The 143,090-nt window shown below is 50.2% G+C and overlaps 1 protein-coding gene across 13 annotated transcripts; it reads right to left on the bottom strand.

Moving 5' to 3' along the window:
* Nucleotides 1-85,300: 85,300 nt before the first annotated feature.
* On the bottom strand, nucleotides 85,301-140,371 carry TNS1 (tensin 1). Of its 13 annotated transcripts, none has more exons than XM_039721573.1 (32): nucleotides 139,146-140,371; nucleotides 132,898-132,981; nucleotides 131,476-131,514; nucleotides 126,521-126,570; nucleotides 126,054-126,225; nucleotides 125,650-125,700; nucleotides 125,004-125,126; nucleotides 124,657-124,721; nucleotides 124,459-124,542; nucleotides 124,228-124,340; nucleotides 123,597-123,657; nucleotides 122,159-122,234; nucleotides 121,897-122,026; nucleotides 121,469-121,534; nucleotides 120,752-120,913; nucleotides 110,540-112,240; nucleotides 108,037-108,117; nucleotides 104,117-104,295; nucleotides 103,769-103,907; nucleotides 101,381-101,473; nucleotides 100,421-100,456; nucleotides 97,083-97,281; nucleotides 95,392-96,260; nucleotides 93,979-94,065; nucleotides 93,216-93,347; nucleotides 92,705-92,797; nucleotides 91,964-92,041; nucleotides 91,791-91,862; nucleotides 91,529-91,697; nucleotides 91,192-91,260; nucleotides 90,802-90,834; nucleotides 85,301-89,773 (listed from the first exon to the last, which is right to left on the bottom strand). In XM_039721573.1, exons 5-32 carry the CDS (start codon nucleotides 126,219-126,221, stop codon nucleotides 89,629-89,631), a joined length of 5,274 nt encoding a protein of 1,757 aa, XP_039577507.1. In that variant the 5' UTR covers nucleotides 126,222-126,225; nucleotides 126,521-126,570; nucleotides 131,476-131,514; nucleotides 132,898-132,981; nucleotides 139,146-140,371; the 3' UTR covers nucleotides 85,301-89,628. The 13 variants fall into 13 exon arrangements, with proteins under 13 accessions (XP_039577507.1, XP_039577283.1, XP_039576614.1 ...); XM_039721349.1 differs by lacking the exon at nucleotides 132,898-132,981 and adding an exon at nucleotides 129,297-129,338; XM_039720680.1 differs by lacking the exons at nucleotides 132,898-132,981; nucleotides 139,146-140,371 and adding exons at nucleotides 129,297-129,338; nucleotides 134,136-134,408.
* Nucleotides 140,372-143,090: the final 2,719 nt, after the last annotated feature.

Here is a 143,090-nt window from a genome sequence, read left to right as displayed (position 1 = left end):
TTTTTGTTTTCATGAATAACTGCTGAATTCAGAAAGTGTTGGTCTTGAATGCCACTTGTTGCTGGGCAAGTGGGGTGAACAGATCTCACTGGTGGTGAACACCTCAGGAAAGAGAAGAGGTTGTCATAGATCCCAAATTCTTTATGCTTCTTTACACACCCTCCTCCCCAAAAAAAAACCAACAAAAAAACCCCAAAACCCAGGGTCGACATTTTTTCTCTAGATTCCAGAAACACTGTGACATTCCCAAGTAGGAGCTCTGGGCTCTAAAGAGTATGCCAGCAATTAATAAAAAATACAAATGTATTCAATAGAGAACAATAGTGACAAAAGAGCAGTTTCATATTCTCTTGGTGTGATGGTGACAATATATGCTGTGACAGTCCAGTCAGTATCCCCAGCCTCATTATCAGGTATTGGATAAATAAATGGAAATATATTCAGCCATATATTTCTTAATGGGAGTTCCTAAGTTTCTTTCTGACTTTATCTTCTGTGATTAAGAACTTACACAAAAGGACTGCTAATAAAGGTAAGGTGGAAGAGGAGTGACAGAAAGTTCGTGGAAAAATTCTGGTTCCTTTTTCCCCGCATTTTCAAAGGACTTTTTGACAACATTGACATGGTATAGAATGTGGATACACCCACTTGTAGGTCAGCAAAGATACTTGGTCATCTAACCCCCATTTCACTGAGTGTCAGAATGTCCCTGGGGTTTGCATCCCAGAGCCTAAATGATGATATGTCGCCCACCAAACTCCACCTGGTGTTGGTTGTTCCCCAAACAACTGGGTTAATGAGCATACTGAAAGAGTTAATTCAAAACATATCCCATTGTCTTCCCACTGGCTGTCCCTTTGATGGTGCTTCCATCTTTTCCTGTAACTTTTTCTTAGTGCCTGCTGAGCATCTGTAGATGGTCCCTTCTCTTGCACACTGTGTGACCCATAACTGATGTCAGACTACTGACCTAGCCAACGAGTGTTGTCTCTCAGCAACACAACACTCACCTGACAACACAAGGCTTGTACTACAACGCAGGAGTCCTTTGCCATGTACTGCTGACATGCTTTTGGGTGGCTAATTACTTCTCCCTTTCCCCTGAAATAATTGCACAGGCTCCAAGCCTCTACCGGGAAAACACAAAGGGCTGGGAGGCAAAAAAACGTGACATTAAAATTCAGATGCCAAGTTCAGTAGCATGAATGAAAATTATCTTAACCTCTGAGGTCAGGAGGTCACCAGCTGGAAGCGGAAAATCGCCACCAGTAAATTGCTGTGGGTTGGAGTGATGAATGCTAGTTAGTACCAGTGAATTTCAGAAGAATCTCAGCTGTGGGGATACAGGGCATCTTGGAACAAGGCTGAACAATTCCCGACTGTGTTTTCTTTCTTCTTTGTTCTATCTTGTGCTCTTTCTGCTTCCACAGATTTCTCAGTTTGGGCAGCAAAAGATTAAACCCTTGTGGGAAAGCCTTGTGGCACATAATAGGGGTGAAAGCAGTGAGATTCCATAGGGATTGAGTGGTGTTTAAGAAAATTGCTTTCAGATCCTATGGATGTAAAGACAGAAGGAGAGTGCTTCAGCACTTGTGATTTGCAGAGCTGTCTGCAGCACATAGGTGCATCCATTGCCCTTTGTGGGCTAAAATCACTGCCACTAATGTCAAACTACAGCCCAGTCCAGCAGAAGGCACCGTGTTCCATGTACATACTGCTTGCCAGAGCCCAGGTTAGGAAGGTGCTGAGTCCATCTTCCTCTTGCAGGTGATAACATGGGCATTTTGTCTGGGTTCCCCATTGTCTTATCATCATTCCTCCTTCCGTTGCTATGGATGTCAGCTTAGAGTCTTGCAGGGTGTGGTCATGGCTTAGCCACTCTCTAGAATAATGGCTTCTTGCTCTGTTCATAAGACATAAAGCAGTGAAGTAAAACAAACTAATAAATATATATCGGAGTGAATAGATGTGTCCACTCTGGATAGTCAAAAATTCTAGGGTGGGGAAGATTTCAGGTTAAAAGATTGGACCACACCACAAAATGCTCCAGTAATGATACAACTCTCTACAACACTTTATGGGACACTTGAATATAAGCCCCTACTATTAAATTTGGTTTGAGGTTTCCATAAGGGAAAGAGGCCAGCTTGCATTTCAGATGTCATTTCTGTAGGGGAAGCTGGACAAAAAGCAGAAAGTTGGCAGCAAAAAGTACCAGGCTTCTTTCTCCTTCCATCCAACCCTCTCCAACCTCTTTGGCTAATCCCCAAACCATGGCAGGAGCTGAACACTGCTTTTCATTGAGTGACATACCTGGCTCTAGAAGAACACACCCTTGTGGAATTGGCACCCGGGCAACATTTCCATTCCCTCTGCACAACACTTTTCTTTAATGCCTTCCAAACTAAAACAAAACCAGGAGGATTTGCTACCATGTTCTGCTCATTATATCAGTTTTATGAGGGTGTGGAGTTTTCTTGCACCATGGCAGGATGGATTTGTCCCTGAAACCTAAAATCCAGCAAGAAAATATAATATATGGGAAGCTTTTTACTTTTTCTTCATCAGGCTTTTTATGGTTTTGGTTTGTTTCTAGAATAATTACTATTTCACCCCAAATCAATCCACAATCATTTCATGTGCTTTTTCAGGAACGTGTTCAGCTTTAGAGCTAGAAAAGCATTGGGGAAATTAGACATCCTGGACTCACTATGTGGAAAATACAAAGGATCACAGCAAACAAGACTGCCAAAGTCTCCAAAAGTCACTGGAAAAAGTCATTCCAGTGTAGGTTGGTTATACCTGTGCCATTCCAGACTTTATGGCCTGTGATTCCAGAAGTTCTGATGGACACATCTGCCCATGTGATGGACATATCGCCCGAAGTCACTAGAGCTGTTTGCTTCAGTTTTAACCCATTGCCTCTCACCCTGTCTGCATTGACAGGCAAAGCAGGTTGTTCCTTTTGTTCCTTTTTTTTTTTTTTTTTTTTTGCAGCTTTGTGCATGCACAAAGACATCTATCATAGATCCCTTCATTTTCTCTTCTCTAGACTAAACAACCCTACTTCTTTCAATTTTTCTTTCTACGTCTGATCTTCAATCATTCCTGTTACTTTCCAGCTGGTTTACATCTTTCCTGAAAAGCAGTAACCAACACTGCACACAGTATTGGGTCCCTACTAATGGCAATAAGAGTTGAAGAATTACTTCATACCTACAGGCAGTTGTCCCACTTATCCATCACAATATGGCACTTGTCTCTTTCCCAACACCATGGTTATGTTGGATTGTGCCCAATATCCAACCTGTTCTAGGCAATGCTCCTCCATTCTCTGGCAACTCAGACAATCATTCCACTTAAGGGCAACATCCTCCATGTTTCTTTCTTGAAATCATCTTATTTTCCTTCTACAGCCAGTCCTTACACAATCCCCTCTGAAGGCAACAGAAAGAATACTCTGTCCTTACACTGCAATGAGGATGTGATCCATCTGTTCTGTAAGCATTCTCTAAAAAAGATTAATTTTACATTCCATACTCATATTGCAGCATTTGCTAACTAGATGTTAGAGGAGCACTTAGAGCTGCAGGAAAGAAAGCCATGTTCTTGAGTAGGATACACCACTCTGCTGTTGGTTGCATGGTATTTCATTTTGTTATCCTTTTCAAGAACTTCTGAAGCCTGATTCAACCATAGGGAGATTAAGAGTTCATAAGAACATAAATAAATTATTTTCAGATCTTATGGATGACAAGAGGGACTGAAATAGTTCCTTGAGTTATTTGAGGGAATATCTCTAGTAAACCCATGAAATGTGCATCTCAAAGGACGTCTACTGAGACCTTGAATTTTGAAATTAAACTCACAGTTCCACATAGGGATTCTGTTGACTTTGCCACTTCCCACGCTGTGCAAAGGGCTTTGAGATCCCTGGGTAGGAAGTCGATGTGGGAAACCAATAAGTTCTCATTCCTTCAGCTGGCTGAAGGCCTGGACTTCAGTTTAAAGGTTTTTATGGTACATATGTTTTTAAGGGGTGGGGCAAGTTATTCCAAGCTCCCACATGAGTAGAAGACAGGAATAAAAGCAAAGCGAGGCAAATGGTTTATTTCCCTAAGCTGGCATTCCTAACAAACAGCTGTGTTTGCACAAAGCTTCCACAGATACATGGATGGGGAACAATATAGCTGGAAAAATGTCATATCAGTACTGCCACCTTCCAGCTCCTCCATGGGTTAAAGAGTCCACCACGCTCCATTGCTCCTCCTCCTTCCCTCTCTTCCTAAAAGTCTTGTAATGTGTTTCACAGAAAGTACCTTTTCTCTTCCTTTTAGTGTAATATTAATCTTGGGGGGAAGGGAGGAGGGGTTGGGGGAAGGGACATAGTGTTTTGAGGTTCATATTCCCCTTGCAGTTAATCTCTTTAACAAACCCCTTTAACAAACGAAAGGTCTGACAGGAGGCAGAGTCTTTAAAATGAATTAAAATGCATCCAGGAGAGATTAGTAATGAAGCCACTCACCAGACAATGCCCCTTTTCTTCTCCATGTGGACTGCTAGGAAATATCCCAGATTACAGAACAAAAGGTTTTACAGTTGAAAATGCTGATCCTTGAAAGATGCACCATGTTCTCCGCTCCTCGACTCCTTGCTCTACACAAGTACATCTGCAACCAAGAGATCCAAGCATAATCTCCTCAGGGGGAGGGTCAGAGGGATTGGATTTAAGTACCATGGAGCCTGCAAACCCTCACACACACTGAGGATAGGTCAGCAGACGGTGATAGAGGGTCCAGCAGTACATGAGAGTGTCTACCACCCTGGTGTGGTGAGACACCCACACACACCTGCTCCCACTGGGGACCAGAGTTCCAGCCAGGTCCAAGGGCTAAAGCTGGGCAGTACGGCACAGGAGGGGGCCAGGATGGGGTCAGCAGTGAATGATGCACACAAGCTGCAGATGGGAATTCTGGGGGCATGGAATTATGCAAGCAGGGGAGGAACAAGAGCAGTCACCAGTGCCTTGGTGACAAGTGGGAAATAGGCAGTGGTAATGAGAAATGCAGATGTAGGGGGAGAAACTAACTGGATTTTGAAAGCAGGTTTTCCTAATTCATACAGTGGTCATTCAGTATTTCAAAGGAGGCTATATAGATTCTCTTTGCTTCAAGAAATCTGTTGTTTAGTTATTCAGCTGCAACTATGCTGTTTTCATTGTGGAGAGAGTCCCCAGAGACAAAGCTGAATACCGTATGCGACACTGCTAACACAGACAGGGGTATCTGGGTGAGCTTTTCCTCCATCTGCTGTTGGAGGCACAGCCATGTGACCAGATGTAGGAGTGGAGCCTGTGCTCCCAGGTGTAAATCAGGCAACCTGTGATCCACATGGGCATGTTACCATCAGCAGCAAGAGAGACAAGTCAAAACACAGTGGGCTAAAGCTGGTCAGCACAGCTCAAGCCTTCACAAAAACTGCTGAGAGGTCAGCAAATCAACAGGAGGTTGAAAACAACTCCTCTAAGTGAAAGGTAGAACAATAGCTAAGTAAAACCTAGATGACTGAAGAAAGAAGTCAGATTTCAAAATCTCCTAAGCTTTTAAAAATATTATTCTCACTGTTAGGAGGTCTCTCTACCACTGCTGTATCTCAGTTCTTTCAAATCTCTTCTGCTTTTCTTTCCAGTGGGAAAAGGATGCATAAATTCATTTGTCCTTTCTATTCACCAAAGCGAACCACTTTCTACTTCCTAAAGTGGCAAAATAATAATTTTGAAACACAACAAGAAAAATATGTTTAGTCTTTAAAAAGATGAGTTCAGTTGATAGATCCTCAGTTTCCCAACTAGCCCACATATTTGTCTGGAAAATGGCAGTTTCTGCATCTCAGGTCAAGGCTATTGATAAAAAAAGTTTCCCTTCTGCATCTGGAAATTCAACAAAACTTTCAGGGAAATAAAAAGCTCTAATAAGCTACTCTGCTTACATGAATGAAACTCTGAGTTTTGTCAGCTGAGACTAAATCCCAAAGTTTGCTGATGACAGAAAAACAATGAGGTAGTGAATTGATGAGGGACCCATTTCACTTGTGGTCTGCCGAGTTATTATATCAAAACATGTCCGGCAGAGTTTAATAGTGTCAGCATTTAATGTTCAGCATAATGTCATTCCTACAGACCAAGACAGACACTTCCCATAGGTAATTAATCTTTTACAAGCAATTTAGCCATCGTAAGCAAAAGTGGATGAAATGGATTGATGGGGGAAAAGGCTAGGGGCAAACTATGCATGGAGAAAAATTTCTCTGCATTAGTCCCACAAAATTAGAAGTGAGTTACAGCTGATAGATTTAGGACAGTTCCTGTTGAGTAATTGTATTCCATGAGGGTTTTCAATACAATGTGATATTCATTTTCACTTTATACAGTAGAGACAATAATGGCTACAGGTGCACAGGCTGTCTTGCTGGGAGAAATAAAACTGTGATTGTTTAACATCTGACTTTTCTCACACAGTTACAGCCTTCAGATTTGAGCTATATTTTGCACATATCTCAGACTTGGATTGTTCTTTTTTTTTTTTTAATACTCCAAAAGCCTAGCTCTAAAAAATGCAGGCTCTAAAGACCCATTGTCAAATGAAACACATTTCCCTCGTTTGATTTGTTTTTTCCTCTCTTGCAGTATCAGCTTTCACTACAGAAATGCAGACAACCCCATGTTTGGGTAGAGAAATGAAACTGCCAGCACACGCAGGAGGCACAGCTGCCAGCCCGGGTTCCCAAAACCCAACTCCCAAAACAGGAACTTTCGTGTGCAGTTCTGAAAACCTGGACATCCCTGTAAATGCCTCTCCATTCTGCAGGACTTTATACCATTGCTTTTTTGCTCTGGCATCTCATCACAGCTCCTCTGTGTCCTTCTGGGACTTTTCTGGTCTCTCAGACAAGAATAACAACAACAAACCCAACGAGCCAAGCAAAGAGAGAGCCTGAACTTTCTCCTGGAGAAGACAGTGTGGCTATTCCTGGATTTTGCCTGCCAGCTGCCTCTTGTCTCAGAAATGAACTCTCCTTCCTTTTTCTCCCCAGAGACACACCACGTTTGCTTATGACGTGCAGCTAACCACATCCACCTGCCAGCCTGATTCCACTTCCTTACGAAGGATGCAGCATCTGAGCTGAAGGTGGGATGGGAGGGAAGTCCAGCAGTGTTCAGCAAAAACTTACTGTAGGGTTTTCTCCCCGCCAGAAAAACTGTAGGTTCATTCTGATCAGGAAGTAATTCAGGGCTTTCTTATGTGAAAAAGGTAGATCATTTTATTATGTTTCTATCCAATATTTCATTTCAGGGAGAAAGCTGATTGCCCCTAAAATTGTTGTGGTTTCCTGCCATGAAACATTGAATTATTTCTTCCTTCATACTTTAGAAAATTAAAACACATATTTAAACACTAACATTTCTTTTCTATTTTGCTGGGGGAAATGTGTGGTAAAAATCAGGTTAAGAAGAGCCTTATTTTTTTTAAAACAAATAGTTGCACTGCTATGGCAAAATGTTGGGTGGAGGTTTTTTACTTTATAAAGAAAAATCCCTCCCTCAACTCCTTTGATTTAGGGAAATACTGACTTTCAACAAATTTATCTTTTTTAAGTGTCTCCAGGTTAACTGCCTCTGGACTTTGCTCTTTTGCACCTCTCCAGGAAGAAAATAAATCCTGTCAGTTTTGCTTCTAGGCTTGTAGGGGCCAGCCATAAAACTTTCCAAACCATCTTGGTGGCCTAGGAACATAAACCCTCCATCTCCCTGCTGAGCTGAGCACCCAGAGTGCCCTTTTGACCATTTTCCTTGTATTCTCGTAGCTCCTGCTCACAGCAGTCCTGCAAGAAATGACACTTGTGATGATTTCGTGTACTTTTTCTCTTCATCTCTGGGCCTTAAGGTGCAAGTTCTCACCATAGTTTTCCCTGTGGATGAAACAAAGTGTCTCTGTGGGGTGTGAGAAGAGACATCCTCACACTCCCTCCTGCCCTGCAGTGAGAGTCCTGGTGTCCAGCTGCCAAGCGTCTCAGGACTTTTAAGAATGTGACATTGCTGGTATGTGTGCTTCTCTCACACATGGGAGGCAAACCAGGACTCAGAAAGTCCTGGGAATGGCAAGGACACACAGCCATGCATGAACAAAAGAGCTGGGTAGCACAGACTTTTCTTCTTTAGGAAGCAAGGCTTAAAACAAGCATAAAACCATGAACTCAGTGTAAATAATCAACAGCATCCACTCATGCCAGCATTTCTGAACCTGTTTTTAGAGCATGATGCTTGGGCCCAGAATTAGCTAAGGGTTTTGTTGCTCATCTGAAATAATTAAGCTGTTCCCCTTGTGATCCTTAATCAACATCTCTCTGAACACACAGACCCTGAGCACAATGTGTCACCTTCCCCACTCTTGGGAAATGAAGTCCTCCAATGAGCACTGTGGGGATGAAATATAGATCACAGATGTTGAACCAGGAAAAGACACAGAAACAAGTTTGCAGAACTGAAATACAACTTCCAAAACCTATATCCTTTGACATTTTAGTCAGCTGTTCCACCAGTCTTTGGAGGGAAAGGACTACTACTTCTTCCCTTCTTCTTCTCCTTCCTCTTCCTTTTGAATTTTATTTTTTTGGACAGTTATTTATTCTGTTTTATCTTTAGTTATTTATACTCTGTACTTTAACATTTGTATGTGTTTTGGAAGTAATCTCCAAATTTTAGTATTGTCCTTGTTCATTGAAATCTGCAAACCTTACATAGAGTCACTGTGCTGCAGGCAGAGAAAGTACTGGACTCCTCCAGACACTATGCATTTATTTGTTTTAACTCATCTTTATGTTTTAATTCATCTTTAATAGAAAATAATTCTAGTGTGCATTGAGTGACACAGCTGGGTGTTTGTGGCATGCATCCAGGGCAGGAAAGGCTCCTGAACAGGTTAGGTGTGTCCACTCACACAATCTAAAAGCACAAGCCACATTGAGCAGAGCAAGCTCTGGAGCCCAAGCAAGTCATTAGCAGTCTTTCAACTCACTTTGAAGCAGGTCTCTGAGACCTAGTCTGTTTTATATGGTGGAATGTGGAAAAACAACCACTGCAGCTAATAAAAAGAAGGGGAACAAAGCAATGTTCCTGTGTGCCTGCCAGTCCCTGCTTCCCTTGCCCCTTCTGTGCCTGCAACTGGCCAGACTGCACCCCTTCCCTACTTGACTCCTGTAATTTTCTGACCAATTTAAGCATGACCTGTAACTTCCCCTTTTACATCACTCATGAATTTGAATGCCTCCTAATTTTAGTTGCACCTTATAAATCCAATGGAAGTGATTGTGTGATCGTAAAACCTTGGACTGGCTCCCAGAGGAGCTACTCCAGTTGTGAGCAATATGCCTGACACCAAAAATGAGTCCCGTTGGAATTAACCCACAGGTGCACACCCTGCACACTGTGTACATGAGGACACACTCACATGCACACCCCCTTGAGCTGAAGCTGCACCAACAGCTGAAGCTGCAGGTATGAACCACGGCTGCGTACATGCAGCTTCCATATCACACGCACAGTTTTCAGCCTCTGACCACTTCACAGCCAGTTCTCTCTAGACATCTTCACATTTACCAAAGTAAAGAGCATTTAAAAATAGTTCTCCTGAAGCCTCCCCTGAATCAAAAAGACTAGAGCTGAGAGCTGATACAGATCAGAGGAGCAGAGGGAAAAGGCACTGCCTTTCAGCCTCATGGCCTACAACACACATGGAAGCACCAGCAGTCGGGGCAGGTAGCTGGAGGCTGACGTTTATTTTGGCACATGCCAAGGTGACTTTGTTGTTGGGATCTGGGCTTGGCCAGCAAGCTGTGCTGGTAGGACAGCATCCAGACCAATGCAATAAGCCATGTCTTAAGGGAAGCCAAAAGAAAAGACAAAAAAGACCACACACAATTCAGGGTTGGAGCCTGGATTTTACAGAAGAATGTGTAGGGGTTTTCTTCCTTTTTCTTTTTTCTTTTTTTTATTTTTTCTTTAAACTACTTTCCTTATTTATATCCTTCTTGTGAAAATACTTAGGGACCTGGGAAAAGATTTGAATCGTTATGAAAATGTAATTCTATCTCATGATACAGCTGTAGTGAGCCAGGGCAGCTAGGTCTGGGGGAGTCAGCAAATCAGGCTCTCTGATTAGGAAGCAGGGAGGCCTTTGGTCAAATTTAATAAAAATAGACTTGTTATATTTGGAACATTTTATCTGAGAACATGTTGTCTCTTTAATGCTGTCTTATATCTGCTTGTCAGGCAGTGGGACACTTCCTAAGAGAAGGGCAGGCTCCAAGAGGACTCAAAGATGTGGCTGGGAGGGATCTGTGGCTGCTGGGGGCAGAAGGAGCTGTTAAGATGATTTCAGGCTATCACAAAACTTTGTCCAGCCTGAGGGGAAAGGTTAACTTCTACACAGTATGAGTTGTCCATACGAATCTCTCTCCCTCTAATGACACAGAAGAAAAAAATCCTTTTTCTTGTCTCATCTGTCAGCTTAAAGCAAAGCAAAACACAGCCCATGATATTTACAGGTTAGGTTTTAGACAACTGCCTGGTATGTGTCCTCCCTGGTGAATCACTGCTATTGATTTAATGAGCTATAATGCAGCATACAAACAGCAAAAGTCAGCCCAGATAAAACCATCAAACCACTGGGAAATCCTCAGGTCTTTGCAGTGCTGTTGTCAGCCTGTAACAATGATGGACAGGTATTCTCTGGCAGTCCAGTTCAGGGGCAAATAAGAGAAGATTGGCACAGCACTTAGCAACCTTAAGTGACTTTCTATGGAAAGGAGAAACAGCCAAGGAGACAGTGAGGCAATGGACTTTTAAATTATTACAGAAAGTTATATTTCCCTTATTTCTTTATTCAAGAGCCTCCATCTGAAATACTTTGACAGTTATGGGCCCCCAGTATGAGAGAAATTTAGAGCAGGTGGAGAGTCAGCAGAGAGCCCCTGAGATGGCCAGAGAGCATGAGCACAATGTACAAGGAAGGGCAGAGGCAGGAGACTGGGCTTGAGGCCTCCATCAGCTTCAGAGCATAAGAGATAGGCTGGTGAGTATCCTTTAACAGGAGGAAGCTATCTTCCCAAACCCTAAGGTTCCCACTGGATAGATTGTGTTGGGTTCCAGTGGAGAACTTCCAAAAGGAGATGTTTCTGATCTGATTCTGGTTTTGTTGTCTCCCATGGCAGACCCTCATGGAGTCTGTATCTTCTGTTGTCTCAATCTTCTGTGTAGGTAGGAGCCATCTCTCTACACTTGCCATCCACTCTGATCTCACAAACCACAGCAGGCTTCCTTTCAGCAGTTCCTCACAGAAGCTCTCCTGTGAAATCTTCTTTAATTAGGATAAAACTGATGAACAACTGCAACGTTTTCCTCAGAAAATAAAACTAAGATAAATGAGGAAAAACAAATAGTGTTTTTCATCTCATGATAGATAATATATTCACTGTAAGGAGCTCTTTACAATTGCTATATTTTACAGAGTAGGTGTCCAAAATGGAAAGATTGAGAAACATGAAGAATTCTTCATACAGTCACATCTGATAACTGAGGTGTCATGATGAATCTTTCAATATTTTACTCCTCAGGGCTCCATCACCTTCAGGCACAAACCACAGGACTTCTGGAGTCTGGGACTTTCTCTAATCTCCAATAGCAATTGCCTGCTGGATTCTTTATGCCATATATGAAGAGACAGATACTAACAACTTTCCCTGCCTTATCTTTCCTGTCTATTTTTACCTGGGTAGCCTGAAACATTCATTACCTGAAGCTATAAAAAAGTTGCTGTTAAAACTCACTGTATGTATTCACATCTGTTGTTTCTTAAACAAAGAAATTCTGTCTCTTTAGGGTTAATTGCACCTTGGCTTTACTTCCCACAGAGGATCCAAAGGAACTTGACCTTTGGCACTTACACAGGTTTTTTAGTGTTGTCTTATGCACATGGATTATGCAGTGTGTGTGGAAAGGAAGTAGTTGACTGAACCTGGCTTTGGAAGTCATGAACTCCAGAGCATGTACTGGGATCTGAGTAGAGTCTAGGAATTTAGCATTTCCATCTCATTTTGCAACATGAGTATCACCATTCTGATACAAAACACCTAGAGACTTAATCTACCCTTGGGTGAAATGAATTCTCTCATAACTGTAGTTGAGCCCAAATAATTGTATGCACTGTAGACACTTGACACGGTGGGGTAGATTTAATAAACCTGAGCTACATAGACCATTCCTGTGGTTTAGCTTTGGAACCTCTCTATTGAAACTTAGGAAATGAAGAGTTAAAAAGGAAATCCACATGTGTTTATAGCCAAATGGTCTGTAATGAACGTGTGAAATTAATTACCAAGGAAAATCTTTGGTAAATTATGGTTTAAGCATCAAGGCCAGTCAAAAAAAACAGATTGAATTTGAAAATGAAAGGTATAAAGTTCAGATGGTGAGAGTTACAGGCAGCTGATGGGCTCATCAGAATCAGCATCCTTCTTCTCTTGAGTGACTCATGGTTTTCACCTCTGTTACCATGTGTACTCTCCGTCCTCTCAGAAAGAGAGCAGACCACCTATGTGATGCTGAGCTTCCTCTCCACGTGCATGGATGTGCCCATACACTTATAATCAGAAAGTTGTGTGGTCTAGGATTTCAACAGGGAAATAAAAGTTGGATTCAAGATGCTGAGTTTTAACCCCAGTGGTTCCCAAAGGCTCATTGCACCAAACCTGAGAAAGTCACTTGCTTCTAGCTGCAATTAAGGAATATGAGACCTTTGGGGAGCCATGTTTTTTATTGAGTAGATCTTTCTTGTTTCCTCACTTCTTTCTGAGGAGGGTAATAAATACAAAATGGCCCTATTTAGATGGTCCGTCTTTATGTTTCCATTCATTCACTGGTTTGCTTGCTTTGTCAACTGGCCCAGGCTAAAAGCAGCCCCGTTAAGAAGAGCTTGTTCCTGAAGGCCTGAAAATAACCCCAAAACAAATTTTTAGAAGGTTTTAAGAGATGCCCTGTAGAAAACTTCTCCCCAAAGATTTGGCTGCTGCTTCTTGTGAGCCAACCCCAAATCTTACAGCTACCAGACATGTATCTTTGCCCTGCCTGCCTGACTCCCCTGCAGTCACTCAGGGCTGCTCACCCAAAGTTCTGAGCTTCCTGTTGTTGCTGATGGCTAAAGCCTTGTTCAAGTTCCAAAATAAGCAGGATAAGAGACACTTATTGCACTTTTGTGCTAAGGCAATCTTGTTCCCCTTCAGTGCTTCCTTCAGGCTAATTTTGAATAGCTGAGTAATAAGGAATTTTCATCCCTGTAGATTATAAGGCTGCAGACTGATGGCATCTTCTTGCCCTGGCTAAGCAATGTAGTCTTGTTATTCCAATCTGTCCTTACTTCTGCTTTACATAATTTTCTTGAAACTGATGGCCTCCAGAAATATACAGGTGGCTTCCCTGGCTGACATACACTAGTGGCTCCCAGGCATGCTGAGGTTCATAGTATGTGAAAGTCATACTGGAGGCAGAGATGGTGCCAGGCTTGTATTTGTGTTGGAAAGGACATTTGTTTCTCAGGGCACTCTTCTGCATCACGCAAAATATTAATTTCTTCAAAACTTCCAGCAATGGAAGGAAGAAAGTTTTTTCCAACTGAAAACACGAAAAATTTCCATTAAATGCCAGATTGTGTGATACAAAGCACTGATGGCCCTCTGGCCACAGCTGCTTCTGTTTAGTCATAGTGTGAGCAAAGAGACACTCAAATAACACATTTGCACTGGAACAGCCCTTGCCGTAGCTTGCATTACTGCAGCTGGACTCACATCAAAACCCAATGCACCGTGTGGAAAGCAATTACCCACTGCAAAATGGTGGAATGAAAAGCACTCTTCAATATCCCCTTTCTTAATGGTGCTGAACCAGATCCGGGAACTGAACAAAATAGTTGAGACTCTCTCTGGCCCCCCCCCCCCCCCCCCCCCCCCCCCCCCCCCCCCCCCCTCTTTCTTTCCCTCTTTTCCTCTGTTGCTCAAGCTGCAGTGCAAAGATCCACCAGGCACACTAAGCTGAGAGCTTTTATCATCCCTTCCAGGTTCTCAACTGGCCTGGCAAGACTTGTGTAACTGCTTGTAAAACGGTGAGGATCCTGGTTAGAGGCCACATTGCACTAATTTACAGGACATAAACAGATACTGTGAGACCAGCCGCAATATATGGAGAGGATTCAGCTAAGCTTCTTGCACAGACTTCAGGGCCCAGCTGGTGGCCAGACGTAACTTGGACACACTGTTTTGAATCTGGGAAGGGATGAGACAGGGAGCTGTGGGAGAAAAGGACTCCAGAACCCATGGCAGAAAAAAATCACTATGTACAGCCTATTACAAGAGATGAGTGAATAAAATGTCAGAGGTCCCATTTTGCAAAACAGGTGCTTATTTTAATTCAGCAAAACACATGCATGAGAAAACAAACCACTGGAGACAAAAATGACAGCCTTATGATGGAAAGGAAAGAGTTTGCAGAAACAGCTTTGCATTTTCAAGTGTGTCCAATGCTGTGCCTTGTTTAGGAGATGCAGCCTGTTGAGTTCAAGTGAAATTAGATCACTGATTTTCTGCTGCAGAAAGCATAGCAAGATTTCCCGGCAGTCAGGAGGGTGGTTTGTTTGGGTTGGTGGTTTATTTTTATTAGAATTCATATTTTTCCTTGCTGTTAAAATGTATGTCAGAATACAATGCCATTTGTAGTACTAGTAATGTATAGCCTCTTTTTTATTTAATTGTTCCTGTTATTTTGTTTCTCACCTATCTATGGGAAAGAACCCCCTATTTGGAATAAAATATCTCCATTCAGTAGTTTGGGGTCTTCTTTTGCAACCTTTAATGCTTTTCTGTCACCTACTAACAGGCTAGAAAGTAAGTGCCTTATCAAAAGCACTCATTCTAGATGATACATGACCTCAAATAAAATGGTAGTTCCTGCCTCAGAGAGGTTGCTACTTACCCCACAATAAAAAATGCACTATGGATGAGCACTAACAAAGTAGAGAGGACAAAGGATTATTACCCCACATGGAAAGATGTACAGGTCACCCAGATTCAGGCACTGCTCCTTGCTGTCCTGCACTGCTATCATCTCAGCGTGCACTGTGAAAACTCAGATTTCCCAGCCTGTGGCAATTGCTGGTCAGCCAAGAGTGCATTGTGTTGATGTAACCTTACCTGAAAGGGCAATGCTTGTAGCACCCCAAATGGTGTGGCACACAAACCCCACAGGTGCCACGCACTATGTGCCACCCACTACCAGTGATAACCTGGGGTGGCAGTTCGCAAAACATACACATTTTTCCTCACCAGTTCAGCTGTGATAACCAACTGGTGAGTATGAAGAGGATCTGCTTTCTCTGGGCCACTGTGGAGGCAGTGGCTGGTAGACATCAGGGGCATCTCCCCACTGAGAAGTGTCTATGTCATTTGTCAGGCAGGGCCAGCACCAGTAAAGAGATGCGGGAGATGCCAAAGGCATTTTAAATGAGTGGGACACAAAGAATCATCTCTGCCCTCAGGACATGGATACTCAGCAGTTCTGGGGACAGGACATGGAGTGAAGCAGAGAAGCTGTGTCTCGAAAGCTGCCACTGAGAAGCCCTGCTGCAGCAAGCACACAAGGACTCGAGGGGGTTAGAAGGGGAGTGTGCTGGGAAAGCAGAAGGTGCTAGCGAGAAGAGCAGCGAACAAGCGCGCTAATTGCAAGAGCAGCAAGGAAAATATGACAGGGAAAGGAGTCGAGGCAAAGCCAGAGGGGCCCCAGCAGCCTGCTGCTTGCTCGGGTGCAAATGGTTTCAGCAGAGGCAGCTTGCAGCTGTAGGGAGCAGGTGCAAGGGCAGACGGATGCTGCCCTGAACCTGGGGAGAAGGCTGTAGGCAGGAAGGAAACCAGTTTTCCCAAGCTCCAAACAACAGCATACGAAAGAGAGAAAAGGAAGGAGAGCAGCGTTCAGACAGAGGAGAAACAGTTCTGTCACTCTCCACTTCAGGAGCATGATGGGCAGATGAAAGATGAATTTACTTCAGCCAGTCCTGTCAGATGTTTCTGAGCTGTGGGACTTATCAGCTGTCAGACCAGAAAAGAATAAGCTAAACAAAAAGCTTTCACAACCCTCATTCCCAAATCTGTGCGTCATAGTGTGCCACAAAAAATGATTTCTGGCTTTTTCTTTTTCTTTGTTTTTTTCTTTTTGCCCCCTCTTCTCTGCTACTACTAAATAATTTTCCCTTTCTCTCACTGGACAGCTGGAGAGAATCCAGATGGCTGCTGTTCCTGTGGCTGCACACTGAATGCAATGAAGGGAGGCTTTTAGATAGCTTTCCAAATAGCCAAACACAATGGTGGCAAGGGGGAATCTGTGTGGGGGGAGAAGAGAGCTTTCTCTGGATGGAAATGGCAGGGGCAGTGATAGTGTGGGAACTCAGGGCTTCCTGTCTCTTCATTCTTCCATTATCTACCTCAAAACCTTCCGCTTCTCTTCCCTTGTGCCACCTCCTTTCAAGGGCCAGCCTGTTCAGATTGGTGCCACCACACAAAGCATGGATGTCTCTGCACAGCAGTCTCCTTGGTGGATTCAGCTGGTGGCTCGTTCTAATTAATTGCTTTTAAGCTGGAGTCTGGAGGTAATTGGCAGTCCAGATACTCTTGACTAGCTCAGATGAATACTCAGTACTGGGCTGGAATAGAAGGAGGTAAGAGTAGCCCTGCTGTGCCAAACTAACATTCCACTGACGCCCCCAAATCAACAAGTAGATCCACAGAACTCCTTGAGGACACTTCCAATTGAATTGTCTGATGATCCAGTGAAATGTCTTCTCTAGAGGCCTAGGCACTTTGCTGGGGAATAGGACTCACATGAAGTGGTCCTTCCTTGCAAGGTTCACATCTCAGCAGATAAATCTCACACTTCTGAACCACAGAGGTGCTCATGCTTTTAACCATTCCTGACTTTTCTGATAGCGTTTAAAAATGTGTCTAGATTATTTTCTAGATTATTTATCTTTGAGCGTCCAAGATGGTCTGAGGAGCAGGGCTGGAAAAGCAGAAACAGGTTAACAGCTTGAACCAATGGTGAGTGGCTCGAGGAGAAAAAATACATCTCGTGTTCTTTATCCACCAAAGACAAAGAGATGGAAGATGCTTCCTTCCAGTTTATCATGGCTGCATGGATTATTAAGAATCAGCTAAACTACTGTATCAGTCTACATCAGCAGTCTCAGCTGTAACACAAGGGAATATGGCAGGGCACCATATGTAAAAGAAGGATCCCAGATAAGCTGTGTTACTGTGTTTGGTTTGGAAAAACAGAAAACACCCAGGTGGTTCCCTTAGCTCTGCTGATGCCTGGTAAATTGCCATGCTCTTTATCATTTGATTATGACCACCACACTCACCCTATGCACTTGGTTGACATTTTTTCCTCCTTGTTTTCCTCTGCACTTTGGCTGTGTCTTTGCATCCTGTCCCTGGTTTGTTTCTGTCAATTCTTTAAACAGCTGCTGGGTTCTGCTCCAGAGGTGGCTGCATTCCAGCAGTGGGGAATGTGACTCCTGACATATGGGAGAGCTGGTGCCGTGTGTCAGGAGCTGTGAAGCTGAGAGATGTGACACATCCAGGTCAGCTTGTCAGCGCTGTGCAGCCCCAGAAGAGGTCCCAGTTTGGACATCCATTTTATTATCTTCACGTGCTTGAGCTCGGTTTCTAGCAACAGTTTCTTGTGTTCATTTCCCGGCCTTTAACTTGAGTCATGTCCTCTGAAAGTCTCAGCAGTTGCTGTACACTGAATAGGCTTCACACATGAAATCCCATGCTGGAAATGACCCTCAGTCATCAACTCCAAGCAGCACCAGAGAACAGAGCTGCTGAGTGTGATCCTGGTGTCAAGTATCCAAGCAGCTGGGATGCTCTTTGTTTTCCCCATGCTGTGTTAGGAAGGGTCATGCTGCATTTGCCATGCTGGGTTGGGTCCCCATTTTCAAAATTTTTTCGGTACTTCTCAGGAATCTCCCTCTGGCTCCCTCAGTTATTGGCAGGCACTTCACCACATCCCTCTCGCTTCTGCCTTGCACTCAGATGGTGCCAATGCTCTCCACAAAGAAGGGTACCTTGACCCCTTCACTGCTGGCCCTTGTGTTCAGCAGGTTCCAGGCCGTCTGAAGTTTGTTCTGCTTTTTTCCCAGGACAGAAACAGGATGTTGGCTGTGCAAGAAGGCATCTGTGGGTCTGCTGTATTCCTTCTTTTCTCTGCTGTTTCACAGGCCATCTTCTGAGTTCTCATGGATCACCAGTGGTCTGCGAGCCATCAGCTGGGAGAGTCAGAAGTAGAGAATATAATCTATGACTCAGTTGGCCACAACCCTATTCCCTTCGTGCCAGTACTGATCAGTATCAGTATCATGAACTCCAAAACTCCACACCCTGCTCCCAAGCTATGGACAGTGATGATGCTGGCAGGGAGAAACATCCCACTCTGGTGAGGAGGCTGAGAACATGGCAGCAGAGCTAAAGCCACTATATCTAGCAGTGGTTTTCTTCTCCATACTTACAGCAGGAGAACATGAGTTTGTAGAGCTCCACCTTTCCAGCTGAGAAGAATCTGGCACAGTCCTTTTCCTTTAGTCAATATACTGCCTCTGCTTTGCCCTCCCTCTAAAAGAGGGGAGCAGTTGCTTTCATGGACCCTCTACTTAGCTCTTTTTCCAATCCTTTCAGGTGAGCCTCTCTGATAAAGCTCAGCAGTAAAGCCTCAGAGAGCCTCATCTGCTTCTCCCTAGGAGATGCATGGCCAGGATAATAATCCCAGTGCCAGGACACATAGCAGAGAAACATGCTCTGCAGCAGGATCAAAGCAGGGTCTAAGCTCTGTGCACCTGGAACACGTTCTAAGTACAAGGACCATTTTTCTAGTCAAGAAGGATTATGATCCCCAAGAACTGGGGTTGCAACCCACAGAAATTATGTGGGATGATAATTCAGCTATGCAGAATCAAAGTATAAAATCCTTCCTTCCTTCCTTCCTTCCTTCCTTCCTTCCTTCCTGCCTTCCTGCCTTCCTGCCTTCCTGCCTTCCTACCTTCCATGAAAATGTTTCCTAAGTTTCACTTCATTCTTTTAGCTTGAATAGGGCAGCATGAGACAGGGTACAACAGGCAGGCACGGAACCAGGAGTCACATATGGGCACTCTGCACTTACATATCCACCACCTACTAATACCACTAAAACCCAGTACACTTTTATAGCAGGGAGAGGAAATCCATGCCTAGCCAGAGCCACTCCTTGGAACATTTCTGCATGGGCCTCTCATCCATTGAACCAGCACAGCCTCTTCCTTCTCATTATTCTCTCTTTATAAACTCTGTTCCTTGCTTATTTCTTTCCCCTTTATTTACTCCCCTGCATGATGGGTGGCAAAGTCCTAAGCTCCAAAGATAATGCTGTGCCAAGGCACTTAGACACGGCTGTGTCTGGACACAGAACATTTCTCTCTGATTCTCAGCAGTATTGTCTGAGTATGTTGCTGTTTGCATGGAGACAAGACTTCTCTATCCCTTTATGAAACAGGAAAGGGCTTTTTCTCAGTCAGGGAAGCTGAGGCATTATAGGACTTATCCAAATTGCCTCCCATAAAATTACTTTAGTATAGTCCATTTGGAAAATAGTATAGCGGAATCATACCTTGCCCTGCTGTCCCAAACATTCTAGACCTGGGAGATTATTAAAATGTCCTGAACATTTGTGTATTCAGGTACACAAGGAAACACATAACTTCAAGATGGCCACAAAGCCAAACAGAATCATCCCTGCTACAGAAAGAGATGGAGAAAAAATAAAATAAACTGGAAGAATAAGTTGGAAGCTCTTGTGGACTAAAAGGCTGAGCACATGATTTTGCCTATGTCAAAAAAACAGAGTAGTGGCACCTGTGTCTCATCTTAAAATTCTCTTTACACTACTGGAGTGTATGTGGATGAAACAACTCCATATCACAAACCAGCAACAGAGTTGTTTGTGATACAAACATGATTAGTATCACATTATATATACAGCAGTGTTCATACAGCAAGAACAAGAGGCTGAAACTACTAGGGAAAAGGTGTAAATTGAAGCTATCAGCACAGCTACCAGCTGCTGATTTGTGTTCCCTGTAGCAAAGACAAAAACATCACTGCTAAAATACGCACAAACCCCTGACAGGGGTAAAGTTGATGCTGTAGAGTGATGCACCTGTAGTGGTGTCAGTGCTAAACAGTTTTTCTCTCACCCATGAAGGAACATGCCACGTCACACCAAAGGATCAGAGATTAACTGTGTGCTGCCATTGCAGAGCCCATACGAAAACAACAAACTATAGCACAATGCTGTTTTGTCCTGGAGCCAAATGGCAGAAATTTCTTTGCTTGCCAATGAAACCAATCCTACATCTACAGGACTGCTATCTTGGGCCAGAATGCTCAAGCATGATATTAGACAACCAGAGATGCTGGGGGGCTTTTTCTTGTACTAAGCCAACACAAGGATATATTGCATTTTATGCATTATTTCTCCTGGCTTGTCTTTACATTGGCTTATCAAATTGTGAACTTCACCACCTGCCAGGATGAAGATGTTTTCACAGACAGACCATCTAATTTATATTTCTTAGATTCATGGATTTTAGATGCACTGCAATAAACTATTCCAGTTTCATTAGCAGTACAGCCTATAATCAAGAATACCATCAAAAGTAGGACAAGCGCACACGTCCAGAACTGCAGAAGGGCATTACAGAGGTCTAAACAAGGAAGATTAATAGGAGATGATTGTAGCTTGGCCCTCATAATGTAAAGCTGAAAGGAGACAGGCTCATAACAAAGAAAACTAAGCCCTTCACGCAATTCAACATTGAACAGTTCAAGTCTGACACCAGACACTGAGAAATCTAAAAGCTTGCAAGGACTTAATAACTGAATGGATAGATTAATGGAAAAACAATCCATCAGGGATGCCTAATCACAGATACAGCACCTCCAAGCCACCAGATGCCAGCAGAGATACCTATGATGTCTCTTCCCTGCCCAGGCACCCACTGTTGGCTTCTGCCAGAGAGACGGTTTGACAGCTGGGCTTTTGGGTGGACATGGCTCTCAGTCTCTCTTGTGCAGAAACCACTGACAGGCACACTGAATTTTCAGGACCATTATGAGCCTGAAACCAGGCTTTTCATCTGTGCCTAGAGGCAGTGGATCTGCCCAGCATACTCCAAGGTTGTACTGAATCTGGGGCTGGGGCATCATGTGTTCCATCAGACGTGATCCCTGCTTCCCCCAGAAGTGGCTGAACAGATGTGAAGCGGGCCGATCTGGGATCATTCTCCCAATCACTCCCAAAACCACACTTCAGAGCAGTGTGGACACAACCCCAGGCACTCGTGCTCCTCTATTTGAAGTACAAACCCTTCATATCAGTTGCCTTCTAGCCTTGGAAAAATACTTAAGGTGCTTAAGTGTGAAACCAAGCGAGTCTTCCCCTTCGTCCCTGCCAGGAAGCACTGCAGAGGGGTGAAATTTGTTTTTCCGATTAGGCTTCACGCAGCACGACCTTTGCCATCTCCACGCCAGGTCAGGCTGATTAATGGGCTGTCGTCCCAGCACAATGAGGACCAGAAGGGTGTGAGGTTGCTAGGACATTCTCCTAACAGCTTCTGCAGAAGAACCACTCTTGAATTGCTCTGCACCATTAAGCAAAGAACCTGGGGGTCTTTAATTTATCAGGTGGGAAGTGAGGATAATTACTTTTCAAGCAGCCAATATAGCCAATGTGCACTCACAGCGGAAGCAAAGCAGGGAAGTTGGGGGATTCAGACACTGTTTACATTCCGGTGAAACTGGATCTTGGAGCTCTACACCAAAATTGGGAAGGGAGTGTCGAACTGGGATGGAGAGGAGGACAGGCTGTTATATAGAGTGACTGACAGATTAATCTAATAGTCTGGACTCTGAGGCTCCACAGGTGTTCAGACCAGTGATCAGACCAGCCAAATTTGCAGACAATAAATCCAAAACCTGCATGGGGCCATTGTGACTAATTTTGCTAGGGGCAATGTCAGGTGTGTGATAGGATACAGGGACCCCTTCCCCCACAAGGACTGAAAGGATCTAGGGAATATTGAGGACATTTTGAAAAATTAATTTCTTGCTCCTTTCCAAGCTCTCTCTGGTTTTGATATCATACTTTATTGTCAGGATCTTCAGTCATTACATAAACATAAATGGAATCAAAGCCCAATGGGGGACAACAATTTCCCTTCTGAGCAGAGGGCTGGAATTTTTTCCTGTCACAACAGCACTGCAGTTACTGTTTATTTAACTTTCAAGGGAGGCATTGAAAGCATAAATGTTTAATGGTGGTCTCACCCGAGAAAAGCTTGTCTTATATCTTAGCCTGGGATCCAGGACCTCTCTCTGCTCTTTTCCAAAAGTGGAGCAGTGGTTTGACCAGGGACTGGTCTTGGAACTGATGTGGGTCAGCTGTACCAAACCTGGGTGATCATTTGGGATGAGCAGGGACAGAGAGGGATGATGGATTGCTCCCAGGTAACTGTCCAAGAGTCAGGGTCAGTGAGGCTTGCTGTCCTGCTCAAAAAGATCATTTGGGATGAGCAGGGACAGAGAGGGATGATGGATTGCTCCCAGGTAACTGTCCGAGAGTCAGGGTCAGTGGCTTGCTGTCCTGCTCAAAAACATAATGGCTGGGAAAGAAGTAGCTGAAAAAGAGAAAATCTAAATGTGCCTTTAATTCCCTAGGAAAACAACTCAGGAGCTCACACTTTTAGCAAGCAGGCAGATTTTTGTTGAAAGCACAAGAGGGATGAAGCACACACAAATCTTTTATCTGAGAGGAAGAGTCACTGAAATCTTGCCATGAATGATGCTGATAAGCCTAGCACACAGCCTTTCCTCACATCCAATGCAACCAGAAGACACAGAAGACTCTGTTTTGAGTTTGTGTGGCATCCCACCCTTGGATAAGGGAAGCTATCAGTGAGCAGCATTTTCTCCCCTGCTCTGCACCACCCCACAGGAGACATGTAAATATCCTACCTCTTTCAGCCTTTAGGTGAAACCAACTCATCAATGATATCTTCATAATATTTAACAGATGCTTGCACCTCCCCCGGGCTCAATAAATACATTCTGGGCTCATCTCCTATCCCTCTTAAAGGCACTAGTTAAAGAACAGAAGGGGGGGAAAAATAACCCCAGCTGCAGAGCATTGCCCTGTGGGATGAGGCTTAGGTCTCAGAGCCTTCCTCACACTGAAACCCCCCACGAATGAAATATGTCTCACTTGGGGCAAGAGGTAAAGAAATCGTGATCTATCAGCTGCTAAAATGCATCAGCACCAAGCAAGGAAAGGGAGAATCAGACCCGGGGGGACAGGCAGGGATCACTCAGCACCACAGGCAGCAGTGCTATGGCAAGGCATTTATGGAGATCTTCAATCCTCCCATTTCTAGGGCTGGGCCGCCCATCAGCTGGGATTCAGCAAGAGTTTTCTCCCCTGCACCATGCAGAGCTGGTGCCAAGGACCTGAATTATTATGCTGAGTAGTATAGGGGAAAAGGGCTTTGTTTTCTGTAATATCCACTGTTGGCTCACCATCAAAAACAATGCAACAGGGTGGACAGAGCACCAAACTGGGATGTCCAAGCCTTGCAGCAGCAGGATGGCTGCAGGTAGCTGCAAGACATTTGTATCTAAAAACATTACATTTCTCTTTCCAGCGCCCTGTGAGGACAGACAAGATGGTCCTTTCTCTGGAGTTCCAAAAGAGGTCCACAGGGATCAATCCCTTGAATGCCAAGGGAGCCCCTAATTTTTATATTTCCCCGGTGTGGTGAAAGGAACTCTTAATCCATGACAAAGACTGGTCTGCAGGTGGCCTTTTCACCCACATTCCTCTTTCCCCCATTTTCCACGACTGCCCTGTGCCCCAAGTGTTGTATTGTATGTGCAATCTCTAGGCAGAAGATGAAGTTTTTTGCTGTGTGCTCTTCCAATGCCTGGCAGCTAAAGCTGTTCCCCGTGCAGAGCACAGAGACATTGGTTCCTCAGCACTGGAAATAGTAAAATACCACAAGCGCTGTGTAGTTTCAGTAAAGAAATGTAACCACACATGAGCAGGGGGAATTCAGCTTTCTGGTAGAAATAAAAGGGTAAAACAATGCTCTTAAGACTAATGAAATTTTCCTGGCTGTCATCAGGACTGGCTGGAAAAAAAAGGCTTTTCCTGTTGATTTTGCTATTTCCTCTAGCCAGTAATTATTTCCTTCATTTTCTTTAAGCTCTCACACCTTGTCCTAGTAATCTCAGTGGCTGCAAGGATCCCATTCTCTGTATTTATTGGATTAATTTTGACGAGGTCTGTTTAGAGACAGGAAACGTCTCTGTACTTTTATACAGGCGAAGTCATATGGGCAAATTATCAGTTCCTTTGGGAATTCATATGGGCAAAAAGTCAGTTCCTGGTACAATGGCACTAGACAGGCATCCTTAACTTCCTCAGTTTTTCTTCTTGTTTAAGAATAAGCTGCCATATTTTCAGGTGATTAGAAAGATACGTCTTTTGTTAGCCTGTGATTTTAACTTAACCACAAATTTACCTGCATCTGATAGAATAGGATCGGGACTTAGGACATGGAACTTCCAAGGACTGGGCACACATCACAAATCATTATGGCACACAAAGCTTTAGAGATTCAGCTCACTAAATCACCAGCTATCTCCATATTATCTCTGGCATTTACAGATCCTCACCAGCTGTGAAGAGTGTGGTTGGGAAAGGCTGCAGATAATCTCCCTTGTCTCCTGAGTGGATTGGCCACCTGGTCAAGGTAGAAATGAGGCCTCCACAAAGGCATCGAGAATGGGCACTAACAGGGCAACATGGCACTTGACAAGTCAGAGAGAAAGACTATTAAAAAAAAGGCATAAAATGTTTGTAGCCTAGTCAAGAGTTTTGGCTGAGCAGATGGCCTGACTGCAGCTCTGCTAAGTCAGTTGAAATGGTTTCATGGCTGTGAACAACCTAAAGGAACTGTTTTCAACACCCACCATGGTACATATGCTTAAATAACACCATTTGACCTGACAACTACACAAACAGAATCCCCTTTGGAGGACTGTCTTGTAGCACCTGTCAAAGATCCTCCTGATCCTCTAACACAAGGTCTGAGTGAAGAGATGGGGAATCTAACACCACACCCACACGCTGTCTAACCCCACAGAGAAAACACAGGCGACGTGAAATCCTTCGCAATCTGTCATCCATAACCAACCTGCCAGAAAGCAGCACATATCTGTAAATACACTGTAGGAAGGGAAATGCATTGTTACTACACACAAAAACATGCTTCCTTCAGGAGAGAGGACTGAAATATGTTCAAGGCTAGTCAGCAGTAAGAAGAATCTCCAAAACATGTGATTCCGAAGAGCCCTCAGTCCTTCCCACTGTAAGCTTTCAGCACAGCTTGAATCACTATTGGCAATGCAAAATCTGTTCTTCATCCACAGCACAATGTTGAGGAAAGCCTATGCTTAGCCTTGCCTTTCTGTAGGGATGGATGTCAATCATCAGCTGTTAGGATCACAATTTAATGTTCTGGAAGACAGCAATGAGATTCCTGGGAGCAGTTAATTCATGTGGGAGTTTTTCTGCATTTGTCACTGGACAGAGGTGGACTTTTGCAATAGATTGTATATTTTGCAACCTTATAGTTCTTTGGGCAAGCGCTGTTCCTGTCACAGCAGCAGAATTTGACAGTCATGCTCCAAACCTCTTTCTCTCTGGCTCCAGCAGTTTGAGCAACAAATGCTGAGATGAACAGTTTGGTTTCTTTCCTTATCCGGGTTCAGGGTCTAGCACGGTGGGGCTTTACTGATCACTAGAGCTTTTAAGTGTTATGTAAATACTGTAATACATTATCATGTCAGTGATTGCTCTTGGGGATGCTCTGGGTATTTTCAGGGTGGGTTGCTACTTACAGCTGTGAAGCCTAAAACGTGTCTACAAGAAAGATGAGAGTAAGTTCCCAAGTAATTAATTGAAATATAAGAAGCAATGCCAATGCATGACCAGAAAACTGTTCTGATGACCAGTCTTAGCTGTCTACTCCTTTTATAAAGCATACAAATACATTGCTTAGAGGAAAGAAAGAGGGGATGTGATGTCTAGGATATCTCATAGATTGAAACAAATATATTGGGTGGATAGAGATATGGCAGCAGAGTAATTCTTTCGCAGAGAAGATAAAGTATTGTCACAGTAATAAAGGGACAGATGTGACATCCTGAGATAAGAGAACTTTGCCCACATATTTGGCGTTACTAGAGTGTACCTCAAAAACTGGTATTGTTGATCTGAAAATGCAGGACAGGCAGAGTTCACTGGGGAGAACCCTCATTCATAGCAGAGGATGCTACATTATTTCTCTGCATTAAGCAGTAATGGGAAAAGGACACCTTTAAGGATTGTTTGAAGGCATCCCTATGGAATGTGCTAAGGAAGAGATGAAAGAGATAACTCAGTCCAGATCACAGACACCTCTATCACCAAAGATGTGAGACCAAGCCTGTGAGCTGAGCCTAAGAGGGTGATCCTTCCTTTCTCGAAGCTCCCCACTGCAATGGGAGAAAGACATTTCCTTTTTGAGTCTCTTTGCCTGGTCTGTGAATTAAGGCACTGCTCTCCAGGGATATCCATCTGGAATGCATCTGACATATTTCTCCGGTGTTGCATTTGGCTCACGGGAATTGCTGTCCTCCCAGATAAGATCAGGGGTCCATCTACCCCATCTGCCTGTCTTCGAGAACAGACAACACCAGATGCTGGAGGTGAAGCTGGAGGAAACCCCTGTGGTCAGGAGTTATAGGATATCCTACCTAGGGAGACATTTTCCTTCAAAAATCCTATTGCTGAATGTTAGGGAATAGGCAGGAACGTGAGGTTTCTGCCTTCTCTAAGAATATGTGCCTGTGAGCAAACATAAGAAGTTGCTATTTATGGGTTACTCTCCCTCAGCTGAGCTGCTGTAAATAACCGTATATGTCCATGGCCTGCTCCTGCTGAGAGAGAAAATGTGTTACCTTAAAACTCAATGAACTCCTACTTCAACTCTGGCTCTTCCTGAAGAAATAAACTGCAATAAAATAAAAAGAGTTTGGCTCGTGTTTGATCCATCTGAACACACCCCACTGTTCCTGAATCAAGTATGCATTGAAGCAAGATCATACTGGAACTGCACAGCAAGTGAAACTGTGAGAGCTGGCTGTGTTAGGTGCAGTGCTTTCACAACAGGGCATAAATCTTTTCTGAGAGAAAGAGGACAAAGGGAAGGTAAAAAGAAGTGGAAAAACAAGGTGCTGCTCTTATTTTCTCTAAAGGACCCAGACAGAAAATGCAAGCTCAAAGTCTTGACATGATATGCTTAGGTTCATATTTTTCTTTTACAGAGTGAAAAAAAAAAAATAAAAGCCTTACATTCCACAGCAGCAAGTCAGGACAGAGAGGAGACTGAAACCATGTCTGCAGGAGAAGAAACTGCAAAGATGCAATACAGTTACCAAGAAAGAAAAGGAGCCAGCACTGTGGGGTGTGAGCTGCACCTCCAGGGCTGACTACTGGGAGATTGAATACAACCTTCCAATAAAGGCCTGGTCCACAGAGCAATGCAGGTGCCTGAACCCAGCAGTTCCTACTGACTAATTCATCACTCCAAAAAAGAGTTTGCTGAAGACAATGTTTAGAAAAGAGAAAAAAAAATGCACCTTCTGCAACTCCATGAACTTCTGCCCTGGATGATGTGGAAAACACCCCATGAGATTCATCAAACTCTGTTTAACTGTTTGCATCTACGACAGGGCATTAGATTCCTGAAATCTTGTCAGCCACACAGAGAGCAACAACTGAGGTTTTCAGAAGGAGAGGGGCTACATACCTGATGGATCAGAAAGGGTTAGGTCTGATACAGTGCTGTTGAACTTGATCGAGGTTGCCTACCTTGTGCCAGTTCTGATCAGGCAAAACAAAACACAACTCCGTAGCTTTTCAGGCCCCAGCAAGTGTCCTGTCCTTGGCACTGCTGGATGGAGTCAGGCTAGCTTAGCTAGCAGGTAATGAGTAGCTAAGCAGGTCATTTGGCAGACAGGATGACTGATGAATCCTGGGTTCCTATGGCTTTGCGCCTTGTGACTCATCACCCAACCCAAGTAGCCAGCGTTACAAAAGACTGAGCTTTCCCCAGACACACAAAGTGAAAGAGATTCCTTCTTCAGCCAATTTCTTATCTCATAATTAAATCAGTACACATGAGATGGTCAAGCATTGGAACAGGCTGTCTGGAGAAGTGGTAGAGCCATCATCCCTGAAGGTATTTAAGAGACATGTAGATGCGGTGCTTGGGTATGTGGCTTAGTGGTGAGCATGGCAGTGGAGGGTTAACAGTTGGACTTAATGACATTTGAGGTATTTTCCAACCTTAATGACTCTGTTTTATGAGGGGAGAAAGACAAATCCACACAGGGCAGTCTTGTTGCTTTAGGAACCAGGGTGAACAAGATAACAGCTCCCCCTGAAATCTAACTTCCTCTGAGAAGTCGCCCACTTCTGGTCTGCAACCAAGACAGAGACAACTCTGCAAACCCTTGCAAGACAAACTCCTTGGTCTGCCCTTAGGGACTTACAGACTTGATGCATTACCAGCCTCTCCCAGCAGCTTGTAAAATTTCAGTGTTATCCTGCCCACTTGAGGAAGAAAACATAAGACTGAACACAGCTAAGGCCATAAGCAACCTGACCAAACTTAGAAATGAGCCCTGCTTTGAGCAGAAGCTTGGATTAGTGATCTCCTGAAGTTCCCTTCTACCTAAACTGTCCCAACATAGATCACGGCCCTCCAAGGGGACAACACCACTGGAGATGTGCCACAGCATTCCTCCTGCTGGGATGCAGTCAGGCAGTGATAGGATGAACCTCCTCAGCAATGCACGGGTTTGACTGCTGAAAGACAGCTGCCTCTAGCAAAGGTGGAAAAGGGAGTCTCCATTTGTTGGGTTTATTTAATCCTTCCAAAATTTGTGCCAATCAACACAAAAGAGCTTCTCTCAGCAGGAAAGGAAAGAAAAGAAAAAGAGAAAAAAAGTCTATTAAAAAAAGAAAGAAAGAAAGCAAACTACTAAGCCCTCATTCAAGAGCTGACCATCCTGTCAGCCTAACACTTGAAGCTCCTGAGGACTACCTTGCACCTCATCTCTCCTCTTGTCTTTCAGATTCTGCATTTCTCTTTTCCCCCCTGTCCCATTACAAGAATCTTTGAGCCAGTCCTGGCATCTCCCTCCCTCTTGTGCAATGTTTGCCTACTACACCATCCCCTCCTCAGCAAGAAGTTTCCCCTGCTGTAATGAAAGCTGACAGCAAACAGGGACCAAGGCTCATTTTCTGCAGAAATGCACACACCTCGCAGATTCCTACATGCTTCTTGCTGTTGGCCATAATAAACTCTCCTGGCAGTCATAAGCAGAATTAATGCATATTTGAGTCCCCAGCTGGGGGGGCCGATGGCACAGCAGATAAAACAGAAACAACTACTGTATTTCCAAAACAGCACTGGGGGAGATGTCTTTTCATGTGACACCACATTGCAAGAAATCACATGGATTTTCTCTGATGTGAGGCTTCAGGGGATTATTGTGTGAAACAGAGGCAATAGCTTTCTATGGCTCTGCATCTGAGTAATTTCCAGTTGTCCATGCTCTCACATGTATCATAGGCTAAATCTGGGAAAGTCTGAGCAGGATATAGGACATTCAGGATGGAGGTATTTCCAGGAGGAAATGGGTATCTGAGACCCAATCATTGCAGGATACCACAGCACAGAGCTTTACTAGGTAAATCCTGTGAGGTACTGTTTTAAGATTGTTTTATGCCTTGTGCACTCATGGCAGAGCTGACCATGAGACAGGATCTGTGCTCCTTTGCCTTTCCCTTCTCCTTCCAGGCTGGTGAGTGAACTGAGCTCCCACAACACCTTCCTTCCCAAGAGATCCCATAAAACATGTTTGATGGCACCCCTCTCCTCCCTGCTGGATACCAACTATCTCATGCTCGTGCAACTTGGTGGGTGTTTAAACACAGTCTTGACCTTTTAGAGCAGATTAATGAAAGGGGTCAGAAGTATTTCCCCTGGCCAAATATGCAGGAAGTCTGTGGGAAGAGCAGCATGCAGCTATCCAGGCAGGAGTTAGGTAAGGGCAACAGAAGCTCTTCCTGCAAGACTTTTCCACAGTACTTTCAGGACTGAAAGGAGACTGTGTCCCTTTGCTGTGCATTGATGTTTGACTCTAAGGCAAACAGCCATTTCTCTTTCTCATCCACTGCATGAAGAACTGAGTCTGCACTACAAGGTCACATCAACTCAAACTGAAGAGCCCTTGGAGCTGCAGTGAGATGCTGAACACCCACCTACATGAATTAGTTACAAAAAAACAATTAAGCTCAGAGTTCGTGGAATTACCTGCTGTCCACTATCCAGATAAAGACTCAGCTACTTTCCTTGCAATCTACCCCAAAAATATTTATGCAGCTTGGGATACTCAGGCCCTTCACATTGCCATACAGTGTGCTACAAGACTCTTGGGAGACAGCACCTGCTATTTTCCAAACCACTGAGCCAGTGATGCACTGACTTACGGGATAGTGCAGCCCAGCAAATCTAGCACTCATCTCCAGCAGGAGAAGTAAAAACTTTAAGAGAAGTAATGGCAAAATGCCACCAAATACCCAGGGTCTAAATGAGTTGTGCACTAAGCAGACCAAGCAAGAGACTGTCTTTGCACTGAAGGCATTACAACAACACAGAGAGGAAAATTTAATTAAAATATGGTGGTATTTCCCCAAGGGAAATGCCCCACTGTAGGAACAGCGGTGAGAGGAGGTTCTGGATGTACCTGTTCCTCTCCATTAGTCTGAACTCAGAGGTCTCTTTAAACCATACCCATCCTACAGTTCTATAAGGAGTCCACACTATTGGCTTAGGTTAGGCTCTTGGTCTGTAGAAAGCAGATCCCACAGCTAAGTGACTTTCCTGAGCTCATATTAGGTGCCTGATGAATCATGACCTGGATCTCTGCTTTTCACCTCTTTCTAAGTCTATCCATCCCTCTCATCACCCGAGTCTGCCAGTTTGTCGAAGTTTCTTGAAAATGAACAAAACTTAGCATTTAAAGTCCTGTCTCTTTAAGCACCACAGCATCCCCAAAGGATGAAAGTCAGTCCCACACAAATGCTAGTACCATGGTTAAATGGCTTGCTGAACTTCTGCTGGTTCTGTTTTTATGGCTGACTTCCAACTCCAAAAGCTGAGCTCACATAGGTCTATGTTTCTGCTCCCAGTGCCAACACTTCGCCTTTTCCTTTTGTTCAAAACCACTGGAAAAGGAGGACTGTTTCTTCATCGGTTATTTGAAACCTTGGTGATTGTATTTTTCATTTCACAAGAGAATGGAGGGGGTGGAGTTTAGACATTGCCTATAGCAAACTAGCAGTATTTCACTACCTCTGCGATGACAGAGTTTCCAAACCTCCATAATCTGCTCATGAAAGAACACACTGACTGTGAACTTAATTCTTCCAACATCATTTGCTAGCTTTGACCCCAGACCTTCCTCCTGGTTTAGGATACTGGCTGAAATCTTGCTGTTGGGATTAATATCTCTCTCTCTAACAGAACTCTGGAAGGGAAAACAAGGTTTGACTTACAGGGAATTAAGAAAAGTTTTGCAGTGCACCCAGAAGACAATCAACAAGCCTTTTTTCTAAGCACAGCAGTGTCACTGAAATAGAGATGTATCATGTGATGACTTGCACTCAAAGGATCAGGAATCATGAAGCACTTTTTCTGCTGGAATCAGTTTTCCCATCTCTGTATTTTACCGGTTTGTCTGGGAGAGGAGAATAGGAGGCAGAAGTGATGTGTCTGTAGCCATGGAGTGACTCAGTTCCAGATCTAAGACTGTGAATGCCCCTTCTTCTCTTGCCTTTCTGTATCAGTCAAGGCCAAACAATGTCCTCTAGGCTGCTGACAGTTCCTCAGCAGCTGAGTTCCAGTTTATTCCTATAGGCTTTTATGGCTACATTTATCATCCTGAGACAATTTAATCTCTAAGTATCATCAAGTTTGGGGTTTTTTTTTGATCTGACAAATCCACCCTGGTTTTTTTCTTTTCTTTTTAACAGCCTTTGTGGTTAATCTTTTGCCCACTGCAATGTTGTTGCTCTGCAACTGTAGCAAGTCAGGGAACTCAGCAGCTGACTCTGCAAATATTGTCCTTAATCATTATTTGATGGATTTTCATCCATAATGACAGCCAAAAAAACATGAGCAGGGATCCTGTTCCATCACATTTATTACCTTAATTTGAATAGCTGGATTGCAAAAAAGCTGTACACACATTCACACACAAATCCTACAGCAAGGACCTAAGTGGCTGTAAGACAAAGTCACTTTTTCACAGCAGCCTCCAACCAAGGATCTTATGGCCAGCTGGTCAGCTGAATTCCCTTCTTTTCATTGACCCAATTTACTCCTATCACTTGCGAATCAGAGGCATCCTCCAGGATTTGGCAAGAGGAGGGGTGCAAGATTCTTGGTCCAATCCCGTCTGATGAACCCACAGTCCATACTTCGTAAGCCCCAGCCCAGCAAAGCCCTTAAGCACATGCAAAAACCCCCTTGACTTCAGTGGAATTTCTCACTGGCTTAACGCTGAGCATACGGCTGCGTTCATAGCACCGCCCCCGACGCCTCGCCAGCGTGCCCAGGACCTGGGCAGCAGCTGACTGACACATTCCACCCAGCAGCAGTGCTCCACTCTGGAAAAGGAATCCTGCATCCAGAGTCTGGGAGATCCTTCAGCGCAAGGAAAGCCTAACTGTTAAATATCTCTATTTATTTCTTGTCTTTGTGCCCAGTCCTCAGCAATATATTGGTTTCAGAAAGATAGGGAGAGGAAGAAAATTCCTGCTTAGTTTGCTTCTTATCAATCATGAAACAGACTTCTAAGAGGAGAGGGGGTGTGAGGACCTGAGTAACACACATCCAAGTTGGTCCACCATTTGCAAGGATGCTAAGGGTGTTACATGAAGGAAGGAGAAAGAGACTTAACAGGTTGAGGAAAAGATACTGAGTTTAAAAAGAGCTGAGAGCAGGAAGGAAGCTGCCTGTAGAGAACTTGCCTGACAGGTGAGAAAATTCTGTCAACAGATGACAAATCCATGGCCAACACTTCATGTCTCCTTGCTCCTTTCCTTTAAGAGCAGCCATGCTTTCTCCAGCTGCTTTTCTTCATGCTTTTTCCTTAAGGTCCTTTTGGCCCCAAAAAAATAACTCTGGGCAGAGATGTTCTCACCTGAGAGAGGGACTTGTCCATCTTTCCTCTCCCACGGCTGTGCTGGACAGAGAAACACTGCACTTTGGAGGCCAGCTACAGAGATGCCTGAGGAAGCACTACATGGAAATTTCAAGTAGGACAGGATGGATGGGGCAGGATTCAGAACTTGGTACAGAGAAAAAGACTGAAAAGTTCTTCCAGGAACACTTTATTCAAAACATTGTTCTGTCTACAATTTAAGCCCATGTCTGTTCTGTCACTTTTCCAGTTCCATCTCACCAATGCACTTCGAAGGATCACACTTAGAAGGATCTTTAGTAACCCAGACTAACAAGATTTGTTCAAATGTCTCCCATAGGAGAGAGCTGAACCAGGCCAACTTTTATTGATCTTTCACCTGTACCTGTGTCAGAGGACTTAGTAAAATACACTGACTTTGTGTTACCTTTATTTGTTGACCTCAGTGGATTTCATTGCTACAGCTCTGCTGTCCAAGCCATGTGTGTGCTTTGGCAGAGGGTGAATAACTTCAGAAACGTTGACATTTGCTCCATGTTTCCTTAGCAGGGTTTGGAGTTCAAGGACAATCTTTACTTTTGGAAAGCTGTGGGGAGAAAGCTGTTGACTGAGATATAATGACTCAACAAACAAAAGACTTGGGCCAGAAATGTGAGGTATACTGGATTCTTCCCCTTGCTAGAAGAGCTATGGTAATTTTGAATAGGTAAGAAAGCAGGTAAACTTGTACAGCCCATCCCCACCTTCCTTCTATTTGCTTTGCAATATTCAAGCTTCAAGTATTTAAAGAACTTTGTGTAGCAAGAGCAGTCACCAGACTTGAATTCTTCTAAGCCTTTCTGACTTCCCACTAACCAGTTCATCTAGAAATCATTTTTCCTTGTGGAGAAGCATCTGTCATTAGCCAAGATTGGCAAAGTGGTGACATGAAAATGGGGGAAAGCCCCATTTTGACACGGTGCATCTACAGACACAGGGAAGAGACACACTGAATGAAAAGAACAAGGCTAAGATAGGAAGCATTCCCTTAATCACATTTATTCTGGACAAATAGATACAAAAGATGTCTTTATGTCATGACTTAAGCATCCTTAAGTAGTCAGTACCCCCCTAGAATTATGGTTCTTATCCATCCACCCATCCATCCATCCATCCATCTATCTATCCATCCATCCATCCATCCATCTACCAAAAATGCCATATTTTTTTTCTCATGTCCTGCATAGGTGGTTCAAAAATCCGATTACTTCAAAGGACACAGGACAGGACTGAGCTACTGCTTGGGTAGATATCCACGGGAAATTTGTATTTCAGATTCAATCTCAGAATGCTAAATTAAGACCTTCCAGCTGAAGACTGTGGTATATAAAATTTGACAATACAAAGGAGGTGTTTGCCCTGTGTAGGTTACTGGCTACAGCTCACATGATGGACTGAGAGTTGCTGAGAGAAGGTAGGTGTGACAGTTTCTGCCATAAATGTGTGTCTGGCTTGGCAAGAAAATAACTTTTTTTTTTTCTGCAGTAAAAGGATATAAAAGAATATTTTGTCATAATCTCTGCACCAGGATGGAAATACATAGAAATAAATCCAAATGGAAATTGCCAGCTGGTCAGATCTGACAAGGAAAATTTTGGAGGAGAAAAACGGTTGTGTTGGTTTTTCAATTCCTTATTTCTTCAAATTAAAGCAAGTTTAGAGTGTGCAATAGACTAGTGGAAGATTCAAAAGTGTAATGTTGGGCTTCATAAGAATCTCCTTCTCTGGAAGGAATATTTTTATCTGTCCCACTTACAAAATAGATTAACCAGAAGTACCATAGTGCCTCCTGGTAAAAGATCTAAGACAAACATCCTTAGACTTAACGACTTAACCTTAGATTAGTCTCCCAGGAGAGAAAAAAGTACCAGTCCCATTTTCTAAAACATTCTAAACCAATCATATAGCTGTGATAATTACTGATTTATCTCTTCAGTGGACAGAGAGAACAGATGAGAAGATTTATTGTTTCATTACATCTCTACTTTGATATCTGTAATTTCCTAAACATGGTACTCATGTTGAGTGTTCATCAAAGTAAATAATAATGTGTTTTGAAATCATGTAGAAAAATGGATAAATGTTCCATGACCACAGGTCTTCAGGGGATGGCAGAAAGCAGCTTGCTTTCAAGGGCTAGCTGCACACATTACAATTCAAATGATGCACAAGAGATTTACTTGGTGACTGCGGCTTTTTGTCTTAGCAACTGGTCATGACCAAGATCTCAGTATTCTCAGAAGTGTTCAGTATGGAGGATTTATTTGTGAATTTCCTAGGCAAGCAAATTCTGTTCCACATATTATGAATATCTCCAACTGTTTTAGAATACTAACACTTTCTGGCTAGACTGACATCACTGTATGGGAAGCCTTATGAATTCTGCAAGTATGTATTGTAAAACAAAAGAAAAATAAATGAGAAGTGACTATATTTCACTCCCATTACCATCTAATTTAAAAATTTGCCTTAGAAGGGAGAAGATCCTCCAGGGGCACCAGTCCTTCACCTTTGATTATAGCACGAAGCTAGAGAACAAGAAAAGATTACATCTGCTTAAAGCTCAGGATGAAGTGCTGTGAAATAAATCCCACTTCCAATTTCATCCTATGCTGTACTTTAGCCATAAATGGATTTAACTGAAGGAAAGTTTTACTTCATGGCCATCAAACATGACTGTCCCTAACCAATCTGAGATCTTTGTGGAGAACCTTTCCAAGAAAGGCTGAGCCTCCACAGCTCTTAGGGAAGCCCTCAGCACCTCACCACAATGGCCCCTTTGCTATTTGGTGTCCACGCTGCCAGCAGCATTGCATTTCAGTGGCATGTGCTTTTCCACAGGGAGAAACACAAGTAGCAGGTGCACACAAAGTTTATTTAACCTGTCTCCAAATCAGCACACAGATGCAAAACAGGAGACTGGTTTATTATTTACTAATTATTGTGCATATTCACATAATGGAGGAGAGAAAATCCTCTGTCTCTTTGGTGACTGATTAGCCATGAGGAATGAGAAATGTAATCCAGATACTACCATCAAAGCAAGAAGAGTAAAATTCTGGAACAGATGGCCTGGAAAGTTTGTGAAATCTCCATCACTGGGGGATTTTGAGAGCAGCCCAGGCAAAGGCTACTTTCAGTTGAGCTGCCATTGTCATGGGGAAGGTCAATGCAGTGAACTGCCTCTCAGGATCCCTCCCTTCTGTTTTCTGTGGCTCCAAAAGTTTCATGTTCTCTGAAACATTCAAGATGTATTTGCACACAAGCCCTGCCGTGTCCTGAGGTGTTCCAGAGGCAAGCAGCACATCAAGTAAATGCTTTCTCAACAGATTACCTTGTCTGCATCTCTGTGCCAAGCAGCTAGAAAAGCTGAGGCACCCATGGGATGCTTTAATAAATACGCTGACCCAAATCAGGTTCAAAAACAGCCTATTTCTCCTGTAGAGCAAGATGACAACACAACAGGAGGACACCCTCAGCCCCAGGACTGAGCTGCCAGGTCAAGACCTCCCGGGCCAGATGTGAAGGAAGAGCAGCTCTCCTGCTGCCCACACCACAGCATTTCCCCCCCGCAGCCTCCTGCCCTCCCTGTCTGCGTAGAGCAAGATGACAACACAACAGGAGGACACCCTCAGCCCCAGGACTGAGCTGCCAGGTCAAGACCTCCCGGGCCAGATGTGAAGGAAGAGCAGCTCTCCTGCTGCCCACACCACAGCATTTCCCCCAGCAGCCTCCTGCCCTCCCTGCCTGGCCCATCCACGCAGCCCCTCGAAGTTTCGAGCCCGACCCCCGGCTCCCAAGCCTGGGGAGGGAGCAAGCAGGGAGGGGCATGCTCTGGAAAGGCTCCTCACCGCCGGCTCCTTCGTTCCCAGGCAGAACTCAGGTCGCAGCAGACTCATTTGTTCGCTTCTGTTGAGACGGAGGGGGTGGCAGGGAGGAGATGGGACGGGACTTACCCAAACTTTTTTGTTTTCAGGCAGAGCAAGAGCACCCTCTGCAGCTGATTGCTCAGAGAACAGGCGGGCTGGGACGGAGGATGATGTGATGCTCCGGAGAAGGACTCAGACCTGGTAAGCAGAGGCACGTGTAGGCTTCCAGATGTCTCCACTGCCAGAGGGCCTGGAGTTCAGGGGAGGGTGATAGTCACTTTGGTTCATCACAGTTCTGACCTGGAAAGGCATTTTTACAACTTCAAGGGCTGGGAGCAGCCCAGGATGAGTCTGACTGTTCAGGTTCTGGAGAGTTTCAAAGATAAGGAGCATCCCAAGGTGGGCTCTCCTATACACAGAGTACCAGGAAATCACAGCGTTGTCTTGGATGTCATGAGACTTCACAGAAATGCAAAATAATGTTTCATTTGTTTGTTGGACTCAGTGCCTTTTTTTTTTCTTTTTTTAATAACTTGGGCCTTTCTGCCTTGTTGCAAAAGTTAGAAGTGTGTTTTCTTTCTCAGAAAGTGAAAGCAAAGAACCCTGTCTTATGAACAACACATGATTCTCAAAGCTGCAGCTTCATGGTAACAACCAAAAGCTATTACACTCAGGAATGAGGAGCACAGCTATTTGTCTCCCCCCATCACTTCCCACCTTCTCTCAGGAATATAGTTTTATATCCTTCTTGCAATAAAGATTAAATTGTTTTGTGTTTAGAAACAAATCAAAAGACCCTCCTCCATCTTTTATCCGACATTAGAGACAGGAATTTCTCTACAGGTTCCCAGATCCTCTGTTAAATGTTGATTGAAGAAAATATTGTGAATTTGCCAGCCAGGGCCATACTTGATATCTGCAATAGCACAAGGATGTGAGGGAACCTATTGTGATGCAAAATCCAGATCTCTGCTATTGGCAGGTCATCAAGTCATATCCTCACCATAAAATTATCCACATCCATCACACAAGAATATCCTAGCTCTGATGAGAGAGCTAAGACTTTTTATGATCCTAGTGTAACCCTTTCTACAGCTTTTCCTGACAACAAGGGAGCATAGGGCAGTTAATAAACAGATTAGGGTCTGGTCTATTAATTAATTATGGGTTAAATACAAAAAGAAAAACCTGTTTATTTGAAAGTGGGGGCCAGGGGAGAGAGTTGTATCATTTAATATTTCAGTTTAATGGTGCTGTAGATATGAAAAACACAGTACAATAGGAAAGTAGCAGAATACTTCCTTATTTGTGTTTAAAATACCTCATAGGACATGTCTCCAAGAAGCTGATGTTCATTCTCCTGATTCAAATCTTGCTATTAGAGAAGGCTGAAAGGAAAATCTCCTACAGAGCTTAAATCTCCTAGACAGCTTAAATAATGTCTCCTTGGCAAGTATATTTATTGAAATGGCTTGGATTTTTCTGCTGAATTCCAATAATTAAATTTTTTTGGGTCAGTGAGGAAAGAAGAATAGACAACAAGTAGCTTTTGGCTTGGAGCAGCATTGATATGTTTCTCTATTTTTAACAATAAAAGAGGTAAAATGGCACTTTCAAAACTCCAGTTCCTCACATGAAAGGACCAAAGCCATTTTGACATTTTTCTCAAAGACACACATTCCAACTCCCAGCATCTCCATGATAGCTCCCTGTCACCAGAGCATCAAAAAGAATCCCTCTTCCTTGCCAGCATCTTGTTGTACCTGGTGACTTCTGCAGAAGTCCCACAGGCATCAACAACAGGCATCTTCCTTGTGAAAACGTGTATCTCATATCTGTTTCTAGAGGGAAAGCAGACTAATGAAATAATAACCATAAAACCCATTCCTGTGGATTTTTAGAGCTAGAATTTGATCCATTTTTTTCTTTTTTATTGTAACAGACAATTACAAATAGAAAGAGTGTCCCATCTCCTTAGTCAAAAGAAATATAAACTGAATTTTGCTTAGAGCTGGGACCCATTTGGCTTATTTGGAGATCTGAACCACATGATAATAACTAGAAATGACACAGCTCAACCCAGGGACTCCAACTTTCTAAATTCTGGAATCAGACCTGACTCATGAGTTGGCTGGTCTCATGTCCAAAACTATGAACAACTCTTACTCTCTCATAGCTGAAAGGATAGGTTGACTTGAAATGGACCAGATTAATCAGGTTCCACTGATTTTCCCCCTGCATATCAGCATTCTCAAACTGCTGGCATGTGTTCTCTCCCAGCTGCAGAACCTCTGCATCTGAGCATGTACTGAAAGGCCCTTATGACTCCTTTTTCACCTCGCCTCTGCACACATTTTGCCTTCATGACAGGTCTTGGAAAGAGGTCCTGTGCTGCCTGCAGCACAGTTGCACTTAAAAGAGACTCCTGTAGTAGTGCTGTGACACATGTGAGCATCTGCAGAGCATGGCAACATCTCTAAATCCTCCTGAGGCCCCCTTCCTGTAGGTGTTCTTGCTGCTCTCCCACAGCAGTCCTGCAGAAATCAATCCAGGAGGAACAGAGAAGATGACTTGGGGGACAGTCTCTTGCTTGCTCAGGCAAAAGCACCAGATTTTCTGAAGGGACATTATGTCTGCTGCTGGGAGAGTCAGGAGGCTTCTACCATTTGTGTGCTGCAAGAAAAGTGCCCTTTTTTCCTTTTTTTCAATGCTGCAGAAAGCCTGGAGCTGTTTTGCTCAAGCCAGGTTCATCAGTGCCCTGCTCATCTCTTGTACACACACAGAGCTGCTTGTCCCTAGTTAGCTTGTTATGCAAGTTAACCCTTAAGTGGGTGCTCTGGTCACAAGCCCAGACAGGACAAAGCCTCTTATCCCAATAGGGAGCAGCCCAGACAATCCAAGCATAGAAAAGTGCCCCTCAAACCACAGGGATCTGACTGTTCTTTTTATTTAAATTCTGTGTTCTTTCTGCATAATACACCATTTTGCATTTCAAAAGCCAAGCCCTAGCCTTTCTTCTTGCAGGTAATTAGCTGGAAAAATACCAATAGGTCCCAGTGTCTCTTTCAAGGCACAAAAGGAGTTATGATATTCCTGATCCAGCTCTCTATAACTCCTCATTAACCTTGACCACCGTATAGGGCAAATTCTCCTCAATGTGTGCTTTAAATTCCTAATTTGGAGGTCATGCACTGGTGATGCTCTACCTACCCTTAGGTGGAGAAGCAGTTTCAAGGAAAGCCATAGAATCCCAATGCTACCATCCTCCAGACAAGGTGAAACAGCAGTCCCAAATGCTCACCCACAAAATATCATCTGCAGACACCAAGCATCCTTTATCTGAGTTTCAACACTTGCCTTCAGAAAGGCCTGGAATTGTGGTGCTGCCTATGTGGCCTCAGAGGTGGCTGCTGGGAGGACAGAAAGCAGCCTAAAATCATGGGTGGCTATGGTTAAACAGTAGCTTCAGTTGCATCAAGAGGGGATTATAAACTGAAGAGAAATAGTGCCCTTCCAAATTGAAAACATTAAATTCCACCCATCTCTAGGCTGTGCCTAATTGACAAGGATAGTTAGGAATAATTGCTTTCATTTTTCAAAAGGGAGAAAAACATGGAGGCTAAGATTTTTGCCCTAGGGCACTTATATTACACAGTATTTCAAAGAGCAGCATTTCGAGTTTGGACTCTAAAACAGTGGTTTCAAAACTGGGATTTGAAAGGGTTTTCAGGCAAGTATCTTCAGTAAACCAAAGAACATCACAGCCCATGCTGTGAAAACAAGTCCAGGCTTTCTCACTCATGACAAATAGCGCAATCCTTTGGGCCAACCAGATCTTCCCCAAGATGCCTAATGTTGGTCATAATTGAACAACTAGCATCATTTGGTCTCTACTACAAATACAGGTGATAAAAAGTAAATAAATTCCCTGTATTAAATTTAAGCAATTCTGATAACTTTGAAGCAATAAGTAGAGCAATTAGATGTGCATTTTTCATGCACACTTGCATGTCTGTACTACTAGAAAAAGTGGTTCCAGGCTAATGCTTGCCAACACTGCTGGGCCATCAGTATTTGAGCAGGATGCAATGTGGCTCAGATTCAGATGATATGTCTAACTTCTGTACAGGTGGTTTCTTTTATATGTTCACATCCAAACAGCAGCACTGCCAGCTCACTGCAGGCCCTGCAGTCCAATAGCTAATGTCACTCAAGGCAAGAGACCTCTCTCTCACTCCAAAGCCAATGTACATGCCTCAAAATTTTGCCCTCATTTCCTTAATCAAACTGGTGATGCATTTGGATATGATTTCTTCAGTCTGAAGTCCCTCCTGTCATGGCCACATGCTCCTCATTTTGCATGACATTTTTGCTTGCACAAACAATCCTTTGTACGTGCAAAATCTCGCATTTGTGCTTGCCAGTCAGGCACGCCATTGTCCGCTCAGCCTGTCTTTGTGCCTGCAAAAATTCTAGGGCAAATGCAAAGGCTGAACAGAAGAGCCTTTGGGACTCCCAATTTTCTAACCAGCCAAAGCCAAATGCATTTCTAACTCACAATGACCTCACTGCAGTCAATGCAAACACCCATCCATCCATCCATCCATCCATCCATCCATCCATCCATCCATCCCAGCACAAAGGCTGAAGTCCTGGCCCTCTCCAAGCTGATAGGAGCCCTGCCTCTGATTTCTGAGAGAAGCCTGAACTTCCCTTGTGTGATTTTTTGCTCCAAGTCTCCCTTTAGCAGAAATGATGCTCCTCAGTTGCATATCCCCTGCCCTTGCAGCAGTGGAGGCAGCCACATGACCCAAGTAATTAAGGCACCGAGCGCTGCGAGCGGCTCGCTCCCGCATTCTGTTTGGTCACAAAAGAGCAGTCATGGGCCGCTTCAACCGAAAACAGACCTGAGCACAGAGACTCCATTGTCCCCAGGCCAGAAGAGATGGCTGCTGGGAAGAATTTGAAAGGCATAGGTTTCAGTATATATGTTGCTTTTCCATGAAACTATATACACTTTTGCAAATTATAAGCCGTTTCCTGTCTATGTTCCAGCACTTTGGGTTCAAATTAAAATCTCCTTAAAATTGGACCAGCAGGAGGGGGAAGAAGGAGGAGGTGTTTGCTGGAGTTCTTGAGCAAATGGGAGGAATTTAAGGTCTTGTCCTCTGTAATTCCTCCCCTGTAAAGGAATGTACTTCACCAGGTTGCCACATACTGAAATAAACTTGGCAACAGTGAGAGAAGCAATGTTTTCCTTCAGGTTTTTAATGCTTTTGGCTTGGATTGCATTCTCATTGCTTCTTCCTACTGCATTCTCCTGCCTTTCCATCCAGGTGCCACTTAACACACTGGCCATTTTGCCAAAGGGACACAGCAATAAAAGATACCATTCCACCAGGCTGTGATGTTTTCCTTCCCCTTTGCCACTGGCGACCAGCAGACCTCCAGGCACCGGCCAAGGGATAGGTAATGTTTTATATGCCCCTTACATAGGTTTGCTTGCATACCAATTACAGCCTGGCATGCCTCTGGCCCCCCCTCCCCCACGGACTGAGAACATCTGGAAGCATTCACAGTCCAAGCACAACCTGGCTCAAGTCCCAAAGTGGAGGGAAAACAAACCAGGGAGCCCGGGAAGTGAGAGCAAGGTTCACTGAGGCACACCAAGGACCTGCTTCGGATGTTTCTTCTCTTCTCTCTGCTGTGTGATGGGAGTGCTACGAGGTGAAGAGATGCACCTGCCCGCTGGCTCCACGCTCTGTCTCTCTGGCATCACCAGAAACACTATCATCCATGCAATGGGTCTCTCTCATGGACTGTTTTCCTTTCTGTCTTCAAGAAGGACTGTGTCCTGGTCTCAAACTCCATATTCAAATATTTCAAGACTTGGTCTTTTCCAGCCTTCTGAAGCTGGTCTCCTGTTTCCCAGGATCAGACATGCCAGTGCATCCTGCGTGCCTTGAGAGAGCATTCAGCCCCACTGCCATTTGGAAAGGCACTTCATCTGCCAGGGAAGGGCTGTTCTCTCTTAACACCAGTGCTCAGTCATGGCCCATTTTCAGGCACCTCTTTCAGCCAGTGGAAACAGTTCAGTACCTGCCAGAGGAAAATTCAGGCCATGCACTTCACACACTGACAGCATTCTGAGGCACTGGTCTGCCTTTGCTGACTTTGCTCTGGAGGGATGGGCACCACTTCCCAAACTGATGCTGCAGCAGGCAGAGAGGTCAGTGCCAGCTGGCTGAGACAGCACACAGCTCAGCATAATCCACCCTACTTCTGAGGTGGGTTTTCTAGGCTATGGTCAGTTCCATGCTGGCCTAGCTTGATTAGTAATGTGCTCCAGATATCTGGTTTAAAAGCTGAAGCTCAAAAAAGTGAGGAAATCAAAGAGACTGGCTTGGTGTAGAAGAAAATATGGATTGGCCTTCACAATTTTTTTCCTGATAGTTGTGTTCATAATGAAAGATGATGCCATGGCAGAGGCATGTATGGACCAAATGTGCATGATTTATAGCCTAACATAAGTCCTTCATTCAGACTTTCATCCAACATTACAGAAAGCAGGAACAGTCTTTCTAGGTGTATCCTTGGAGGAAAAGAGCAGAAAAAAATTGTGTAGAAAGTTTTGGATTATTTTTTTGGCTTCTGTTCTGTTCCACATACACATAAAGGCAAAGAGATAAAGACAGGAAATAGGCCCTCACTATGTTGGTTTTCTACTCTAATTGAAGTAGCAGAGACCCACAAGGCATGCAGCACAACTGTGGTCTGATTCCACCTCAGCTTTCTGGATTAAGTTCATCAGCAACAGACCATTCCTTCATTTGCAGATGGCTCAGAGTAAAGTACATATCAGAGAAATAGCAGAAGAATGTTTGTCCTAATCTGGAGTAGAGAGGGGATGGATTTTGCAGTGCCTGGTGCCTACAGCTCATGTTAACTCCAAGTCTTGAGCAAGATCCTTGGCTTTTCAACACGGTGGGAACAGCAATCTCTTGTTTCTTTTACTCATGGGCGTCAGGGGTGACTCTGCCAGCTCTGTCTGACCTTTGCTAATTTACCCAATTCTCCCCTTGCATACACTTGTTCACACCTGAATATTGTTCCTTACTCTTTTGACACACCTGGAACTTAGAAGGCAGAGAAGATGTTTGCTACCATGAATCCACCCCAGGAGAGAACCACGGAAATCTGGTGGGGAGAGCTTGTTATACAAAGAATAAATGGGGTTGAAAGTTCTCCACCAGGACACAGGTATCCTGGTAGACAAGGACATATCTTCATTTCAGACAACATAAATCAGAATTCAATGTTGGTTTCATGCTTTATGGGGTGAATTTCATGGCAATAGATAAGCTTGTATTCTGGGAGACCAAGACAAGTCCTTTTATGAGGTCAGGTCAAGCAGGTACAGAACCAGCAAAAATACCCTTCCTGCTCTCTCAACTCACTTTAGCTCTGCTGCTAAGGTTAAACAACACTGAGAATAAAGAAATTCCTTCATTTTTTTCTAGCTTCAGCTGGAAGGCTCTCAGATCTGAACTCAGCTAAATAAGCCATTTTTTTCAAAGCTGGATTTTACAGAGGAGAAAAGCTAATCCAGAGAGCACAGTCATACAGAATGCATGCTGTCACTCCTCTATGCCATAGTGTGCCTTCTGCTAGAGGGGCAGAGTGGATATGCAGAGCTCAGAGGAGGAGCTCTCCTTCCTGCTCATACACATACAATTGCCTGGGCAGGGTACATTTGTCAGCACAGGTCTGCTCTGCCCCCACCTCCATGCTGAAGGCAAAGGAGGTTGTGGCTCAGTGGCCAATTTCAAGTTAACCAGTCCCCAGCTGCTCTTGGGGCCAGGTTGCTGCTCTGTTCCCCCTGTTAATGATCAGCTCCTTGGATGTGTTGTGTAGGTTCCCTTGCTTTGCACCTCATCACAACCTGATGTCTTAGTCAGTCCCAAAAGAGTTAATAGATCTGCCCCACTGCTGTGGCATTTTTCCCTCCATACAAAGCAAAACACAAAAGGTTGTGTTGAGGGGCCTGGTATATTTGTTAGGGTGCTCAAAAAAAGGTACTGACAAAGCATATTTTTGCCTAATGAGGGAAAGAGAGGGAGAGAAAAAAACAACCCTGGGGAATCCCCATCCATTATAGTTTCATTATTTTTTTCACTCAAAGAAACAAACAATGTAACTTTGGTACAGCATTTGGGATTTTTCTGATCAGGATGGTTAGGTGCTGTCTGAAATCCACACACCCATGGTTTCACTTTGGTTTTTTGACAATGCTTCATATGCCAACCTCAAAGACAACCACAGCAACTATTAAATGTGCAGCTGAACTTGGTAATGCCCTTTTCCCACTTTCCAAGAGTTCCAGGGTAAAGCCTGGTCTGTGCAGGCCAGAAAATGCAGAACCTCTAGATGCTCCAGTAGAGGCTGAAGGTGAGAGAGATTTAAGGTCCCTGTCACAGGTCCCTGATCACACTAGAATTCTGGAGACCTAACCTTGGCCAGGGCAGAACTGATTACTGTTATATCTGGCAGTGGATGGGGAAAGGAGCATCTCCAGAGATAAGTTTATCCAGCCTTTCTTGCTTCATTCCTGAAAGGCAATGAACCCTTCTAGCCTAAAAAAGAAAATAAATCTATTCTCTATTCACTGATCCCAAGCTTTCCTGTGCTAAGCATCACATACCCTACACTCTTCATTTTATTTCAAAAAAACAAGCAAGCAACAAAACACCACTGCATGCATATATTGACTTTATCTTAATCCTGATTCCCCAGAGGGGCAGGACTCTTGTAATATACCACTGTTTCCTTATGGAACAGGAACACAACTTGGACATATCAAGTTCCAACCCACAGGGAGGGTTTATGAGCCAGCCATAAGAGCCTGAAACACGACTCCAAGATGTGTCTTTGAGAATATTGCCACTGAAAGCTCCTCAACTGAAAATGCTTCATATAAAAACCTTAACTGGAACAGCCGAAGGAGAATGCTGGTGTCTGAGTACAGACTGAGGAATCAGCACATTCATTTAAAATTCAGATGCCAGCACTAAGACACATATGGAAACAGGCTCTATCCCTTCTAATATATATGATCATGGGGATCGGGTTCCTTGCAGGACCCAAGCCTCAGACAGACAGGAGATTTAGGCAATGGATGACCTTGAAAATGCTGCAGCATAAATCAACATGGAAATCCAGGAGGGTGGGTCTGTTTTCCCCATATGAATATTTAAAGAACACTCATTTTTTCTAAGTGATAGATGACAAGCAGGTGGCTTGAAAACGGGAAGTATTCTTGCCATTTGTTCTGGGAGATTTCTTCACAGGTTTTGCATTTACTTCTTTATCTACTTATTTATTTATTGGTGGCTTGCCATCTTATTCTCCAAGGCCAGGAGTTGGTTTTGGAAACTTTCCTGGAGAACGGCGCTCCTGCTCTGGGATTGCTTTCTAAGTCTGGTTTTGATTTTAAGCAAGCAAGATCTGATTTCCCTGCTTTGCTCCAAGCTACCTTGCAGACCACGCTCTGGACCAGACCCTCAGCGCTCACTACACGGTGCTGATTTTGTTAGTGCATGAATACAGCCAGATCTGGTCAGCCCAAAGGACCCAATACCTTTTCTTTGACATTATGCAGTAACAGGTGCCCAGAGAATATCAGGGCCAGGCAAGTGCACAGTGATGCTGCCCAAGAGTGTTGTCCCACTCCCCAATAAGACAGTGGCCCTGTGCTTAAAAGCCCTTTATTTATCCAGTTAGTTTTTGAATCCATGCCAGCATTTTGGCCTCCCTAGCCTCCTGTGGCAAGGAGCTCCTTTGGTTAAATTTTGGGAGTTTAAATTTTTCTCCTTGCTTGTTTGTGTTCTTCATGCTTTTCCTGCTTTTACAGATATTTATAAAATCTTCTCCTGGGCACCTTGCTTCCCAGCTGAAGAGCTCTAGTCTGCTTATTTCTCTTACAAAAGCTCTCCCCTGCTTCTGACCCCCTCTGTCAAAGGGGCATGAGACACAGGCATGAAATCCCATCAGTCAGTCCCACCACTGATGGGTCTGGGGAGTGGGGCAAGGCTGTTCCTGACACTGCTGTGGCAGAGCTTGTACACACACATCTCTAGCCAGCACAAACATGTCTACAAAGGGCATCGTTTTTAAAACCTCTGTGGTTTTAAAACATGGATAGGAACTGGAAGGAAAACACAAGTCATAAAGCAGAGGGCAAGATACTTTCCTCAGATAACCTGGTGACTGCAAAGTCCATCAGCAGGATAGGTTAAATAAACAAATGCCTAAGATATATTATCCAGGTATTAATGGAGACATCCACCCAAGCCATTTCCTGGACCCAGGCACAGGGTTAGGAGCAGGCAGATGAAAAGCACTGGGAAAGCACTCTCCACTGCACAAAGCAGTACTGGGACAGGGCCTAGAGAGATACTGGCAGGGAGAAAAAGCCTTGGTCTACCCCGGTTTATTTCCTCCCACTCCTCATTAGCATGAATAATAATGAGGTAACACGAGGAGGGGGCGTTGCTGGCAAGGCTGGTGACAGACCTAGTGAGTCCCTGAGGAGAGTGTGTGCAATTATCTGAATGAAGTAAGACTGAAGCCAGAGATAACCAGTACAAATAAATGAGCAGAGATGAGATCAGGCTGATGTCATTCACCCCAGGCAAATTTTGGATCTCTCTTCAGGCGGAAGTTTCACTAACCAGCACAGTGGAAATAGGAAATTGAAAACAAGCCTCCGACCCATGAATTTCACCACTGAGTGCTAACACAACCGTCTCCCCAAAGCCAAGGAAGAGGCCAAGTGGGGGAGAAAAGATCAGGTTCTCATTTATCTCAGAACTATCTTCTAGTCCCCAGCAGTGCTCTGACATGGTTGAGTGACTTGCAATGACTCACTTCCCTTCAGCCTCCCCTTCCAAATTTCATCCACCTTATGTTAGAAGTTGGGCTTGTGGAGGTGAGACACAAACCACTCTCCAGTGGTCAAATCTAACAGTCCAGGTATTTGCCAAAGTTCCAGCAATTGTGCTAGCAATTTTTTTGAAGTGTTAAGCACCAATTGACAGCAACAGGAGTCAGAGAAACTCAACAAGCTTTTAAAGCAAAGCCAGAAAAGAAAATTGAACTACTGCTGCCTTTTTTTTCTCCCCAGTGGTACCATATGTACAGAGAGCAGAGCTGCTGACTGATGTCCCAGTGACTGACATGCAGTCTCTTGCTGAAGCCATTGGCCATGGATGCACAAGGGAGCATTCCTGTGCATCGTTTCCTTTGTTTATCTCACCAGCTGTATTTACAGATCTGCAGAATGCTCTCTACAGTTTGCAAATGACTGCCTCATACAGCTCTCTCCATCTTCAAGATTTTTATGATGTGGACCCAATCCAACGTCTAGACCAATAATGACAGCTCATATCTCAGCCAAGCCTTTTCTTAATTGTCCACAGGGCTGGCAAGGAAATATAAACATTCGTAGAAACAGCGACATTACTAAAAAGACTTTGACCAGCTGGCATCTTTCCCTGCCAGTCCTGGGGCAGCTTCTTACTGTATATTTCCTAGAGCTCAATCCAGTCTGGTCTTAAAATAGCTCAAATTATGGTGGTTCCCTGAAAAACAGAAAATGTAATGGCCAGAGATTTGCCTTCTGACTCTGTCCATTGGAGTAAAACTTTGTTACTTCTTAATTCACCTGATGACCCCTCAGCTTTTTTGGCACAGTGTGACTGGGACTGGATTTTGGGGTGTCTCTTGGGAAGGATTATCTCCCCCATCCTTTTTCCACATTGATGGGGCCACATCTCACATGCTGGAGCTCCAGAGCTGTGGGGTGTTCCAGTGTCAGCTGCAAAGTGCCTCGGTGTCATTTAGGATCTAAAGGCTCAACCATGGTGCAAAAATATTGTCCCAACAGATGGCAGCTTATATGGGAGGAAGTTTGGCTGCCCCACCATGGTATATGTCTATGCAATCTTTTCCTTAAACTTATGCTGTTCTTCTGGACCCTCCGCATCTCCTGAAGAAGGTTATGTCCATTGTTTGCAGCACAGATTTCTGTCACTTCTTTCCCCAGACAGCTGTCCTTCAATTTGGTGATCTTCTCATACTTCCACAGTTTCTCCAGCTCACTTCCAGATTTGTCTGTTCTTCCACTTTGGCTATGTACCATTGCCAAAAGCATGTGCAAGGCCAAGTGTTGTGGTACAGGTGTGACTGTACCACCAGTCCTGACAAATCCTTCCTTACATTTCTCCAAGACTGAGATTCCTGCAAAAATTGTCATGAAACTCTGAGACCATATGGTCTTGTGCCTTTGCATTCATCCCTGTATATCCACCTATTTTTGTCTTGTAGGAGACTGTAGATTTGCTGGCTTACTCTTAATTTTGCAGTTTAAATAGCAACAGGCAAAAGGAGAGAGGAGTGGGGAAGGGAACGAGTCTGGTTCCTCAGTGTTCCCTCCACATGAATGAACATTAGTAAGACAAAAACACAAACTGCTCATCTCTCTTGCACTTACAAGGAAGACCCCACCTCACCAGCCCAGACTTGGGTACCCCATCCCAGCAGGGTCTAAGCTTCACATGAAGTCTGACTCAAGCTATACTTTGTGGCATTAAATGACAGTTAAGTACTGAGCAGGCTTTATGAAAACTCCATGCTGAGAAGGAAGTTTCACCACAGCAACATTATCAGAGATCGCTGACTCAGCTGCTGCAACACCTCATTTTCAATTTCACAAAAGCTGAAGGATCCAGACTCCAATGCTGGGGGGCCTGGGGCTTCAGGATTTTAGTTGGGGCCTATGTCCCCTTGCAAATTACCCACTGAAGACACAAGCAAAGCCGTGGGGCGTCATGCAATATGAAGAATTCTACTGCAGATGGGTTGGGGTTTTTAAATAATATGATACTGTGCAATGAGCAGTTGGGAAACAGAGTTAGAGAGAGTGCCACTCCAAACCCTGCCCACTGGGAGACAGCAGCAGAGCCAAGAATTAAACCCATGGCTCCCAAGACCCATACTAGTGGCTGAGCCACAGGATCATTCCTCTCTCCTTCCTGCAATTGCCCCAGCTGAGGGCCTGCAATTTCCCTGGCATACCAGAACTCCACAGGCAGAGTAGACTTCCAAAACATCCCTGCCAGAAAGACTGAAGCAATGCTGGGGCTTGTCCCTGCAGCACAGAAAGTGCTCTCACTGCCACCCAAGACAATCTCTCTGTGCCACCCTTGCTGGCAAACCCAAGGAAGCTGCAGTTACTTCAGCCTTCCAAGTATCAGCTTGCTTTCTCAGATATTAGAAACTCAGGCAGCCCAGTTTCCTTCATCCTGTACAAAGATTTTCCCCACATCACTAAAAAAGCTCAACCATCCCCTTTCATCTGCACAGTAAGAGAAGGAGCACAGCAGCCCATCAGGGTGTCAGTGTCTGAGCTCAGGAGGTGCAATGGGAAGTTGAAACACACAGTGCCCTTGATAGGAAAGCATCAAGCTGGGCCAGTCCATCAAAAAGAGCTTCCAGCAGCAGTCACGCGTGCTCTCTTTGGTTCCCAACAGCCCTGTTGAAGCGCTCAGGTGCAATGGCAAGCACTCATTCTGAGGATGAACTCAAGTGGAAATGGATTTCAAATGTACCAGTGAGCAATGTCCACTGTGCCCCAACTCATTCAGGAACCTCACAGGAGGAAAAAAAAAAACCCACCATGTTTAAATTAATGGTGCACAGGAAGACTATTTCCAGATATTTCTGATTTCCTGACCTTGAGATTGCAAGTAGAGTACTCTATTCATTTCATTTCTATTTAGCGTAATATCAGTAGAATTCCTTCACATCTCTATTACTCAAAGGATTGTGTCAGCTCTTCTAACCACATCATTGCACTAGGAATGTGTGTTCAGCTGGACATTCACCATAAGATTGGTCTTTTGCATAGTCAACGTCTTTGGGAGAAAGGCAAAAAAAGGAAAAGCTTTCTTTTTTGTTCAGCGATAATTTGGTCACAGACACACGCATGTAGTCCTGTTAAAACCCACTTCCATGTGCAACCAACTATCACTGTTCAGCTGGTTATTAGCAGCAAAGGTTCTGAGCCAGATGGACAAATCACTGCACCCTTGTGGTAATGACAACATTGCCCTGGCACACAAATGATAGGGTTTCTACTGTCCTCTGCTTCATCATTCCCTAGAAGTCTGGGTCTCCCAGATTGGAACACAGTGCTTTAGGCTACTCTGGGCATTGGTACTACAGAAGGAAAATAGATGGGTGTCTAGATGGTTGGAGAATTGCCAAGCCAACAAAATAGCTGAGCAATACCACAGCTTAAGCCAAGAATGGATAACTCCTACATTTTTAAGAAACCCTTATATTGCCTGGCAGGTGTTCAAGGACCAGGTAAATGCAGCTTAATGTCGAAACTTTATCAATGTACCCTACCAGACCTAGCATGAGTTTATATTCCTCCCAAAAACAACACTCCCAGGATGGCAGGACCTCCTGTGACCTGGGTACTGGGACCTGCATCCAGCTTTTGGGTTGTCTGTTAGTTAACCCTAAACAAACTAAACAGAAAAAGTGAACATGAGATACAGTTTCCTCTCTCATTTGGCAATGTTCTTCATCTTGGATAAAAACATCAAGGCTTCCCAGCTCCATAAATCCTTTCTGTTTCCAAGGACAAATTAAGCAGATTGTAAACTGCTCTAGGCATTGATTCCACACAAAAATTTGCACATTTGGAGCATGACATCAATTTGGCCCATTGGTCACATGAATTCCTAGGCCTGCATTTCTCCTCTCCTTTTTGCTTCTTGCGTTATTGCTTACAGAAAAACCCACATTTCCCCCATTCCTCAAAGACTGCAGAGGAAACAAAAGCAAGGACAGGAGTGTTTCTTCCCCAAGCAAGTCCAGAAGAGTAATATAGAATGGGTAAATTTGTTCAAGTGGGAGGAATGAAAGAAAGATCACAATTGCTCTGGGAAAAACCTGGCATGGCTGTTGTTTGTTTGACACCAGCATCCAGTCTACCCAGCCTAGGCAGGACTTTCCCTGCAGGAATGTTTCCTTGCCTATCTGCCCACACCATGGGCTGCATTCATAGATCATGGTTCTCCTGCTTCTGGGGACACAAGACTGAGGTTTAGCAGGTCCATTCTTCAGTGGGCCACAAACCATTTTGAGGAATGTAAATAAAATCCATTTCCACTTGTAAACTGTAGGTAATATTTATTTTCAGACCTTCTTTGCCTAGTAGATTTGCTGCTCCTCCAAAGACAAGAGATATCTAATCCCAACCACTTCTGACCTGCCCGGTCAGAGCCACAAGGTAGCTCCTTACTCACAGCTGGGTAGGAAGCTTTGGCTGAAAGAAAATTTGAACTCACAGCCCTGCACCTGCAGAAAAATGCTTGATGTGCTTTGGTATCTTGTTCCTTTGGAAACTGCGAATTACAAACTGGATAAAAAGAACAGTGTCCATTCTACTCTGTGTATACTCTTGGAAAAATATAACCCATAGGTCTCCAACAAGTGCCCCTCCATCTAAAGCAGCAGGGACATGGACTGTGAATAGCTCTAGTTCAACAAGAGCCCTTAATGAAATGCTATGATAAAAGCAGCAAAGTGGGACAGTCATTCTTAGAGCTAACAGCAGGAAATTAAATTTGACACCTCTGTGGATATGAAATGCAAATTTTAAAAACTGTACACTCAGTTTTGGAATAATGTCATTGGAACTGCAGCAGATTTTCCATCCTTTGAAGTCTTCAGAGGAAGATTGAACCCATATTCAGATCACCTACTCTAGATGCTTCATTTAGTCATTGCACACACTGTGCACTAAAGAAAAAAAAGGCAAAAAATTCTAGTTGTCTTCTCTCCAGGGCTATAAGATCATTGAATACCTATGCAGTCAGGGAAGAGAGATAGTCATGACATGAAGTCAGTTTCCTGGAACTGCTGGCCTGCATTTTATTGTGGCAGCCTTTCTCCATGACAGGTTTTGGCTTTACCTCAAACCGGTGAATTCAACAAATTAATCAGAAGAGAAATTTCTGCAGGGTTTGGTTTATCTGCCACGTGTCAGGATTTATCTTCATAATTGTCTTTTCCAACCTTATTACTGTGCAGGGACCACTACTCAAATAGACTTTGGGAAGAACCAAGGTTCTTGGATTAAGCAGAGATTTCAACTAGATAAGTGGCAATCACCTAAAAGTTTGTTAGGGGACTTTTTTGCTAGAGCAATAGCTTTGGGGTTTTTTATCAGCTAGGACAGAGTAAAGGAGAAAACCAGAACATCACTTCTCCCTTCTTTGGGATGAACATATCCAACAGCTCCCTAATCTGTCCCCACTGGTGACAATCCCTCCTCTCCATGCATGAACACCATGACAGGAATACCCCAATAACCATTTGTGTTCAGCCAAGAAGGGGTTAATCAGGGCCAAGAGCACCTTGTAAAAAGACAAAGTGCAACCTTTGCTTATAAATCATGAGTACAGCCCCAGAACATGCCTTTAATCCTGTAATTACATTCAGAACTCACTGTTTCAGTCAAGGAAACCCTAGCTCCTCTCCAAATGGCATTCGAGCTGACCTTAAATGACATGTTAGCTCTCCAGATGACCACAGAGCTCCAGTGCTTCCAGCATCCCATTCCTGGTCTGTGGAACAGGGAGAGGGACGCTCCCAGCTGTGTCACCCTGAGTTCTGTGAGGCTCCCCTCTGGGGCCCTGCTTCCCACCAGCAGCTCCCTGAGAGAGGAAAACTGCCTGCAGCCATCAGGTTGGCTTTGTCCTTGTGGCTGACAGGGGACAGATCCTCAGCAGCCTGGGAGCAGTCAGGAGCTCAGCCATGGGCGACAGGGCAGGCATTACTGGTGGAACACAGTGTGCCTTCTTGCAGCTCTCCTCCTTTTGTGGGCACAGCCTATCCCCACCATCCCTCGGGAATAAACAGTGGTCAGCAGCAGCGTGAGGGCAAGCAGGCAGCTCCCTTTTGAATTCCAGCCCTTCTTCTGCACCAGCCTCTCCCAACAAGCAGACTGAAGTCTCTCTCTGGCCACTGAATGGCTGCAAGAGGCAGCAGAGCTCACCAGACCACCCTCAGGCTGGTCCCCTGTCAGAGTCCTGCCTGTGCCACTCAACTCGTACTCAGAGATGAAAGACTGAGAACTTCAAGAGTTTTCTACCACAGCAGAAATGTGGGCTGGTCATCTGTCCTTCGGTAATTCTTGTGCAGCCAAGGTTTTCATTTCTTCCCAAAGCATCTATAGTATTTATTTTTTTTTGTGAGCACCAGGATTATTTTCATCCCTATTCACCTCCTCTCTTTCCTGTAGAAAATGTGCACAAACAGCTTAATACACGTGTTTGGGTAAGTTTTTCAGGCCTGATCATAAACCTTCCTCAGATAGGTTTTCCTCCAGTAATTTCAGAGTCTCTCCAGGTAGTTCAGCAAGAAAAGAAAAATTATACAAAAGGGTATTCTAGTGGCAGTATAGCACCTGACTCCCAGCTGCTCTGCCCTGGGATATTTACTTGAGCTAAATCTTGCTGAATGTTTATCAGAACTTTCAGTTTCCACTGGGAAATGGAGTTGCTTCTTTCTAGACCCATTAGTCTTAGGACATAACAATGTGCTGTTTCTGAGGCATCTCAACTGGACAAATGAAGCACAGATCTTTCCAAAAGAGCGGCTGGCAAGATCCTACAATGAGCAGATGTTCTGCCAGCACCTCCTGAATTGCTGGAGTTCTTGAAGTTGTAAACAGGGTTATCACATTGCAGTGAACTCCAAGATCTCTCTGGATTGGATCCATTTTCCATCCCCTGCATGGGAGTGATCCAGGAGCTGGATGATTCATTAGCAGTGACTGGCCAGAGCACACAGCAGCAGCACATGTCCTGGGTTTTTATGGGAGTAGTTGTGTCAGTAGCAGAGTATTGTCCTCACTGCAGAAACACTGCTGTGAGCCTCACCTCACAGCTGCCTCACTGCTCTCCTTACTGAATCTTCACTTAGAAGACCTTGCCTTCCTCCTAAATTTGCTTTGTTCAGCATCTCAAGGACAGGAAATACCAAAGGCAAAGCTGGACCAACAGGTTATTGTCTGTAAGTGCCACATCAAACAATAGAATCTCAAATGTCAAATGAAAACACACACCTATGGTTCCCCTTTAAATTGTGTATCCTTCACATTGTGCAAGAAATTCAAATATTCACACCCCTCTGCCAGAAAACCTACATCTGCAGGGATGGTGTGGTGACCTGACCATCTGTCTGAGGTCAGATGAAATGCAGAGACTACCACTGTCTTATCCAGGGTCTGTAGGTTACGTACGTGTTTCAGTGTTTGTACCTGTAGGGACACCACAACAGCCTGCCAGCCCAGATGGAGAAGCAAGCTCCTTGGCTCTTCTGCTCTGGCACTACATAAGGGCAGAGGAAAGGGCAGAGGGTAATACTGGTTGGTGCAGTTGTGTAGAACTGGCTATTGAAGTCACACTTGGTTTTCAAACCTCCTATTGAAAACACTTCCTGCAGTTGAGCCAGTTCATATCAATTTCTTGAGTCCTAACCTCAACTCAGCAGCTAGGAATTCACTCCCTTCCTCTTAGAAAGCTTGAGCATAGTAGTTCTGCCAAGGATCCTGAATTTCTAAATGTGTGATAATCTTACACCTTTGCTCACAGTAATTTCTTGCTTTAAAAGTCTCCTTCAGCTTTTACAACCCATATCCCCAAATACACTCTTATTTTCTCCCTTCTCCATTGCAAAATGTTAGCATCCAGACTAGATGTGTGCCATTCCAGCAACACATGGCTGATGGCTTTTTAGGCTTGGCTCCCTCTCTGGGGGAAGACTGCCCAGAGCTGTTCTGTCCCACAGTGCTCAGGAGGGACTGCAGCTAAGAAGCATTTTTCAGAGTTACACCCCAACTTTCACAGGCCACAAATAATCAATCTTGCCCAAAGCACCATAGAAATCTTCCATCTTATGCACAGGATACATGCCACTGAGTTTTACTATTTCTCTGTAATTTCCTCCAAGCCCATATATTCCCAGTGACAGCAAGGCAGATCCATTCAGTTTAGTACGGTGAAGGGAAGAAAGAACAACAACTTCTTTATTTGAGGGTCTTCCTCCTGTTACTGCTGCTACCACAGAATGCATTTGAGCAGGTTAAACTGACCTCCATTAGCACTCTGTGCTGCTGAGATAATACCACAGCACCATAACAATTCAGATTGTCAAACTGTGGCTGTCGTGGTAAGGCAGGACCATTGTAGAACTGATTTATGTGACCAAATTGATGTGGTGTGGTTGAATTTGCCTTCAGAAATCACAGCTTTTCCACAAGAGCTCCTCCTCTCCCCTCGAGGTCTGCAGTGAGATTTTAGCAGAACAGATATCTCCAGGACAAGAGGAAGTGGACCTCACATTATGGGTTTTTTCTGCCATGCAATTTGGGGAAGGCTGAACCGAGGAAAAGGAGAGCTCAGACTCCATGCACTGACAGGAGTGGAAAATTGGCTGCAGAGCAAGAACTGACAGATAATTCTCAATGGAATTCTTTCTAAGCGGGAAGGAAGTTGCTTATGGAATACCACAAGGATTAGCACTGGGCCTGCACAGCTTTTAATTATTTATATTGCATAAATTAGAGTTGGGGAGCAACTGGAGCAGAAAAATCTCCTTACCTGGCAAGCCAACTCTTCCTCCTCCAAACCAAGCTTTTCTCCCTTTCAGACTTCTACTCTCCATTATTACCCAACCTTTTTTTTCCTCATTTTTACCTTCTTTTGCTCCAAGATTGCTATACTCCAATATGGTCTGTAGATATTGCAGCTCCACCAGCCTGTGAACTCAAAAGGAGTCACAGTCAAGGCTGTGCTGGCATTTTGACTTTTAACCTGCTCATTGCCAGTCATTAGTGACATGCACTTAGAGCCTTGCTGCAGTAGGTCACTGTGCCCTCCTGTAACAGGAGAGTTTCTGCCCCCAAAATCCAAGGAGCCATGAGCCAGATCTAGGCAGGAATCTCACATTGCCACTGATCTCTGTGTCCCAATGTCTGCTCTAGTTATCCATGAGATTGGTACCTGAGCATGACAAAATCCAGACAGGAGTTTATAAATTATCCATGAGATTGGTACCTGAGCATGACAAAATCCAGACAGGAGTTTTAGTGACTTGTGGCCTGGACAGCCTGGAGGGCTGTGCCCACCCACTCCAGTGGGAACTGGAAGCAGATGTGGGGTCTGCTACATCTGATGCCCAATCTACCAACCACCAACACTTTGGATGAGTATGATATCCAGGCTAAGTGGGACCAGACCCAGGATGCAGGTTATTTTCAGACTTGCTATGCAAGGAATTTCTGGCGCAGTGACACCTGGGAGGTGACAGAAGACAAGCTCACTTCATGCCACCATCACTGCCATAGTGTTGATTCCAAGCTGTGCAGAAGGACATAGCCACTTCCAAGGGGCATTTTTATTTCCAGTCCCACTGAAATGGGGGCTGGGGACCTGTTCTTTAATTAAAAGAAAGAAGTGACAGGGACCTGGCCACCCCTTGGCTTTGCAGAGGTGGGACCTGTCCCACTTCAATGGGTCAGCTGGCTGAAGAAATTGAACATGGGCCACCTACAGAGCCTGATTTCTGCCATTCACTCTCTTCTTTCTCAGCTGAGGCACTATCACAATTCAGTGAGGAAACCAACACAATCTGCAGCTTCACAGGGTAAGCATGCAGTCGGGAGGAAAAGTCAGGAGCTGTAAATTTTGCAGTGAAAAGAAATCATCTGAGCACTCATTTGACTCATCTTGCATTTTTCCAGCAAAGCCTTTTTTTTTTTTTTTAAGAGCTGAACTACAACACACGAGAAGAGGATACACAGCCTCAATTTACAGGCATATGAACTGCTTTCTTCAGATAAGACTAAAGAAATAAATGTTCAGCCTGGGAGTAACTCCATCAGCTCCTACACAGTCACACTAAGTCTGAATCTGATTCACAGAACAGAAGAAAACAAACAAAGTAACTCCAAAAAGGTCAAACAGCCAAAGAAAGGGAGAGGAGTGGAATGGGAAACCCAGTCAGTGGTTTTCCTCATGTCCTGAACTTCTCATAGGCCTGAACCCTGAACCCACAACGTAAGCACAGACATTTTTCATTACAGCAAAGGTATTTCAAAGCATTGGGAACTTTGGCAGTTGAGCCTAATTCTGCCCATACAGCCCCCAGGAGGAGCCAAAGGGGAGCAGTTTCATTGCTAAGGTGGCTAACTAGGATCAGATGAGACTGAGGTTTGGGGTTGCTTGTCCCTACGCTCTGCAGTCACTCATCCAGCAGCAAGGCAGGTAGAAAGTTATGGGATGCAAATGGATGTTCCCTTCAGACTGACTTTTCCCAGGAAAAGCAAATTCATTGAGGCAAAAGCTTTTCTGGCCCCAGTACATTCTCATCCAATGAAATATTGGCACTTCCACTCACAGGAATGAAGATTTCCATCCCAAACCAATGTGAGATCCTTTTTCTGACACCAGCCAAAACTTAATGCCTCAGAGGAAAGCAATAAACTGCCACAGCACACCGGGCCAATTTTGTGTGGCTAAAAGAAGAGGAGGATTGGGCTATTTCCTTCCTGGCTTCCAGGATGATCTCTTTGCTGATGCCTGAGATCTCATTACTTCCTTCTCTTGCATGACTGCAAGCACATCTGCATCTGCACTTCACTGTGTTGCAAGCCACTCTGTTTCTGAAATTTCTGGTGTCTGCTCTCCATCCTGCATGCAATGCAATCCCCTGCTGCCATGATCAGCTGCACCAGCCAAACCCCTTGTGTAACCACTGAGGTGGAGAAACAAGCATGCCTTGTGTCTGTGAGGGCACAGATTAAACAAAAATCTCCATGGCTTTGCTCTGCTCGGACAACATCACCTCCAAGCCCACGGGAGGATTGTACAGTCATTGCAGAGGGTGATGCTCACTTTGTGCCATGTAGTCACAGGCTATAACCAGGACTCACCTGGTTTTGTCTGTCACCCCCTGTGACCAGGATTTCCTGAGAAACATGACTGCTGTGATGCATGTCTGCTCTGCCATGTGTAACTTTTAACCCAGTTGGTTTCACTCAACCAACTTCCATAATGGGAACTCAGGGTGATAGCTACACATTGACATTTGGGACTGTGGGTCTAAAATTGAATCCTATTCTTATAAGAGAAATGTGATTAGCCACCAGAGCATCTACATGAGACACAACATGCTCCTTGAAGGGCCTCAGCCATGGGACTAGTTTCAGCAAGAACCTTCTGAGAAAGTAAAATGAGCCAGATGTAAGCCACAACTTTGCAGGCACTTTGGTACCCATTATCCTGCCCTGTCTCCTTCCAGCACTGAGCAGAGTGATCTCTTAGAAGGAAGAAGGATGAGGCAGAGTGGTGGAAGCAGCAGTAGCACCAGAGCACCATACTCAAACAACATGAAAGAAGAGCCATGCATGGAAAGACACAACCTACCCTGCAGTAGCTCAGCCCCAGGGCTATGTAGAGGACAGAAAGCCTCCTTACAGTGAAGTCAGGCTGCAGTGGAAAAGCTTTGGCTAGGAAAGGAAAAATCTTTTGTGTGGAGGCTTAATTACACGCATGATGCGTCCTTTCTGAGGAACATTGAAAAGGGCAAAGTGTTTCCATTGAAACAATAACAGAAAGGGAAAGTTTCCATGACCCTGTTCTCAGGATAAACAGAGAGATGGGTGGCAAGGGCTCATAGTCTATTGTTTGCTGACAACTTTGCTTTGTATTTCTGAAACCAACCAATCAAGAACCCAGAGGGCTGCCAGACTGCCTGCAAATCCCACCTTCTCATCCCTCCTGTTTTACAAAGTGCCTTTTATTTTTAACAGTATTCCCTAAATGAACAGGCTTATGCAACCTCACTCATTCTCCATCTGCCCCTCTCCTTAGCAGCCCTGAAACCCACAGGCCCTTTCCACTGAGTTTGCTCAAAGAGAAGAGGTCTCAAGGACAGGAAGCTGCTGTCAGACATGTGAAAAGGATTTAGAGAGAGGATACAGTCTGTATTAGGGATGTGGGTGTATCAGGGATCTCACAGGAGGGTGAGAGATGAACTCAGCCATATCAATCCCCATACAGGTGCACCATCATTTACTACACTACATTTATGCTCTCTAGCCAGGCTGCCCAAGGGTCACAGCCTGATCAAGGATTAGCAAGAGCTAATTATGCACCAAGCCAGTATCAAACCCCACTTCCCACAGCATCTGAGGTGCTGCATCCCTCTGAGCCGAGATGCTGTTGGGCTTGGAGATGCCTCTGGACTACCCATGGGAACACTAGAAAGCAAGAAAGCCTTGCTGGAGTAAAACAGCTAACAGAACCTCACCAACAGCCACAGGCAGAATGCAAACTCAGTGCCAAAGAAGTCACAGCCTGTGAGACTTCATCCTGAGCATCCTAGCTCTGCTAGGACTGTCTCTGTGCTCCCCAGGAGTGATAGGAAAGGACCTACGTTTCCTTACAAAGAGTCTGGCAGGAGCTGGTAAATGCTTTTGGGTGGCCTCACTCTTTGAGAGAAGAGCATCTCCAGCAGAGCAGAATCAAAGGCTTTACAAAGCTTTGTATGGGTGCTGTGCTCTGGGGTGTGTCTCTACTACAAGTCCCTGGAGAAGAGAAGTAAGGACTCTTCACTGAGTTTCTGACCTGGCCCTAGGAAACAGTTCATAGAAATGTTCCTCACAGCCTGGTTTAATGTTCTTGTACCTCGGGGCTGTGTCTGGTGGTCTCTGTCTCTTTGATGGGGTGACAGCTCCCCTCTCTTCCCAGAAGGAAGACATGATTATGCAATGTTTCCATCATCACAGAAGGGGAAAACAAGAAGCTTCCCCATGGATCTATGGCATGGCTGGACTCAGAGCCACTCGGCCAGAGGTCTTACCCTGTTAGCAACAACTTGCCAGCCTCTCCATGCCTCATTTTTCCAGCAGAGCCCTCTGAATCCTATTGCTCCAGCAGCTGCAATGCTCAGATCCCAGAAACACTGGGACTGACACCAGTAGATTTGTTGCAGCCTCCCTCATTTTGCAAGACTGTTTCAGGCACTCATTTCTCTGGGGGACATTATTGATGTTCCCAAACAGAATCACTAGCAGAGACCAAGATTCTCAGGCTGCCACCTCCTATTGCAGCAGCAAGAAACCAAATGAACAAGCCTTGGCTTCAGGGAAAGGGCTGAGCCCATCAGCTCCCTCACACTACCATGGGAGCGCAAAGCTGAGCACCCCTGCCCTTTTCTCCACACCCACCAAGGAGTGGGTGCTGTGGGCATGAAGCATCTCTGTGGTTCAACTTCCTGGCAAAGGGTAGTCCCATTTGGATGGCATCCCCAAGTTTTCCCCACTCCTGCCTCTCTGCCAGCCAGACTCCATCTCCCTAGCTGTCACTTTGTCATGTGTCTTCTCATTCCCGTCTGTGCTGAGGCTCCTCCATCCACTATCAGGCAGTGGAGCTCATCACAAATTGCTGACTCCCTCTGTCTGCAGAAACATGCCTCATCATTGGGGAGTGGGCAAGAAGAGGTCTCTAGTTCTGTGCCAAACACACACACCCTCCAACTCTGATTGTTTTCCCTGCAAGGCTGCCGCGGCTCCAAGGAAAGCTCCCTGAACCCACAGAGCAGCTACTGGCTCAGACAACACAGCTTCAGGGCCCTAAGCCCAGCTGTGGCTCTGTGCCCCAGCCCCTGCACTCACACACATTTTCCACTTCACACAGATGCTGCTCAGCTAACCAGAGGCCAGGCTGCAGGAGTCAGCAAACCTCCAAAGGCAAGGCCAGGAAGGAAGAATACTCAGGGGCAGGCAGCCCCTCTGTCCTGAGCATCCCTCTCAGCAAGGAGCAGCACTGCCTCACGGGAGGCACCTCTCACTGTCTTCCTGATGGTGCAATTTCAAGAACAAACCTCTATCTGCAGCCAGTTTACCTCCCCACTCTTGCTGCAGAGCAATTTTCAATCACCAACGTATTTACATTCCTTCTCTTCCCTAGGAGAACTTTCAATAACCTGCTGAAATCCATCAGCCCTTTCCTGGAACTTCCAGGTACCTGTTGGCCTCTCTAAGATGGAGAAGACCAGTTTTTTGCTCTTGTTTCACCAAAGAGCTGTGAAAAGATTCACCACTTGGAGCTTTGCTTCTCTCCTGTCTCCTCAAAAAATGGCACTGGAATTGAGGCTGAGGGCAGATGCTTCAGCTGGGACCCCTGGAAAGACAAAATAGCCATTAGCCTTCAACTAGTGTTATGGAGAAACACTGTGCCCACTGTTCTTCCAGAGGTTAACTGGGAAGATCTGTGGTGGTTATCCTACCTGACAGACTAAAACTGAGCAGCATCGGTGATTCCAGATTCTCTTCCTTCCTAGGAAGGACCAGGTAAAATATCTTGTCTTTAAGTGTGACACGGCTGGGGGAGCTCTCAACAGATCTATGTTTTTAATATGCTCACAGCCTCCTTCAAAATAGATAAAATGCAAAATCTGGTGTCTCCCCCAAAACCACTGAAACCTTTTATATACATATATTGCTGCCAAGTCCAGCCCAGGACAGTCAAGACGAGTGTTAAAGCAGCCCTTTACCTGCTGGATTCACACCCCTTTTCCTACCTGCATTGTTGTTTCTTCCACAGCTGCTCTTGCTTCAGCGTGGCCATTGCTCAGAGCTAAATCAGCATAGCCTGTGTTTCTGCAGGTAAGCACCTAACAGCTTGGGCTCTGTGCTGAGACTTGAGAAGTGAATATACAGGGACCACCTGAACCACGCTTCTTTGTGTGACCAAGCTCTCATTTGATCTTAAACTGCAAAAAAACCCTCCCTTACAGGGATTCTTCTGTGCTTCTTTTGGTTTCTGCCCTACACAAGATGGGCTTCTTGGTGCCTCCCAGTGCCTACCCATGAGGAATCTTATGTACAGAACTGCCATGAAAACAGGGTGGACTCTGGTGCAAGGGGAAGATTTATTTTGCTGGAATTGCCTGAGTGAACTACTTCAAATACAGGAAAGGCTGTGAATGCCCCCCAGATCTCAATGTCATTTTCCAGCATGCCTTCCCCTCCACTCCATGAGTGGAAACTGTCCAAGTTTGCAGCTGCTTGAAGGTGACTGGGTAAACATACAAAATACCACTGCAAAAAAAACCCAACTAAGCAAATAAAATTTTGAAACATGATGTCATTTAGCCAGCACAGTCACAGTCTCAGTGTAAGCTCCACCAAAGGGCAACCAAGAATCTGGGAAGAAAGCAGAGCTTGATCTCATCTGCAATTTCACAGAGCCTCTGACATTAGCAGGAAAAATGAAATCCCCAGACAGGCGAGAGGTGAAAGTCCTGCATTGTTTTGTCCAGTTTTTGCTAAAGCCTCTAAGAGCAGGACAGAAAAAATCCACCTTTTTGAGTCCTGACAGCAGACTTTTTTACAAGAGGGTGTTTTTCTTTATTGGACTGAGCACCAGCAATGAGAAACACAATTCATGTTGATCTTTACCAGGAAGGCCATGGAATGAGTGGCTGGAGGGCTGACACAGATCATAAAGGTGAACACAGGAGCCCACATGCCTCACACTGTGATATGAAGCAGGAGAGTTCTGTTCACCTGGGGTTGTCATCAGGCCATGTTTCCCAACCACCACTTCACACATCCTCTCCCTGCTCATATGAGTGAGGAATTGTACCTGGGGTTACCACAACTCAGCTCTCAGAAATGAGATGAGCTACCTGTGCTATCCAGGACCTAGCCTGGTAAACAACAAGTAAAGAAGCATGAAACCCAGGTTGCTTCCCTGCTCTCACCTGGGGAGGTAACTCACCTTGGTGCCCCCTCCCAAGAAGTGCAAATAACCTGCAGCTACATCCCCCCCCTGATGTGCAAACACAGCAAGGGGTTTAGATATTCTCTCAGCGATTCCTCATGGCTTATCACCATCAAAATGTCTGCCATGTGTCTGGGCTCTCAGACATCCTCTGCAGCATGACCACATGGTGCTGCCCAGGGGATTTAGAGGCACCATTCCAAAGCAAACGCTTGCTTGGCTTCACAACAGTATCTTTGCAAGATAAATCACACCGCTCCCTGCCTTCCCCATCCAAGAGCAGCATTTATAATCAGAGCTTTTATTTTGCAAAGCAGAGCTACACCCTGACCTCAGAGGGAAGGTGGAAGATGCTTTCTCTCTCCTGGAAGGAGGTCTGTTCCCAGTCCCAGTCTGGAATAGCATGGATGAGTTCAGCAGGGGCAGCATCCAGTGCTGAGAGGAACGATCCCTTTGACACGGCCCATTTGAGGTTTGGGGTGAGCAGCAGCGGTGGAAAGGAATTAAACACCATAAAAATGTAAAAGGAGTGCTAAAGACACACACTGCCATTTAAATAGGTCGGCATGATTAAATCCTGATGTGTTGTAAGATCTTATGGGCATCTCATTAAAAACCTATTACTTAAAAAACACAGCTTAGATAGGAATGTTGTTAAAGGGCAACTTAAAATAAAACTGACCATCTGGTCCTCATTAGGCAATTGTCTATAACCACCATGTTATTATAAAATCCACTGTGTGCTCCACATCTGCTTATCTCTGCTCTCCCTGCCTGCCCCTAAAAGGGCAACACCGACTGAGAGTCTGGAAGGAGCACGATCTGGGGGAGATGGAGGGGGTCTATGCTGGTGTAGGATTTCTAGGTGATAGTGATCAGCTCTTCCCACATTACAGGCCTGTCCATGCACTCCTTATTATTTTATTTATCCCCTCTTCTATCCATCTCTGCATGGTATTCCTTTAGCAGTATCCACTTTTTTTTTCTGCCTCCCAGTGTAAACCACCCAGGTTTCTATCTCACCCCACTTTCAGCTTTGGCCAGTGCCCACAGCATACATAAAGCACACTCAGTTATTGAGCCCCATTTGACCAGGAACTCTGGGTTCTTTCACCCCAACCACAACAGCATGATCCTAAGACCCATGCCCTGTGCTGCAGCCCCACACCACCCACACTGCAAAAGCATGGAGTGGGTCAGCATCAGAAGAGGAACATGAAAGACAAGAACCCACCTCCAGCTAATGCTAGACTGATAAGTGCAACATTTCCTGGAGGTGTTGCACTCTGACATGGTATTTAGAGACCAAGATGGACATCACCAGACATTCCTTGTCCCAAGGCAGCTCTGGTGGAATAACATACCAAACCTGCACGTAGAACTATCAAGAATTTTTGTCAAAAATATTACAGGAAATCCTATTTTAACACAGGAAATCCTACAAGTATGTTAATACTTTCTACGCAGAAAACAAAAATAATCAAAGCCAAAAAAAAAAAAAAGCCACAACAAACCAAAAAAAACCTAGGCTTTGTGCTTGTTAGTGGCAGAATTTAGGATGAAGGGGCTTTGTAGGGACAGCTGAAGGACTATCCACCCAAGGAAGGTGTCCCCAAAGCATGTCCTCTGGCGTATGTCCAGGAGCAAGGCCTTATGCTGATCACCAAGTAGAACAACCCCAGAAAAGGCAACCAATTAATCAGTCCTGAGTTCAAAGAACTCAGTCAGGAACAATTATTAGGCAAAAGATGAGCTCCAATCCACATCAAAAGACAGATATGGGACACAAGTTACCTGGAGCACAAGTTCAGTCTGTCCAGAAGGCAGGATCAGAAGCAAGACTACAGCCAAGCACACTCATAACACAGGAAATAACTAAATACCCTGGGATAAACTGAAATTGGGCTCCTGGGGTGGGGCCCAAGGGTGTGGGTGGAGGTCCCAGGAGAAGTTAGGGCAATTAGTGCCTATTAGTACACTGAGGGAGCTGCCAGAAGAGCTTCTGTACCAGGATAGGCCAGAGACAGGGGTATTGTGAGTGGAGGAGTGATTTCAGCAAAGGAGTAAAGCACTGAGTCTGCACTGGAACAACTCACAAAATCATTTCATTCATCTCAGCAGAATCTCCAAGCCCTCCAGCTAGACCTGAAAGAGACAACGATTTGCCTGACTTGTCATTAATGTGCTTTGTCTGACCCTCCCCACAGCACACAGCTGCATGCTCCTCCATGCCGAGGAGTGGGACCACACTTCCGTGGTGCAGTGCATTAGTCCATCCAACACACACAGGATCAAACCAGTGGAGACTCCTCCTTTCATGGACCTTGGACTCAGGAAGCAGAGACATGGCCATTTTAAATGTCTAAACCATCTTTCCAGACCCAAGGGTTGGGCTTTCTCCAAGAGGCAAGGTTCAGAGGAACCATTTGCTGGACTCTTAGCAGTTTCTATCCAGGGCACAGGCAGTTCTGATCAGGAGGAACATACAGGTAGTCCCAGACATGGCATGTGAGCTTGGAAGCCCAAGAGACACTGCCTGCCAACCCTACCTGCAGTGGTGGAGAGGCAGGTTTCCAAGAGAGACCCAACACCACTGAATTGCTTTTGTCTTCCTTCCAGAGGAGGAAAAGAGAAGGATGGAAACAGACACTTGTCAAACAGGAAATGATTGTAGAAACAACATCCTCACTCCATGCTTTTTTGGACACACAAAACAGGTTTGCTGGAGTTTTCATCTTGCCTCCACAGGGAAGAAGTCAGTTATTTGCAGTTTGCTCCAAGTATTCACCGTGACACAGTGCTCTGTGTTTACCACCAAGGTACACCTCCTGTCCCCAGGCTCTGGAGAGCAGGGTCAGATGCTGTTTCAGGAACACGGGGGCATGTGTGTGTATGTGTTTGTTTGTTTGTTTGTTTGTTTGTCATTGGGATGTTGTGAAGGCTGCTTGGTTAGTTTGTTTGTTTCTGAAATCTCCCAGGGGAAGTTTCTGGCAGAAAGCACCTCCTGAGCGAGCTTGGATCAGGGTGTGCTTTGGCTGGGAACTGAGGAGATCTGCGTATGAAGAAACAAGAGGTGAAGAGGAGATGTATGAGGCCAGAGGGCTAAGGATTTGGCTTTGCTATGTAATGTGCTCATCAGGCAGGGACAAAAACAATCTGAAAATCAGAAACAAGCTTTGCCCACAACACAGCTCAAACTTCAGCAAAAGCCATTGGAAATATTCTCATCTCAATCTTTTGCCACTGTTGGGCCTCCTTGTGTGTTTTATGTGACAGGAGCTACTCTGGTTCCCACTGAGATCAGTGGGAAGCAGCCTACTTTAGGCTGGAACACTGTGACCCCCTGCTTTGAGAAAGATTGAGAGATGTCAATGCAGCCTAACATCTCAGAGATCTTGGATGTGGTTTTCTCTTGGAGTTGCATCCAAGGCAAAAATCCCTACAGGAGCACCTGTCAGCCAGCCTTACCTCTGCTACTTGTTGGACCATTTCTGCAGGGACTTTTCCTGCAAAGATACCCACAGAGCTCAAAAATATGCCTGATGGGGAAATCTCCAGACAGAAGGGAGAGCCAGAGGGCTGGCTCATTGCTGTCACAACAGCCAAAGAAACATGCTCTGTGGCTACTGAGCTATCACAAAGCCATAGGAGCTGTGGTGAGCTGCGGTTTTCATGCAGGCTGGGTCTGCAAGCCACCTCAGCTGACCATGTCATTGGTTTCAGAGTAGTTGGACATGTGGAAAATAGAGCTACCTTTCCTGTTCACTGTTTCCCTTGGGATGAACGAATATTGCACAGATCACTACAAAGAAATCTTTCTAACGAGATGCCAGGTCCCATCTGCTCTGGGAGAAATCACACTCCTGCATTCAAAAAATGCTGATGGAAGTAACAGATGATGTACTAATGATCCTTGGGGCTTTTAGACAGGTTTACTTAGGAAACCAGGCATGTGAGATCACATTGTCTTTTAGTCTGCCAATACATTTGTCTGGGTCCTTCCTAATAGCTTTTTAACTCACAGGCCAGTTTTAAGAAAATATAAAGAGTAGAAGTCTCCAAAATAGAAACTTTCTGTGGGTTTTATGAAAATTATTGACCAAGTGGAAGAAAAAAAGAGGAAAGTATAGGTCTAATAAAAGCACCTACTGGTGCATGAGCTCAACCCTTTACAGGGCTTCAGAAGATCCACAGAGATGCTCACCTTAAAGCTGCATTAGAAACAAAGCTTGCTCACTTTTCCCATTCACACAATGATTTAGGATAACTTTAGGCTTCAAGTTTTCCACAAATGGGTGTTCTTACCCCCTTTATCATACTATTCAGGTCAGGATGGAATGTCCTGACACAATCACATATGTGTGTGCTTGTTGGTACAGATTGTGTTCTGGATAGTGAGGAAAGGCACACAGGAAGTGAATGGGAGCTGCAAACCCCAGTGCCCAAGGGATCAGCACGGTGTCAATTTCTGTAGCTGGTGCTAACACAGGAACACTAAAGCACAACTTTCCTGGCAGCACCACATGCCTGGGGAGGTACCAGAGCACTTAGGCCAAACAGAATTCCTTGCTTGTTTTTAAAATGGCCTCAATCCTCTCCCCTTCCCAACACCCCTCTTTTCACTGGTCACATCACCGGTTTGGAGGACAGGTGTCTGCAGTTTTGACTCCAGAGGCTGATGCAAGAGGAGACCCAGCAGAGCCAGAGGCAGCCGTGACCAGGGGGGATCACTGAGCCCCACCTGCTGCGCCTCATCACACACCCGATACTCTGCATCTATCAACGTCTGGAATGCCACCTCTGCTACTCTATCCTGGGCTTCCTTGCCCGGCTATGCCAGGCACAAAAAGCCTTTTCCTTCCCTGATCTCCGTCTGGACCTGGCACAAATATGTGGAAAGAGAGGGGAGGATGGTGAGATGCTTGTTTTCTTTTTCCTTTTCTTTGCTAAAGATTTCAGTGGTGGAAGATGCTCTGACACTGTGTGCTGTCAGTGGTGTAAAGTGAACAGACGGCAAGTTGTGGTCACTGTCCCTGGCCAGCTGGGAATTGCACATCTCCTATCATATTTATTGGTCACACATATTCTGTCACCTCCCCCTTTCTATTTACCCATTGTCCAGCTGCTGTCTCTCGTCTTTTCGATCTCTGGGACATGGAGATCCAATTAAGATGATTATAGCCATGTATGAGCCTTCAGCTGCCTCCCAACATACATATTTGTAATGGTGTTTACATGCTCATTTCCATGCTCATTTCCATTCAAGAGCATTGTCAAACTTGACTTCTTATGTTGATATACATAAGCAGAAAGTCAGAGATCCACCCAAGATTCAGCAGCCCTAGGAAAATGGATTTAAGGAACTGTAAAGTATGGATTCACACCACAGGCAGGGAGGTACCCTGAGATATTCTGGGCCCATCCAGAGTGTCTGATGATGAATGGATCAGCCTGCAGCTCCAGAAAACCCTCTGAACCTTTGTCGAAGTATTCTTACAACATTATACATCAAATTAAGCAAATTCCTTAATTCCAGTTAAGCAAATTCCTAGAGCAACTCAAAGAAAAGACCCATTTAGGCTGTTATGAAAACTATAAAGTAGAAAAGCATATTGCATATTATTTCCCTTTAGACCCAAACAATTAACAAAATGGAGGACATTTTATGATTGCTTCCATTGGAAAAATTGATTACACAAATGCAATGTATTCTTGATGATATCTTGTAAGTAATTTTTGCCTGATTTTTTTAATAGCAGTGGCAACAGTGGCATCCCATTTTATTGGTGAAAATTCCCTAAGTTCCCTATGTTCCAGTGAATTTTTTTCTAGAAAACCTTATATCTTTATTTGCTTCTTTGCATGTTATATCCTCACTGCACAGAAGTTGTCTCAGAAGTTGTCTCAGTTTTAGCTTACTTTCTCTATTCCATTTCTACAGGAAGAAAATCCTGGACTTGGGTTTGAGGTGCTTTGAACCTGGACAGGCTTAGCTGGCTGAGGTATTCATAAGAGCTTTGAAGCAATGGATCTGACAAAATCACAAGGGTGCTGATAGTCCTCTCATCCATGTTTTCCCACAGTTGTTCCTGAAGGACAGACAAAATTCTTCTGAAATGAACACAAGCAATGGGGGAAAAGATCAGAGAAGCTGGTATGAATTCACCTGCCAATGTAGTTATAAGGAAGTAGGGGTGATGTGAGCTGCATCTTTCACTGTGCTCGACATACCACCTAAAGCTGGAAGACTTTTCCCCAAGGCAGCCAGTCTTCTGGCATACCCAGGTCCCCCCATAACCAAGAAATGTGGACTGAACCTCTGAGGGCTGAGGTGCAAGGCATTTCTATGGGAAGTCTGCAGTCAGGAGATGGTAACAGCTGTCCAAGCAGGTATTCCACTCCATAGCTGGGGGAAAAGTGAACAGAGTGTGATGCTGGATCCAGGGCAATCCAGAGACATCTGGGTTAAAATACACAGAGGTATTTATCTCTGGCTGTCTTCACATAAAGATTTCACATCACCAATATGGCCCAAGGACAGGTGATGCTAAACCTCCACCATGTCAAATGCCAGCTCTTGTAACACATGCAAGAAACGAAGCAGGTGACCTTCCAACAGCCACTGGAGCACCTCAGCCTGGATGTGTCTGAGCACTCAGGAGCCATGTGAGAATCTGTAGGAAGAATCCAGCAGCAAAAATCTGTTTAAGAAAAGTGCAGCAATGAAAAATGCTCAGGTGCATTGCAATCTGAAGGCAGAGGACGTGGAGGAAGAAACAAGCACTCGTCTTCCACACCACTGAAGTTTACAAGTCCCTCAGCCTAGACCCAGCTTATTCTTGCAAGCTCTCTTTGGACATAGTGTGGGAGCAAGGAGGACAGCCAGCATTTGGCCATACATGAGCGTACCCTGGAAATTCAGCTGTGTAGGAGCAGCCAGAAGGTATCTGTGTCTGTGCTAGTTTTGCTGTGTGCAGACAACCTGCTCACTGTATCCCTGCAGATTCCTCTCTCCATCCTGGGAGAGTGCAGGGGGAGATGTTTGTTTCTCCCAGTCATGCTTTGGAAGCTGTATTGTTCCCAGGCACAGCACTCCCCTCCCCCTCTGCCAGCCCCTCCCCAGGGTTGCTCCTGGTGGCCACAATAAGAGGTTAGTCAGCCTATTTCAATTAGTGGCAAACCGTGTGGCGTGACTCCAGGGCCTCCATATGTTCATAAGTATATGCAACCACACTTTCCTTGACGCATTCCTCGTTCCAGGGAAAGGCCACATCTCCACAGCTTGCTGGCACAAGTCGCACAGGCAACTGCAGAAGAGATGGGATAATAAACACACACTCACATATACACACACACATATACGTAGGAAAACTTGGCACCCTCCCACCCTCTCCCGTGTTGACTGCCACATGGTCCCCATCAATTTTTGTCAGAGCCAGCAAGCCAGCCAACCGCTCACAGATGCTGACAAGGCAATTTCAACAGCTGAGGGACTTCTCTGCTTTCCTCCTCCAACACGTAGGATTTCGGTTGACTTTTTTTTCTTTAAAGTCATCTGCTCCTGGGGGACATTCCCCAGCCTGTGGCAGTGCCATCTTCCTGGGTGCCCCTTGGCCAGAGTGCCCCTCCCTGCATCTGAGGGCCAGCAGGTTCCACTTCCCCCTGCGTGGAGATGGGGTCTGAAAGCCAAGAGCTCACAAGAACCTGCTATCTCCACTATCTCAAGCATCCCCAAAGGAGAATGAAGATCTCCCAATCCAGCTGCTGCCATTTCCCCCAGTATTGGCTGCAGGAGGGCAGATTTTGTCTACTCCTCCTCCCTGAACACAGCTGCTACCTTCAAGGGGGCTAGAAGGTTAAGGACACATCTCAGTGTCCAAGAGATCCTCTTTAAGGAGCTCATTCTTCCATGTCATGTTTTCAGAGCATTCTGCAGGTGACTGAGAGTTTCTGTCTAGAGTCAAAATCAGGCCTGAATTAACGAAGACCTCCAAAAATATATTTGACACATTTCAGCAAGTGTGCTAATACTTTATGATACAACTCACAGTAGCAATAGCCCCTAGGCTTAGGTAAAGCTCTTGAACTGTGCTCAAGAGAAAGGAACACAGAAGTACTTGGGAGCTGGGGGAGGAAACAGAAAGCAGTGCTGGCAGAATGAGGTTTTCAATGTCAGTGAAATCCTGGTCCCACTGAAGCCCTGGCAAAATCTCTCACGATTGCTCACTTAGACCCTATCCTGGGGGAAGCTCAAGAACGTCAGTCTGATGTCATGTAGGCTGGCATTTTCAGTCCCAGGAGAAAAGACATTTTTGTGTCCAGAGCCTGAAGGTTCTCACTTACCACCTGTGTAAATCCTCATATCTGACTGGTTTTGCCTAGCTCAGTCCTACCCCAGGTCAGGAGAAGGGTCTGTCTGTAAAATGTGATTCAGCACAGGGAGAAATACACTGGTCAGGCACTGTCATCCACCCAGCTCTTCTCAACACAGCTGTGGGATAGCATTTTGGAGGCAGGAACATGCTGCTTGCTCAGAATCTGTGCAGACATGAGACTGACAGGCACATGGTGGGAAGGGAAACAGAGGGAGAGCAGGACTGGAGGGACTGGAAAATTAAATGAACCATTTCAGAAAGCAAAGTCCATCAGATCTTCACAACTGGGGTGCACATGCAGCTTTGGCAAAACTATCCAGCTTGCATAGGAGCCCTCATCTCCCTCCACCCCAGCCTTGAGTCAATAATGGACAACACAAATGAAACCTCTGCTCATTGTTTACTGTCAGGTCATGTAAGCCCTTACCATGCAGTCAAAGAAACCACACTGCTCAAGCAGCCCCATTTTTCAGAGCTGAAGGCAGCTGAAACAAGGAGATACTTGAGAAAATAATTAAGTTCAATGGGTGGCTCAAGCCTAGATGGGGTCATGGATAGAGTCAGGACAATTAGGAGGAAGTGCTCTGACCACAAGCACACACTGCCTGTCACATCCACCAAAAGACACATCTTCTGACATGGACAGGGATGTTATTAGCTGTTCAGATCCTGAAAACCATCCAAAGTTGATGAATCTTTTCCAAACCACTATCCTGGGCACAAGATGCATCATCAGAGGATTCCCCTATTCCCATATTATCGTGCTGCTCATTTCTAGGCATTATGGTATTTCTATCCCTCTCTCAGAAACCCCAGGTGATGGTCACAAGTGGTGGCAGGAGAAGGGGCAAGGAGCCCTTGGAGCTTGAGACTACAAGCTTTGGGCTGGGCAGCCTGGTCTCACAGAGCAAAATATCACCATTTCCAAGGATGCACAAAGTGAAAGATGCTAAGGTGCTGGGATGAGCTGAGGAATTGTAAGCCCTTGCAATAGTGTTTTGTTCAGTGCTCTGTCTGGGGCTAGGGTGGGATGTAGAAACTTGCCCATGGCAGGGAGAGAGAGTACAACTGGAAAAGGAGCTGAAGAGTGAAAGCCATGAAGATTGTCAAGCCACAGGACTTAAGCAGCTTCCCAAGCTCTCTGATGGACTGCCCACCGCAACTACAGCTGTCTCATCAAGTCAAAATCAGGTGTATCAACTGTGATTTGAGATGGATGAGCAGGGCAGAGGAATCTGACAAGAATCTGTCTCAGAGTCCTGGCAAGTGACCATGGGAAGTACTGTTTCATATTGCAGCTGGCAATGAGATCCATGCTAGAAGAAACTTATTGCTCCTACCACACTTCAGGATATCCAGTCCTCTTCCTGAGCATGGATTCTGCACTGGAAGTGAAAGAGAGAGATCCCAGATTAACCCAAAGAGTCTTCCAAAGAAGAAAAAATTATTCTATGACATGGAACTTGTCCCCTGTGTCTCATTCTTGAGATATTCTTTCTCATTCCTGCCTGCACATCTGGGAAGATCAGGAAAATAGCACAGGAATCTAGAGAAAGTTTTAGAGAAAACACAATTGTTCTCAGATTCAACCCAAATGTGTAGGGAACTCTCTCTCTCCCATATTTCCAAATGACCAATGACTTCAAGAGCTTGCTGCTGCCTCAGTGCTTGGGGTGAATCCCCATTTCTGCTGTGTAGTTTAACAGCAGACACATGGTCCAAGAATGCATGGATGTGGGACTTTTACTTCTATTGGTCCAAGTCTTTCTCCAGTTAGAAATACTTTAATCCTTCTGGATCACAGCTGACAGCAACAAACATCCTCCCTGCAGATGCAGGGAGGGAGGCAAAACACAAGGAATAACTTGATTTCTGAATTTTGCCAGACTGATCTGAGGCAAATTGTCCCTACATCTACCCAGGTTAGAACTAAACCTCGTGATGAGTTTGAAATCTTACTGGCCATGCCTGGATGGCTGGAGCCGTCTGCAGAACAGGGGCATGCAGACAGATGGAAGGACATCCAAGCAGAGCTCAGGGAGAGATCTTGAGTTTCACTGTTGGTTGCATAAAATGAGCTGATTTTGCCAGTTGTCAGGCAGCAATCACAGCACTGATGAATGACAGAAATAACCAAAGTTCTTCCTGCAGCCAAATTCCGTGACACCTCCACAAAGCTGACTTACACCATCCACCACGACATCTGCTGATGTCCATGGGAAGGGGAGAGGGTGTAGCTCTACATCCCACCCTGGGTTATTTTTACAGCTGGGAAAGGAGGTGGTGAACCTGGACGAGAAGGTTGGAGACTTTTCTAAGACAGCTCACAAATGCTGTGAAACGAGAGCCAGAGCTTAGAAGGCCCCAGATCCTCAGATCAGCAGCTTCAAATGTGTCACTGGCAATGAACCCAGAAGGGCTGTATTCCCCAGAAAGGAATTTCCCTGGTTCTGCCCAAACAGACAAATAAAGTCTCCCAGCAAAGTTCTTGTCACCCACTGGTGTAGAAAGTTGAAACAGATGCTTAGAACTCAGAAGCATCTCCAGCCGTCCTGGGGGACGCAGCTTCAGGGGGTAAAGGCAGGACACTGGGACATAGAGACTGCCTCTGACATACAAACCTTTTGCCTTCACTGACACAAGACTTCTGGAAAAGACCCAGCCAAGCAAAGACGATGGATCTGTACTGATTTATATCAGATGAAGATGGGTCGCTTGAAAATCAATTCCAGGTGAGCTGTGTGGAGCTGCCCAGAAGCTGTTTGCCAGTTTCTCTCTCTCTCCATTCCCTGTTGCCAAAATGCATTGAAGTGAAGATTCACAGGCAGCACAGAATGGTTCCCTCAGGAGGAGTCATTCCACACATGCCTTCCCAATAAGAAGAGTGGCAGTGTTTAGAAACCAAATTGGTCATCGCTGGCAATTGTAGAAACAGACAAAAATAGCAGAAAAAAAAATTTCACAATTTCCTGCATTTTTTTCCCGATTGTTCCACAAAAAAATTGTTGGGTTATCCAAAAGAGAAGAATGGCTTAAACAAGCAAAACATCAGTAATCACCTGCTTTGCTAAGTGTTTGTAAATAACATAAGCTGGTCTTCTTAGCCAAATGTCATTCCTTTCTACAACCATCACTCCCTTCTCCCAGTTACTCACTGTGACTAATGGGAGGGGAAAGAGATTGTTGTCCTTTTTTCTCCCCAATGGATTTTAACCAAAAAACCTTCATTTTAGTTGGAACACACTCTCCTTCCCTCCTCTTTGCCCCCCCAGGATGGGTGACACCATCCTGTCTGCAGCACGAAATCCCTTGGCTTTGGTCACTTAAACATTCTACAAAAGTAGAAGATATTAAGTCCCCAATGGCAAACTGTAAGTTTGTAACACTCCTCCAAGATGGCCACGGCTCTTCAGCACATCCTTCATCAAATTCTCAGTTCTGATAATTAAGCTATCAAATTCGTGTTGGAGGGGACAATTGTTTATGTTTTGGGTTGGGTTTTTTTTTCAGGGCTGTAGATCTTGCCAGTAGAGTCTTTAGAATAAGAAAAGAAAAACCCTCTGAATCACTGCCCAGAAACTCAATCCCAAAAGCCTCCTCCCAACCTCTGTTTACAAAATTATAAGCTTTCTTTGTCCTAACCATTTTCCTGTTACAATAATATTCTTCATTTTCTATCTGACTTTTTTTTTTTTTTGGTGCATGGAAAATGTGATTTCATTGTGAAAGGATTTCTTATGAATCAATACAGCAAAGAAATACAGAGATGTTTGCAGTAAATCACTCTCAAAGTAGAGACACATAGAAAATGAGTTACAAGAAAAAGTAGATAATCCTAAGCCATTTCCAGATGGAAGGAGGTTATATTTTCCATAGAGTGTATCTGGTTTTTGTGTCACAAAACATGCTGGTATTTATTTAATGTATTTTTTCTTTGTACCGTGGAGTTATGATTATATGAAATGAATTTCCAAAAATGACAAACATTGGCCTGGTTTAGGTAGCAAATGGAAGAACTGAGATACTGAGTTCAAACCAGCTAAGGCTCAGCCCCTGTGGAAGTTAAGAGCCAAGTCCTGCAGCAGAATGTTGACTTCCATCCCCTGAGATTCCCTCCACTTCTGAGACAGTAATGACAAGGGGAGAGGTCCAATTTTCCAATGCTTTGCTGTTTCTTTCACCCACTTCCCTGTGGCTAGCAGGGATGACATTTGGAGCTAGGCTGGCCTCTCCCCTTCAGTGAAGTGAACTGTGTCATCACCATCTCTTCGGAGAAGGCTTGGCAGGACTGAATGCCCAGCAACTGGAGGGAGCCTCTGGAATGCTGACTTCTTGGAAGCACTGGACAGGGATCAGTCTGTCTGAGCCTCGCATCAAACTGGGTGTGAGGTACCCAGCTATTCTCCTAAAGGAGAGACATCTGAGAGGCATTTAGAGAGGGAATCGTGGTGGCTGAGGGAGGCTGAGTCACATCCTCCTAGTGGTTCACTCATTCAGTGACCTAAAATGTAGACAGGTAGATAAGGGAGCTACACCCCCCCTTCCAAAAACTCCCTGAGACCTGAAAATCTGGTGAAAAATCATGGAACCGTGGTTCATCAACACTGCTGGAGTACAGCATCCTGCAAGGCCATGGAAAAACCTAGGAGTCTAGTAGATACAACCCCAGACATGCAACCAAACAAGCAGCCTATAGAGAAACAAAAGTAAAAGCAGACTCTTTAAACTGAGTCTAGCTGTGGGCAGAGAGTATAGGAAAGCTCCTGGGCAGACAGCTGGGGGTAAAATGTTCTGTAAAGAGGAGAGAGAGCTTGAATTTTAAGAATGGGTGGGGAAGATCACTGTGGTGTTCACATAAATAAAGCAGTGTGGGTCTAGGCTGCCTGTGGCAGTAGCCCATCTCCATCCAGAATGGAAGGTGGCTGGGTGCTGGCCCAAGAAGTCACTTGCACTCTTGCTGGTGTTTTCTGCCTTGTTGTACTTAAATTTCTGGCTCCAACAGAGCAGTGCAGCTCTGCTGGTCATGGCTGACATGTTATTTAGATAAAGTGCCAAGAAAAAGAGCTGGGGTCACATGAGCCAGCTAGACAGGAGGATGAGGAGGGTAGCACAAAAGATGGCTTCAAGGAGTAGTTGATGTAGCAAAGCTCCCCTCCTTCATCATCCAGTTAATACAACAAACCTGTTGCTGGCTGTTCACAGCTTTGTGGAACTGGGTAAGGACTACAGATATTACATAGAGATGCTCCATAGAACTGAGCAAAGGAGGAGCTGGATCTTCGTTAGCGCCCCGGCTGGGCTGTTCCCCTGCTCTGAATTCCTAATCCTAACGGCACTGACAGGAGGCGGGACCCAGGGCCGGTGGTTATAAGAGTTTCATGCTCAACAAAATGTCCTGAGGGCATGAGCACGTCCTGAGCTCCTGCAGGTCCCTGGGCAATGGAGGAGCACAGCCTTTTCCATCAGGTCGGGGGCAAGAGTCTTTGCATTTGCGATGGCTGGGCTGCCAGGGCTCTGTGTGACCAGCTGCCTGCTGCTATTTTTTTTTTTTTTTTCCCCCCAGGAAAAGCTGGCACTCTGGCTATTCCAGCCTGCTCCTACCCTTAAAGACCTGACATTTTTTCTAGTGCATCAAATAAATACACCAGTATATAAGAGGAGCAGGACCAAGCCTGGAAAGCTGGCCCCGGGCTGGAAGAAATGCCTGCAGGAGAGGAAGTGTTTGTACATAGACACGCACACAAGGCTCCATTAGCCGAGCTGTTTGCAGTCATCTTTGGGCTGCTGCTCCCTTCTCCTGCTTCCAACAATCCCATCGGTGGGGACCGGCCGACCTCTAGTGGTGTGAGCCCACAGCTGTGGCAAGGAGGAGCAGGGAAGGAGCACACCCACCACCTTCTGCGCGCATGGGCTCCATCCCTGAGTTATGGAAAGTCCCACAGAAGTGGAGGAACCAAAAAGGGTGGGGGAGCGTCTGGGAGACCAGAGGAAAGCAGCCGCAAAAGCTCAGATTTCCAGTATCACCTTGGGACTTGTGTAACCAAACCCTTCAGCATCTCCACCACAGATGTTCCCCCAAGGACGAGTGGGTCTGAGAGGACATTTAGTTAAAAGGAGGTTCAGAGAGAGAACAGAAATGGGACAGCAGGATGCTGACTTCACAGGGGGCTTGTGAGACCAGGAGGATTCTATTTAGGGTCCCTGAGTTCACATCCCTTGCTCTGTACAATCATTTTTCTTTCCTTCACGCAGCAGTTTCTGAAGAGGGGGTGTCTCCCTAGATCTCAGCACTGTGAAGAGGAGGGAAGCAGGAATGAGCACCAGAGCTCTGAGAAACCTCACAGCCAAACATTTCCTCCTGTCTGGAAGGTATTTAGGATCTCCCTCTGAGAGGGGCTGGGGCTGGAGCTGGGGGTCCTTGGGAATGAAGGACAGCCCTTGCTTGGCTGAGGCAGAGAGCAGCCTGACGGGGCAAGGCTGAAGTTTCTCTCACGTGGAAGTGTGAGCTATAAAGACGTGTGAAATCCCATCTCCAGTGCTATCCATATCAAAGATTTCAAGGGGGCTGCTTTAAAATAGGACCTTGGCACAGGTTCCTGCTTCTCCTCACGTCTTACTGAGCGGCACTGTGCCAAAATGTCAGCTTGGCTACTCCACATGTCCCAGATATCCTAGGCATGTCCTACAAACCTTTCCGGTGCTCCCAGGGAGATCGCTGCCTCCACAAAAAGCCTCTTCTCACAGCTGTGGAGGGTCCCAGTGGCCCCTGAGCACCATTTCCCCAGCTGAGGAGCAAGAGGAGTGTTTCCCTGAAGTGCCACAAACAAGGGCTGAGAACATACATTAAAAGGTCTCTAAAAACAGCATTAACCAAATTGTCCACAGGGACTCATTTTTTCCCTCCCACCCTGAGTGAGCACAAGTGAGGCATCTCCTAGAGACCCTGCAAAGTACCACAGCAAAACCCTAGAGGGACCATAGAGACCCCCCTCATGTCCTGAGATCAATCCAAGCTGTCTCAAAGGGAAAATAACCATAATGATTTTCTCCCATTCCACCCAGGCTTTCCTCCTTGTTTTTGCCCTTTTCAACCTAGTGCACTTGCAAAATCCAAGCCCAGAGAGGGAACCCACAAGAGCAGAAGCCTTTCAAGATTACCCCGAGGCTAGTGGGTGAGTGTTTTCCCCCTGCTCTCCCAGCTGGAGGAACAGGCAAGATTGATTCAACAAAGATACCCAGCAGCACTGGAAAAACTGAGACCTCAGCAAAGCCAAAGGCGTTTGCTAAGCATCTCCTATTAGGAGAGTGCTCTCACACAACTGCCCCACAGACAGCCAAGACAACGAGGTGCCTCAGCAATAAACCACTCTTCTGTCTCCCCCAGCCCTTCTGAGTGAGTGCAGTGCATCCCAGTAGAGCTGCACTCTGCCAGGGCCGAGGTCGCTGCTGCACTCTGTTTTGATTCAGCACAATGTCCCCTCCCACATGCTGTTTTCATTAGAGCCTGGATCTTCTGGCAAGGGCGCTGTGCACAGTCATGAGAAGCTGCTCACTGGTGGCTTGTTTTATCCAGTTGTTGGAGGCTTAAAACAATGAGCTTGCAAATATTTCATTCCTCCCCCGCACTTTTGCTTGCTTCCTACTTCCTCTCTTTTCTTTCTCTCTCTCTCTCTTTTTTTTTTTTCTTTTTTTTTAGGAGAGGTACATAGGAGATAGCACTGGATCTTGGGATTAGGAGGGATGAGGGAAAAGAGATCAGAAGGGTGTTTTCTTTCCTGTTTTCTTTCATGTTGTGAATACACATGCATGTGAGCACGCTTGTGTGTGTTTCACACCTGCACTCTCCCAGCTGTCCAGCACCATCACAAACTGCACACGTTTGTTGTCCTGACACAGGCAGGAAAGCTCAGAGCAGGCCCCCTTGTCACCACCACTAGAAAGATGCCCCATGCTAAAGCCACACAGCTGTCACAGTGTCATCAAGACAGAGGCACATTCCTATGTGCTTTCACTCTGGCAGGCCCAGACATGGAGAGGAGGGAGCCTGGAATCCAAAAGGACAACCCCCATTTTGTGACTGAATACTCTCTTCCCCTGCCTTTGACTGGGAAACTTGTGCTGGCAGCAGCTGTCATTAAGACACGTTGATGCCCCAAGCCCCAGGTGATGTGATGTGTGAGGGAGGATTGCTTTTGACTGGAGACAAACTTCATGCCTGTTTCTGCCTGAGTTCTGTGTAAGGATGGGGGGTTAAAGCAATGGAACAGGGCAAATTTGGGGTGGCAGCCAAGAGGCAAGAGGGTGTGACTCACCCTGTGACCATCAAGGCATGAGGAGGCAGAGGACAGTTCCAAGAACATGTGGGTACAGCCAGCTAGAGGCCATCTGTGAGGTAGCTGGAAGCAGACGTGAGGCAGAGCATGAGTGAGGTGGTAAATGAAGAACCACTGAGTATGTTGGAAAAAAACTCTTGCCCTGTGCTGGGGCACAGAGATTGTGAACAAATTGCTTCATATCCCTGCATGACTCACTTTGCTTTCTTTAGCCTGGCTGTAGCATGTTGGGCCCACCTGGACTCTTTGTCACTACTTCATGTCTGCCTAAAACTGCCAGCACAAGGGCCATCCAAGGAAGGACAATGACATAAAATCATAGAATCATTAGGCTGGATCCTAAATGATCCTAAGATCCTAAAATCCTTAGATCATTGAGTCCAGTCATTAACCCAGAACTGCCAAGTCTACCACGTAACCATGTCACTAAGTGCCATATATACACAGCTTTTAAATATCTCACTGGATGGTGAGTCAACCACTGCCCTGGGCTGCCTGTTCCAATGCCTGACCATCGATTTGGTGAGGAAATTTTCCACAACATCCAATCTAAACTTCCCCTGGGGCAATTAGAGGCCATCTCGTCTAATCCTATCACTTGTAATTGGGGAGGATACTTCTCCCCCCTGGCTACAGCCTCCTTTCATCAGGTAGTTGTAGAAAGTGATAAGGTCCTCCCTCAACCTCCTTTTCTCCAGGCTAAAGACCCCCAGCTCCTTCAGCTGCTCCTCAGAGGACTTGTGCTCCAGACCTTTCACCAGCTTCATTGCCTTTCTCTGGGCATGCTGCTGGACATGGTGAGCATCAACTAACCAGGGAGAAGAGACCTGTCTAGAGCTACTTTGACTCAGCTTTTGAGTTGGGCTGCCTGCCTCACCTCGTTTGCTTGGACTACATGGTGCAGTGGGGGCCAAGGCTGCATGGTACTGCTGTGGGGTGGGAAGAGTTGCTGGCACTGTAGCCCTGGGCAGTCTTTGGGCTGCACTCGAGTGAAAGGCAAGCAGGCTCTGGCAGAGGCTGTGCAAAGCACACAAGCCTGGGACCAGCAGTGCTGGGAGTGAGTGCTCTGCACCCAGCTCAAAGTGTCCTGGCTGCATTTGCATCCTGCAGCCACCGGGCTGGCTCACAGCCCTTTTATCTCAGGGATGTACACACCCATCTGCCTCTGAGCATCTCTCCGTCTCAGGACATCTCCTTATCTCACCTGCGTTTGTACAGGGGGATAAGAGCAGAGCAGCAGGAGCACGATTCAGATGTGTGCTCAGGAGAGCAGCCACAGAAGAAGCTGGCTGCAGGCGAGGAGACATCACCTCCTGCCCGGCTTTGGGCATGCAGCAGTCCAAGGCTCCATCACTTGGAGACACATCCCTGTAGATGGAGCCAGAACCTCACAAAGCAGAAGAACAGCCCAGTCCTACCCATAGCTCTTCTCCAATCGCTCTGCTCTGAAGAGAGACTAGCCCAGCCCCTCTCGTCCCTCCCTCCCTCCCTCCCGCACATCCAGGGTTTTGTCTTCCCTCCCTCTCCAGATCAACCATTCCTGAGCGTCACATTGTCCCTATTTCTTCCATATTTAACCCAAATTACTTTCTGTTGTCTTTTCCTGTCTGCCACAGCCACGGAGAGTGGGTAATTCCTGCACCACAGGCTGCATGTTGATGCCCTTCTCTGAGCAGTAACATCCTCCTGGGACGATGATGATGCCCCCAGAGTCATTTCTGGGCTGCCTTTTCTTACTTCCTTTTCTTATGATGGACTTCTCCAGGCCCTGCTGGTTTGGATGGCAGCCCTCATTCTGGTCTGGTGCTGCTCAGCCCCAGTCTGTGTGGCCACAGGAACCCCTGACAGCTGGGCAAGGGGCCCTTTGCCTTTCTAATTGGTCTCAGTGTCCCCATTGCAGTGGCTGAGACACGCAGGGAAGCAGTAGCTCAGCAGCAGCAGCATCCTGGACACCACAGCAGGGTTTGCAGCTCACAGGGAAACACTTCTGTTCCCAAGGGCATAGCATGAGCACAGGTAACACCAGCCCCAGGGTGGCTTTTGCCCACATCAGGTCTGCTCCACCCTTCCCATCCTGTGGAATTTGTCTGGTTCCTGGCCTTTGCCCAGACATGATACTCAGGAAAAGCCATTTTGTATCATACTTTCTTGTTTCCCTTGAGGACGCTTCTGGAGGGTACCCAGCACTGCTGAGAAGCCTGGGAAAGAATAAAGAAGTGAAGGAAGATGAAACCTCTCCATCCCCACCACCATGACCCTAGTTTTGCTACAGATCTGAGGGTTGCTTATAGCCTAGTCAACCCAAAATAATGTGGGGAGAGGGGAGCAAACCCACCACCATGGTTTCTCAACCCAGGGTTTCCTGACTGTCTGACAGCATACCCACCCTCTTCTCTTGAAACAGCAGGCAGAGAGGAGAGGGAAACTTTGCCACCTTTCACAGCCCCATAAGAAACACTCCCTGAATGGCCCCAGCTCCCCAGAGCTGGGGCTGAAGTGAGAAAAAAACACTGATTTAGGAACCTGAAGGTGAGGACTCGATAGGCAAGGGGAGATGTAACGGGGGCAAGGTTTCCCAGCATGAAGCTGGTGGCACCTGCCTTTCCCAATGGTCACACCAGAACCACAAGCCTGGCCCGGGTACAGCAGCAATCTGCACAGAGAGAGACTCTGAAAAGCCTGTGCTGTCAGAGCTGGCGAGGGGAAATGGGTGGCAGATAAGAACATGTTGAGGAAAAACACAAACCAGAAGTTCCGGAGGAATTTTGGAAAGGAAATGGGGAATTAACTGCAGAAAAGGCGGGGGGGAATGAGAGGCAGTTTATGGCTCACAACAAATAGCCTGTGTGCACCACCTCGCCAGGCACTCACTGCCTCTCCTCCCTGCCCAGGGATACTCAGCAGTGGCCATCCCAGCTAGCCAGGAACAGCAGGAATGGGAAAGTAGCTGGTGCTGGCTCCTGGGGAGTTGATTCCAGTAGGAATCAGGGAAGAAACAAAACTAAGAGAAGCTGGAAAGAAAATACCATCCCTGCAGTGTCAGAAAGGGCGAGGAGGCTGCAGGTCCTGTCTTGCCTGCAGGTAGATGAGGGACAACTGAGGCCAAGGCTGGCAGATGCTAGGTACCTCAAAGGTTCCGTGGTACAGCCTGGCTTGGAGGGCCCTTGGTGGTTTGGGTGTCCAACCACAGCCCCACGGCTATTTCAGAGAAACCATTCCATCTCCACCCCTTTCTTTTTTTACCTCTCTTGCCTTTGCCTCCCGGCACAAGCCCCACAGCACGGGGTCCCCACTCAAGCAGTCCCCGCAATCCGCCCCTCGCCCTGCAGCTATTTTAGAGAAAGGCAGAAGGTATTTTTAGTGCTGCCGGCCCCCGGGAGAAACTCTGAGCCTCTGAGCCACAGCAGTGCTGGCGCCAGAGAAACTGCCGCTGCTCTGGCTGACATTTCTTGTATAATTAAACTCAATCCATCCAGGGGGCTGGGTCTTGGCCACCAACTCAGCAAGGAGGGGAAGGAGAGGAGCCAGAGAGCCAGGGGCTGAGTGCTCTGACAGATGCTGGGAAATGCTCTGCAAATGCTGGAAAAGCCTGGCCTGAGACACTGGGGGAAGTTTTGCCAGGCACAAGGGAACAGGATGGCTCTGAAAGGCACAGGGAGTGGGATTTAATGGGAGCAGAGCCCAAACTGCCACCTCAAAGGCAAAAAAGCCCACACAAGCATCATACTCCCCCTGTTCCCTTGCAGGAGATGGACCCAAAAGGGTTGCCCAAGGCTGGACAGACAGCACCTAAAGGCAACCTGGGAAAAAGCAACAGGACTTGAAGAGAACCCAGTGCCTGCAGGGCAAGCTGGAGAGATCCCTGCTGGTAAACAAAAGCCCGAGCTGGAGCTGGAGCCGTGTCGGAAGTTTGGGGGCTGTCTGGTTAGCCAGCATCTGGTGAACACAAGCTGCGGCTGGAGGCTGACAAGCAGCAGCACAGCCCCTCCTTCTTCCCACACCCACCGCCCGGCGTCTGTCCGGGGGCCCCAGTCTGCCATCGAGGAACAGGGAACGACAGCCCAGAGAAAACAGCACCCACCAGCTTTTCATATGGGTTTGGGTTTTTTTTCCCCTGTGCAAAAACGCCGGAGCATTTATTCCTATGCTCCCCTAAATTTCAAGATACATTTGCAGCAATCCAAACACCAAACTGGCATTCCAAGCAACAGTATATTTTATATAACTGGTTCTTTTTTTTTTTGTTTTTACCACTTTTTAAAGCAATACAATGAACTGCAAAGAATCCGACATCTGTACAATGGGAAGACAACAGCGGAGTGACATTCACACACGGACATGGTGCGACCGAAGCCATCCTTACACGCACGACAACATTATGGGCATAAAGATACAAAATATAATGTATTTTTTTTCCATCTATATAAATACACAGAAATGGGCGAGTCTAAAAGTTTGAAACTGTTTGTTAACACTGATTAGCAAATAAATCTGTAACATTCCCAAAGTAACAAAGACAACAACAACAACAACAAAAAAAAACCCCACGCATAACACGGCGGCACAGGATCCGCCAACAGAAACGTCATATTGCTTCCTTTTTTCTTTCTTTTTTTTTTTTTCCTTTTTAAGGAAAAGAAAAAAAATAGTAACCCCAAACCAACCTCGCAATTTGCAAAACAAACGAACAAAATGAAACAAGCCCCTGCGGGCTCCTTTGCTGTCTGATCATCCTGCCTGCTCCAATGGGAAGGCTTGCCTTTTGTTGATGCTGTTGTCTGGGGTTTTTGGGGCAACTGGTTTCTTTACCTGCCCGACCTGCTGGGTGGGGATTTACTTTGCGCTTTGGTTCAGGCGGTTGAATCCACTGAAAAATCAATGCCCAGAGGCTGGGTTGGGTTTTTCTCCCTACCTGGTTTGTTTTCCATGTGTAATTTGACCAGGAGGCAGCCAGCAAACGTTGCATTCAGAGCAACCCCAAACTCTGTCAAAACCATGAGCCCTGCTGTCTCCACCGGTGATGAGGGGCTGGTGAACACCATGCAATGGTACATCCCACCACCAACTGATGACACGGATCACCATCCTAAACAGCTCCCAGGGGCAGAGCCAGAGGCAGCCCCATTGAATGGGAACCGCACATTGTGTTCATTGCAGGTGCCACTGAGCAGGACAGACAGCAAATTACCTCCCCAGAGAGCATTTCCCAACAGACAGCAATATCGACAGCAAAGGCAGGACGGGCTTCTCCAAAGAACAAACTGACACAAAAAGGGCACGTACAATAAATTTACACACACACAAAAAAAAATAATATATATCTATCTATATATATGTGGGGGAAAGTGCGTTTTAAAGGATATCTTTGGCAAGAATATATGCAGTTCTTTGTGCAGGAAGGAGAGATGTGTGTGTTTGTATGTGTGTGTGTGTGTGTGAGCGAGAGAGAGATACCATCCGGCTGCTGACAACGGCAGTGTGATTACAACGAAACATATGCTGGGCTTAACTCGTGCAAGCTCGAATCTCAAACAGCATGACTGCACTTAAAAAAAAAAAAAAAGGAAAAAAACCCCAAAGAGTATTTTCTGTCCCTTTCATAAGGAAAAATATCAACACTAGGTCCCCGCCAGCCCCAGGACCCAAGCAATGCTAGATGCTGCTGATGGTCTCTCCCGGGGACAGAAAGGGTTGTTACACCTTAAAACCTTCTTTTAAAAAGGAGCTAAAGGGAAAAAAAGTGCCTTTAAAGGGAGCTGATAAACACCCGGCTACATCATTGGAAGGTGATTAGCTGTGTGTTAAAAAAATAATACAATCATCAGATGATTTTGTTAGTGTTTGAGATTTGGATACAGTCTAAATTTTCAGCTAGTGGGTTAGTGGGGAAGCCGGGAGAGGCTCAGGGCCCGAAGCAAGTGTGATGCTATTGGCAGGTATCTGCTGGGTTGGCTTCTATGCAACATCTCTGGGGTGCTTAGACCTGCTTCATTTGTATGGGGAGAAGACGAGAAATAGGAGTTCCAAGCACCAGTTTCCAAGGCAGCAGATTAAAATAAAATTACATTATTATAATCTCTTTTCTTAGCAGTGAGAAAACCAAGTCTGAAAAATAGAGGCTTTCAAAAATATATCTTTATATATCTATAAACACAGTGTTTTCTCTGATGGGTGAATGGCAGGGTGAGGAGATTACGGGTGAGATCGTCTCTTGTCTCGCTTGAATTTCGCAGAAGGAGGGAATCACTTTTTGGAAATATCAAAAATTAAAAGATCTCTGCATCTGTGCGGCCAGGGAGCCGGGGAGGGGGAAAGCCCCTCCCAGGATCTCCTGTCCCACCACCATCTCACAACCAACTCCTCGCCACCCCTCCTTTCACACTTCAGTACATCAGTACAGCCTGTGGCCCTGGCAGCCGCCCACGCCGCTCACTCCCCCGCGCGCACACACACACACACACACACACACCCCGCACACACCCACCGGTCACACGCAGCCACCCCGACACCGGGGCCCCCGCCTCTTCCCCCATCTGGATTTTGCCTTGCTCTGGATTTTCTTTTAACATGCAGGTGTTTCCCCAGGGCAGGGGAAGGGGGGGGAATATAGTGGGGGAGATACGATGCGCAGAAAGCGATATGGCAAAAATAAATATTTTTGGAGCGTAAATTTAACCTTTTTTTTCCTCCTTAAAATTTCATTAGCTTACAGTATTTTGTCAGTATAGCTTGTATATATATTATAGCTATCAAGGCAAGGGTGGTCCATGGGAGACAAGTTCTCCAGGGGACTGCAGTGCTATGTGTCTAATTTTTGTCTCCAAAAGACTATCTGGGCCACTTTGCACTGAAAACTTTGCCTAAAAAAATTTTCAGGGGGAATATTTGCAGCAGAGGGCTCAGCAATGACCCTGCAGCTCCAACTGGACCATTCCCCCTGCCCTAAACCTGCACATGTGACCGAAACATCCTCTGCCCCCTCCCCAGCACCATAGGGCCGGGACCTCCACCTGCTGCACCCCCACCATGACCTCTCCCCCTGCAGTGGCACAGAGACCCTCTGCCCCTCTCTCCAACCAACTTGCCCTCCTCACCTACCAAAGCTAAGGGAAAAGCCAACAGCACTGAAATCACTGCAAAACTATGGTGCATTTCAGGGGCACAAGCCTTGAACCAGATGGTTTAGGGGGTACACATGCATCAACCAGGGCGGCTCTCAGAGGACCTGTTACCTCCCCACTGAGCCAAAGCTGCCCAGCCACTGCAGGCCCTTTCTTTTTTATTTCTTTTTTAATTTTCTTCCTTCTTTTTCTTTGTTTTTTTTTTAACGTGGCCTCCAAAACAAAAGGAGAAAAAAAGCGCCTGAGTTACTTGTAGTCGTTTGCCTTTCGTGCAACTTGAATGTCCATGCAATTTAAAAACCGCTTGCGTGTCTCCGAGGAGCTAGATAGGGGTAGCCACGGGTCTGCTGCTTTGCACAGGAAACCCACCTGTGCCAGCATCCGCTATTATTATAATCATTATTATTATTACAACTATTCCTTTCCTTTCTGTTTTGCTTTTTTTGTGTTAAGAGAATGTGACAGGCCGCAGGAGAAAACTGTCAAAGAGGAATAGTGACGGGAGGGAAAAGGGGAAGATGGGAGAGGAGGCGACTTTCTGCATCCTCCAGATACTTCCTGGGGAGTATCCACCTCTCCCAAGTGGTGGGTGGCAGGAACCCCCACACCTCATCACAGGCTAGGGGCACAAGAACCCCTGGGGAAGTGGAGAAACAGCGTGACCCCCCTCTCCGGGTGGACTCACAGCGTCTCACCTGTGACTGGTGCTGGGCTCTGGGTCAGCAAAGGTCAGCCCATGGCCAAACTCCCCAGGGACTGGAAGGTTCAGGACCAATCTCCCCATGCCCCCAGCAAGTCACCAGGTCATGAGCAGGTTTTAGGGGAAGCCAGGGACCAGTGAGGACCCTCCTCTGCAGCTGGACAAGGGAAGGTTTCTGAGAGCATCTCCTCTGGTGTCCCATAGACCCAGTGCATGCCATTGTCTCCTACGGGTCAGTTCAAAAACACAGCAGATGGAGCTGCTGGGATGAAGCTTCTTCCACGGGTTTTGACAGTTGCCTCTTTTTTTCCAGATGGAAAACACCAGTCATGGTCCCACATTCAGTCCCAAATGGATGTCACCACTTGAGGCCATGATGCTGAAAGCTGGAAACACACCCCTCACTGCCACCTTTGCTTTGGTCACCTTCCCTGCAATGGGACATGCATCCTGTCTGGCGTGGCTTTGTGGCTGTCTTTCGTAGGTGCGTGGCTTTGGTTCCTCTACGTGTGTGTTTGGCTTGTGTTGAGTTTTTAGGGGTTTTGTTGGTGTTTTTTTGTTGTTTGCTGTTTTCCTCCAAAATTCCAACCCTTCCCCCCCCCAATTCACTTCCCTCTCCCACAATGCACTTCCTCACACTCCTTCTCGGATCAGCTCCAAGTCCTTCTCCAAAATTCAAGAATCACCCGCAAGTGCCAGCTCATCTCTTCTGGCCGGAGCCAAGCATGACCCTGGAGACAAAGTTGACGATGGCTGCAGCTGGCTGGTCTGGGTCCAGCTCAGCAAAGAGGTGGCAGATGTTGTCTGTGGTGCTCCCTTGCTTCCTGGCCACAAAGCCGAAGAGCCTGTGTGGGGAGAAGACAAGAGCCTCAATATTGCTGCTGCACAGATTACCACCACCCTCTTCCAACATGGTTCTGTCCCACTTCCCCTCTTCAACATCCATCTCTCACAACACAGAGGGATACATCCCAAACCAGCCTGCATGAAGGCCCATCTCCTCTTTGCTTTGCTGCAGTTTTCTTGAAGGCCAAGTTTCAATCATTTCTTGACCCAACCGCCCTTGCTCTGAACATCTCTGCCGCCCTTCCCAAATCCATCCCAAAGAAGGGACCTTCCAGATGATCACAGCATTGCCTTGGTTTGGCCTCTTGAAGCCAGAGGTGAGATGCACTGGCCATTGGGGCAGACCCTCTAAGAAATGAAGGCCATGCAAGGACACAGGAAGCTGAATGAGACCATCTGGTTATTTCTGTCTGTCTCTCTCCTGATGAATAAAATGTCCCTTATTTTTTTTTAATTAGAATGTCCAAACTCAAGTTATAAATACAGGGGGAACAGAATGTGAGACAGGCCCAGGCTACGGCATTTCTAATTGGGGAGGGGAAATATCCCAGCAGCTGGACATCCTAATAAAAACCCCTTTGCTCACACAATGGCTAAAATTAGTGGGAGCTGGCCCCTGCAAATGGGCTCAGCCAACAGCTCTGTGCTCCCATGGGTCAGGACAGGAAGAAAGGGAAGAGATGACCAGTAGCTCACATACCATCAGCATAGCCCCAGCTCTGCTCCATAAGCTGGTTCCCAATGATGCCCCTACTCTCCCAATGTTGGGGAAAGTTTCCAGTTTGGTCCGTTCAGCAAGAGCCATGCCTGCTCTGACCAGGAATTTGGGGCCAAAAGATGCATCCAGAGTCCCCAAGACTAAGATCACATGTTTGGGTGAAACACTCCTGCGATGAGGAGCTGAGCCCACCTCAAACACAGCCAGGATGCCCTTCACAGGGCATCTCCCAGCCAATGCCCAAACACAGGCAGAAGCCACCTCAACAGCACTGGGAGGAACCTGCTGGGAAGCATAGCAGGTACTTACTTGGCTGGGCCACTGCCATCAGTTTTAGTCCACCTGCAAAGAGAAGAGACGGTGTGAGAGATGGTCCCTCCTGCACCCCACAGAGGGACAGGGCCATGATGGGGGCCACCACATTGACATTGTGCAAAACCAGGCCAGCCTGGCTTTGCACAGGCTTGGCTTTATGGAAAAATGATGCACCTCTCCCTCAGCACAAAGGTGCTTGGAGACACCAAAAAGCCACCAGAAGAAGCTAGCACTGGACCACACTATCCAAGGGGACCTTGCATTCCTGCTCTTTGCAAGAGCAGAGGAGAGAGCAAGCAAAGACCCTGCTCCAAACATCCCCAGGAGGCTAGAGGAGTGAAAGGGCTGGGGATCATGCACTCCCCCTCAGGTTAGGGCACTCACTTTCGTTCCTGGGGGTCCAAGTCACAGAAGGTGACGGTATTGAGGGGGTAGTGTCTTCGGAAGAACAATCTGAAACACAAAGCGGGGAATATCAGGGCCAGGGAAGCTCCACCACTGTCCCACTACAACCCAGCTCTACCAGCCCAGGGGACATTGCCATAGGTCTCCCATAGAACGTTCCAAGAGTCAAGGACAAGGCCCAGCCATGTCCATGACCAGGTTGATGCCATCCCAGGGACATCCTTCACCAACACACTTCCTGAATCACAGCCCTGTTGGCTTTGGGAACCAGCCAACACTGGCTTTTGGCCAGAGATGTGGCCATGCAGGCTCTTACTTCCTCTGGTTGTCCGTTAAGGTGATGCCTTGTGCGGAGACTTTGAAGTGAACAATGGTAGCTGTGGGCGTGGGGTCAGCCACCAGCGTCTCAGCAACAGCCTTGGAGATGGCCTGGGGGCCCGTCAGAGATTCCATCTCCACTGAGTTGATGAAGAGGACGTTGCAGGCTGGAAAGGGAGACAGCAGACATGGAGTCAAGCAGTACTCCAAGCCAAGTTCACCCCACAACAACCCCTCTCAACTCACCCTTCTCAACTCACCTGCACCCTGTTTGAGGAGGTCCGTGGCTGAGTTGGTGGCTGACGCAGAGTCTTTCTTTTCCTCCATGGGATCTAGAAGATATGGGATGGTTACTGGTGCTTCCTGCTTGAAAACCTACCCCTCCCTGCAGGCCGTGAGGACAGATGCAATGCCTTCTGGTCCTAGCTCTTACCTCGGTCAGGAATGACCAGCTTGCAGGGCAGGGCCAAGGGCGTGATGGAGTGCTGGTACACCAGCGCTGAGAGACAGCCTGGGGAGAGAGGGAAGATGGTCAGCACAGGGCCAGTGTTGCCAGATGAAGAATTGTTTGCACCTGCTGGGTTAACACAATGATCCTTTCACAAAATCATTGAGCTATGGAACCACACAATCCAAAGTACGATAACCATTAACCAAGGAAAGGAATAAGGAACTCCAGCTTCCCCTGATTAGGTCACCATTGCTCTGGGTGGATGGAAACAGGCTTTTAGGTGGGTTTCTTCACTAATGGTTCTAATCCCACATGTGGCAATTCCTCTCACTGAAACCACCAGGTAGCCTTCCACAGACAGCTCATGGAGGGGATTGAGGTGTCAGGGCCACTTTAGGAACAAAAAATGCAACAAAGCTCTTCATGCAGCTCCTCAGACAACATTAGTCATTGAATAAATGGAACAAGGGGAGCCCCTGCTCTCCAGCCTCCCAGAAGCATCAGCTGTCCTACATGTATGTGTAGAAAGGTAGGTACCTACGCATACAGGCATGTTTGTGTGCTCTCATGAGTGTGCATGAACACAGAGGCTCCAAATGCCCACAGGATTCAGTTGCACGGGGACAAGAGGCAATAACAGGCTCTCCCAGACAGTTCTGCTTTGACAGTATGCCAAAGGCCCAACCCAACCCCACACGTGGAAAGCACGCTGGGGGCACTTACCAAAATTAGGCTCGTTGGGACATCCTTTTAGTTTCACACCTCGTGAACTAGTCTCAATGAGGAAGTGTCTCACCAGCTCATTGGTCAAGTCTCCTGGGAAGAAATGAGATGTTCTCACACCAGAGCCACCCTCCTCCTATTACTATGCAGTACCATTAAAGAACCAGTGCTACAGCGCAAGAGACAGATCCCTAACACAACACACACCCTCCTCAAATCTGTCCTTTGGCACATAGTCAACCCCAAGCCAAGCTCCTCCACAGTGCTGGTGGGCTGGAGAGGCTGTACCCTGTATATTTCATTATACTGAAGTCCAACATGTAGGTGCTCCTGAGCCCTCCACAGCTCAGGGCAGAGATGTCTGGTGCTTCCCTGTGCCCTGGGAGGCAGGGATCCTGCCACATCAGCACATACCCAAGGGCACGACTGGCTCAGCAGCCCCAGCTGCCTGCTCGCCCTGGCTGAACGATGGAAAGCATCTCAGCGTGGGAAGAAGAAGGGCACACAATACCTTTCTTGTTCTGCTGCATGACCGTGGGAGGCGGAGAAGCAACTTTCATGGCGAGGCCATAGGCTCCCCGGAAGGAGTGGCTGTCTCGGATGATGAAAGCCCCCGGCTCCCTGTCCTTCAGCAGGGCAATGGCTGCAGGAGAGAATGGCAGAGCTCAGAGAGGCACACTGAGAGCCAGCACACCCTGAAGACACCAGCAGGTGTGGGTTGGGACAGGGTGCCCCAGCTCCACGTCTCATAGCCAGGCACCACAATGTTACTGCTCCTCCTGCACATCTCAGTGGATTGCCAGGCTCAGGCTCATCTCCCCCCACCTCCACTGCCCTTGTGTGGGCATCTCCAGTTCCCACCCTGCCTATCTCTGAGCAACCAAGCACTGGAGAGCAAGCAGGAACCAAGGCCCAAATGCTGGGACCATGCCCCTGAAGGCATCCTGCCGCCTCCCTGCTCTCCCCACTCATTTTAGCCATGTTTCCAAGATACCTCTGAGCACTATAAACTCAAGATCCAGGTGTTGTGCACCCTGAACTGCAAACACAGATCCACTGCACACTGCAGGGACTGGAGCTCTTCTACCAAGAGGAAGGTTTGAAGAGCCCAAGTCACACAAACCTGCAGGTGAATGGGGCTTCAACCCCGCATCTGCAGCACCCTGAGCAGTCATTATTCACCTTCACTCTCAACCCAATCCATAAAGGAAATCCTTGGTAATCCCTGTGATCCCAGACACATCCCAACAACCACCCCTGCGTCATCTACTAACCCTGCTCCCTGGAGATATCTGGTTTGTACCAGTACTTGGAAGTATCCTGCACAAACTTGACATTGGCACGAGTCTCGGGACTGATGTCTGCAGGAAAGGGAAGAAAAGACAACAAAAAAGTTAAAAGATGCCATATCTGAAACTCAGCATCCAGCCAAAGCATTAGTACATCCACGTCCTTTCAGATCCAGCACATTGCACTAGCCTCAGCCCAGTTCCCCATACCCAGACAGGCTGATCACTGCCTGGAGCTTATGGGGCTGCTGGGCATCTAAAGCTAAATCCAAGCTCAAGGGGCCTGGAAGGGCTGTGTGTCAGATGAGCCCCTATGGCACACAGACAGAGATGAAATGGGAATTCTTCATTTAAAAGAAGCTGGCCAGGTGAAATAAAAACTGTTGGAGGAAAGAGGTATGTCTGGAGGTGCCAGAAAGACTTCAGAGGACCTTCACTGCTCTCTAATGTTCAAGATTTGGATCACACTTCATAAAAATAAATTTCTTCCCTTTGCTCTTTGTGAAGAGGAACTGGACAGGTCAATCTACCCTAGGCAAAGCAGCCCCAGCCTGACTGTGCCTTGTTCAGTGTCCACCAGAGGCACAGCACCAATGGGAGCGGTCCTCTGGCTGTGAAGCTGTCATTTACTCAGGCAACATTTACAACCACCTGCTTTCCAAAAACAACCAGGCAAACAACCAGGAGGATTGGATAGCATCTCTGCTGGAGACATGTTATCAGCCCTCAGCAATCTGGTCACCTTCGAAGAGGCAGGGAGCTCACTCCCCTCTCCAAGCTGCTTGTTAATTGTTATGGGTTTTAATTGCTTATGCTTCCCCGCTGGGAAAGGTCCTTGGCCATGGGAGTCACAGGGCCAGGACGAGTGCCAGAGTGCCCACAAAGGGCTGGCTGCTCAGCAGAGAAACTGGCCCAGCAGCCGGAGCCAGCACTGCCCCACAGCTTTATTCCCCTGCTCCTATCATCCCAATCTTGACGTCACCAAGGTGTCTGTAACCAGAGCTGGCAAAAGTGTACCAGGCAGGATGGCACCTGGGGCACGGCACCATTGGAAATGAGGAGGCAGCACTGCAGCAGGGTAAAGCCCTCTGGGAATGGGGCCAAGAGGTCAGTGCATCCCCACGGCAGAGAAAAATCGCCTCCAGGAGCTTTCATCTCCTCATACACATCTCTGGAAGCTGTTTATGCCAGAGATGCTAGTCGGTGTTTTTCCTGTTTGGATTTGTCAGAAAGCACAGGAAATGGCCCCAGCCCCAGCGGTGCCTTTGGTTTGCGGATGGACAGGAGGGGTAAATCAGGACATGGCTGCAATCCCTTTCCTGACAGCCAGCGAGGAGGAGGAGGGGAGAGCCCTGAGTAGGGCAGGGGGACCCGGGGACCTCCAAGAGCATCCCTTACCCGGCATGGAGAACTTGGAGAAGTCTGGCAGAGTGTGGGAGAAGGCGACGGCACTCCCACCGCTGGGGCTGGACATGCCACTGGAGAGGGGCGAGGACACCTTGCCGTTGACAGTGGCATAGTTGGGGAGGCTGTTGGAGCGGTCCCCAGCTGACATCCGCCGCTTCTCAGGCAGAGCAGGCTGCGAGGTGGGGCTGCCCTGGCGGTAGGCGGCCGAGTCTGGGGAGGAGGAGTGCGGCGTGCTCGTGCCGGGGTAGTACGCTGGGGACACGGGGAAGGATGGCGTGGAGGGAGGCTGGTAGCCAGAGGAGCTGCTCTGCCGAGACAGCGTCAGGTGCCTTTCCTCTGGGCTGGAGTAGCCATACAGGGGGCTGCCAGGGGATGTGGCCGCCGCTGCTTGGTGCCTGGACAGGCTGGGGCTCCCTGGTGGGGCCACCAGGTTGCCATGGGCCACCACAGCATGCCTGCCCAGCCCGGGGCTGCCAGGAGCGCCACTCATGCTGGGGTTGATGGCTCTTCGCCCGAAGCCAGGGCTGGGCGGTGTATTCGTAGCCACTGTCCGGTGCAGGCTGCGGGGGCTCCCTGGCAGCGTGTGGACCCCCACCACATTGACCTGTGGCTGTGGCCGAGCTTGGGGTTCTGGCTGGAGGCCAGCTCGGCCATCAGGGTAGTCGGGGCTGCTGTATGCCGAGCCCGGGACCCCTGCTTGGACCATTGCAAATGAAGATGGAGACGAGTTTTGGTAGCTGCTGTGAGCAGAGGGCATCTGTGAGCCAAGGGGCGAGCGGTACAAGGGCTCAGCTGAGGCATGGGGAGGTGTAACCGTGCCATGGGGGCTGCCTTCTGACGGGTAGCTGCGCAGGGAGGCCCTAGGGAGAGATGAAGAAAGGCAGGATTCAGCTCCACCACTCATTCCTGCTGCTGACTGATACTGGCACCTTCCTGCATGTGGCACACAGGGAAACTGAGGCACAGAGCCAGTCAGCTACTTGGTTGTTCAGAGGCAATCATGGGATGGGTCCAGCCAGCTTCATGGAAGCAACTAGAGGCAGCTTTAACTGCACCTTGAATCCCAGTTCCATCTCCAAATATGACTCTCTGAGCAACAGAGCCTTTTTCCAGCTCTGCTCCCAGCAAACACCTGATTTATTCTGCCCTGCCAGCCTGTGTGGTTGCAGAACACCTCAGGGGCAGGGTGGACAGGGGACAGGGACAATGGCTCCATCTCATCCCAGAGGACTAATGCTCAGCCTTACCCAGGGCTAGGGGATTGCATAACCCATCCCTCCTCCCACTCCAGGGGCTAGGTTCCCAGTGAAAGGTTTCTGGGGTCCAGTAACCATCAAGTAACCAGCAGTCACCCAGATTTCTGTTCTCAGGGCACCAAAGTGTACAGCTGGCTGGGATATCCAAACCCCGCATGGAGAGATGTGGGTTTTGCAAAGGCAGTTTCCATGTAGGAACAAGCATCATCCCTGGAGATGTTCAAGAAACAACTGAACATGGCACTTAGTGCTCTGATTTAGTTGGCTTGGTGATATTCAGTCAAAGACTGGACTCTGTGAGGATCTTGGATGTCTTTTCCAACCCTAATGATTCTGTGACTCTGTGACTGTGATTCTAAGCCTGTGCACCAGGCAGGGTTCAGCCCCAGCCCCACCAGTCCCTGGGACCTGCTCCCACTGCCTTACCCATCCATGCTGTGAATAGGGCTGCTGGTGGAGACAGGGCTGGGGGCCATGAAGGAGTTGGAGAAAGTGCCATTCCTGGTGGGCACCTCTGGGCCTCCGGGCTGGGCAGCGGGCTGGGCAGCGGGCTGGGCAGCGGGCAGTGTCCCTCCCCTGCCCGTTGTGGCCGTGCGGGCCACCGACTCAACATAGCTCCTGGGCTCTGCAGCAAGAGAGAAGTGAAAAGAGATGAGCCTACAGCATGCAAGGGAAGGGGCCCACACCCTTCCCAGGACCCACGCCAGTGAAGGTGCTCGAGCTGACCTCCTCCAGCCACGATCCCTTCGCCTGCCACAGCCCCTTCACCCCCTCTGAGTCAGCGTCCCTCCCACCCAGGATGCCACAGAGAACACGTCCTGCTCCCTCTTCATCCACAGCCCCTAAAAATAGAGCCAGTGACTGCCCAGCCTGCGCTGACTCACACAGGACTGATGACAATGCCCTGTGGTCCCTGCCCTCTGCGGCCCACCTCTGCCAGCCATCCCATCTCCAGCACCAGAGGGCAACTCCAGCTATTTCCACTGCAGCATCCAACACTTTCACTCCCAACCCAGTTTGAAACCGGAGCCCACGAGCACGACCAAGAACAGCGATTTTCCTTTAGAGCTGCCAAGCTGTCCCGTGCCAGGAGCAGCGAGCTGGGCTGGCCATTAGTAGCCATGGCAGACACCAGACCCAGTCCTCTCTCACACCTTGTCCCCCACCTCCTGTTCCACCCAGGCCAGACCCCAATCCTATGACAGCCCCCACCAAAAGCTGCAGAGAGGAAGGGGCTGCAGCTTCAGTCCCATTCCCCCGCAGCCATGTCACACCTCAGCCTGCCCTGCACAAGATCCACTGGCATCAAATCCTATGGGCCAGGCAGCCTTGCCGGTCCCTGGCTCCAGGCTGGCCATGCCCAAAGCAGCTCTGCAGTAGTAATTAGCATTACAAACATTATTATTGTTATTATTAGTCATAACAGCTGGGCTCTGGCTCAGCCTGCTGGCAAGCTGGCCTGCTCACAGTCAGCAACGCCAATGCACAGCTCCACGTTCCGAGCTGGAGCAGAGACATGCAAGGAAAAAGACTGTCATAGGTCCCACTCCTTCCCCCACAGCATCTCTGTGCCCCATCTGTCTGTGGAAAGGGGAGGAGGAGTCCCTCCCTTGGGCTGATGTCCCTGGCCAACAACCCTAGGAAAGATGTGAGCCAAAACCAGAGGATGGACCTCTACACAGGCTGGGTACCAGCATCTAAGGCAGGACATCCCGAGTGGCAGGGATGAGGCACTACCCAGGGCAGCTGCAAGAAATCCATTGCAGCTTAGGTAATTAAATTAATTTCACAGCTACTCACTTTTCCCCTTCCCAGCTCCCCAGCCCAGACTAAAATTAGCCAGACAGTACATATGAGTCAGCCTGCAAGAGGTTAAGACCATAGGGCTGTGAAAATGCCAGCCCCTCCTAAAAAGGCAGGAGCAGGGGGCTTGGGGGCTGTGCCACAGTGAGGTGTGTGGCCATGGGCACAGGTTCTGGTACACTGATTCAATACAAGACAGAAGAAAAGAAAAGTTAGGAAATTTCAGGCAGGATTTTTTTAGGTGGAAAAATCTGATCTTGCCTCCTTGTGTTTTCTTGGAAGGGACCCTGGAGATGGGAAAATGGGTGGGAAAATAGAGAAGCTCTGAGTCACCAAGGAGATGGGCATTTGTTTGGGAATCCCAAATCCAAGCAGGGCTGCACACTGGCCAGAAATCCCCAGAGCTGCATCTGTGTCAGGCTGTTTTAAAGCCTCCTCAGAGCTGAAGCCACATCCTGAGCTCCCACACGGCCAAAGCATCTTCCAACCCCATACACAGGGCAGCCATTCCAGCTGGGATCTGCTAGGCAGAGCACGGAGGGGCAGGGACTGCCCCTCCTGGAGTGTGGCTCCTGGAATGTGTGGCTAAGTGCAGAGGGTTCTAAGCCAGCAGTAAGTCCAAACACCAGTCCCTTCTCAGAACTGTAGATTCAATGCCCAAAAATATCATTTTACAAAGAATGAAGCAGGGCAAGAGACCCATGGTGGCCACTCAGCCTGGGCAGTGCAGGGTCACTGGACATCCTCGCTTGGGGGTCATCATGCAAGGGGACAGAGATGCAGGACAGCTTGAGCTCCTGAGGGTTTAGTAGGAAGGAGAGGAGAGGCAATGTTTGAGTCTTTGGAGGCTTAAAGCTGCACAGAAATGGTAAAGCTTGGGAGAACTTATGGGGCAAAAGCCTGGTTTTATCCCAGCTTTGCTTCCTTTAATGTATCCAAAAAGCCATAATTGAAAAATCAGTTCTGAAAGTAGAACATTTTTTTCAAGCAAACACTTTTTCCACTATTACACAGTGTTCAGATTTTGTTGTGTGCATTTTGAGAAATTTCCAAGGAGAAATGCTGATGGCTGCTAGGGCTAGAGGAAGCACCACACCCACCCAGAAGAGACACTCTTTCCCCAAAACCCATCCTGAACATACAGTTCCTCATCCCAGCTCTGAGGGAGCAAAAAATCATTAAAGGAGGAAGCAAAACCACCCAACAACCGTTACCTAGCAGGCAGCATGCCAAGGAATCACAGCCACTCCCAAAGCCTCTGTCCCCACACGAGCTGTGCCACCCCAGAGCCCACAGTGCCTGCACCGTCAGCACAGCCACACTGAACCGATGTCCCAGCTCAGCCCCATCCTTGGCATCCACAAAGGGGCACAACCCACAGACAGGAGAGGTGGGGGGAATCTGGGCAGTTGCCTGGGCAGAAGATGTGCACCAGCTGCTGGTGCTGCACCACTGCCCAGCCGGCTCTGCTGGCAACACACTGGTGGCCTCTGCGCCTGCTGACCTTTTGTGCTGCACTTTGGTTTATTTTCACTCTGAATGGCAACAGCAAAGCCAAAAGGGGAGGGAAGGAGACTAAAACTGGGGCTGTTGCTCCCAGATCCCCGCCAGGCTCATCCAAAGCTGGCTGTAGCGTGCCAGCATCCCCAGTGTGCCACCAGTAAGGATGAGACTCACTGACAAAGAGCTCTCAGTCCCCACAGATGACTGCCACACAGACAGGGTGAGAGACCTTCAGGTCCAGCTTGGACACTGAGAAGTCCTACCATGACACAAGGCATGCTGTGCCCCTCCTCTAAAGGGAGCAGCAGGCAAGACTCAGGCTCCTACATCCCTGAGGGACAGCGCAAGGGAAGGCTGCTGGAACAGACACCTGGGCCTGCTCTGAGTGACAGTGCCAACAGGGAGGTTGCATGAGGAAGAGAGACAGAGACATACAGAGAAAGAAAAGCCTTTCTTACCTTCTTCAGAGTCACCGCCCGCTTCCCCTTCTAGCTCTGAGAGATGGAGGGGCAGGGGAGTGATGGGAGTGGGAAGAGGAGGAAGGGAGGTGCGAGACAGAAAGAGAAATCAGAGTTAAGCAGCTCTGCCTTGCTCAGGCAGGGGCACACAGAGCACAAAGGAGAGCCCCACACCTCCCAACACAGGAAGTGCTCCAAACTAAAACCCAGCCTCAGACACCCTCACATCACATCAACATCCCAGAAATGATGTCCAGAACCTAGGAGGGTGGCTTCAGATGGGAAAGAGGGAACAGTGCAGAAGAGAGTAACCAAAGTGCTGCTCCAAAAAGCCCAGCAAGCACCAAAAAAGCATCAGCTCACCCTTGAGGGCAGAGGGATAAGTGTCTTGCAGTGTGAGCTCAATCAACCTGTGGCACCCAGGCTCAGATGGGTTTGAGGAGGTCACACTCAGCCCTGAACTGGCTGAGGAAGGGGCCCTGGGTGCTGGGGAGCAGTATGGTCTGGTTTGGCAGGCTACTCCAGGACATGTCCCCAGGACAGCAGGGCCTTTGCACTTAAAAGACTGCTGTCCAGGATGCAAAGAGCTCTGGATATTGTTCTGGCTGACAGGCTCAGCTCCCAGAGAGCAAACTGTCTCCAGCTGTCCTAGGGAGGAGAAGGAATGTAGGGGGTGGGAGAGGGAAGAATATGGGGCTGGGCAGGAAACAGGGCCACAGGGTTATCCACTAGCCTTCACTGCTGAAGACCCTACTGTGCAGAGCCCCCCAAAGCAGACCAGCATCCCCCACACTTACACAGTCCCAGAGGCCCCACAAAAGACAACAAGGACCCCCACGGCCACCTGGCCCCAAAAGGGAGGTGGAAGTGCCTTCCCCAAACCAGGGGCCCTTCCAGGGTATCCTCACAGATGCCCCCACAGAAAGATCTGCCTGCAGTCCCCACTTCTGCCACACTCACCTCCCACTGGATGCAGCAGGATCTCAGCCGGGTTGTGGGGCTTCAGCCCCAGGGCTGAGAGCGGGGTCTTGGCCAGGCCAGGGGGAGAACGCACTGTTGGGGACACAAAATGTTAGTGCAGGGCTGGGAGGTGACGCCTCAGCAAGGCTGGAGCTGCCCACAGGTTCAGAGCCCCGTAGCCCATCCCACCCACTGGCTGCAAGGAAGGGCTGCTGAGAACACGAGATGCCCTCGTGTGAAGCAACACCCTGCAGAAGGATACTGATCCCCCTCTTCATTTGGGAGGACACGGGGCAGGAGGTGACTGGGAACAAGCCCCCTGCCCCATTGCAAAGCTGGCAGGATGGAGAAAGGGGGCAGCTCCCATCAGGACAGGCCCAGACCCCATCTCCCAGCACCATCCCCATGAAGTCCCACCATAAAGACATGAAGCCCCTTTCATTTCCCCTATGTGAGCAGCCATCCCAACCCAGCTCTCCCACACCTGAACTCCTTTCTCCCAACCCCCACATCTGGCTAAGCTGGAATCCAGCTGTCCCAGAGCAGCTCATCACCCCCACAAAAGGGACAGAAGGACTGCCAAAAAATCCCTGCCCCCCTCCCCTGCCCTCCAGACCAGCTCAATGGGTGGATGAGCATGCTCACACAGAGGGCTGGCAATGCACATGTGAGTTCTGCACCCCTGTGCCCAGACATACACACCAGGAGGAACTGTGTGTATGGCTATGGTATGGATGGCAGTGGGGTTTCATAGGGCAGGGCAGACTGCCCCAAGCAGAGTGCACCTCCTCTCCCCTCCTACCCACTGGGTTTGCCCCACTCCCTGATGATGTATTTTCCCATATCAGGGGAAACCTCAGGGCATCATCTTCAGCAAGAGAGACCAAAGGGCACGAGCCTCCAGCAGTGTCTGAATGTCTGCCTGGTGGCACAGGCACGGGGCCTGTGGCAAGGCTGGGAGGCAGTGGATGGTGGGAGGTCCAGAGGAAAGCCAGACCCTTGCCCTGAAGCCAGGTCCACCCAGCAGCCTGGGGCTGGAGCAGCTGAGCAGCCAAGTTCCTGGGAAACTAAGACAGCAGCACCTTCCCCAGTGGATGTCTGATTCCCTGAAATCCAGCTGATCCCAAGTCACAGTGTCAGCTCACACCTCAGCTGGCTGATGAGCAGCAGGGTCCTCACAGGGCCAGGAATTCTCCCAGGACCACCATCTCCCAACAGAGGGGAATTGCTCCTGTATCCCTCAGGGCCACTTTGGCAAAGCCTGAAAGCTGCAACTTCAAGCTTCCCAGGCTTCCCTGGCTGGTGCTGGATAAGCAGCACTGTCTCAGGGCCAGGACCCCAGTCACCTCTGCAAGTGACTCATCTCCCAAAGCCACTGACCCACTGCCAAAGGAGCTGCTGCTGCCCCAGGGCCGAGTTCTCAGTTCCCAGGAACAACAGGGCCATTTCCGAGCTGCCAAGCACCCCGGCAATGCTCCCACACTCATCTCCTCCCAAGAGACAGGGCTCAAATATCAGAGGATTGCAGGGAAGGAAGAGCAACAGTACAGAAGAAAACTGTTAAGTTTTCCAAGCCCCATAGGCTGAGCTGTGGGAGGCAGGTGGCTTCACTGCAACCAGGGCATGGCATCAGAAGGGGCTGTGCTCAGCCCAGGCATCCCCAGCCCTAGAGCATCCCTCAGCCTTCAGCCTACAGAGGTGTTTTAGAGGGGATGGGGGGGCTGTCATCTTTTTAATGGGTTTCCCAGTTGACTGGCTGCTCCATTGCACTGCTCTGGCCCCAGCCGTGCTGTGCTGACGTGTGGCTGCTCCTCAGGGCTCGTTGCTCAATCTGGTCACACAAACCCAGTCCACACAAACCCACCACGACTGAAACAGGGTAAGTCAGAACAGAGGAGAGGAGACAAGCTGCATGCAGAGAGCATGCATCCCAGCCTTCTGCCCCTCCTGCCTTTGAAACCGAGAGCAAGAAGTGACATGGTGTGAGTCTGCCCTCCTGATCTTCAGTGCCTCCTGCCTCCCTCCCACTGCAGTTTTGCTTCTTTTCATGCCATGCCAGTAGGAAAAAGGAGGAGATGCAGGATGGGATGGGGTCATAGCATGCCTCTCCCCTCATCCCACCTTGGGATCCCATCAAAATAACACCCCAGTGAGTGGAGGGTGGGAAAAAGCCAAGATGAGGGTGCCAAGCATGTGATGCTGAAGTAAGTGGGATGCTGACAGCAGCATGGAGTGGCAGGATGTGGAGGAGAAAGGAGGATGGAGAGGAGGAGTGGTTAACATGGCAGTGGGTGTCTGGAACCTGGAGCTGTCTGACCCTTGGCAAATTTCTGGCTTGCCCAGAGCCACCCACCGAGCCCCTGTGCCTCCCAGAGGCATGGCACTTACAGGTGTTGGAGTAAGGGGTTTGTGGTGACACAGGGAAGGCTGGGGTGGGGGGAGAAATCTCACCACCGCTGGAGGGTGGGCTGGTGGGGGAGGCACCCTCCATCTCCTCGAAGGCTTCCTTGTAGCTGTGGAGGTGAGGCTGGGGAGAGCAGGAGAAAGAGTCAGTCCCATCCCTGTGATGGGCAAAAACCTCTAGGACACCCCAAGGAGAGGGCAGAGGGGGCAAAGGGAAGGGTTTCACCTCCTCCCTCCTAACTACCACCCCCACCACCACCACAACAACCATCACGGATCCCCAGCTCTGTGGATGCTGTGAATGCTGACCAAGCCATCCCTACTCCAGCCCACCTCTTTGGGCCTCCCTCCAGGGTTGGCTGCGATGGTGCTGACCACCTCAGGTGACAGGACGGTGGGGCTGCGGGGTGAGCTGGGCTCTGGTGAGCTCTTCTCATAGTGGCTGTCGCTGGGAGTCCGCTTGCGGGCAGGAACGGCGCTCTCCTCCAGAGGCTTCTCCCGGGACTGCACCCCTGCAGGGCAAGCACAGCGTGGCAGAGGGGTGAGGAGCTGCCAGCTGAGATGGGGACCAGCAGGAGATGCTTCAAGGCCTGACCTGAGAGGTCTCAGCTTCAGCACTCGCCTGCATCAAACCCCCAGACCAGCATGGGTAGCTGGAGCAGATATACCCTACCACAGTGACCCCAGACCAGGTGACAGAGCAAGGCAGGGCTGTGGCTAGTGGCTGAAATGCTGCACTAGCCCCACCAAGCACCATTAGATTGTCAGGGACAACAACCTCCAGCAGCAGGGACAAGAGCATCCTGAGATTAGTCCAGACAGCCCATCCCTGCAGAGCAGGGAAGCAACAGGGCCTCCCGACAGCATCATAGTGGGAAATGACCAAATCAGCCAGCACAAGGCCAGCTGTATTCAGCCTGCATCCCTGCACCCACAGCCAGATGTGGCTTCAACCACAGCAGTGGAAAAAGCCTGGTTTTGTGAATCCCCAAGGCAGAGGGAGCACTGGATAAAGAAGAAAGAACCCATCAGAGGAATGGTGCAGGGAATCCTAAAAAAACACTGCTGCTCTGTCCCAGTGCAAAGCCTCTCTAAAAGGAGAGATCCAGCATCTCCCCTCCATCTCTCCCCAAACGTGTTTCCCAGATCCCAGCAGTATGTGCCACCAATGTCCACAGGCTGGGGGGAAAAACAGAGTGACCAAGTCATCACAGGAGAATGGATTTCTTGGGCTCCAGAGATCCTCTTGGCTGGGATAAAGCTCAGGGACACACAGTTGGCACAGGGCAGGGCAGCTCAACTCTCCCAGCACCTGACAGTGCCCAAACACACTTTCTTTCCTACCTTGCCTGGTTAAGAGGTTAATCTGGGCTCATGGATGATGGTGCTGAGTTCAGTGCACAGCAACCCCACAGAGTACCATGGGCACAGCTCAGAGCCCCGTGGGACTCACACTCCAACCACTACCAGAGGTGACAACACTGTCCCCTCTACTTTTCCCACAATCGTTGAGCACGCATGCTCCCCTTGGTCAGCACATTAGGGAAGAAAAAAAGAAAAAAGGAGAAGAAGTACAAAAAAAAAAAAAGAAAAAGGAGAAAGGCCAGCATCACGCTCCAGGAAATGCACTTTTCAAACACCAACTCCTTTCCCACGGGCTGGCGGAGGAAAACCAGCCATCAGCTGCTTCCCCTCACTCCCGGGGGCTCCGCATGGGACCCACGCCTCGCACCCGCTGACCTCCCCTCTGCACTGCTCGGCACACACAGCAGAGCCTTCCCGGCCCGGGGCAAGGGCTGCCAGGGCAGCAGCAAGGAGGTGGCCTGGGCGCATTTCTAAATAATCAGCCCAGTGAATGGCAACAACAATAAAATCGCGGCTCGGGGGGAGAGGCGGCCAGGCTGCGAGGCGGGGGACTCGAGCCAACGGGGCTGGCTCCAGCCGCAGAGGCGGCCTGGAAAATTCCACTAAGAGCAGCTTTGAAACACAACTCCCGATCCTTTCTGCAGGTGCTCACCGGCACGGGAGATGGCCATTAAAAAGACCCGTGGAGAGAACAGGGGGAGCGAGAGGGTCCCTGGGAAGTTGTCTTGCAGGTATGGGCAGCATTGCATAGGGCCACGCCATATATTTTGTCCTGCTCTTCACTTTAAGGGAAGGAAAAAAAAGAAGAAACTGAAGCCCACAGTTGTGAGCACAAGATACTGGGAGGGAAAAAAGCAAACTCTCATATTTTCTTTTTTCCTTCCATTTTGTGAAATATGGGTTCTCCTGAACACTGCAGGAGCATCACCAGGAGCATCCCTTGGCCCATTCCAAAGCGAGCTGCAAGGCCCGAGCACTTCAGAGAGGCAGGGACCAGCTCCCCAAGCTGTGCACGCCTGCCTTGCTCTGCAGTTTTCATTTGGGAAGCACTAAACACGGCAGATGGATGGAGCCTGGCTACCAGTGCACATCACGCATCTGCAGCATGGGACTCCCTCCCCTGCTCCGTCCCCAGGGCTTCACGTCACCTAACCACAGGGTGCTGGATCTGGCCCATTGGGACACCCAGGAGCTCAGCAAGTCCTGGCTGCTCCACTCCCCAGACGTGGAAAGCGGCCGGGGCCACAGGGAGGGGAGGGAGGAGAAGGGAAAAAAGGGACTCATTGTTCAGGAGCGGAGAGTGGGAAACTTCACAGGCCGCCCGGAGCAAAGCCTGGAGGAAACCCAGGCTCTGAGCATGGCTCCCCCGACCCCCTGGGTGATTTATGGGATGGAAACTATGCTTGAAAAACAAACTCTCCTTTCCCCAGCTTGCTTTGCCCCCTCAGCAGACATACAGCCTCCCTTAGCCACAGTGCTGTCACTGGACTCCCAAGGACGCCGTGGCTGGCTGCAGGATGGCAGATTCCTGTTCACAAATGGGGAGCAACAGCCTGCACCCCACTCCTCACCCTCTCACCCAACACACTGTCACTCCTCCTGCTGCTCATTTAAGTACCTAACCTAGTTCCAACCCACTGCCCTCAGACTCAGCACAGCTCTAGGGCTGGGGAAGGGCAGGGAGCACAACGGCAGGGGAAGGAGGAAACAGGAGCTATGGCAAACCCAGTTAATTTTGCAGCTAGGGAGCCAGGTTTTAGGCCAAATCAGGAGGTAGATGCTTTTAGGCCAGGAGATTTTAGAACTACTGCCAGACAAGAGCCAGGTGATATCCCCAGAGTGGACAGGAGAGAACAAAGAAGCAGCCCAAGGCCCTCGGGATGTGGACAGGGACACACAACACCCAGGGAAGAGAGATGCAAACTCACTCCCTGCCTGCATGAGGAGCAGATGTTGTCCCGTGCTGCTCCTCACCAGAGCCCAACTCACCCCATCCTGGCACAGACTGCTCCCCACATCCTGCCTTACTCTGTGCTGAGGACTGGGAGGGAGGAGGAGGACTTTGGTCCTCCTGGGGAGAAACCCAAGGTTCCAGTGGGGAGAGAAAGGTCACACAGAAAGATGGTGACTCCCCAGCCCCATTCCATCTCCCACCTTCTCCTTGCCCTGCAACAAGGGGGTGCACAACAAGCACCAAGCAGGTCACCAGCACACATCACCCAGGGCAGACTCACCTTCAAGGAGCAGAAGTCACACTGTATAAAATCCAGCCTCAGCAACCTACACCCTCCAGCTGCAGACCAAGACATGGGAAGCCCTAAACTGATGTAGAAGAGACCCTCCTGGGCTGACAACTGGCTGTATCTGGGTTCTGTGGAGCTGCACCCCAGCCCTTGCTTCCCAAGGGGGTGAGTCATGGTCAGGGCAAAGCTTGGAGGGGATGCAGCAAGGGTCCAGAACTGGCCCAGCACTGAAAACCCCACCAGCAAGCAGGGCCAGGCTTGGATGAGATGCAAAACCAAGCATGGGCAGAGGAGTCTGTACCCAGGGCCAGGGGCTCCCCCATCACTGAAGGAGCTCAATGGGAACCCTGACCATTACTCTGCTGGGAAAAGGGATCAATCCTGCATGGAAATAAGTCTCCTGAGCCTCCCTCCATCCCATATCCATGCAACACACAGATCACTCAGCATGCATAGAGGAGGAAGGAAGAATGAGAGGGAAGGAGCAAGGAAAGGGAAGGAGAGAGAAAAGATGGGAAAAGGAAGGAAGGATGAGAGAGGGGAAGAGTGCAAGAGAGGGAAGGAGAAGGATGCATAGGGAAGGTTGGAGAACAAGGAAGGAGGGAAAAGGAAGGAGGGAAAAGGAAGGAGGTGGAATGAACGAACCGGAGAAGGACCGCTGCTGGCTCAGAGGAGGACGGGGGACTTTGGTGCTCTTGTTGAGTTCCCTGAGCTTGGCGTTGTACTCTGCCAGCATACCAGGACAGGGAGTGCAAGGAGGGTGGGAGGTGACAGAGGACAGACACAGTCCCCCACAGAGAGAGGAAGGGGCAGACAGGACAGGACAAATGTCACGAGATACAACATGGGGGTAGAGAGAGAGAAAGAGAAAATATTAGCTGGGGTCCAACAGATGAATCTGGGGTCATTTGGGGTCTGAAGGATCTCAGGCTCTGCTTGGAGCTGCTTTTCCATCAGCCAACTTGCCTGGCTCTAGGCACCACGTAAACCCATATGGGAAATCAATGGTGGCTCCTAGTCATATATACATGAGGCAATTGTGGTGTGCAACACCACAATTGCCTCACCACCATCCTCTCAGGGATGGCACCATGCAGGTCCCCTTCACCACAGAATGCTCAGGGTTGGGACAAGACGGGGATGACGGGACCATCCTGTCATCTTGCTAGGAGATGAGAGGCTCTTAAAGGATGACAGGACCACCTCCCCTCTGTGGGAGATGCTGGGCATGCCAGCACTGCCCTGTGCCATCTCTTCCCCTCCATCATCAGTGGGAAAAAGGAATGGGAGCACTCCCCCAACAAGAGCAGAGGAGGTGTGAGATGCTCCTCATCTCTGCGCCAGGACACGCAGGCAATTTATAGCAGCAGGGAATGTAAACAAACATGTCCATGCCCCACGGTCCCCGCTGGTCGTCCCCTCCCAACGCTGGCTTCAGGACACCTCGTTCTTGCCAGAGGTCAGGCCACCCGCCTGCGCTGTCCCCACCTCAGCACAGAAGGCCCAGCTCCAGCAGAGACAGGTGGCCACAGGCTGGGGACCGTCCCCCATATGCCTCTCTCCTCCCTGGGAAACCCAGTGGCTGCAAGGGGATGACAGTGACCCCAGCCCAGCCCTGAGGACCTAACTCAAGGTTGGGAGCATGGATGTTTCTGGTAGACACCACCAAAAATCCATTTCCCACACACTGCAAATACTCTTCCTCCTCTCCTTAGAACTGTCTACCTTTCCAGCCCATTTTAATTCTTCATATGGGGCAGCAGAGGAGGGCAGGCATGTGCTGCTTATATGAAATCCAGACATACAGCGCAATTTGGGTGTCCTTAGGTTTGTATAAATGCTTTGCAAAAGCCCCAGGACCCTTTGTGAATCTGATCTGGATCACAGAGGTCAGGTTCAGATGGATGCAAACTTCCTCAAACAACTCTATAACCCTCCTCAATCCCATTCCTGCCACTTGCACCCCTCCTGCCCCCCACCCTGTGACTCAGTCCCCACTCCTGGGAGGTTGATGCTGTTGGATTTTTCCAGCCAAGCCTTTTCCCCCTCCCTCTAATGCCGGGCGAGTTTCTGGACTGAGCACAGAGTTGGAAGGGACGGAGCTGCCAAGCCCCAGCATCACGAGCTGGCCCACAGCCCCAAACCCTTCCCAAATGTCACTCCACAATTGAACAACTGCAGCCGAAGCAGTGGGAAGGGAGGGCACCAAGCTGCCACAGCACTATGGCACCTTCCTTCCGGGCAGCTGGGACACTCTTGTGTCCCCAAAGCCCCCAAGCTAGAGCTGCAGGAGGGCAGGGGATTGGTGGAGGCAGCTTGCCCTCCTCAGCACAGAGCTAATGGCCTCATCCAGCCACAGCACCGACACTCGGCAGTGCACCCAGCCAAGCACCAAACCTCTCTGGCAGGGCTGGGAAATGTCTTCCCAGCCCCTGACCACTGCTCCACAGCTAGGTCCAGATTCAAACCACCCTGGGCCAAGCTGGGCCAGAAGTACAGCTGACAGACAAAAGCCTAGTTCCCAAAAGCCTAGTCCCCACTCCAGCAGCACCCCTGCTGCCCAAGGAGGAGGTCCGAGCACTAAACCCAGCAATCCAGGGGAAAAAGAAGAGGCTGAAATCAGGGATGAGCACAGCGACATCAAACACAAGGCAAGTGAAGTTCTCTGCTGGGACGTTACACCAGATCATGCTCCAGGCAGGAAGAACACCATGTCCATGTGGGGTCCAGGCAGGACAACCTCAGCCAGAGACGAAAACATTTTCCCAAACTCTCCATATTCTCCCCAAAAGAAAGATATTCCCCTGAGATCCAATGACTGGCCCCACCACCAGGACAGACCAGCCCTGTTACCCCAAACAGGATGGGGTGGATTTGACACCCTCAGCCACCCCCTCCCACCTCTGGGCAATGCTGCTGCAGACAGCAAGCTACGAAGGAGGATCTCAGCAAAGAAGAGCTGCACAGGCTGCTCCCCTGCCCTGCATGTCTCCATGGCAGGTGGCTCAGTCCCAAGCCCAGATCCAGCACGGACAAGGAGTTTCCACACCACTTATCCCCAGCCCTACCATGCATGCCACCCCTGTGTGCTCCAGCACCTCGGGACATGCGATCCTCCCCATTCCCCCAAGAAACCAAAGGATCCTACCTGCCACCCTGTGGGCCACCAGGCCCTCCAGATTCAAGGGCTCTTCTGCCGACCTCGACAGGTCTTCATAGCTCTCCGGTCCCTTCAGGGGCATCTGGTTTTGTGCTGGGACGGTGGGGGAAGGTGGGGAGGAGGCGAGTTGCTGCTGAGACCCCACAGGGCTGTAGCACGAGGTGCTGAGTGGGGCAGTGCCCATCTGTGCTCCGGCCGGGGCATGGCTGTAGCTCCTGGGCTCCGGCAGCGGTGCCAGCTGGTAGCTGTAGGGGGAATAGGTTTCCCGATAATCATGCACCCCATAGTCCAGCTCTCCAGGTGAATAGGCTTTGCTCCCGGGCTCAGAGACCACGGGGCTCACGGACGTGCTGAAGGACCTCGGCTGGGCCACCTGTGGAGTTGGCCGGGCGTAGAGACCAGCAATGGGCTGGCTCGAAAGGGAGGAGGGCAGGGCTCCGGCCGGCTTGTCCTGACGGGAGGTGGCAGGCACACTCTGCGACTTGTGGACGGCAGGTGCGAGGTCCAGCATGAGGACATCCAGTGCTTCAATGGACTGCTCAATCTCCCGGCGAGAGGGCGCCCGGGGGAATTCAGGCATGCTGTGGCTGTGTGGGGGCACCGTCTGCAGCGGGCTGGGCTGGGGGCTGCAGCTGGAGATGCTGGGGCTGTGGCTCTCCATGCCGCCCTCCTGCAGCCGCGAAGGTGGCCGGCTTCCTCCTTGCTGTTGCCAGGAATTCAAGCCCCTCTGCACAGCCTCCCGGCTGCTGGTACTGCGAGCCGGGGCCTGCGGCAGCGCCGGGTTCGTGTCGTACTTGGCAGTGTCCACTGCCGGGAAGGACCGGGAGCGGTACGTTCCGGGGTGCTCGTAGGCATACAGGTAGGGCTGGGAGCTGGGCAGTGGCTGAGGCTGGAGCCACCCTGGGGCGTGGGAGCCTGGCAGGCGCTGTGGGTAGCCAGCCAGGTGCTCCTGAGTGGATGTCGAGGGCCGCATGGAAGGCAGCGTGTCACGGAGGTGGTGGCCCATTAGGGTGTTCTGGTTGTTGTAGGAGTAGCCACCATTGGACAGCGGCTCGCCATCGTACAGCCCCTCCTTCAGCAGCTTCTCAGCCCCATTGCAGCTCGAGGGGCCATTGGGCAGGGAGGACAGGCTGCCCACTCGAGGTGCCTCCTGGTAGCCGGTCTCACTGGCAGTGGTGGTGCCATCCAAGGAGGAGAGCGTGCCCAGGCTGCCCACACTGTGCCCATCTTGGTTGGGCAGCTCATCATCCAAGATATCCGTCTCCCGCTCGGCCACCAGTGCCGCGGCATTCCCGTTGACGTGCACCTGAGCCGGCACCACGTGGCGGCCCGGCATGGTGGGCAGGCGTGCCGGCACGGGGCCGGGCACGTGGTTGTGCATGGGCGGCGCACTCTCCAAGCCAAAGCCAACAAGGAGACGATCCAGCTCCTGCTTCTCCTCAGGACTCAGCACCGCCTGGCCACTGGGTGCCGCGGTCACCGCCGGCTCATCGGTCCGGTCGGTCTTGGTGGAGGCGGTGGAGTTGCCCGAGTCGCTGCTCACTGAGAGTGTGTGCTCGACGTGGTTGGGTGCTGCCGAGAGCGGGAGTCGGGCAGCGTTGACGGCACCGGTGCTGCCGTGAAGGGAGTCTTTCTTCTTCACTTTAGCGTAGAGGCTCCCATCCAGGGGCCCTTGTGTGTGCCCAACCTCTGCAAGGGGAGAAACGAACACGAGACCCCAGATCAATTGCTGGCTCTCTGCACGGAGCTAATGGGTCCCATTAGCCGGTGATTTCGATTTCTTCCGTGTGCCAGAACACTTAACGACCAGCATCGATGTCTCCTCGGCACCCTCCACACTCCCACCGGCGCCACCGTGCAGAGACATCGCAGCCAGGTCCTCCCCAAACCCATACCCCCACAGCCCCCCACTTCGCACGCAAACGCTGCCTGCTCCACTGGGATTCACCAAATATCCCGTGCGCTATTTCCAGGCATCACTCCTGGCAATTCTCCTCCACGGTTGGCAGGGGCCGGGGCTACCCACACAGTCAGCGATCGCTGCTCCGCAGGGCTCATCCAGCCTCAAAGGGCCATGTGGCACCAGGGAGGCAGAAAGGGAGGATGGAGGAGATGCACCACAGCCGTAGGAGGACGGGTGGAGGCAATCACTATGTGGCCTCGTAGCTCTTTGTGTCTCCAGCTGGATGGATGTACTCAGCCCACGGGTGAAGGACAGATGAACCACAGACCCACCACCTTTCCTCCCCCTGCCCACCCTCCTCCCAGATAATGCACGGATCCAGCCACACAGACATCCTTGACTTTTTCTTCCCTGGCTACAGACCAGCTCCTACCCTTTCTGTTCTTTCCTTTCCCTCTCTCAGGCCAGGTCAACCTGCCCTAGAGCTTCCACACTGACAGTGCCACTGCCCAACCCTGAACATGCAGCATCTCCTTTGCAGGAAGGTCCTGGCACCGTGATTCAAGTCCAGTGTGGGCAGCTGGCTCTGCTCCACAGCCCCAAAAGGCTGGGGGCAGCCAGGGCATGGCATCATCACCAGTAATCCTGCCCTTCAGTTCTGAGCCCCCCAGCTTCCATCACACCCGTCAGCACCAACACCAAAACCAGCTCCACCCCTTAAACCTTTCCAAGTGGGGCAGACAGATTTTGGGGATACAGAGGGACCTTGGCCACTGACAGCAATGGGAATAGTTCCCAAGCTACATCTCCCCCCGCCAGAGCAGCACAGCACGGACCAGGCTGCAGACTCTTGTTTTTCCAGCTCCCTGACGAGGTTTCCTGGAAGGTCCCGCGAGCAGTGTTAAACACTTTCTTTTGGAGGAAAAAATGACTCTTCCCTGGCAGGGGGCCAGGCAGCTGACTCAGGGACGGAAGACGGCCCTAACACGATAGTGTGAAATCAGAGCGGTCCTATCTGCAAGCAAAACACTTCCGAGCTGGGACAGCTTAACCAGTCCCACGCCGCCGCACCCGCACCCCGGCAGCTCCCACGCCAGCAACCCCCACCACAAAGCACAGGAGGGTAATAACACTGAGCCCAAGTCCTACTAAGTCAGAGCCCTCTCCTCGTTGCTGGTTTTCCACTCCTGAATCCCCACTGGCAGTATCCCAAGGAGGTAGTTGAGCCCCAAAGCCTCCCCTTGGCTTGCACATGTCTCAGGACCAGGCAGCAAGGTCTTCTCTGGGCACTTGGTACGGGAAAGAGTGAGAATTTCTCCCAGAGACTCAGAGCTTCTTCATCCAGCCAGTAAAGCCAGGAGCCAGTAGCATTTGTCTCCACAACACCTCCCATACTGGGGAAAAGGGTAAGAGAGGGGGGGAAGCCCTTTCCGTGGAGGGAAAGAGAGAAAAGCAGCATATCCAGGGGCAGTGTCAATGCTGGACAGGCTGAGACACTGCCTGGAGACGAGGGAAAGGCACAGCCCTCCTGTCTGAAAGGCAGTGATGGTGCTGGCTGGTCTCGAGAAACAGGGCAAAAGCCAGGATGGGGGCTGGGAGAACAACGGCAGAGGAATAGAAAGGAAAAGGGAATAAATAAATATAAATGTAGCCATGTGGTGCCAAGGGAGAAAATAGACAGGAAAGGCTTTAATTACTCTTTGGGCTGGGTACTGCCCCACGGCTGGGAGAAATGTCTCCAAGAGAGGTCAGGATGGGGCACAATGCAGTTCATGGCAGAGACAGAAAGCCCCAACTGCTACGTCCCACCTTCCCTAGAACCTCTGATGAGGAGAGGACATAGGGGGGCTGGTGGCCACCCCCACCCCGAGAGCAGTACCAGGGTAGTAAGGAACAGCCTGTGACAGCTCAGCCATCAGCCAAGCCCTTGTCCTACAGCTGCTCTGCCCCACACCTGATTGTTCATCCTGTCCTCAACCCCATGTATGTCCTGGGCTCTGATGCCATGAGACAAATCCTGCTATTTGCTGCCACTCCAAAGCCTCCTCCACTATCCCTGGGCCACACTATCTCTCATGTGACTATATGACTTTGTCACCCGAGAAGCTGAATATAAAACAAAACAAAACAAAACAAAACAAAACAAAACAAAACCAAACAAAACAAAACAATAAAATAAAATAAAATAAAATAAAATCAAAAACTAAGGGATAATGGAACAGAACGCCTTAGCCAAACCAGCCACCCTCAAAGCAGCAGACTCGTAGCACCCCTTTTGCAAAGAGTCTGCAGCTCCCAGCAAGGTCAGATTTCATCCCTGAAGGTCGGAGTAGCTCCTGCCTGGCAGACTGTGCCATCCCATCGTGGGCTGGGTTTGCCCTGGGCTCAGCCCCGGACGCAGCTCTGCCATGGCTCTCTCTGCTCCAGCTGTACGGAGGCAGCTGCGGGAAGCACCGAGCCCAGCCTGGTCCCAGCCCTGCTGCCAGGCTCGCTGCCCTAGAGGAGAAATGCTCTGTCCTCTCTCTCCAGCCCCCTGTGGCTACAGCCAGTAAAAAAACTGGTCCAGGACAAGTGTGACAGTACCGAGGGAGTGAGCTCGCATCCCCAAAACCCCAAATGCTGTCCACGGCAGAAGATCAGGCTGAGGCATCACCGTGTCTCCCACTGCCGTGCCCCCAGCAGCATCCCACCTGCTGCCTCCACTCCGCACGCAGAGTTCTGGCCCCAAGGCATTCGTGGAGCATCAGCCCGCACGGAAGACCCTGGGGTGCCGGGACCCGTTGCAGGATGTTGGGTGCGAGCAGAATCTCACAGGGAAGAGGTTAGCCTCCTTATCTCTGGTTTCATCCTGTAACCAGATAGGACGGCACGGAGCAACCCCAGTCCAAGCCGTGGGTCACCACAACCATGAACTCACCACCCAGCCCACAGAGAGAAGCAAAGTCAGGACTTACCAAAGGGACGGGGATTAAAAGATCCGAGGCGAAGGGAAGGAGCAGGCAGCAAAATCCCTTTCCTTCACCCCTTCCAGCACCAGAGCCTTCCAGGGGCGCCCGGTGCGGTGGCAGCTCCAGCGGCGTCCACAGCCAGCCCCGTGTGTCCGTCCAGGACAGGAGCCGACGGCCTGGAGCTGGCTCGGGCTGGCGTTTGTCCCTTTGGCTTGGCTTTCCCTCTCGGAGGGAGCTATTCCCTTCCAGCGCCGTGTCCCGCGGGGCCGCGACAGGGGTACCGGGACGGCGGCGGGGCGCCGGAAGGGGTGGGATACGGGGATCCCGGGACACGGGGAGCTGCAGGGCAGGATGGAGGAGCCGAAGGTGGGAGAGGCCGGAGGATGGAGGCGAGGAGGTGCGGCTGTGCTGCCCTCCGCCCCAGACCACACAGGGACCGCAGGGAGGAGCGGGAGGGGAAGGGGAGCGGCGCGGGAGAGCGGCGGGGCCGCCCAAGCTCCAGCCCCAGCCCGAGTTAACCTCGGTGAGGTGCGGAGAGGGTGGGAGCCATGGAGGGAGGACAGCCAGACAGACAGCTTCCAGCTATGAATATTAACTACTTCCTCCACAGGCAGGGCTCCGCCGCGTTAACTGTTTCCTAGGCAGGACAGACAGCCGGACAGCTGGACAGCCTGCCCACCTTGCACCGTCCACTGAGCATCACCCCGCTGGGTGACCCCCTCGTTTGAGACACCCAGCCCTGCCCAGCCCCTGTGTGTACGTGTCACACCTGTCCCCAAAGAGCAGCGACACATTCAGGGTGGGGATGTCCTCCCAAACCACACATGAAGCTGAAACCCAGACGGGTCTGCCAATTCAAGTGTCCTGTTGCAGACTTGAGTTTCTCCATCTGAATAACTACACAGCTAAAGAGGAGTGGAAACCAGCCATGGACAAGCACCGACCCTGCCGACCCATTTTCACAATCCCCTTTCCTGCCCTGCCAGTGCCACAGGCAAAGCACGGACATTCCAGCCCTTTTTTTGGGATGTACACACTGCCCTGCTCTGTGACAGGAGGTATGGCATGATCCTATCCACTCCAGAGCTCTCTGAGACCAAACTGCTCCACCCCAAGCAAAATCCATGCTGGAATGGTGCTCACAAGTTGCTCGTCCAGGTGACAGCAAGCCCACCCCACATCCAGGCCCCTGCCTGAACCCATGCTCAGGATTCCACTCCCCAACTGATCCAATATACTCAGCAAAACGTGAGGCTCCCTCCACTCTAATCCCCCAAACCGCGTGTTTCCCACACCCCCATGGATGACGGCAGGGGATGAGAGCAGTGTTTCCAGCCGGCCCCCTGACTCACAGCCCTGTTTGCTCCCAGATGCTACCACACGCCAAGCCAGCGTCCTTCCAAAACCTCCAAAGTTTGCTTATTTTTTGTCCCAGCTGTCTCGGCTGCAGGAGCACAGAGACAGAGCTCCCCACTCTTGCCGTGGGACAACCCCAGCCCTAAGCACAGAACTGCTACAAGTTTTGACTTCAAGGACAGTTTAAAGGGGGAAGAGAAGGGGCTGAGTTTCCACCAGCTGGTCTCTCTTTCCTTGCGACCCAGCCCTGCCTGGTTCCCGGTCCCAGTGGGAACAACCCCCACCCCCCACCCTACATGACAACTCCAAATACCAGGTCACAGGACAGATCCTGCCCTGGGAATAGCCACACTCCAGCTGAAATATGTACCCAAGACTGTAGATGCTCCAGCATTTCACCCATGGGGAATAATCAGAAGCAAGGGGGACACTCCCTGTGAGTTCCCACCCAGCCTGTGCAGATCCCCACTGCCCTCCAAAATGCCCACCTCAACAAACCCTTACCTTGCAGCAGCTGGAGCAGAGAGTGGTGGAGAAGGGCAGAATAAGGAAGGGGAAGTGAATTCCTTCAGCTTTAGTCAGCTGGGGAAGGCAAGAGGAGAGTCAGTGGCCCCCCTCCCCAGCAAGCCTGGCCTAAGGACCGATCCAGCCGCAGGGGAGAGCAGCAGCCTGCCAGCATCTCCAGCAATGGATTTAACAGCTCTGGCCTGGACCATTTGGCTCTCCACCTCGGCACAGCCTGGCCTGCCCTCCTGGGCAGCCTCAGCCCCTCCTGATAAGTGGGACAGGATTTCACCCAACTAGAAAAAGTGTACCCCATGAGATGCTGGTCCTCCTTGGGGACAAAGAGATGACAGTGACCCCATTGAGGGGCTTTCTCCTGCATGGAAAAGAGCGGGATCGGCATCCAGCTCCATTTGTGGGGCTCCAGGACCCCTGACCTATGCCATGTCAGCTGTAGTTCAGTCTCTGATGTGACCTCCCCTCACAGGAAGGGTGGGATGCTCATCCCAGTCCCCACTCCAGCCAGCCCTGCCCTGTGAGTGGGGATGTGTGAGAAGACAGGGATGAGCTGCAGGGGGCCCTATGCCAGAACCATGACTCAGGTAGGGATTTAGCAACTCTCTCGCAGATGTTGGATTTGGCCAGGCCCTGGCCACTCTCTTCCCAGCCTGGTAAAGAGACAGGGCAGTGCCAGCCCAGGGTGGGTCCAAGAACCAGTGGTTACAGGGAGCTGCTGTAACCATTTCACATTTTCTCACACCACCCCAGGATGGCAGAGCTTGGGGTCCCTCCACAACAGTCACACATCCCAGTTCACACTGCCCAGATCTTGAGGACAACCTGTCCACTGACTCCATGCTAGCCCCAGCATCCTATTCTCGATCAGCACTGGTTTTCTAAGCAAAACCAAACCAGACCATAAATTATCTCCAGACAGAGTTACAGCATCTGCAGTACCCCAAAATTTCTCCGCAGTGATCCTCCAACCAGCTGCAAGCCCAACAGTGCCACATCCAGCTGCCAGCCTCCTCCTGCCTCTCTGGAGCCAGCCTGGCATCCCAAGGAGAGCTACCACAGTGCTGGCAACTGCAAAAACAGCCAGAGGATGAAGCATGCCATCACCTCCCTTCAGCCTTCAAACACCCTCAGCCAATCAATGGCCATGGGGACTGCAGCAAGAACCTGCCAAGCAGCCACCACTGACCCCACAGCCCCTTCAAGGAGGAGGAAGGAGGGCAGGCAGAGCACTTGCCTTCCCCAGGCTGTGCAGACATGGCTGAGGGACAGAAGGACAGGCTGTGGGGGCATCCCAGCATACCCCACTCTCCCTAAGGGCCTCGGGGCAGCCCAGACATGGTGGGCAGCAGAGACCCTGCCTGAGTAAAACAGGAGGGCGAGTTTGCTGATGGGGCCAGCCTGTCCCATGGAAGCGGCTCACAGAGAGCCTGTTGAATCCAACTGTGTCCCCTCAGCCAGAGAGCAAGATGTGATGGTACAGATCCCCCTCTCATGCCCCCTACTCTGGAAAAACTTAGCCAACCAATGACCCCACTGCCAGTGAGATTCCCTTCTCCAAGTCCCCGCAGATAAGCACAGCAGAGGTGAGGGGAACACCAGGACAGGCACCACTCCCAGCCACCCGCCTGCCCCTCCAGCTCTGGGGTCCCACAGGACCACCCCACCCTGGCAGGCACCCCCCAGCCCTTATGGGTGCTCCACGCTGAGACAAAGCTGCTGGAGAAAGGGCATCCACCTGCAGTGAGAGCGGCTGTGGCGGGCAGGACGCGGCATGGGGCACCCACCGTTTGGCAGGCGATCCCGATCCCGATCCCGTTGGCCCGGGCTGCAGCGACCGTCTGCGGGGAGCCTTCGCCGGGCGGCAGGACGGGCAGCGGCGGGGACAAGGAGCAGCGGCTGAGCCCAGCCCGGCGTGGGTCCTGGTGCCAACCTCACCCCCCTCCGCCCCCGGACGCCGCTTGCTCACGCCTGGTGGTGCCAAAAATGTGGCGTGCAATTCCCTGACCAAATAAGGCAAGAACGACCATAAACAGGGACCCCCCCCTGCACAGCCAGACACCAGAGTCCCCATCCTGGCTTGGGACAGGCTGGAAAAGAGGACAAGTGACAAGAGAGAGGGATAAAGATGGGAGCCCCTCGAGCCCATGCTGACTCCCACCACCACGGCGCAAAGTGCCCCATGGGACAGCTGGGAAAGACCCCTTATAGATGGGCTTCCTGCAGCTGCTTCTGCTGGCACGGGTCAGAGGGCAGCTTTCTGCCTGCAGCTTCACCCTTGCACAGTCCCGGATCATCTCCAAACTGGGGCAGTGTTTACAAATTCAAGGTGCCCTCACTCCCTACTGCCACCCTTCCCGGCACAGAGGACAGCCTAGTTGGTGCATGGAAATACCTCCACAGCCCTGACACCTGCTAAGACCCCTAAGGGGGAATGGAGAGGAGCCCTGGGGTACTTCTGCAGCCCCAATATTCACCAAGACCCCCACGAGAGTACAGAGATGAGTCCTGGGGTTACCCTGCAGTCCTGTGAGGGGCTGGGGTGCAGAAACTGAGGCCCAGGGTCCAGAGGGGAACACACATGCAATGAGGCACTCCGGTCTCTGCAGGCAGCAGGGGACTGCCAGGCAGTCTTGCCAGCTTGAGGCTGGACCCACAGCTCCCCAGCCTGCACATAGCCCACAGCTGAGCCTGCACATCACGAGTTGCCTGTTTACTGCCCTGTGCCAAGGCAAATGCCCATGCCAGCTCCACCCCAGCTCTGGTTCCATGTGACCACCACAGCACAGACACTCTCACTGCCCCAGGCACCCAGAGCCCCCACCCTCCACTGTGAGCACTGCCATCCACTGCTCCCACTCAAAGCAGCCGGTGACCTTCAGGGACATCAGGGACCGCAGCTGTCCCTGCTCCAGGGACGTCTCTCCAGATCTGGCTAGGAAAGCCCAGGCATCTGCTGGCCTTGCCTCCAGGACAGAGGCCCACCACCCTTCGACATACAAGTACTGCCCATTCCTGCCAAGTGGGTGACAGCAGCCAACTTGCTGCAACAAAATGGGTGCTCAAAGGGCTTATCCCAGCTCTGAGAGATGCAGCAGACTCTCGAAGGCCACTAAGACATCCTCATCCCCTAGGGGTAACTAAGGTACATCTACATCCTGCCATGCTTGCAGCTGGGATACCTAATGGTCCTGCAGACATGGGGTTTGGATTTCCTAAAGCTCTGGGGCATAAACTAAGGCTGGACTCTGCTTGTGCAAACAGCACTTTGACAGCTAAGTGATGAAAAGAGCCTGAGCTCTCTGGCACTGTGGCAGAAGGCAAAGTCCACGAGATCTTGCTCTCCCATCCCATGGCCACTCTGCCCATCAGCAGCCACCTGTCCCCAGCTCTGCTGCCCAGCAGTGTCCCCTGTCCTGGAGTAGGGGAGATTTCCACGTGGACACTTTGGTCGACCACCTTGTGAGCCCTAACCTTTCTCCAGGTGCTTGCTGGGCAGGGGTGGCTCAGCCCAGGCCCCCTCTGCACTGTCCTCGCGCTGGATGTTGAAGTTCTCGTAGGAGTCCCACCGGATGAGTGGGTCGGACGTGTTGTAGTCCACAGAAACACTGGGCCCGTTCTCCAGGTGCTCCATGCCTGGAAAGAGACAGGATGGTCAGGCAGGATGACAATGGAACCAGCAAGGATGGAATGGGGGAATAGGTGGAGAAAAGTGCATGCAAGGAAAGAAGTGCAGGAGGCATGAGGCAAGGCAGGAGACTCCTGTAGGAATGGCAGCATCAAGAGATGGATGAGCACAAGATGTACATCGAGACTCACAAACAAGGTGTACAAGACTGCCTGGGGCTTTTGGGATTGCCTAGAGACCAGCACACAGACTGGCAGTGAGTGTGCATGGGCCTGGGCTTTCTGAGCAAGGGAGTCCTTCATTCCCAAACATTCCTTCCACCTCTCCTGGGCCAGCAAGGGCTTTGGAGAGCAGCCTCCTGGGGAAGAGAGCAAGAGACATAGGGCATCCCTGGGTGCTCCTAGATGAGCCTTACTGCCTGGATGCCTCACACCACCCTGGTGACAAAGAGACTGCAATGGGGCAGGTGGAGGTCACAAGGGAGGGAGCAGCGGGTACAGCTGAGGAGAAGGAAAGGAGAGAGCATCCACCTCGAAACCCCCATGGCACTGAGCCAGCCATACCTTGGATCTTCTCAGGGCCATAGGAGAACACAAACTCCACCTTCCCATACTCAGGGAAGCGGTCATCTGGCAAGGAGAGAGCAGAATAAAGGGACTATTTCCATCCATAGCTCCAGAGCAGCCAGTCACCCCAAACACGCCTGCAGACCAGCTTGAGGCTGGGAGCTGCTAGGGGAGATCCCTGCGTGCATCTTAGCCCCCAGAACAACCTGAGGCAGCCCCTCTGCACCAGTAATGACTTTGGCACTGAAAGGGATGATGGTGCCACCACTTCCCAAGCAGCACCACACCCTGCAGCTGGAGCAGGGGTGCCCTGTTTTGGCGGGGGTGGATCTGGGATGGGTGCCCAGATGTCCCCATGATGATACCGGAGTTACAGGGGCAGGAGGATGAGGGAGTTTGGAGCAGGGAGGTGCCAGGGCAGTTACCTCTGAAGGCCTCATCCAGGTCCTCCTTGCCAAAGACGACATCAAGATCATGCACAGCACACGTGTGGAACTGCACACGGAAAATCACGTCACGCGTAGGGCTGCGAAACTTCTTGTGGTAGCACTTCAGCTGCAGAGGGGAACAGGGATGGGCCATCAGGATAAGCCCCCAGATCTGGGCAAGGGGGAATCTGGGGGTCCCGAGGCAAGGCATCCACATAACCCCTGTCAGCTTCCTACACCGGGAGCTGATGATCCTTACCAAGATATCACCCTTGAGCAGCAAGCCAGGCTCAATGGTGATGCAGATGCCAGTCTGGCTGTCTCCTTGCACATTGCTGCAGAGAGGAACAGCAGGAGGATGTGAGCTGTGGCGCAGAGACCCCCCCAGAAAACTCCTAGCACCACCTCAACCAGCCCTTCCACCCAAATCCAGGCAGAAAAGGTGCAAAGCACAGAACCTGCCCTCCCTGTGACTGAGGGGAGTCCCATCCACCACCTCAAGGGGCACCCACTCCCAGTGGAAGGACGGGAAGGGGAAACTGAGGCACAGCTCAGCAAGGGTGCAAAAGCTGCTGGGTGGGAGGGTTTGATCAGGTTCCAAGTGCCGAGGCTGGGCTATCAGCCATCCACCCAGCTCTCGTGGCTCAGCTGGGGCTTAGGACACAGAGGGAGAAATCTCTGGGAAGACTCTTGTCCCTGCCTCAGTTTCCCTGCGGGAAGCCCTCCCCTCCCAGTGCACCACCGACAGGCTGCCGACGGGCGGTGGCGTCAGCAGCGAGGAAAAAGGGAAGAAAGGAGTAGGATTTCACAGGCAAGATAAACCTGGAGTTTATTACAGGCATCCCATAAACAGTCTATTAAAAGCTGAAAGGCAAGGCTGGGATGGCAGTAAATCTCAGCTAACGGGGACCCATGGCTGTATGGAAGTGAGATCCTGGTCCTGGGGATGAGATGGGAATATCCCAGAGGTGAGGTGCTCTGGTCCTTCCAGGGAGTCCAGGAGCCAGGGGTCCCACCCAGATTGGGATGTGGTGCTGGCAGAGTGTCTTGGAGGCAGGAGAAACCAACTCCTGTTTTCCTTCTGCCAGTGCCTGCTCCCAGAATCAGCATCAGAAAAAACTTGTGGGGAGATTAAAACAAGGGGAAAATCTTTTTTTGGATAAAGAAAGACTATTAGCTCAGCTGGTCAGAGCATGGTGCTAATTACACCAAGGTTGTGGGTTCAATCTCCATATGGGCCTTTTACTTAAGAGCTTGACTCAGTGATCCTTGTGGGTCCCTTCCAACTTAGAATACACTGTAATCTGTGAGGACTAATCCAGGCAGGAAGAGCAGTTCTGTAAGCCGGGAGAGAAGAAACGCCTTCACCTCCCAGTGCCTTCATCTCCCAGATGTCCCCATCCCTTTCCCCCCTCCCTCGGGGACACCGAGCCCCAGGCAGCGCGCAGCCCCAGGCTCCCTCTGCTGATATGCAGAGTCACTACAGCCCTCTCAGCAGAAGGGTCCAGTATGGCCCAGTACAGCCAGTTACCACCTCCGAAAAAAAGGAAGCCCCTTTTTTTCCCTGGCCCCCCAAACGGACTAAGCACAGGGCACAAGAGCACAGGGGACTTGTCCTTGATCCCCTCCATCCTGCCCCGCTTGCCGTGCCCCCCATGCTGGGCAGGAGGAAAGCCCCATGGAGAGGAGATAGTTACTAGATCCCCGAGGTGTAGACGGGCTGCATGGCCTGGTAGATTTTCAGGAAGGGCCGGCAACCTGGAAGACATCAAGGCGGGGAGAAAAGGCACACTGCTGTTAGCCAGCTGGGCGGAGGGGCCAGGGGAGGGATTAGTCACGGGGGAGAAATCCAAACAGGGAGGGAGCCAAAGCAAACAGCCGCTCCCTGCCCCAGCCAGCCCGCACCGACCAAGGGCAACATCTGCAATGGGCAGAAAGGATGCTGTGGATGAGCTGAGAAAGGGCAAAGCCCTCACACTTTGGGTCCTGCAGGACCTCGGGCAAGTGCTGGACTGGGGATAGGGGTGGGATGATGATCTGGGTGAGGTACTGCATCCCAAACCCCCGTCTGGTGCCATCCTTGGAAAAGCTGTCAGAAAAACATTGTCTCCCCACAGCTCAGGTTAGTGCCCAGCATCGGGAGGGCATCCTGTGAGGGCATCTCTGCCAGAAAAGGGCAGCACCCTGCTAATATGAGTGAACAGTGTCTGACAGGGAAAGGGAAATTCAAATTGCCAAGGAAATGGTGGAAAATATCCCCCAAGGAGGATGAGCCTGGCCAGGCAGTGTGGGAAGAAGCAGGCAGGGGGAGCAGCTGGGGGCACCTACCGCCTTTCGACTCAAAGTTGGGGATGCCGTGCATGATGACATGGTGGAGGAAGAGGGGCTTGTTGTTCATCTTGATGCTGCCAGAGAGGAGCCCACTGAAGTAATGGATGTACCTGGAGGGCAGACAGGCAGCTCAGGGGCAAAACCCACAGAGGAACATCCACCTTGGAGCCCTGCATCCAACCACCCCACGGGGAAAACCCCAGCCTGCCCAGGCGTGCCAGGACCCACCTCCTCTGGGATGGCTGTCCCACCGGCACCACCTTGTCCTCATAGAAGCGCTTCATGGCAAACCTGTCCAGAGCCTGGTCAGCACTGTGGGCATGAAAGGGCAGATGTGGCTGAAGGGAACTTATTGGCACCAGCACCACTGGGATGGAGGTCACCAGTGAGCCCCAGGGCCACCCCAGGACCTCATGTCTCTCTCACCTGGCTGAGATGTTGCTGTAGTGCATGTAGGCAGCCACTACCACCCCCAGCCGGCCACGGTTCCCCTGCAGGCACACAGCAGAAGGGGTGTCATGGGGCCTGTGAGCACCCAGGCACAGACATCCCACAGAGGCACAAACTCTAAGCATACACCAGCCCACAGATGCCCCAACCCTTATTAGACACACACCAATCTACACATATGTGCTGACACCTACCCACACCCCAAACCACAAACCACCACATTCTCCACATCCCTCAGCCCCTGAGGCTGCTCAGCCCAATCCCTGCAGCCCCACAGAGCCCCAGTGCCCCATTGCTGTGCCCCAGTGACAGGTCCTGCCCACCTTGTTGTGCAGCACCACCACATTGTGTGGCGCTGCGTTGAGCCACGTGTCCATGGCTTTGCAAATGCTGCAGATCTTCTCCAGCGCAGGGGTGTGCATGTCAGGCCATCCAAAATCCAGCACCTGAACAGGGGAACACACAGCCTGGGGTCACAGGCATGCCCATGAGGAGTTCTTAGCCTGCCAGCAGGCAAAGCCCAGCGCACATATGCAGGGTAGGCATTACTGTGTTACTCTGACATGCAACCTCCCAACCCCAGCCCTGCACCCCACTGCCCAGATCCCTGGACCAGGGAGGACACTGCGGTCCCAGATCTCAGGCACCTCACCCCAGGTTACTTGGCTCAGCTTCTGAGGGATCCCCCACTATCAGAGGGATATGCACAATGCCTTAGGGAGGTGTCCAGGAGATTCCAAACAGCCAGTTTTGGGATGAGAAGGGGGGCTGGGAGGATAATGGGAGCAAGCTGAAACGCCACAAACACAGTGTGAAGTCTCAGTGCTTTTCTCAGGGTTTTTCCCAGCTGGATAGAATAGAAAAGATGGCTGTTTTTCCCCTAGGCATCTTGTAGCAGGGAGCTGGTCCTGCAGACAGGCCTGCCCTGAGGCCCCTGAGACCTCCCTGCTTCTCACAGCTGTGACCCACCTTGGGGTGAAGTTTGTTGACATCACGTCTCCGCTCAGAGAGGTTGAAAAGCTTTAGGGAAGATGAAAAACAGAGTGAGAGCACATCCTCCTTGCTGCCACCTCACCTCTTCCTCGCCCCAAAGCCTTCCCAAATCCTGCTATGAGAGGCTTCCCCAAACACATTACCCCAAGTAACATTTTGCCACAGGGCAACACAATGACCAAAAACTCCCAGGAGGTCTGACAGGGATGGGTAATCTTCCATGAAGAAAACATCTATCCAGCATAGTGCAAAGACCCTCCCTCAACAGAGCCCAGATGGAGACAAGGATGCAGTATCCGTCCCCTGCAAGTCCCCATCCCCAGCAGCTGAGCCTCCCAGCCCCTCCAGCTGCCTGACAGGGACCTGGCTGTGCCCCTCACCACGTAGTTGTTCCCATGCTTGGACTTGAGCATGTGGGCCACTTCACGGAGGTTGCTGGAGTAACTCTGCTCCTCGGCTGTGCTGGGGTAGGAGACGGCGATGATCCGCTCCGTGATGTACACCAGGTCCAGCTCACAGCTGCTCTCCATGGCTGCAGTCAGGCTCATGCTTCTGGGCAAGGAAGGGGACCACTGTCAAAGCACAGCACGGGGAGGGGACACAGGGACCCTTCCCCACCCTGCAAGACAGGCTGGGACATATGGGGACACGCCTGCAGTCTTTCCCCTGCTCCCACTCCTCTTGGGGTGTCTTGAGGACCCAAGTTGGGGATGGTGGGTCGTAACTCCTGTGTCTTGCTCACTGGAGCATCTCCCAGGCATAGCACCTCTGGAGAAGCAGGTCTCAGTGGGAGGGAGTGTCAAGCAGAGCAGAGATAGTCACCAGAAGGGGAAACTGAAGCAAGTACCTGGATGTTTTGCAGCGTGACTGCCCACTCCTGGGGGATTTTGTGGCATCCTAAAGAACCACAGAGGAAAAGCAAGTTACTGCCATGACCCAGCCACAGCCAGCACAGGGGTCTTGCTAGACCTGGGTGTGATGGTGCTGCCAAAGGACCCCACCTCCACCACACTGCACTGAGCATCCTAACACCCCCAAAATATCGCTGTTTCCAAAGCCCACCAAGCATCCCAATAGCACAAGCAGCTGGATACATCCCACCCAACCCTCACAACCCCAGTGCTGCTGGGACCAGCTGCCATGCACACTGTGGGGTCAGTGCTTTGCCAAAGGGTCCCAGAGGACCTTTTAGGAGAATGCTGAGCAGGTGGACACAGTCTCAGGCGTGTCACAAGTCCCTCTTGTCTCTGCCAGGCTGCGGGCACACCTGGTGGGACAGAGCTGCCCTGGCCCTGCCTGGAGCAGGGGCAGGTTCGCTGCCCAAGCGGCATCGAGGAGCCAGCCAGGCACGACAGTTTGCTTTGGCCCCAGCTCCACCGAGCCAAACGCCTGGAGGAAATGTTTGAGCTCTTGGAGCAGGAAACTTCTATTTATGCATGTTCTCCGGCCTCGAAAATTTCATCTGCAGCCGGCTTGCTCTGTGACTTTGTGACCTCAGCCGAAAAACAAAGCACGGTTTCCAAAAAAAGCTGCTGAGGAAAAACACACTCGCACCTCATTAGTTTTAGTATCTCCAGCTAATAAGCAGAAGTCATTTAAAGACTCATCTCACGCAGGCAACATGCCTGGAAGGATCAGAAATAAGAGATGCATCCTGCAGCTGATTCCTGGGATGCCCCATTTGTCCCCAGAGCTGCAAGACTGCTGCTACTCTCCTCAGAGCTGCAGCATCCCACAGCCAGCACACCACAGGGCACAGGACAAGGTGGGAGAGAAGTTTCCCTGACATCCTCCACCTGCCACCTTCTGCCCACCCAGTACAATGCCAGAGCTGCTCCCATGGACAGCCAGCATCACCCTCCACCAGCCCTGCATGCCCCTCTCAAGGTCAGAGCAGAGCCAGGCTCAGCAACCCTGGGGCCCGGGGACAATGCCACCCCTCCCAGCCAAAGCAGTTCCAGAAGGCAGCAGCTTTGCCTCAGTGCCCAGAGGTGCTTGAACAGTAGTGACAATTCCCCCTCCACTATTTCCTCAGGGTGTCCCAAATTGCCTGTTCACCCCAGAAAACCCCCAGCATTGCTGGGGACAAATAAGGTGTTAAAATGCAACAAAAGGAGAGGTAAAACTTTCCCTGGGAGAGCCAGGGTGCATGGAACAAGCCTGAACCTGAACATGGGCTCATCCCTGCATCACCCACCAGTGATCAGGATGGGATCCCCACCATGGCTTGTGCAGAGCCTCAAACGTTCATAACAGAGATCCCTGGGGTCCCACACCCACCAGCCAGGGGAGCCCCATCAGTCCTTGTCACCCCATCCAGCTGTAGCAGCTTCCCAAAACCACAGCCTTTCCCAACAGAGAGCTGACACGGGGAAACCAGGAATCACCCCCAGCTCCCACATGGGTAAACTGAGGCACAGGAGGACAAGCAAGGCGGGGACACCAGAGTCCCTCTCCCTCCCCATACCTGGATAGCAGTGAGCCCCTTGCTAATCCATTTCCACGCCATGGCAGGTCCACTCCTGGCACCCTCCGGACCCGGGAGAGCGGGTGCCCACAGCCAGGGCCCTCCAGTGTCCCCTGGCCCAGCGAGAGCCCCTGAGCTCTGCCCTGCTGCCCGGGCTCTGCCATGCTCCCCACCCCCAGCCGCGCTGCGCCTCTGCCGCCAGCCCTGCACGAGGAAGAGTCAGCCTGCAATCAGCTGATAGGAGCTGTGCTCCTGTTATTAAACACTCCTGCCTGCCACGGGGCTGGGAGACCTTGCAAACGTCCCCTGTGGAGAGAGACTCCAGCCAAGCCAGTACAACCCAGTCCGGCCCAGCACAGGCTGGTCCCAGTCCTGTTGGGTTGAAGATCCTTCTGCCAACCCCATGAAGAATGTGCCTTCCAGTCCCAAGCTAGCTTGGCATGTCCCCAAGCTCCTGGCAGCACCCAAAACCTGCAGGTCCCTTCTGCTTGGAAAGGGTGAAGAAAGGCAGAAGAAAGGCTTCAGAAATATCAAGAAACTTCCCTGAAAGACAGCAAAGCCAGCAAAGGAGGATTCTAACTGGATTTTTCTGAGGGTGCTCTTTCTCAGGGCTGGAAACATGTCCTGGACAACCAAAGGGATTAGGAAAAGCCAGATCTCAGGTGAGGAAGGCTTTCATCCTCTTCCTCATGGGAACCACCATGCCTCCATCCCTTGGGTCCCAGCCCCAACACTCAGGGAGGCTGGCAAGCTGGCTGCAGGCAGTGGGGAGCTGTCCACATTGACTTTGGCAATGTATTTGTCTACACTGTCTTAGCAATCTCATGTCCACAGATTAAATAACAGATCCCCAGCTCCAAGACAGGAAAGTCAGCTTTGCAGCAAAAGCCTCAGCCCCCAGTATGCTGAGCTCCACCACTGCCTCTGCCACCAACCCTCACTTGGGCATCTCACTTGGCCTTTGGCATGGCCACCATCACCTTGGCTGGCTGGGAGAGAGGACTTCAGGATCCCAAGTATGTTGGGAAACTAGAGGAGCATTCCAGGCTGAGGGATTTTGGCTGCAGGGAGTGTTTGCAGCAATGGGACAGGTATGAGTGACCCCCCACCAGAGGTCTTGAGGCAGTGATCAGCCTCCATGACTGGTTGCACTTACCAGGACTTCTACCTGCTTGGTGATGCTCTCCCCCAGGGATGGCTGCAGACAGGAGCAAGCAGAGGGTGAGAAAAAGGCAAGCAAGAGAGAAGAGATTGAGAGAGGGACACACACACACACAGAGCAGGGCTAGGGTCTAAAGTTCCCCCTGGCTATTTCTGCTGCTTCCTCGGAAATGCTCCACAGTTCTGTTCCCTTCCCTGCCTGCTAACATGTCCTCTCTTCCTAAAGGTTGGGAATCCCCCAAAACCCAAGTGCAGAGCTGGATACTCAAGTACCAAGGATGCTGCCATCCTGCCTCTCAGCCATCCCCACTGGCACTGGACCACTCTTGCCAATGGGAAGCATTGGCTGAACCCTGGGCTTGTTCTGTGATGGGCACCTGGTGCCCACCACATCTCTGAGATTCCACATGGATCCTCCATGGTCAGACCCTACAGCTGGGAAGTAAACAACAGGGCAAGCCCAGTGCAGTCCCACACCCAGCCTGGCAAGTGGCCACCAGCAGGACCAGCTCCCCAAGATAAGCCTGATCCCACAGGGCCAGTGAAGGACCCCAGTGGGAGCAGAGCCAGGGCCTGAGATGCTCGAAACATCTCAAAATTTGGTGACATGCCACTGGAGAGAGCTCTCAAAGGAGGCTCGGAACAGGAATTAACTTTCTGGGGTGGAGGAAAGTGTCTGGACCCCAAATATAGGAAGCAGGAGACAGATACCTCTGTCTGGGAATGGTGGTTGTGGTCCCTGGGGGTGGCACAGCAAAAGGACCCAGATAAGTGGGTCCCCAGATGGGAGTCTTGGGAGCAGGAGGCTGGAGGTCATCCCCAAAACCAGGCTGCTCTACTCTTGGCAGCAGAGCCAGAGCAGATATTTCCATCCACGAGGCAGGGCAAACCCTTTCAATTTCCTCCCAAAGCCACAGTAACGGTCCCAGCTCGAAGCCAACATATTTTTGCTGTCGATAAGTGCCCAAGGAGGTTGGCAGGGCTGGGGGGTGCAGGCAGAGATTAAACCCGGGGCAGATAACCACCACGGGGCCCCAGAGCAGGCAGCATGTTCCACTCCGACCCCATGCCCTCGTTCACTTGGGCTCTTCCACTGCCCCCAGAGCTTGCAGGTGGTCATCCCGACACTCACTTTGCAGGTGAGACCCCTGCCCAGCTATGGGCTGCCCGGCCCCGGGCCCCGTGTGAGGCACAGATATTGCAGCACTGCCAGGCTGCAGAGCCTGAGCTGAAACCCTGCCAGGGCCTCCTCTCCCCAGCCTGCCCCAGCAAGCCTTGGCACACGTCTGGAGCAAAAAGGAAGGGCTGCCGCACCGGCCCCGGGCTATGCCAGTCTCCTGCTGCCACGTGCCTGCTCTGCCTGCTGCCACAGGCATCACCAGGCTGGGGACAGGGCAGGGCAGCTGCTCTGCTGGCAAGATGCTGCCTGGTAGGCACCATCGTGTCATGCTTCCCAAACCTCTTGCTGGACATGGCCCTGCTCCAGGTGACATCCCAGTGCCCTGGTGCCCCCAGAGCCCAGCCATGGTCTGTGGCAGTGTGGCAAAGGACTGGAGATGAATGCCCAGTACCCCCACAGGGTACTGCCCTCCCCAGGACAGGGTGAGCGGAGATGATGCATCCAGCTGTTCTGCTAGTGTCCAGAGAGGACAGGGTGGGAACAACCCCTGCGTCACCCTGGCCCCAGCAGATTATTAAAGGCCTCTAGGACAGACAATAGCAGAGGGTGACAATAACAAGAGCTCAAATGCACGGCCTTGGGCGCCCTGAGCCAAAGGCACATCTGGTACAGCCATCTCCGGGTGTGCAAGAAACCGCCCCAGCTCTGGCCAGGGAGGGAAGGCCAGGAGACCCCAGAGCCCTGGATGGTCACGTCCTATCTGCCTGTCCCTCTCAGCAACCCTGCAAGACCCTCTTCCCTGAGAGCTCCAGCTCCAGGAGTCCCTGGAGTGATGGCTGGGCTGCTCCAACTTTTGCTGCTCAGCTGTGGGATGCCCTTCAGCACCAAAATGGGGGTGCTCTTACCCCTAGCTCAAGACCCCTGTGGTTTTGAGGGTGGAAGATTCACGTCCTGAAGCCCTGGGACAGAGAAAGCCCCATACCCAGAGCAGGATGCTCTAGCATCCCCAGAGCCCTGGCTGTCACCCATGGCTCACAGTGGAGGTGTCACTTACCAGCTCATAGTTGACAGTGGGGGAGCAGGGGGTCACAGCCTGCAAGGAAGCAGAAGAGAGCCAGGATTAGTACCTGAACATCCTGTCCAACACAGGGCACGGGAAAAGGCTGGAATGCAGCATTTAACCCCCACCCATGCCACAGGGAATTCAGCACCCAACCAAGCAAGTGACAGGGGCATCCATGGCCTTGCCATGCCAAGCAGGAGCACAGGCAGCACCCCAAGGCTGGCTTCCTGGGAGTGGGAGCGGGCTCAGGGCCACGGCAGCTGTGCCATTCATCCTTGGCCAGGGAGCCAGGACAGCCCCAGCCCCAGCCCGGGTGGGCATGGCGAGCCCAGCAGGGCACAGCGCAGGGCGGGCGCCTGATGCCAAGAGCAGCTCCTGGAACAAACCCCAGCCCAGCCTCGTGAGCTCCTGCAGCCGCCAGCTGAACAGCTCGGCTATTGTTACCTTAATTACCAGCGGCAATTACTGACAATTAACCTTGGGTTTTGTGTGCACCCCAGTCCCTCGGGAAGCAGCAGCATGCCAGGGTGGGAGAGGCAGCGCCTCGTGGGTGCTGGGGCAGCGGGCACAGGCACTCCAGCTCTGTGCTGGCCCAGAGATGCCAGCAGTAGTGGGAGGGTGTGATTCAGGGCATTTTGTCTTCTACAAATCCCACCAGGAGCAGTGACCCCCAGTAAGCCATCCCCTGCCCCACCCAGGATGGAGCCAAGATGCAAACACCACTCAGGGGCTGGTCCCCTACCATGGCAGCATGGGGACCCACTGCACCCCACTCTGCCTCTCCTGCCCCGGGCCATAAAAAGAAGGATTTGCCCCAAGCACCCCACTTGGAGCACCCATATCCCATCCCATCCTGCTGCCCAGAGCACGATGCCCAGCGCCTGCTCCCCTCCCCGGCTGCCAGCCTGTTCCCATCCCATCTCACTGTTTTCTTCAGGGGTTCCTCCTCCTCCCGCTCCCTTCCCCTGCGCATTATTATTATGATTTTATTCTAATGCAGAAACGCTTCCATAAAAGGCCCTTTTCCCTGCCCCGCGGCGCTGGCCCCGCGCCAGCCTCCCTGGAATGTTCTCCGGCAGCGGCAGCGAGCCGCTGCTGCGGACCGAGCCGACGAGGGCTGTGCCGTGCCGTGCCGTGCCGTGCCGTGCCCCGCACACTGCCGAGCTCTTCCCCCGGGGATGCTCAACAAGCGCCCCTGACCAGGGATGGGGGAAATGCGCACTCCCCGCAATGGGACACACTGGTCCCACAGCCAGGTAGGGTCCATGCCCAGTCCTCCTCTGCTGTCGGCATGAGGAAGTTTGCAGGCTACAAATGCACCCCTGGCTGGAAAAGGGAAAAAGCTGGGGTGCCTGTGGTTGTATTTCCCCGACCTTAAGGATTCTCTGATGTGTAACAGGGGTTTGTGCTCACCCGACAGCACTCTTCCCATCCACAGGAGACAGCAGCTCAGGCTGTATGGCACTCTCGCATCCCAGAAAGGCAGTTTTACAAGGACTGCAGGAATGTAAAGCTGTTTCCCTCTCTCAAGTTTGGCTCAAACATGCCCCCAGTTCAAGGAGAAGAAGGAAGACCCTGCCCCAGAGAACGGACCCCTCCCTAGGTTAGTCCAGTTGCTGACCTAGGGTGTACGAGCACCCCGCCTGCCCCGCTGACAGAACCACTCCGTACAGCACCGCACGGCCCCTGAACAGCCACCATCTCTGTCCTCAGGGATCCCTGCATCCGCCGGCGCAGGGAGGGGTGGGAAAGGCAGGGGGACCCGCACACCCCTGGTCCAGGCTTGGCTTTGCCGTGGCAGACACAGCGGCCTTTCTTCTCCCCCTCACCGGTGTTTGCATTCCTGCCGGCTGGCCCCCGCCGCCGACCCCGCCGCCCGGCAGCCCTGCCCAGGAATGCGAGGAACGAGGCGCAGCAGGGCTGCCGCCCACCCCGGCAGCCCCCCATGTCCCCCACCCGCCCACTCGGCCCCCCAGGTCGTAGCCCCGTCCCTCCCAGCAGCCACGTCCCACGAGCTGCTGCCTTGAGACCCGAGTTTTGCCAAGCAGAAAAATCACTTTCCTCCGTACATGAGGCCCCACGGCCAGGAGTGATAGGAGTCTCTGATGTCTCATAAAGGGTTGGGCACACCCTGCAGCCTTCCGCTGGAAAGTGATGATGGGCTCCCTCGCTCATCACCAGCTGTCACTATACCTAGAGAAACTCGACACCCTTGACATGTCCAAGCCCAGAAATAAACACCTGGCTGGCAAACCCCTGACAGTCCCTGGCCACACCGCCACAGCGCAGAGTAGCTCATGAGATGCCTCTTCCAGCTATCCCCTCCAGCTGCAGCTCAGAGGCTGACCTCTGCACCACAGATCCCGACAGGACTTCAGCACCATTTCACAAGAACTGAGCGAGGCTGGAGGAATGCAGACATCCACCTCCTATCCAGGGATGAGACACCTCAGAGCCTTCTCCATGCTGCAACCACTGCTCACACCTCCCTCCCTCAGCACCTCCTTCCTCTCCCTCCTCCTCCCTCAGTAAAACAACCCTTGCACCCATGGAAGTGCCCAGGGCCTCTGCCAGCTCCTGCTCCAGCGGAGCATCGCCGTGGGTTGTAGCCCCGACCTGCAAGCTACCAGCAGGGCTGGGGGAACACAAACCTCCATGGAGGGGCCCTGCGGCTCAGGAGCGGGCTGGGTCAGTGCAGCGCTGGGCTCTCCCCAGCTGGGCCACTGCAGCGGGGCGAGCACTGGCCCGCAGCCCACGGCATGGCCCGTCCGGCTGCCGCTGGGTGATCCAGGCCCATCTCTGACGCATATCCCTTCCTTTGGGTGGCGGTTTTTGTTTTTCCCTTCCCCAGGAGCTCCGATAAACATTCCGGAGCCGGATGATATCCGGGCTGGTGCTGACCCTTACTATGCCAGGAGCAGACGTAGTACCGGCCACCCCAGCCCTCACACAGACCCCTGCTCACCTGAGATGCTTCCCATGGCCACGCACTGAGATGCTGGCAAGCCAGCCCAGCTGGTGTGGTTGGAGCTAGAGACACGCTGTGAAAAGGGACACTGACATCCCAGACCCTCCCAAAGCAAGCCAGATTCACGGCCCTACTATTTAGAAAGAATGTGGACCCCAAGAGAGGACATCAAGGCACCCTACTCCCTCCAGCCCCGTAAATGGTTCCCATGCCCAAACCACCCTGTGGTGTGGAAATGCAGTTGTCAAAGAGAAATGTGACTCAGTGGCCACACTGGTGTCCCACAGGACAATGCTTGGGCAGCATAAATGCCTGCTCAGCCCATGTGATCCCACCTCACGGGGTCCCACATCACCCCATGAGGGACCACTTCCTCCCAAGCAAGTTCACCTCAGCTTTGTGACACTTACATCCCAGCTGGGCTGTGAATCACTTCCCCACACACCCACGATTCTCTGCTCACCTCGAGACCCTGCCTCAAGTAAAGGGGATCCCAGGGACAGCCACAGGCCACAGCAACTTCCCCAGCCAGTCCCCAAGCCTTTCCCCCATTTGCCAGTCCCTCCAGCCCAGCCACAAAGCCCCGCTGAGCCCTCTCTTAGCCACAGTGTGGGACAAAGTATGAGCTGCCATCAGGCACCTCATAGCAGAAGACACTTTTAGGGGACAGGCTGGCCCCACTAAACTGGGGATGTTGGGGCAGGCTTTTCCCTCTCCAGCAGCCCTGCTCCCCATTCCAGCTGCAGCATCCTTCTCCCCTGCCAGCCATAAGGGACTGTGGTGTCTGTGCTCTGGTCAGCCCCCTGCCCTGCACAGGGGTCAGGTACCCTCTGCCCACACCACGTGCTGGCTGCTCCTGCCCTCACATTTTTTGCAGCTCTGGCAAAACTGCTGTTTATGCAACATGTCCCCGGCAGGAGGACGGCATGTTTCCATGCACACCCGCTCCCCCCCCCCAGCTCCACCCTGCCCAGCACAGCCCCGGTGTGTGAGGCACAGGGCAGCCACACACAACCCCAGACCCCTGGCATGGGGGTCCCCGGAGGAGGCAGCACCCCGTGCACCCCACAGCCCCTCTCTGCCCCCACCAGTACCCAGGGGTGCTGCTTCTGGGAGTTCTTTCATGGGGTGGGGGTAACCGGCCGATGCGCCGAAGGGCAGGGGAGCGGCTTGGCCAGCGGCTCAGGGTGACTCAGACTGGGCTGATGCTGGGGCACAGAGGTCTCACCACTCCCAGGCTTCCCTCCAAGCATCCCCAGCCCACCCTGCAGCTGGCTCAGGGACTATCACTGTCCCATCCTCTCCATGCCTGGACAGCACCCATGCCAGAGGCCATCAAGTCTTCCCTGCCCCTGCATTCTCCAAAAGATGCTGGGGGCACCAGGGAGACACCACAGGGCAAAGAGCCACTCAGGGATGTCCCCCGAACTGGGACAAACACTATCTATCTCCTGTCTCTGCCCTGGTATGTTGATGAGGAGCCGCCCTGTGGCCCATCCCCGCCAGGAAGGCGGCAGCAGGACCAGGACAGAGGTTACCCAGTACACACGGCCCTGCAAATCAGGATGAAATGCCACAGGGGACACCAGCCACTCCACCCCACAGTGGCCACGGGGGCCACCACTGGAACCCCATGACACCCTGGGATGCACAGCACACTGGGAGGGTGATGGCCCCCAGCAGCCCATGGCTGGCCTGGCCAGCAGCCCTGGCACAGGGGTATGGGACAGGACAGCAAAAACAATGTACAGAGAAGCTTCAAGGGGTTGCAGTGGAGGCAGCTGCACCAAAATAGCCCTGGTTTCAACCCAAATAAGGGCAGGTCCCGGCTCTGGGGCGGTTTCAGCAATCAGCCTCAGCGCTGCCAAGTGCAAATGAGGGGAAGGGAGAGAAGGTAGCATCCCTGACCCTGTCTGAGGGGAGAAGGGTGTTTTTGGGGGTCAGGAGGGGGACAGAGATGCCTCCACATGGCCAGGACTGGGACTGTCCCTACTTTGCTTGCAGGCGCTGGCTCGGCACAGGGCCGGCCACAGGCAGGGATATGCTGTGCTCCAGTGCCTAAAAAGGCAACATCTGGAGGCAGCAGGTCTGGATCCAGCCCCACGGGCCAGCACGCGCCTGCCTGGCTCTGGCCCCACAGCCCCAGCCCTGCCCTGCCCTGCCCTGCCAGCAGCACCACACACGTGTGCTGCCACCCCACTGCGGGGACACCCCTCAGCCCAGACCCACGGGACCCACAACCAGCCCAAGGAAAAGCACGGGGTCACTGCCCCCTCTGCACCAGACTTCCCCAAGAAAAAGTACCAGGATCTCCCCAGCCCCTCACCAACTCCCCAGAGCCAAACCAGACAACAGGACTGGCCACGGAGCAGCTTCTGCACCAGGGATAAGCTGGGAACAGAGTCACACCAGGACTGGCTGGGACACTCTGCTGTAGGGGGTTTCACCAGGACTGGTCCATGAACAGGTCCTTACACTGGATTAGTCAATGCATGGATTCTTACATGAGACTGGGCAGCAACTGGATTCTCATCTGGAGCTGGTCTGTGCGTGGATTCTCACCTGGGATCAGTAAATGCACGGATTCTCACACAGGACTGGCCAGCACATGGATTCTTACCCGGGATTAATCACTCCCCAGACTGTCCCACAGGACTGGTCAAGCCTGGATTCTCACAGGTGATTGGTCAGAGCACTGACTCTCATGCAGGATTGGTCAGAGCAGCGATTCCCACACAGGACTGGCCAGCACAGGGATTCTCACATGGAACTGATCAACAAATGGATTCTGACATGGAGCACGAGCTGTGGCACTGGTCAGCACACCAGCCTGTCAGCAGGCTGTGCCCTGAGCCCAGGGCGGGATCCTTCCCACAGATCCACACTGGTGGAGCATCAGGCAAGCCCCTTTCTGTGCACTCAGACCCCGCTGCACACTTTTGGCAGCCTCCCAGCATGAGGGGCATCTGCCAGTGCCCATGGGTCTGGGACCCACCTCGAGGGGTGCTTAAGGTGCCAAAATAAGCCCTGGCTGCCCCGAGGGGTCTTAGCCCCCCAGTACTGAGCCCGGGGGCTCTGCTTGTGAGAGCAGGAAAGGCCCAAGGCAGATGGAGACTGGAGTCTGTGCTGTGTCCTCACCCTGCAGGACAGAGCTGAAAACACGACAGGGGACCTGAAATGCTGAGCAGCACCTCCAAAACTGGTGGTCCCCCAACCTGGAGTTTTGAGGAGATGAGGGAACAGGAGGAAGAAGTGGAGACACAGATACACTCCCCCTACCCAGGAGCTGTACTGCGGGACTGCTTTCTCTCTTGTGTCCCAAAACCCATCAGGGAAGCTCCAATGCTGATCAGGGTCTGCTGGCACTGTGACCAAATACCCCAGGGATGGGCTGCACAAGGCTAGGAACCAGATCGTGGCAAAGCAAGGAGGGTCGCCCAGGGCAGGGGCAAATGGACCCCCCTGCAACTCGACACCCAAAAGGGTGTGTGGGTGAGCACAGCTCCAAGGCCCAGCACCCTGCCTGGGCTAGCAGGATCACTGAGAACAGGCTTCATCAGAGCGGGCGAGAGCTGGAGGCTGGTTTTCTAGCCATACATTTTCCCTGGGGGTGGCTCCAGACTCCAGACAGGACACACGTTGTCTTTCTTCCCAGTGCTGTAGGGACAAGCGGTGCCCCCCAGAACGCCCAGATTCAAGTGTCAAGAGCACCCAGGGGGTGCAGCCACTGTCACCCCACTGTCCCTGCCAGCTGTCCCCCAGCACACCCCCTGGGGTCACCCACGCACCCACCGCACCGGGGCTGACGCCAGCGCCGAGCGTGCTCAGGAGCCCGGGAACGGAGCACTTCTCTTTTTTTCCTTGTTTTCCCCTTAAACGCAAGCGGGCTGATGCCTCCCTCGCTCGGTCGTTTCCTCTCCCAGCAGCACAGCCCAAAAACATCTGCGCCGGGACCTGCCCTGGCGGAGTTAACCCTCTGCGGGCCCGGCGGCGCCGAGGGGCCGGGGATCCCTGCCCGGGGGGCGGCGGGGGGGGCTGGCACCCGCCGGGGCTGCCTCGCCACTCATTAACCCGCAGTTTAACCATTGACGGCGAGGGGGGGTTAACCCGTGGGCTGCCAGGGTGTCCCGGCCGGGGGGCAGCCCCCCACCGTGTCCTGCCCGCGGGGGTGACAGGAGCCCGGCGTCGCCCCCCCGGCTGCGGGGCGGGAGCGGGGTGCCGGGGGCGGACCCCGCTTTCCCGCGCAGTCCCCGCTCCAGGGGACGCGTCCCTACGCACTTCGGGGAGGCGAGGGGGGGACGCAAACCCCAGCGCCTGTGTGTCCCCCTCCGGAGCGCCCGGAGAGTCCCCGGCCCTGGCGAGGCGGGGAGAGGGGCACGGGGGAAAGGACCCCCGGAGCCGCTCACAGCTCCCTGCCGGCAGCAAACCGGCCCTCAGCCCCTGCCCAAGCCCTCCTCCCTGCCAGCACCGCATCGCCCTCTTCAAACCCCCCCGCACCCCGAGACCCCTTCTGGTGACAGACAGCTGCGGACCCCCCCCAGCACGGGGGAAGCAGCACCCCCCCTCCACGCACCATCCCATCCCCGCTCGGATATCACGCGTGGCCCCCGCCCCCTGGAGAGATGACACCCCCTCCAGCACCCTCCCTCCCGGGGGGCCTGGGGACCCCTGTGCCCTCAGCTCCCGCCCGTACCTGGTTCATGACGCTCCCGAAATCCATCCGGGGTCTCGCCTGCCTACATCCGAGAGGGACGGCACCGCAGCCTCACCTGGCCCGGGGGGCGCGGGGGGCGGCCGGAGGGGCCGCGGGGGGCAGGCGGGAGCCCGGCGTCGCCCGGGCGGGCAGGAGTGAAGGCAGACTGCAGGCAGAGCCCCCCTCCCTCCCCGGGCCAAGCCTGGAGAAGGAAGGAAGGAAGGAGGGAGGGAGGAGGGAGGGGAGGGAAGGAGGGGGAGAGCCGAAGGGTTTCGCTCCCCAGAAGCGGGACCCCGGCGATGGAGGGGCGCGGGGAGGTCCCGCCGGCTCCCCACTCCCCTCCGCACCCCCGGGGCGGCCGGGGGCTGGGGAGCCCGGGGCGCCGGCGCCGGCCCTGGGGAGGAATGGGGTCCCGGTCGACTTTTTCCACCGCTCCTCTCCCTTCTCTCGCTTCTTCTCCCTCTTTCTTCTCCTCTTCCCTCTCCCCAGCTGCACGGCGCGCTCCAAGTCCGGCCCCGCTCCGCTCCCCTCGCCTCCCCCAAAAACGCCCTTAAAGGCAACCGGGAGCCTGACTCGAGCAGCTGGCCCTGGGGAAGGGGTGCCGGCAGGTGGGCAGAAACCCCCAACCCCCCCCCCCAAAAAAAATCACCCCCCACACCTCCGCCACGTCCCCCTTGGAAGCCCCTCGCAGCCGGTGCGAGGCCCGCGGGGTGCAGCGGGGTCGGGGCCTTATCGCCCCGCGTGACGCCACCGCGTCCCGGTGCCCTTGGCGGGGGGGTGGCAGGGACCGGTGTGTGGGGCCCTGCTCGGGGCCTGCCTGGCACCCCCTGGCACACCTTGGTGCCCCGCTGCCATGTGCGGGAGCAAGTGCCCAGCTAATGGTCCTTGGGTGTCCCACACCCCCAGCGCTGGAGAGGATGTGAAGATTTATCAGCCCGCCTCTCAACTAAAAATCAAAGCCAAAATGCTGGAAAAGCCCCGTCTGTCCCTTAGCACCTAAAGTCATGCCAGTCCCAGCTTGCCTGTCCCAAACCTGGAGTGTGCCCAGCATCCCCCTGGCCTTCCTCCTGTCTCCCCTCCTCCTCCTTCCTTCTCCTCCTCCTCGGGGGGCTGCATGTCGATGGATGGAGCCCTGGTCTGCCTTGCTGCCCCTGGGGCAACCCAGCCCCAGCCCTGCTTTACAAGCAAGTGCTCAGTGCCAGGAGACCCCACAGCAAAGAGGGGAAGCCCACCAGCAGCAGCCCAGAGCGTGGCGAGCTGGCCAGGGAGGCGGTGAGCCAGGCACCCGGCCCAGTGCTGTTGACATTTTCTCACCCAACGCCTCCCCGTTCCTGTTTGCATTTCCGTCCTGAAGCCGTGGGCTCAGCCAAAAGGCTGGAACTGGCTCTGCTGGAGCGGTGCAGGACCCCAGCACCCCTCCTACCTCACCACACCTTCAAAAGTCACCAGGGAGGGGCCTGTGGCAAGGGGTTCTCCCGTTGCCCACCTCCAAGTCCCCTACGGGACACCACACCTGTGAGTACACTCCTGTTCAAGGAGATCTTTCCCAGTCCCTCCATGCCTCAGCTTCCCCAGCAACCCAACAGTGCCATGGGATGGGAGCACCAAAAGGCACTGTGGGGACCCTTCCTGCTGTCCCAGGAAGCACCAGAGCCAAACATCTCTGGAGAGCATCTCCTCATCCCCCTCCCAAGGAAGGACCAGCCAGCCCTTCTGCGCTCCCCAGCACCCAAGAGCACAGGGTCAGATCCCAACAGCCACCACTCTAGGGACAAAACCCCATGGCCAGGATCCACTGACACCCCTAAACAAGTCCCACCATCCACAGCCCACAAAAACCAGGCATCCCAAAAAGATGGGAGTGCTGCAACAAGGATGAAGGGGCAAAGAACATCCTGCACCAGCACTGCACAGCATGGACCCCAGCCCAGCTCCAGCACAGAGCCCTGCACAGGCCCCAGAGCCCAAACTCCTCAGGAGGAGGCCACAGGATGGCTCCCAGGCCCTGGGAAACATCAGCAGAGGAAGAGCTGGGGCCAGATGGGAAAGTATCAGCAACTGAATGGGATGGAAATGAGTGGGTGAGCGAAGGGCACTGATAGCGTGTCCCTGTCCTGGTCGCCAGGGCAGTGACAGGAACTGTCCCCTGGGGACATGACGTGTCCCTTTCACAGGACACAGCCAGAGAAGTCCTGACAACATCCTTGAACTACAGCTGCCAAAGTATCTCCCAGAGCCATAGGGTCAAAGTGCCAGTGGGAGCAAGTCCAGCGGTCTGCAAAGTGATTCCAGTGACTCCCAGCCCCCCCAGACAAACCACCACTCACATGAAACAGCTCCTCTGTGACCCACTGCAAACACCCTTGAGCATCATTACCCCCCATGTCAGTGGAAAAAAGGAGACCTGGAGACCAGGCACCCTCCAGGTGTGGTTCATGTCCAGAGATTAAAGAACACAGGAGATAAGCCCCAGTGCAGGGTCTGTAGACCCTCTCTTGAGCCAGACTTTTCAGCTGTTTTGGGATCACTGCCACCTCTTGGAGGGTCCTGGGAGTTCCCAGGGACCCAGCACCCTTCCCAGGGCAGGTATCAGGAGGAGTGGCCGTGGGGATGCAAACTGGTCTGGAAAGGGAGAAAACCAGTAGGAAATAAGGCAGCCTGGACCCTGCTTCCCACCATGACAGGGCTCTGGAAGATGGATGCAGCCCTAGAAGCAGCCAAGGAGGGAGGCTGGTGGTCCCTGCTGCCTCATCTGACAGGGGGACCAACTGGCCAGTGCTCACCAGTGCAGCTAGCATGAGCAGCCTCAGCATCCCCTCTCCCCTGCCCATCCTCTCTGTGCAGCACCCCGAGGGTGCAGAGAAGGGCCCCAAGTCCTCCAGGCAGCCGAGCCGGCCCCCCACCGGAGCTGAGAGGCCGAATAGTTGGGCAGTGACGTAAAGAAGGGGAAAAAGGAAAGAGGCAAGGAAAAAAAAAACACCAAAAGCCCCTCCAGGACCTGCTGCACAAATACGACCTGGCACAGCACCGGGGCAGGGCTGAGCCCCACATCCCCCATCCCTCCACCCCAGCTGGGCCCATGCCAGGGTCAAGGACATATTCCTGCTCTATTCCTTCCCTTCCCCGCCCCATCCCCTCTGTTGTGGAGACCCGGGGTGTTGCTAATTACCTGTGCCAAAGCATGGGGGGGTGGCTTTGAACGGGGCCATCAGGGACAGGGACCTGACGGGCAGCTCCCTTGTGACCAGTACGTCATCCTCTTCACAGCACGGGGAGGAAGCAGCGTGCCGGGGGCAGGGAGCAGGGACCGGACAGACACAAGTCCCAAAACAAGAGTCTACCACAGCTGGGACATGCATGTCTCCTCCTTGCAGCCCCCAGGAAGCTGCAATACACGGCAGCCATACCCCCCAACACTGCCTGAGCCCCTGGCCATGGCACAGCTGGAGGGTGGCAGTCACCAGGAGTCAAGCCTTCCTGGAAGCGTCCAACCACGCCTTGCCTCAGTTTCCCTTCCTAGTTCTGGCTTGCTTAACAAGCAGGGGGTACTCCCAGCACCAGCTGAGGGGTAGCACATCCCCTCACCCCACCACCACACCCTGCCACGGGTCCTACGGCCGAGCAAGGGCCCGTGAATGCCGCGGGCACTGGGAGCGATTGCTCTGGCCGGGACATGCCTCGCTGCCCGGCCCTGGCCCTGCTCCAGCCCCCGGTTTAATGATGGACAAACCTGCCCCCCCCGGAGTCCCATCACAGGGGGCACTTGAAAAACAACCCAGGCCTGGCATGAGGCCAGCGGGGATGGATGGCAGTGAACTGGGAGCACACGCATGTGACCGCCTGCCTGTGTGCGAGCGTGCTCGCGCACACAGATGGATGTTCTTGCACACACGTGCATTTCCCTGCAGCTCGTGCACTCGTGCATGCATCTGTGAGCACACACGG

The sequence above is a fragment of the Passer montanus genome, unplaced genomic scaffold, assembly GCF_014805655.1.
Source record: "Passer montanus isolate IOZ18808 unplaced genomic scaffold, ASM1480565v1 scaffold1, whole genome shotgun sequence".
NCBI classification, from domain to species: Eukaryota; Metazoa; Chordata; class Aves; order Passeriformes; family Passeridae; genus Passer; species Passer montanus.
The sequence above is the reverse complement of the archived record's forward strand: the minus strand, read 5'-3'. Positions and strand labels throughout refer to the sequence as shown.

Excerpts from the sequence above, each read along its gene's own strand:
- TNS1 (XM_039720680.1), bottom strand. The coding sequence starts at position 134,351 with ATGTTTATCGGAGCTCCTGGGGAAGGGAAAAACAAAAACCGCCACCCA. Across the intron at positions 96,261-97,082 it reads CCTATTCACAGCATGGATGG|GGCCTCCCTGCGCAGCTACC; the intron begins GTAAGGCAGTGG and ends ATCTCTCCCTAG. Across the intron at positions 90,835-91,191 it reads TTGGACCCCCAGGAACGAAA|GTGGACTAAAACTGATGGCA; the intron begins GTGAGTGCCCTA and ends TTCTCTTTGCAG.